General features: G+C 44.1%; 6 protein-coding genes and 1 pseudogene across 23 annotated transcripts; 5 read left to right on the top strand and 2 right to left on the bottom strand.

Annotated features, from left to right (window-relative positions):
- Positions 1-4,780: 4,780 nt before the first annotated feature.
- On the top strand, positions 4,781-6,227 carry LOC149976955 (uncharacterized; annotated as a pseudogene).
- A 28,729-nt stretch (positions 6,228-34,956) lies between these two features.
- Positions 34,957-65,111, bottom strand: LOC149976954 (voltage-gated purine nucleotide uniporter SLC17A9-like). Its single transcript, XM_090203737.1, has 13 exons — positions 64,307-65,111; positions 63,209-63,406; positions 52,399-52,538; positions 51,573-51,672; positions 51,049-51,179; positions 44,461-44,557; positions 42,809-42,905; positions 42,254-42,341; positions 42,090-42,124; positions 41,845-41,960; positions 40,019-40,074; positions 39,871-39,900; positions 34,957-39,413 (listed from the first exon to the last, which is right to left on the bottom strand). Exons 1-13 carry the CDS (start codon positions 64,438-64,440, stop codon positions 39,235-39,237), a joined length of 1,401 nt encoding a protein of 466 aa, XP_090059863.1. The 5' UTR covers positions 64,441-65,111; the 3' UTR covers positions 34,957-39,234.
- A 222-nt stretch (positions 65,112-65,333) lies between these two features.
- Positions 65,334-68,074, bottom strand: LOC110492506 (glucose-induced degradation protein 8-B homolog). The gene is made up of 5 exons (XM_021566891.3): positions 67,963-68,074; positions 67,306-67,434; positions 67,018-67,214; positions 66,634-66,831; positions 65,334-66,270 (listed from the first exon to the last, which is right to left on the bottom strand). The coding sequence occupies exons 2-5, from the start codon at positions 67,424-67,426 to the stop codon at positions 66,097-66,099; spliced, it is 690 nt and encodes a 229-aa protein (XP_021422566.1). The 5' UTR covers positions 67,427-67,434; positions 67,963-68,074; the 3' UTR covers positions 65,334-66,096.
- LOC110492509 (small ribosomal subunit protein uS12) lies at positions 68,023-69,628 on the top strand. Its single transcript, XM_021566896.3, has 4 exons — positions 68,023-68,137; positions 68,843-69,002; positions 69,097-69,217; positions 69,446-69,628. Exons 1-4 carry the CDS (start codon positions 68,134-68,136, stop codon positions 69,590-69,592), a joined length of 432 nt encoding a protein of 143 aa, XP_021422571.1. The 5' UTR covers positions 68,023-68,133; the 3' UTR covers positions 69,593-69,628.
- A 469-nt stretch (positions 69,629-70,097) lies between these two features.
- On the top strand, positions 70,098-105,996 carry dnah12 (dynein, axonemal, heavy chain 12). 2 transcript variants are annotated; one of them, XR_016487474.1, is made up of 72 exons: positions 70,098-70,193; positions 70,531-70,739; positions 70,924-71,011; positions 71,166-71,192; positions 71,373-71,562; positions 72,616-72,685; positions 72,838-72,996; positions 73,109-73,304; positions 73,396-73,584; positions 73,737-73,890; positions 74,013-74,104; positions 74,207-74,385; positions 74,475-74,610; positions 75,020-75,145; positions 75,274-75,408; positions 75,493-75,686; positions 75,792-76,026; positions 76,547-76,732; positions 76,871-77,071; positions 77,256-77,450; positions 77,556-77,677; positions 77,970-78,105; positions 78,213-78,359; positions 78,538-78,657; positions 79,845-80,001; positions 82,022-82,194; positions 82,292-82,444; positions 82,564-82,803; positions 82,903-83,148; positions 83,784-83,903; positions 84,012-84,121; positions 87,628-87,811; positions 88,000-88,140; positions 88,254-88,337; positions 88,452-88,640; positions 88,818-88,937; positions 89,037-89,225; positions 89,316-89,467; positions 89,607-89,745; positions 93,308-93,474; positions 93,586-93,841; positions 94,034-94,336; positions 94,424-94,602; positions 94,712-94,904; positions 95,072-95,233; positions 95,420-95,614; positions 95,738-95,871; positions 96,063-96,225; positions 96,441-96,698; positions 97,809-97,940; positions 98,029-98,118; positions 98,221-98,603; positions 98,722-98,869; positions 98,954-99,314; positions 99,421-99,613; positions 99,879-100,071; positions 100,164-100,336; positions 100,464-100,604; positions 100,768-100,939; positions 101,065-101,209; positions 101,389-101,539; positions 101,641-101,894; positions 101,994-102,134; positions 102,351-102,488; positions 102,644-102,877; positions 103,096-103,284; positions 103,762-103,865; positions 103,976-104,180; positions 104,287-104,424; positions 104,562-104,653; positions 104,737-104,804; positions 105,690-105,996. XR_016487474.1 is itself a non-coding variant. In XM_036947505.2 (72 exons), exons 2-72 carry the CDS (start codon positions 70,555-70,557, stop codon positions 105,881-105,883), a joined length of 11,895 nt encoding a protein of 3,964 aa, XP_036803400.1. In that variant the 5' UTR covers positions 70,098-70,193; positions 70,531-70,554; the 3' UTR covers positions 105,884-105,996. The 2 variants fall into 2 exon arrangements, 1 of the variants encoding a protein (XP_036803400.1); XM_036947505.2 differs by having other exon boundaries at positions 100,781-100,939.
- A 248-nt stretch (positions 105,997-106,244) lies between these two features.
- On the top strand, positions 106,245-112,365 carry asb14b (ankyrin repeat and SOCS box containing 14b). 4 transcript variants are annotated; one of them, XM_021566871.3, is made up of 11 exons: positions 106,245-106,350; positions 107,005-107,170; positions 107,280-107,335; positions 107,751-107,882; positions 107,959-108,117; positions 108,222-108,467; positions 108,578-108,743; positions 110,740-111,072; positions 111,251-111,452; positions 111,559-111,712; positions 111,834-112,365. In XM_021566871.3, the coding sequence occupies exons 2-11, from the start codon at positions 107,052-107,054 to the stop codon at positions 112,001-112,003; spliced, it is 1,737 nt and encodes a 578-aa protein (XP_021422546.1). In that variant the 5' UTR covers positions 106,245-106,350; positions 107,005-107,051; the 3' UTR covers positions 112,004-112,365. The 4 variants fall into 4 exon arrangements, with proteins under 4 accessions (XP_021422546.1, XP_021422548.1, XP_090059862.1 ...); XM_021566873.3 differs by having other exon boundaries at positions 106,255-106,350; positions 111,251-111,449; XM_090203736.1 differs by having other exon boundaries at positions 106,277-106,496; positions 111,251-111,449.
- A 587-nt stretch (positions 112,366-112,952) lies between these two features.
- Positions 112,953-138,728, top strand: tasorb (transcription activation suppressor b). 14 transcript variants are annotated; one of them, XR_016487473.1, is made up of 20 exons: positions 112,953-113,396; positions 114,883-115,028; positions 115,491-115,583; positions 115,799-115,871; positions 116,566-116,657; positions 116,872-117,166; positions 117,402-117,507; positions 118,500-118,603; positions 128,800-128,909; positions 129,312-129,384; positions 129,492-129,566; positions 129,689-130,483; positions 130,964-131,250; positions 131,332-132,576; positions 133,025-133,147; positions 134,662-134,821; positions 135,307-135,415; positions 135,977-136,364; positions 136,445-136,579; positions 136,807-138,728. XR_016487473.1 is itself a non-coding variant. In XM_090203735.1 (20 exons), the coding sequence occupies exons 1-20, from the start codon at positions 113,087-113,089 to the stop codon at positions 138,264-138,266; spliced, it is 5,937 nt and encodes a 1,978-aa protein (XP_090059861.1). In that variant the 5' UTR covers positions 112,953-113,086; the 3' UTR covers positions 138,267-138,728. The 14 variants fall into 14 exon arrangements, 8 of the variants coding, with proteins under 8 accessions (XP_090059861.1, XP_090059860.1, XP_090059859.1 ...); XR_016487472.1 differs by having other exon boundaries at positions 136,804-138,728; XR_016487471.1 differs by having other exon boundaries at positions 130,961-131,250; positions 136,445-136,546.
- Positions 138,729-139,019: the final 291 nt, after the last annotated feature.

The following is a 139,019-nucleotide window of genomic DNA, read 5'->3' as shown; positions in this document are numbered from 1 at the left end:
TTACACGGATCCGTCGTCCTGGTCCCTTTGCAGAAAAACAGCCCCAAAGCATGATGTTTCCACCCCCATGCTTCACAGTAGGTATGGTGTTCTTTGGATGCAACTCAGCATTCTTTGTCCTCCAAACACGACGAGTTGAGTTTTTACCAAAATGTTATATTTTGGTTTCATCTGACCATATGACATTCTCCCAATCTTCTTCTGGATCATCCAAATGCTCTCGGGCCTGGACATGTACTGGCTTAAGCAGGGGGACACGTCTGGCACTGCAGGATTTGAGTCCCTGGCGGCGTAGTGTGTTACTGATGGTAGGCTTTGTTACTTTGGTCCCAGCTCTCTGCAGGTCATTCACTAGGTCTGGGTTCTGGGATTTTTGCTCACCATTCTTGTGATCATTTTGACCCCACGGGCTGAGATCTTGCGTGGAGCCCCAGATCGAGGGAGATTATCAGTGGTCTTTTATGTCTTCCATTTCATAATAATTGCTCCCACAGTTGATTTCTTCAAACCAAGCTGCTTACCTATTGCAGATTCAGTCTTCCCAGCCTGGTGCAGGTCTACCATTTTGTTTCTGGTGTCCTTTGACAGCTCTTTGGTCTTGGCCATAGTGGAGTTTGGAGTGTGACTGTTTGAGGTTGTGGACAGGTGTCTTTTATACTGATAACAAGTTCAAACAGGTGCCATTAATACAAGTAACGAGTGGAGGACAGAGGAGCCTCTTAAAGAAGAAGTTACAGGTCTGTGAGAGCCAGAAATCGTGCTTGTTTGTAGGTGACCAAATACTTTTTTTCCACCATAATTTGCAAATAAATTCATTAAAAATCCTACAATGTGATTTTCTGGATTTTTTTCTTCTAATTTTGTCTGTCATAGTTGAAGTGTACCTATGTTGAAGTGTACCCAGGCCTCTCTCATCTTTTTAAGTGGGAGAACTTGCACAATTGGTGGCTGAATAAATACTTTTTTGCCCCACTGTATGATTACACCCTAGATCAGCTAGATGCAGGCAATATTGTGCAAGGAGGTATTGAATGTGTAAATGTCTGTCACCTTGATTACTCACATTTCTCTCGACCTGTGCACCGACGTTGTAAACTATATAGGCTAGATTGTAGCAGCCTCATGGGTAGAGTGGAAATTCCTCCCACCTGCATCAAGAGTCTCCTGTTTCTATAAGATCAGAGCAAGATGTGAAGGATGCTGATGTAGTTACCGTGGTTATTGAAAGAACCCTACACCATTCTAGATCTAAAGTTAAGTCTGGGGCAAAGAGTGGAAAACATTTGAATAATATTTGGGACTCAGACACTGTGTAGTCTGGAGGTCAGACAGGCTGAGAACTCTCACACACTTAAACTAATGAACATTTTAGATGCAGTCTCAGAGTGGGAGTTACAGTCCCTTAGCCACACGGTAGACATCGATCGGCCTGTATGTGTGTATGTGTGTGGGTGTTTGCATGCGTGTGTGTGTGTGTATGTATGTGTGTGTGTGTGTGTACATGCACGGCTTGACGTCTTTACTTAGTTCCCCTTAGTGATATGAACCTTTTGGCCAAATTAATAATTACAACTCAGTGGTGTTGCTTTCTTTCTAAATCTGTCCCAATCCAGAACCATCTCTTCTTCTACATCTCTCTATCTCTCTATCTCTCTCTCAACACACCTACAGAATGTCTGTCTCTCTATCCCTCTCTCCACACACCCCCACCCTCACACAAACCTACACACAGAGTGGTCAGCCACCTGGCTCCTATGGACAGGATATTTTTTTATTTTATTTAACAAGACAAGTCAGATTAAGAACAAATTCTTATTTTCAATGACGGCCTAGGAACAGTGGGTTAACTGGCCTAGGACCAGTGGGTTAACTGGTCTAGGAACAGTGGGTTAACTGGTCTAGGAACAGTGGGTTAACTGCCTTGTTCAGGGGCAGAACAACAGATGTTTTACCTTTTCAGCTCAGGGATTTGCTCCAACCACTAGGCTACCTGCCGCCCCTGAACAGCAAGGATATGGTCGGTATGTGCAGCCAGGGGTGTCTGTCAGTAGTGGGCCGTCTCAGATGTTGTTAATCATAAACACATGTAAGTGTGTGTGTGTGTCTGCACTTACTGTATGTCCCCTCTGTCTCCTTCTCTTCTCATCTCCCTGATCCCTTCTCTCCCCCTCTCCCCTTCTCATACACACCCTGCAGTGCCCTCAAACTGTCCTAAATAACTGAATCTGTAAGGCGACCTCGCTTAGCGGACGACTGACTGAGAGTGCAGCCCGACTAGGGACGCTGCTGCCTGACTGCTGTGTGCTGTAAGGGGATTGCTGTAATTACTGGGATCTGTGCACCGTATGTATCTTTTCAGCCGACCAGTGATCCTGCCGTAAAAAGCCTAACATTTGGCTCTTAACTAATGCACACCATTAGATTGATTATGTTGGATTTGTGTCTCTCTGTCTCTCTCTCTCTCTGTATGTACTGTGTGTGTGCTTGTGTGTGCTTGTGTGTGTGTGTGTGTGTGTGTGTGTGTGTGTGTGTGTGTGTGTGTGTGTGTGTGTGTGTGTGTGTGTGTGTGTGTGTGTGTGTGTGTGTGCGTGCGTGCGTGCTTGTGTGTGTCCCATGTCCTCCCCTCCTCATCCTGGCATGCTGGTGTGTGATGCCTCTTAAATAATGGCTGTGTGCTGAGTGTAATCCTGATTAAATGGAGGTTAATGTCTGTTAGACTGTTTCACTGGAGCATCTCCATCACTGACCTTCTATGGCAACAGAGCTTACATAAATGAACCTGCCCATGAGACATAGAGTGACACAGAGACACAGGAGGGGTGGGAGGGTGGATGATGTTGGGTAGTGTATGTCCATCCTGAATGGCCGATGTGAGTATATGATGTGAGTATATGATGTGAATATATGATGTGAGTATCAGGTGTGAAAGTAACGAATTACAACTTCTCACATTCCTGTTATTGAGTAGCTTTTCTGTGTACGTGTACTTTTTTGAGTACTTTTTAAAGGCTGTACTTTTACTTTTACATAAGTACATTTTGAATGAAATAAAGTACTTAAGTACATTTTCAAAACCATCCGTTTCAGAGTACAATCTAGAAAAGGGATACCCATCATCATGGCAAGCACATAAAGTTTGCGCCTTTAGTAGCAGCTAGAACAGTTCAATTGTTTGTCAATGACAAGTAACGTGACCAGATGGACCAATACAATTAAATTTCACGCATCGCGCCAAAAAGGCCCAATCACAGCTGTGTATGCAAACCAAATGATGATCGGTAGCAGGATTTTCTAACAATTAAAAAAAGGTAGCTAACGTAAACTCACTCACTTTTGTACATCGCCTTGGTCCGTACAATTGACCTTATTTTAGCGCCCCAAAAACGCAATACTTCCAGATCAACTGTAATGTCAATACCATTGTAAAGCACAATTTCTCCCCTTTCCAACAAAATCAATGACATGACCCCCACGTGGCCCGTTTCTGCATGATTCAAGAAGGCAATGAGCCCCGGTGGGTCATTTTAAAAATGGCGGGTGGGGAAGCGAAACCAATGCGTGATAGTGAGAAGGAGAGATGTTGTGTGGGAAAATTGCTTTTTTCACTCGATCTGTCCAACTTATCATCTTATCGCCTCATCTTATCTCATCTCATCATCTTATCGCCTCTCCTGTAAATAAAACACTATAAAGAGTTTATATAATGTGTCATTACATACCTATTTGAAGGTGAAATTAATAAACAATAATCATGTTTGGTAAAACTATAGTTCTTATAACTGGGGAAAGAAAGAACAATATTCCCCAACATCCGTATGTATTTGGACAGTGACATTATTCAAAATATGCTGTAATTTCAAAAATGTATGAATAAAAAACCTTCTTATAGCTGACAGTCTGCACTTTAACCCCATTGTCATTGTATCTTTTAAAATCCAATGTGCTGGACTACAGAGCCAAAACAAAATGGTTGTCATTGCCCAAATACTTACAGATTGCACCTTGTGCTGGTTTAAGTTAATTTGTATAAAACCAAACTGGTCAGGCTATATACATTTTGCCCAGATTGATGCAGTCATTTTGTCCACAGAGGAAACATCCATTAGAGATGACAAACTACAATATGCTCACCTTTGCAACCACAAACAAATCAATCAAGGAACTATCAAACACCTCTTCAACTTGTCTGAAATGATGGCAGTGGGAGGAGCCAGGTGCGTCTCACAGGCAACCGTTGACAAGCTTGTCATTAATCTGATCTGTGAGGGCCATCAGCCATTCTCTGGTCGAACAACCCGCTTTTAAAGAGTTGGTAACCACCCTGCATCCTCAATGCAGTCATCTCCAGACCTACTGTTAGTTCAAGAATACATGAAGCTGCCAATCACATGAAGACAGTTATGGCACATCTTGGCAGGGTAAATGATGTTGCCACCACCACTGATTGTTGGACAGCTCATCAAATGAGTTACATAGGGGTCACAGGTCACTGGATAGTTGAAGAATCTCTGGTGAGACGTTCTGTTGCACTCGCTTGCAAGAGATTGAGCGGTTCCCACACATTTGATGTGCTTGCAGGTGCCCTCGATGACATCCATTGTGCATACAGGGCCAGGGGGAAAGTGGTAAGATCCACAACACACTGTGGATCAAACTTCATCAAAGAATTCAGTGTTTTTGGTGAGCAGAGCCAGGCAGTCGAGTCAGCAGACCCGAGACTCAGATGCTGAAGAGCCAGCAGAGCAGGTTGAATACCAAGACACCTATTCCATCCTGGGAAATGACAGTGGCCCAGAATATCAACTCCCTCAGCATCAACGGTGTGCATGTCACCTGCTGAACCTCATTGCAACAACAGATTCTGTGTTGGTAGAAACAAATAGTGATAGCTACAAAAGGCTGTCCAGGTGGAATAAAACGGGACTGTCAACCTTAGCTGCTGAAGTTGTAGAGAATGAGTGCAAACAGTCCAAATCAAACATATTGGAACTGAACTTACCTGGCTGCAGAGAGGATCACACGTATCATACAAGAGAAGGGGGAGGATGCCATTAGAAATGTGTGTAAAGAATTCAAAGTGAGAATGTGAATAACAATTCTTTGAATCAATTTAATATTTTCCTATTACAGTAATATTTATTGTCCATGAAATGTTAGTATTCTAAGAGGTATTACACTTACCTTGTCTTTCAGGCTGAGCCCGGCAGAAATGTCCTTCTTGAATGAGTACTGCAAAGTGATGAAGCCTTTGGTTTCTACAGTCTGAGACCAACACTGGCTGCTGCCAGTGATCTTACTAAAAACAAAACTTCAAAGGCTGGAAGCATCTTGCCAAATGTGCCTACAACTATCAGAGCCATTCAGAACAGTCTCCAAAAGCACTTTGGAGAAATGATGGAGGAGCCACAGCCTATTGCTGCTGCAATCCTTCTGCCAAAGTTCAAGACGTCTTGGACTGACAAAACTGATGTCATCACAGCTGGTATGATTTCTTTACTCCAAAAGGTTTGAACCTCGTTGTCCATATGATGATATCTTTTAGTCTTTGAGTCTTGTCTTTAATTGTTTCATTTAAATATATATATATTTTTAATGGTTTAAATTTTTTTCATTATTTAATTTGCATTACAGGTGCTGGACAATAACCTTTGCATATAACTATGTTTGGGTACAGCCAGACATGAACACAACTCAACATTAAAGAATTGATTAGGTCTGAATGTATTTGAACAACTCAAATCAATCTCAGTATCTCAGAATAACAAGTGTGGAAGTCTGTGTTAGAGCTATTGCAATGCCAGTAATATGATTGTGTTGCCAGCCAGAGTTTGCTGAAACGTGTGAATGTTGTGTTGTTTCCAATGTATAGGTTTGGCGTACCTGAAGAATCATCTTGACACAATCACACTGGATGAGACTAAGCATCTAAGGCAACATTCATCTGATGAACAGGATTTCTTTTCATCACTGACAACCAATCGGTCAGAAGGTACAGGAGAGCTGGATGGGTATCTTGCTAGTCCATCGGACAAAATAGATTTACTTCATTTGTTTCCGTACATAAAGAAATTGTCCCTCAAGCTCAACACAGGCCTGCATCTGCTGCCTGTGAGCGTCTTTTTAGCTGTGCTGGACTCTTCACTGCAAAGCGAGCCAGCATAGACTCAATTAACTTAGAAAATCAACTCCTACTGAAACTGTGGCAAATTCAGCGAGAAGTGAAGTGAGTTAAGTGGTCGATAGGTCGTTTCATAAAAGATATGCCTTTTGAACATTCCTTTGAACAGTTGTAGACGTGAAGTTGAAGATGTAATATTAAAATCAGCCGTGCTGGATCTTGTTGGTTATTATCTGGTGTTTTATGGAACATTTGGCCTGTCAAGCGTTACATGTAAACAATATTACATATACAGTAGTATATAGAAAAGTAATCATTTTTTAAATATTAATTTGTTTGTGAAGCTACATTCAATTGCTACACTCTTTTCACATGAACTTCCATTATTGTAAAAGGAGAATAAAAATAACCATCAAAATTGAAATAGCTCATAATTTTAGCTTTTACTCTGAGTACTTTTTAAATGTGCTACCAGTACTTTTACTTCTACTTGATTACAATTTCATTAAAGTAATTGTACTTCTACTTGAGTAGGATTTTACAGTACTCTTTCCACCCCTGGTGAGTATATGCTGGGAATATATGATGGGAGTATATGATGTCTATAGATGTGAATGAGTGCACATGTGTGTACATATTCAATGAATCAGTATTTTTGAACAATAAGTCAGTTTGTTCATGCTCAAAATCCTTTTATTGAGCATCAATTTAAACTTCTGAAAGCCACTTGAAGCAAAAATGTGCAAATAATGAAATAAAAGGAGAAATATCACTTTCCTCTTGGATGTGGCAGAGGAACAAACAGATTGACCATACTCTCAATTCCAAAATCCTCCCCCGTCTAGCCAACACATTCGTCACGTCCATCTTGGCTGTGTGTGTGTGTGTGTGTGTGTGTGTGTGTGTGTGTGTGTGTGTGTGTGTGTGTGTGTGTGTTTGTGTGCGTGCGTGCGTGCGTGTGTGTGTGTGGGGTGTTGCAGGATGGAGGCTGTGCCAGGCTATTCGGCCCATACACAAACCGACCCATGGCCAACCTACGTTAAGACGTGTGTCTGTGTTACCCCAACCTACACACAGCTCATCTGGTAAGACATCCCACCAGTTAGAAATTGGACACCTGTCCTTCTGTCTGTCATTTCCCTGCATGCATTTCACTCTCTGCTTTTTCTCTTTTTCACACAACCCATCTTTCCACCACCCTCCTTCCCTCCCTCTCATTCCTTATTAAGTTTAATGTCTCTGACCCAGGGAGTCAGGATATACACAGATATATTACTGTAATTATCTAATTTTACTGTGCCTTTAAACGTCCCATAGAAGCAGAGTTATGGTATTAATACTATAAAGAGGGTTGGGGCAGAGGAGTGATGACTTAATACTGGCGTGTGTGAGAGGACCATTGATGAAACACTGCAACTTAATATCTGCAGTGAAGCTCTTCCTTGTCGTAGCGTATTATGAACTTGACAGTCATTGTAGAATAAAGTCAAATATTTAAGTTGGTTGTGGGCCTTTGCAAAAATGCAGGAAGTCACTAATGATATTTTGTCTATACTATGAAGATAGAGTAATGCAATTATACTTGCTTGCTGGTCGATTCATTCAGTTTTCCCACCTGAAAAGCAGACACGAGAACGAGAGAAGTCTTCCACAGTGTCAACGAGTTAGTAATTCTGCATTCCAATGGTAACCATGGAGGGAGTATGTAATCTGAACGTTTTACATGTCTTCTCTCTTTTCATCTCATATCCTCAGTTTGTACCAGCAGAAATGTGAATAACCATATTTAGTTTCCAGGAAACCAGGCTGCTGAATGTGTTATTTACTGAAGGACTGAATCACATTTGGGATCAGTTCAAATTCACAACTGTGCCAATCCACTTTTTCTTTCTCTCTCTCGCTCTCTCCCTCCATCTCTCTCCCTCCATCTATCTGTATCACTCCCTCCATCTATCTGTATCTCTCCATCCATCTATCTGTATATCTCCCTCCATCTATCTGTATCTCTCCCTCCATCTATCTGTATCTCTCCCTCCATCTATCTGTATCTCTCCATCCATTTATCTGTATCACTCCCTCCATCTATCTGTATCTCTCCCTCCATCTATCTGTATCTCTCCCTCAATCTATCTGTATCTCTCCCTCCATCTACCTGTATCTCTCCCTACATCAATCTGTATCTATCCCTCCATCTATCTGTATCTCTCCCTCCATCTATCTGTATCTCTCCCTCCATCTATCTGTATCTCTCCCTCCATCTATCTGTATCTCTCCATCCATTTATCTGTATCACTCCCTCCATCTATCTGTATCTCTCCATCCATCTATCTGTATCTCTCCATCCATCTATCTGTATCTCTTCCTCCATCTATCTGTATCACTCCCTCCATCTATCTGTATCTCTCCCTCCATCTATCTGTATCTCTCCCTACATCAATCTGTATCTCTCCCTCCATCTATCTGTGTCTCTCCCTCCATCTATCTGTATCTCTCCCTCATCTATCTGTATCTCACCCTCCATCTATCTGTATCTCACATTCCATATATCTGTATCTCTCCCTCCATCTCTATGTATCTCTCCCTCCATCTATCTGTATCTCTCCCTCCATCTATCTGTGTCTCTCCCTCCATCTATCTGTATCTCTCCCTCTATCTATCTGTATCTCTCCCTCCATCTCTCTCCCTCCATCTTTCTGTATCTCTCCCTCCATCTATCTGTATCTCTCCATCCATCTATCTGTATCTCTCCCTCATCACTCTCCCTCCATCTATCTGTATCTCTCCCTCCATCGCTCTCCCTCAATCTTTCTGTATCTCTCCCTCCATCTCTCTCCCTCCATCTTTCTGCATCTCTCCCTCAATCTATCTGTATATCTCCCTCCATTTATCTGTATATCTCCCTCCATCGCTCTCCCTCCATCTTTCTGTATCTCTCCCTCCATCTATCTGTATCTCTCCCTCATCTCTCTCCCTCCATCTATCTGTATCTCTCCCTCCATCTCTCTCCCTCCATCTATCTGTATCTCTCCTTCCATCTCTCTCCCTCCATCTATCTGTATCTCTCCGTCCATATATCTGTATCTCTCCCTCAATCTCTATGTATCTCTCCCTCCATCTATCTGTATCTCTCCATCCATCTCTCTCCCTCCATCTATCTGTATCTCTCCCTCCATCTATCTGTATCTCTCCCTCCATCTCTCTCCCTCCATATTTCTGTATCTCTCCCTCCATCTATCTGTATCTCTCCATCCATCTATCTGTATCTCTCCCTCCATCTATCTGTATCTCTCCTTCCATCTCTCTCCCTCCATCTATCTGTATCTCTCCCTCCATCTATCTGTATCTCTCCCTCCATCTTTCTGTATCTCTTCCTCCATCTTTCTGTATCTCTCCATCCATCTCTCTCCCTCCATCTATCTGTATCTCTCCCTCCATCTTTCTATATCTCTCCCACCATCTATCTGTATCTCTCCCTCCATCTATCTGTATCTCTCCCTCCATCTATCTGTATCTCTCCTTCCATCTCTCTCCCTCCATCTATCTGTATCTCTCCTTCCATCTTTCTATATCTCTCCCACCATCTATCTGTATCTCTCCCTCCATCTATCTGTATCTCTCCCACCATCTATCTGTATCTCTCCCTCCATCTTTCTATATCTCTCCCACCATCTATCTGTATCTCTCCCTCCATCTATCTGTATCTCTCCCTCATCTATCTGTATCTCTCCTTCCATCTCTCTCCCTCCATCTATCTGTATCTCTCCCTCCATCTCTCTCCTTCCATCTATCTGTATCTCTCCCTCCATCTATCTGTATCTCTCCCTCCATCTCTCTCCTTCCATCTATCTGTATCTCTCCCTCCATCTCTCTCCCTCCATCTATCTGTATCTCTCCCTCCATCTCTCTCCTTCCATCTATCTGTATCTCTCGCTCCATCTTTCTGTATCTCTCCCTCCATCTCTCTCCCTCCATCTATCTGTATCTCTCCCTCCATCTATCTGTATCTCTCCCTCCATCCCTCCCAATAGATGGAGATGTGAAATATTTAGACACACTTTGTTGTTTGGGGACAATGCACTCCAGCAGATGGGTAGGCCCCGCACAGACCCAATGTATGCAAATCTCCATCCAAAGCAGCCCAGGATGTTTTCAATATAACACGAGCGCCTCAGGCCCTGTTTTAATCCCTCTTTACCCACAGCCAGCAACGCCTTTCATCCAGTCAAACGCCTTAAGCGCTATGTCAACTTGGACATCTGGCCTCACGACTGAACCCCAAAAAGTGTTCTGGTCTGTGACTGTGTGTGTTGGTGTATGTGTGGGTGGGTGGGTGGGTGGGGAGGCTACATTACAAAATGTTTATATTCGGAGGATGACATCACACTATCTATCCTCTCTCTATATTTTGTCTCTTTCAATGTGTGTTGTGATTCCTGAAGTTCTTATTCCCACCCTCCAAGAACATATAGCAGACAGACACACACACACACACACACACACACACACACACACACACACACACACACACACACACACACACACACACACACACACACACACACACACAGTCTACAGCCTACTCTGCCTGTTCAGACGCTTGATTTCCTTCGTTGTGACATCTGAAGGGTGCTACTGCCCAGCCAGACACCTGGATACTCATGCCACCTCAACACATGTGTGTATATGTGAGCTAGGTGTGAGGGAATGTGCCATCTCTCCTGACTGAGGCTATAGATCATCAGGTTTTCCAGGACCACAGGTTCAGTTGCTCTTGGCGACACTACATGTTCTCATTGGCAGTGGTTCCCAAACTTTTTATAGTCCCGTACCACTTCATACATTCAACCTCCAGCTGCGTACCCCCTCTAGCACCAGGGTCAGCGCATTCTCAAATGTTGTCATTGTAAGTCTGCCACACACACACTATACGACTGGCGCGTGGGAAGTGACAAGAGGACCAGGGCACAAATAATATAATAATTATCACTAATTTTGCTCTTTATTTAGCCATCTTACATATAAAACTTTATTTGTTAATTAAAAATTGTGAATAACTCACCACAGATTAATGAGAAGGGTGTGCTTGAAAGGATGCTCATAACTCTACAATGTTGGGTTGTATTGGAGAGAGTCTCAGTCTTAAATCATTTTCCACACACAGTCTGTGCCTGTATTTAGTTTTCATGCTAGTGAGGGCCGATAATCCACTCTCACATAGGTACGTGTTTGCAAAGGGCATCAGTGTCTTAACATCGCGATTTGCCAAGGCAGGATACTCTGAGCGCAGCCTAATCCAGAAATGATGCAGTGGCTTTTGATTAAATTAAATTTTCACAGAACCGCTTATTGCAATTTCAAAGAGGCTCTTGTTCAGATGTGATGTAAGTGGACTGGAGGCAGGGCCAGTTGTTGGTGTCATTCGTTTCGGGAAAGTACCTGCATAATTGAGCACCCAACTCACTCAGATGCTTTGCCATATCACATTTGACATTGTCTGTGGCTTGAGTTCATTTGCACACAAAAAATCATACAATGATGGAAAGACCTGTGTCTTCTTGTTAATGCAAACAGAGAAGCGCTCCAACTTCTTAATCATGTCCTGCACATTGAATATAGTTGGAAGAAAAAACAACACTCAGATAGGCCAGTCGTGTGAGAAACTCGTCATCATGCAAGTGGTCAGAGAAGTGAAAATTATGGTCTGTAAAGAAAACTTTAAGCTCGTCTCTCAATTTTAAAAAACATGTCAATACTTTGCCCCTTGATAACCAGCGCACTTCTTTCTGTATGTTGTAAAAGCTTTACATGGTCGCTGCCAGTATCGTTGCATAGTGTAGAAAATACATAAGAGTTCAGAGGCCTTGCTTTAACAAAGTTAACCATTTTCACTGAAGTGTCCAAAATGTCTTTCAAGCTGTCAGGCATTCCTTTGGCAGCAAGAGCCTCTCGGTGGATGCTGCAGTGTACCCAAGTGGCGTCGGGAGCAACTGCTTGCACGCGCGCTACCACTCCACTATCTCTCCCTGTCATGGCTTTTCAGTACATCAGTACAGATACCAACACATCTTGACCACCAAAGTCCATTTGATGTCACAAAGCTGTCCAGTACTTTAAAAATATCCTCTCCTGTTGTCCTGGTTTCCAGTGGTTTGCAGAAGAGGATGTCTTCCTTAATTGACTCCCCCATAAACGTAATGGACATATACCAGGTGCTGTGCCAGGCACGCCATGTCTGTTGACTCATCCAGCTTTTATGCATATAATTCACTGGCTTCTATGCAAAGCAGTAATTGTTTCATCTCCTGCCATGTCACTGCTGCGTCGTGAAACAGTGTTGTTTGATGAAGGCATTGTCTGTATAGTTTTTTTGGCCTTTTCCCCAGCATTGTCCCAGCCATATCCGCGGCAGCAGGAAGAATTAAGTCCTCTACAATAGTATGGTAGCTCACCATATAAGACACTTCTAGCCCCTTCTTATTAATGGTATCTGTTGCTTTTATACATGTCTTACTACTCGAAAGTAGTCTTAATTCTCACTCAAAAAACTCCCGTAGCTTATTTTTCAAATTGGCATGTTTTGTTTCTAAATGTCTACGCAAGAGTGAAGGTTTCATCGAGTTGTGAGATAGTATTTTTTCACATATAACACACAGTCGCTGAAGAAGGGCACTACTCCCAATATAAGTGAAACCCAAATCAATGTAGTTCTCATCATATTTGCGCCTCTTCGATGGTCCAACAACCCTGTCTGTTGTTCGGTGCTTTCCCAGGTAAGGGGGCAGTAGCTCTTCGGCTGCATCATATTTACAACTGGCATTGTCCATGCTAGCTGCGCTAACAACAAATGTAAAATTACTGATACTAGCATTGGATGTGCTCGTGGAAGAACAACAACTTGTGTCGTCGACATGTGCAGGTGTAGTACTGCTGATAGTAGTAGTACAATCAGTAGAGCTGGTATGTGTTTCTATGGACATGGGCCTTACTTTTTATAACCATTTATCCATTTTGGAGCAAACTGAATGAGCAGCAGCTACGTTTGGCTACATACGGACCGTTAGTGGAATTCCTGCGAGAGAGTAACGGTTAATGTGATTGGATGTTAATTATTTGACTAGGCTACCTGTATTTGACATGTTATTTCACTGAACACTAGATGGTTTAACTTTATTTTTGGCAGTAAAACGAGGCTACTCAGGCAAGAAAAAAACCTCACCCAAATGTATAGCCCCGTTGGAAAATATAAATGGACTGTTTGAAAATATGCTGATATTTTTTGGGTGTGTACCCCTGGCGGCATCTCTTACCCCAGTTTGGGAATACCTGGCCTAGATGATATGGGAACAGACATGGAAACATGGGCAAATGTGATCATGTATGTCATACTGATACTCTACACTCCTGCCATGATCATTACCTTGTTTAATAATTATTTATCAAATATCTCAATGTATCTACAAATATCTACAATGTGGAAAATAGTAAAAATAAAGAAAAACCCTTGAATGAGAAGTTCTAAAACTTTTCACCGGTAGTGTATACATATAAATATATGGATGAGCAATGACAGAGCGGCAAGATGCAATAGATGGTATAAAATACAGTATATACATATGAGATGAGTCATGGAAGATATGTAAACATTATTAAAGTGATTAGTGATCCATTTATTAAAGTGGCCAGCAGCCTCGCTGTGTTAGTGATGGCTATTTAACAGTCTGATGGCCTTGAGATAGAAGCAGTTTTTTGTTCTCTCGGTCCCAGCTTTGATGCACCTGTGCTGACCTCCCCTTCTGGATGGTAGCAGGGTGAACAGGCATTGGCTTTGGTGGTTGTTGTCCTTGATGATCTTTTTGGCCTTCCAGTGACATCGGATGCTGTAGGTGTCCTAGAGGGCAGGTAGTTTGCCCCCGGTGATGCGTTGTGCAGACCGCATCACCCTCTGGACAGCCTTGTGGTTGTGTGCGGTGCAGTTGCCGTACCACGCGGTGATACAGCCCGACAGGATGCTCTCAATCTGTAAACGTTTGTGAGTGTTTTAGGTGACAAGCCAAATTTATTCAGCATCCTGAGGTTGAAGAGGCACTGTGTGGGTGGACCATTTCAGTTTGTCCGTGATGTGTACACCAAAGAACTTAAAACTTTCCACCTTCTCCACTGCTGTCCCGTCGATGTGGATAGGGGGGTGCTCCCTCTGCTGTTTCCTGAAGTCCACGATCATCTCCTTTGTTTTGTTGACATTGGGTGAGAGGTTGTTTTCCCGACACCACACTCCAAAGGCCCTCACCTTCTTCCTGTAGGCTGTCTTGTCGTTGTTGGTAATCAATCCCACTACTGTTGTGTCATCTGCAAACTCTGCCTTTGTGTAAAGGGTCATTATTGAGGAAAGACAGAAGAGACCGTACCTGAACATGAATAAAAGCTTCCCGGGTGGCGCAGTGGTTAAGGGCACTGTACTGCAGCGCCAGCTGTGCCATCAGAGTCCCTGGGTTCGCGCCCAGGCTCTGTCGTAACCGGCCACGACCGGGAGGTCCGTGGGGCGACGCACAATTGGCCTAGCGTCGCCCGGGTTAGGGAAGGCTTGGTCGGTAGGGGAGTCCTTGTCTCATCGCGCACCAGCGACTCCTGTGGCGGGCTGGGTGCAGTGTGCGCTAACCAAGGTGACCAGGTGCATGGTGTTTCCTCCGGCGCATTGGTGCGGCTGGCTTCCGGGTTGGATGCGCACTGTGTTAAGAAGCAGTGCGGCTTGGTTGGGTTGTGTATCGGAGGACGCATGACTTTCAACCTTCGTCTCTCCCGAGCCCGTACGGGAGTTGTAGCGATGAGACAAGATAGTAGCTACTACAACAATTGGATACCACAAAATTGGGGTAAAATAAAAAATATCTACTTTTTTTTTTTTTTAAATATAAGGATTTTTTCCACAGTTCCTCTCCTGATTTTCTATGAACAAGGTGGGATTACGTTGTGACCAGCCACTCACCAACACCTCTCAGAAAAACATCCCTCTCACTTTGTGTTTGTTGTTGGCCGGAGAGAGAGAGACTGCCTGCAGGTTAGTGTGTGTGTGTGTGTGTGTTTGTGTGAGAGAGAGAGAGAGAGAGAGAGAGGGTGAGTGTGGCAGACATACCTGTCAGTGTCACAGCTGGCTCTCTCTGTGGCTGCAGGGCTCTGGCTGGAGCAGGGTGACACCCAGAGTCACAGCATCACACCACAGGGCCTGGGGTCCCAACACACACAGACATACACACAGATGTATGCAAAAATAGAGCGCATTGGCCTGAGGTCCAAAGACACCTTCTCCTGGCCCTATCCCTGTCCACCTATCACAGTGAGGCACCACTACGTCCCCTCCCTTCTCCACACTGACCCCCCATTCTCCCCACAAAATGAAGACATAACACACCCATGACAACATTGGTAGCTAAGGCCCTTGCCTTTCTCTTTACACACACCTGGATCGTCCCCCTTCCCTAGGCATTGTCACATCCGGATCTGTTTCACCTGTCCTTGTGCTTGTCTCCGCCCCCTCCAGGTGTCACCCATCTTCCCAATTATTCCATGGGTATTTAATTCTGTGTTTTCTGTCTGTCTGTGCCAGTTCGTCTTGTATGTTCCAAGTCAACCAGCTTGTTTTTCCCGTGCACCTTCCTTTTCTATTCTCTTTTGCTAGTCCTCCCGGTTTTGACCCTTGTCTGTTTTCTGGACTTTGTACCCGCCTGCCTGACCATTCTGTCTGCCCTGACCTCGAGGCTGCCTGCCACACTGTACCTCCTAGACTCTGAACTGGTTTTGACCTTTTGCCTTCCATGACCATTCTCTTGCCTACCCCTTTAGGATTATTAATAAATATCTCAGACTCAAACCATCTGCCTCCCGTGTCTGCATCTGGGTCTCGCCTTGTAGGCTGAAACCCAGCCTCCATAACCCCCTGCCATCCTTGTGACTGTCACCTCTCCTCTATGGATGCTACATGGCCCCTGTCACCGCCCACTCTCTCTGTTGGCACGGACAGCTTATGTGCACACACACACACACCAACACACACATACTTTACATAAAACCCATTGCACCTACTAGAGAGGTAGTAGACATGGAGGTCTGGATTACCATGGTTCTTGTCAGAAAACCAAAAACATCCACCAAGATATGTGGGTAAACACACATGTGAACAGGACAGAACAGATGGCATGGCAATGGAAGGACTATCATCTTGAAGGAGAGTGAGAAACACAAGAAGAGTGAGAAACACAAGAGTGAGCAAAGGAGAAATATGAAACATAAATAAAGTTTATATTATTATACAGTGCATTTAGAATGTATACATTACATCCTTATTCTAAAATTGATCAAATTAAATGTTTTCTTCCTCAATCTACAAACAATACCCCATAATGAAAAAGCGAAACAGGTTTTTAGACATTTTTGCAAATAAAAAACAGAAACCTTATTTACGTAAGTATTCAGACCTTTTGCTATGAGACACGAAATTCAGCTCAGGTGCATCCTGTTTCCATTGATCATCCTTGAGATGTTTCTACAATTTGATTGGAGTCCACCTGTGGTAAATTCAATTGATTGGACATGATTTGGAATGGCACACAGGTTTATAGAAGATCCCACAGTTGACAGTGCATGTCAGTGCAAAAACCAAGCCATGAGGTTGAAGGAATTGTCCGTAGAGCTCCAAGACAGGATTGTGTCGAAGAAACAGATCCAAAACATTTCTGCATCATTGAAGGTCCCCAAGAACACAGTTGCCTCCATCATTCTTAAAAGGAAGATGTTTGGAACCACCAAGACTCCCAGAGAACTGTCCGCCTGGCCAAACTGAGCAATCGGGGGAGAAGGACATTGGTCAGGGAGGTGACCAAGAAAACGATGGTCACTCTGACAGAGCTCCAGAGTTCCTTTGTGGAGATGGGAGAAACTTCCAGAAGAACAACCATCTCCACAGCACTCTACCAATCAGGCCTTAATGGTAGAGTGGCCAGACGGAAGCCATTCCTCAGTAAAATGCACATGACAGGCACTTAAAGACTCTCGGACCATGAGAAACAAGATTCTCTGCTCTGATGTAACCAAGTTTGAACTCTTTGGCCTGAATGCCAAGCGTCACGTATGGAGGAAACCTGGCACTATCACTATGGTGAAGCATGGTGGTGGCAGCATCATGCCGTGGGGGTGTTTTTCAGCGGCAGGGACTGGGAGACTAGTCAGGATCGAGGGAAAGATGAGCATAGCAAAGTACAGAAAGATCCGTGATGAAAACCTGTTCCAGAGCGACCTCAAACTGGGGTGAAGGTTTGCCTTCCAACAGGACAACGACCCTAAGCACACAGCTAAGACAACACAGGAGTGGCTTCGGGACAAGTCTCTGAATGTCCTTGAGTGGCCCAGCCAGAGCCCGGACTTGAACCCGATCTAACATCTCTGGAGAAACCTGAAATAGCTGTGCAGTGATGCTCCTCCATCCAACCTGACAGAGCATGAGAGGATCTGCAGAGAAGAATGGCAGAAACTCCCCAAATACAGGGCTGCCAAGCTTGTAGTGTCATACCCAAAAAGACTTGAGGCTGTAATCACTGCCAATGGTGCATAAACAAAGTACTGAGTTAAGGGTCTGAATACTTGTAAATGTGATATTTCAGTTTTGCTGCACAAATTTGCAACAATTTCTAAAAACTTCTAAATTAAAAAAAAAAAATCCTCACGAAACTACACACAAAATGACAAAGCATTATGGGATATTGTGTGTAGTTTCGTGAGGAATAAAAATAAAAAATCAATTTTAGAAGAAGGCTATAGCGTAACAAAATGTGAAAAGTCAAGGCGTCTGAATACTTTCTGAATGCACTGTGTATGTTGACTTTTATTGCATTCATTTTGGGTATTCAGAAGAAAAGAGCATTGATACACACACACACCGACTATGAATGTGAGGACTGATCGGTACTATTAAATGGATTCTCGCTGTCTCTATAGTCTGTACCTTCATCTCGTCAAGGGAGATCCTCAGTGTTTGTGCCCAAGCAGGGTGAACTCTCTGTGGAGAGAATGCCTCAGGCAGTGCCGCTCCCCATCCCTTCCCTTCCTTTGAGATGGCAGAGCCAGGGAATAAAGGTGATGTGGGCCTATTGGAGAAAGAGACATTCACTGCTGTAATGATGATCACTACAGAGTGATTCATTTGTATCTCAGATGCAAAGCAGCATCCACTGACAGTTAGTTCAGTCATAGTTCTCCCAGTCCCATTTAAGCTTGAAAGATTCACATTGTTCTTACTTTCATTAATTTCTGTCATATTAACATATATTTACAACCTTTTCTTTTAAGACTAATAAGACCGTATTGTGTCTATAATAAGAGTATCATTTAGAAGTGCAAAGGGTCAGCTAATAGATAAGTATTTCATTAATAATGTGCTATATTGATAGTCTAGTTTTTTATGAGCTAGATAACTAAGTGTTGGTGAAAATGGAACAACACTATCATGTATTATGCTGACATTTCCACAAACATTAGAAACTGGAGTCAATTTAAAAAATGAAGTAAACAGGAGAAATGAAACTGTGTTTTGACTGTGGCTGTCAGGGGAGGTTGACTTCTCCATCTCTTTAACGTTTTAAGAGTAAGTAACTGGTTGCCCTGTTGGCCCTGCCTAGTATGTGTGTGCGTGTGTATGTGTACGTGTGTGCGTTTACTGGAGTGATCAACTTCTGCTAAATATTAATTACTAGTGCGGATGCCCTTTCTATTGAGTCCCTTTAGTATAAACATTCATTATGGCTCGTTTCCTCCTTTGTAGCTTCATCATCATTATTCCACCACATCCCCTTGAGGAGAGGGGGAGCTGAGGCCGGGACTGGGGCTGGACCGGGATGGAAAACACACACACACACACACTTGGAAGCGGAGCACCCAGACATGGGAATACACACAAGTAATATTTGTGCGCGGAGATCAAAAAGCATTTACCTTTAGATGTTTCCTGATATAAATATTCAATGTCCTTATTTAAATCTAATTTGGGTCTCCTTGTCTCAGGGGTCTTTTCAACAGTACCTGTTGCCTGAGGCCACTGCTGGTTGACAGCCAAACGTTAGTAAAGAGAGAGTAGGGAAAAGAGGGGAGTCTGGGGCTGCTGGAGATGTGAGCTGAGTGGGTTGCTGTGTGAAGCCAGGGAGGGCTGAAAAAGACATGAGTGGAGGGGTGGAAGAGAGGAATGGTGGAACAGGGATGGAGTGGGCTGTTTAACCTCCTCGTGTGCATATGCAAACAGAATCAGTGAGTTCATTAGTAACTCTGGAAACAATAAACAAATGGAAGCAAGGCTTAATAAACTATTCATAATAAGTGTACATACTATTGATAAATGATTGTTTCAGCATTTATAAACCTTCGTGAGCTTTATAAGCAAACATGTCTAATCAGTAGTGGCAGTATGAACACATGAACAATCACTTGAGTGTGACTGACAGTGGTCTAATAATTTCACTATTTAAACATTGTTCCGTGAGTTTCTGATTTTCTGTCATTGCAAAACTGAGCATATGACAACCCACTGCCCAAGGCAACACACCATATTGTTTTATAAAATTAGATTTCATTAACATTTGTTATGATGCTTTTCACTCCGTTACAGAACAAAGACTTTGACCATTCACTTGGCAAAAATGAGAAAAGCTGCTCTCTCTATCACCCCCTTCTCTCTCTTTCTCTCTCTAGCTCTATCTCTCTACCTCTCCATCTCCCCATCCCCCCTCTCCCCCCCTTTCTCTTCCCCTCTCTTGCTCCCCCCCATCTCTCTCTCTCTCTCTTTCTGCAGGGAATGTGGTGATGATAGGGTGTGTTTCTGTCTTTGTTGTTCCATCTCAGACAAAGCCCATTGAATAGTGAGTGAACAATAACCTGAAGTCTTGCAGCCTCTGGCTGGTTGGATGACCAAACAGACAGATACAGTGAAAGAGACATATATATATATATATATGAACAATACACATTGCATATACAGTATCATCATTAATATTAAAATAAATGTATCCATTTTCATTCACCTATATTTCAGCCCCATTTACATCCTGGCATTTGAACAGTTGAGTCGGGGCCATAAACTCTAGCCACTAGGCAGGTGGGTAGATGATAATAGGTGATGATAATGATGGTAGCAAGAAATCAACCCCTGGGTGGGAAGGCTTTCACTGAAATGTAAAGAGTTAGAGCAGGGTAGATTATCTCACACACGCACACACACAGGCACGCACACACACACACACTGTCCTCATCTGGCCACAGAGCTGACAGTGGTGTATGTTATTAATGGGCAGGTGTGGGACCTGTCCCGAAGGGCTCCATTAAAATGGTGCCCCTCTCAATGCCAGTACCATTTGCTCTTTATATTTAACAGAGGCCATATGTCTAGCAGGATGCAAACAGCTGACAGGGTTTAATTGAAAGAAATATACATATCTGGCGGCGTGTGTGTAAGAGAGAAAGAGAAGGGATGAGGGAGAGAGAAGGGATGAGGGAGAGAGAAGGGATGAGGGAGAGAGAGGGGCAAAGGGATTTTGTTTGGGCATCAGGGAATCACTCTGAGGGGTCAAGTATGAATTAGAGAGGGAGAGAGAGAAAGACAAAGAGAGACAGAGTTGGACAAAGGGACAGGGACACTGTGTTCAGAGCAGTGGAGGCTCCTCAGAGGAGGAAGGGGAGGACCATCCTCCTCAGTGAATTTCAGAAAAATGTAAATCGTGAAACATAAAAAAAGGTATCCTTTTTAAATAAAACTGTAATAAATATATTCACGTCCCCAAATAATTGATTAAAACACACTGTTTTGCAATGAAGGTCTACAGTAGCCTCAACAGCACTCTTGGGTAGCAAGCACCATTGTGTAGCCAGCCAGAGGTCAGCTAGTTTCCGTCCTCCTCTGGGTACATTGACGTCAATACAGAACCTAGGAGGCTCATGGTTGTCACCCCCTTTCATAGACTTACACAGTAATTATGATGACTTTCAGAGGACGCCCTCCAACCAATCAGAGCTCTTGCAGCATGAACTGAGATGTTGTTCACCCAATCAAAGCATCAGAGAAGGAATCTAGTTCTGAAAGCATAAGCTACAGCTAGCTAGCACTGCAGTGCATAACATGTGGTGAGTAGTTGACTCAAAGAGAGAGAAAGACAACAATTGAATAAAAAATGAAGGAGAAGCAAGAGAGAGAGAAAGCTATATTTTGTTGCATTTTCTTCACTTTTACTTAGCTAGCTAATGCAGCTAGCTTAGCTAGCTAGTTTAGCCTACTCAAACAGAGAGGGATGCTATGTTAGCTAGCTGGCTAAGGCTATCCAACACTGGAACTCTTCCAAGTCAAGCTTTTGGTTTTATTACTTTATTGCCACCCTGGCCCGCCGGTGTAACAGTTAAGATGCTTGCTGTATACTGTACTGCATGAATGTAGCGGGTTTACTAATTAGTTAGTTCTAGTAGCTATGTTGACTATGACGTTAGCTAATATGGTGACAATGATGTAGGCTGTGTGTAGCGGTTAGCGGTTATGATTGTAGCTGTTGTAGGGAAAAGGGAAAAGGTGAGAAGAAGAGTGCACGTAGATACGAGAGGGAATTATACAACGAGGAAAGTGATCATGCTGTTTTGTATGTACAGTGCCTTGCGAAAGTATTCGGCTCCCTTGAACTTTGCGACCTTTTGCCACATTTCAGGCTTCAAACATAAAGATATAAAACTGTATTTTTTGTGAAGAATCAACAACAAGTGGGACACAATCATGAAGTGGAACGACATTTATTGGATATTTCAAACTTTTTTAACAAATCAAAAACTGAAAAATTGGGCGTGCAAAATTATTCAGCCCCCTTAAGTTAATACTTTGTAGTGCCACCTTTTGCTGCGATTACAGCTGTAAGTCGCTTGGGGTATGTCTCTATCAGTTTTGCACATCGAGAGACTGACATTTTTTCCCATTCCTCCTTGCAAAACAGCTCGAGCTCAGTGAGGTTGGATGGAGAGCATTTGTGAACAGCAGTTTTCAGTTCTTTCCACAGATTCTCGATTGGATTCAGGTCTGGACTTTGACTTGGCCATTCTAACACCTGGATATGTTTATTTTTGAACCATTCCATTGTAGATTTTGCTTTATGTTTTGGATCATTGTCTTGTTGGAAGACAAATCTCCGTCCCAGTCTCAGGTCTTTTGCAGACTCCATCAGGTTTTCTTCCAGAATGGTCCTGTATTTGGCTCCATCCATCTTCGCATCAATTTTAACCATCTTCCCTGTCCCTGCTGAAGAAAAGCAGGCCCAAACCATGATGCTGCCACCACCATGTTTGACAGTGGGGATGGTGTGTTCAGGGTGATGAGCTGTGTTGCTTTTACGCCAAACATAACGTTTTGCATTGTTGCCAAAAAGTTCAATTTTGGTTTCATCTGACCAGAGCACCTTCTTCCACATGTTTGGTGTGTCTCCCAGGTGGCTTGTGGCAAACTTTAAACAACACTTTTTATGGATATCTTTAAGAAATGGCTTTCTTCTTGCCACTCTTCCATAAAGGCCAGATTTGTGCAATATACGACTGATTGTTGTCCTATGGACAGAGTCTCCCACCTCAGCTGTAGATCTCTGCAGTTCATCCAGTGATCATGGGCCTCTTGGCTTCTTCTTGTCTTCTCCTTGTATGAGCTGAAAGTTTAGAGGGACGGCCAGGTCTTGGTAGATTTGCAGTGGTCTGATACTCCTTCCATTTCAATATTATCGCTTGCACAGTGCTCCTTGGGATGTTTAAAGCTTGGGAAATATTTTTGTATCCAAATCCGGCTTTAAACTTCTTCACAACAGTATCTCGGACCTGCCTGGTGTGTTCCTTGTTCTTCATGACGCTCTCTGCGCTTTTAACGGACGTCTGAGACTATCACAGTGCAGGTGCATTTATACGGAGACTTGATTACACACAGGTGGATTGTATTTATCATCATTAGTCATTTAGGTCAACATTGGATCATTCAGAGATCCTCACTGAACTTCTGGAGAGAGTTTGCTGCACTGAAAGTAAAGGGGCTGAATAATTTTGCACGCCCAATTTTTCAGTTTTTGATTTGTTAAAAAAGTTTGAAATATCCAATAAATGTCGTTCCACTTCATGATTGTGTCCCACTTGTTGTTGATTCTTCACAAAAAAATACAGTTTTATATCTTTATGTTTGAAGCCTGAAATGTGGCAAAAGGTCGCAAAGTTCAAGGGGGCCGAATACTTTCGCAAGGCACTGTAGCTGCTTTGAAAGTGAACTGTGTGTGCGCATGATCAGGGGTGTATTCATTTAGCCGATTCTGTTAAAAACATTTCTCAAGCGGAACGAAATGGGGCTAAACATACATTAATTTTTCAAATAGAAACTCTCGTTTGCAACTGTTTGAACTAATGATTACACCCTAGATCAGGGAAAAGTGTGCAAGGCGATATTGAATGTGTCACTGTCTGTCACCGTGATTACATCAATTTGTCTCTCGAACCTGTGTACATACGTTGTAGCAACCTTATGATGGGTATAGGGAAAATGTGAATATCATGTAGTAGCCTAAACATATCAATGTTACATTGAGCTGGATGAATGGCATTTGAATGACAGTCATCCAATATGCTGTTATAGAATAAGGCAATGCTCATACAAATTAATTGTCCTCCCTAATCTTAAACAACATCGACCACCACTGAGAGGGAGAGAGAGAGGGGGGGGGAGAGAGAGAGAGAGAGAGAGAGAGAGAGAGAGAGGGAAACCACTGTGTTTAGAGAGCGAGAGATAGAGAGCGAGTGAGAGAGAGGGACACCACTGTGTTTAGAGAGTGAGAGAGAGAGAGGGACACAACTGTGTTCAGAGAGCGAGAGATAGAGAGGGACACCACTGTGTTTAGAGAGCGAGCAATAGAGAGCGAGCGAGAGAGAGAGAGGGACACCACTGTGTTTAGAGTGTGAACTTCATGTTTCATCTCCCTTCACAGGGACAGTAGAGACGCTGTCATCCACATTGCCAAATTACAACAAATCACAAGCGGCAGTGGGCTGATTTAGACAGGAGGCGACTAAGATCAACTGAGAGAGAGCATGGGGCAGGCTAGGCACATAAATTAAAGGCCTTATTCAATCAAATAACCCAGTAACGAGATCAAGAGGATACATAAAACATCTTGCTGTGCATCTTTGTAGCCTATTCATGTACTCACTAACACAATGCATAGCCTACTGTGCCAACCAAGAAGACATTTGACTAGGTATCATTTCATAAACCCTTTCTCGCTGTGCTGAAACCACATTATTTCTGACATAGGCTATCCCGGTAGTGTTTTCATTCTATCAGGCTGCAAAGTCTAAAATGAAGGAAATCCCTAACTCCAGGCTAACAGGCGCAACGCAATTAGTGTTTAAACCATGTCAATGGCCTTCCAATACAAAGAGTCTCAGAGGACTTCTGGACGTCGAAGACCTTCTGCTCTATTACCAGTGAATGATTAATCCTCCACAACACAGTGCTCGGTCGTTAACTAGGTCTTTATGTCATTAGTTAGTGCTAATATACTCCCTATTCCTTTCAAAGATGCTAACTGGCGTTCTGCTAATTAGCATTCCAAACAGGGGATCAAGAGAGGGAGTGAGAGACTGAGAGAGATTGGTAGAGATAGAGGGGGATACAGTAGAATAGGCTCTCCGCACGAAGGCAGGACATACGATGAAACGGTGACACGGTGACATTGTCATTCATTTGATGTTACTTACGAATTAATGGGGCTATTTCATTTACAAGTATCTCTGGCTCTGTGATGAGGCCTTCTTATAGTAGATTACTCTAGTGAGGCCCTCCTATAATTGGTTACTCTAGCGAGACCCTCCTATCGTAGGTTACTCTAGCGAGACCCTCCTATAATAGGTTACTCTAGCGAGACCCTCCTATAGTAGGTTACTCTAGCGAGGCCCTCCTATAATAGGTTACTCTAGCGAGACCCTCCAATAATAGGTTACACTAGCGAGACCCTCCTATAATAGGTTACTCTAGCGAGACCCTCATATAATAGGTTAAGCTAGCGAGACCCTCCTATAATAGGTTACACTAGCGAGACCCTCCTATAATAGGTTACTCTAGCGAAGCCCTCCAATAATAGGTTACTCTAGTGAGACCCTCCTATAATAGGTTACTCTAGAGAGAACCTCCTATATTAGGTTGCTCTAGCGAGGCCATCCTATAGTAGGTTACTCTAGCGAGGCCCTTCTATAATGGGTTACTCTAGCGAGACCCTCCTATAATAGGTTACTCTAGCGAGACCCTCCTATAATAGGTTACTATAGCGAGGCCCTTCTATAATGGGTTACTCTAGCGAGACCCTCCTATAATAGGTTGCTCTAGCGAGGCCCTCCTATAGTAGGTTACTCTAGCGAGGCCCTTCTATAATAGGTTACTCTAGCGAGGCCCTCCAATAGTAGGTTAAACTAGCGAGGCCCTGCTATAGTAGGTTACTCAAGCGAGGCCCTCCTATAGTAGGTTACTCTAGCGAGACTCTCCTATAATAGTTTACTCTAGCGAAGCCCTCCAACAATAGGTTACTATAGCGAGACCCTCCTATAATAGGTTACTCTAGCGAGACCCTCCTATAATAGGTTACTATAGCGAGGTCCTCCTATAGTAGGTTACTCTAGCGAGGCCCTCCTATAATGGGTTACTCTAGAGAGACCCTCCTATAACTATAGCGAGGCCCTCCTATAGTAGGTTACTCTAGCGAGGCCCTCCTATAATGGGTTACTCTAGCGAGACCCAACTATAATAGGTTACTCTAGCGAGACCCTCCTATAAGAAGTTACTATAGCGAGACCCTCCTATAATAGGTTACTCTAGCGAGACACTCCCATAGTAAGTTACTCTAGCGAGACCCTCCTATAATAGGTTACTCTAGAGAGACCCTCCAATAATAGGTTACAGTAGCGAGACCCTCCTATAATAGGTTACAGTAGCGAGACCCTCATATAATAGGTTACACTAGCGAGACTCTCCTATAGTAGGTTACTCAAGCGAGGCCCTCCTATATTAGGTTACTCTAGCGAGGCCCTCCTATAGTCGGTTACTCTAGCGAGACCCTCCTAGAATATGTTACTCTAGCGAGACCCTCCTATCGTAGGTTACTCTAGCGAGGCGCTCCTATAATAGGTTACTATAGCGCGACCCTCCTATCGTAGGTTACTCTAGCGAGACCCTCCTATAATAGGTTACTATAGCGAGAACCTCCTATAGTAGGTTACTCTAGCGAGACCCTCCTATAATAGGTTACTTTAGCGAGACCCTCCTATAATAGGTTACTCTAGCGAGACCCTCCTATAGTAGGTTACTCTAGCGAGACCCTCCTATAATAGGTTACTCTAGCAAGACCCTCCTATAATAGTTTACTTTAGCGAGACCCTCCTATAATAGGTTACTCTAGCGAGACCCTCCTATAATAGGTTACTCTAGAGAGAACCTCCCATAATATGTTACTCTAGCGAGACCCTCCCATAATATGTTACTCTAGCGAGACCCTCCTATAATAGGTTACTCTAGCGAGACCCTCCTATAAAAGGTTACTCAGCGAGGCCCTCCTATAGTAGGTTACTCTAGCGAGACCTTCCTATAATAGGTTACTCTAGCGAGACCCTCCTATAAAAGGTTACTCAGCGAGGCCCTCCTATAATAGGTTACTCAGCGAGACCCTCCTATAATAGGTTACTCTAGAGAGAACCTCCCATAATATGTTACTCTAGCGAGACCCTCCCATAATATATTACTCTAGTGAGAAACTCCTTTGATAGGTTACTCTAGCGAGACTCTCCTATAATAGGTTACTCACGCGAGGCCCTCCTATTTTAGGTTACTCTAGCGAGACCCTCCTACAATAGGTTACTATAGCGAGGCCCTCCAAAGTAGGTTACTCTAGCGAGGCCCTCCTATAATGGGTTACTCTAGCGAGACCCTCCTATAATAGGTTACTCTAGCGAGGCCCTCCAATAGTAGGTTAAACTAGCGAGGCCCTGCTATAGTAGGTTACTCAAGCGAGGCCCTCCTATATTAGGTTACTCTAGCGAGACCCTCCTATAATAGGTTACTATAGCGAGGCCCTCCTATAATGGGTTACTCTAGCGAGACCCTCCTATAGTAGGTTACTCTAGCGAGATTCTCCTATAATAGTTTACTCTAGCGAAGCCCTCCAACAATAGGTTACTCTAGCGAGACCCTCCTAAAAAAAGATTACTCAGCGAGGCCTTCCTATAGTAGGTTACTCTAGCGAGACCCTCCTATAATAGGTTACTATAGCGAGACCCTCCTATAATAGGTTACTCTAGCGAGACCCTCCTATAATAGGTTACTCTAGCGAGACCCTCCTAAAAAAAGATTACTCAGCGAGGCCTTCCTATAGTAGGTTACTCTAGCGAGACCCTCCTATAATAGGTTACTATAGCGAGACCCTACTATAATAGGTTACTCTAGCGAGACCCTCCTATAATAGGTTACTCTAGCGAGACCCTCCTAAAAAAAGATTACTCAGCGAGGCCCTCCTATAGTAGGTTACTCTAGCAAGACCCTCCTATAATAGGTTACTATAGCGAGACCCTCCTATAATAGATTACTCTAGCGAGACCCTCCTATAATAAGTTACTATAGCGAGACCCTCCCATAATAGGTTACTCTAGCGAGACACTCCTATAGTAAGTTACTCTAGCGAGACCCTCCTATAATAGGTTACTCTAGATAGACCCTCCAATAATAGGTTAAAGTAGCGAGACCCTCCTATAATAGGTTACAGTAGCGAGACCCTCCTATAATAGGTTACACTAGCGAGACTCTCCCATAGTAGGTTACTCAAGCGAGGCCCTCCTATATTAGGTTACTCTAGCGAGGCCCTCCTATAGTCGGTTACTCTAGCGAGACCCTCCTAGAATATGTTACTCTAGCGAGACCCTCCTATCGTAGGTTACTCTAGCGAGGCCCTCATATAATAGGTTACTCTAGCGAGACCCTCCTATAATAGGTTACTCTAGCGAAGCCCTCCAATAATAGGTTACTATAGCGCGGCCCTCCTATAGTAGGTTACTCTAGCGAGACCCTCCTATAATAGGTTACTATAGCGAGGCCCTCCTATAGTAGGTTACTCTAGCGAGACCCTCCTATAATAGGTTACTATAGCGAGGCCCTCCTATAGTAGGTTACTCTAGCAAGACCCTCCTATAATAGGTTACTCTAGCGAGGCCTTCCTATAGTAGGTTACTCTAGCGAGACCCTCCTATAATAGGTTACTATAGCGAGACCCTCCTATAATAGGTTACTCTAGCGAGACCCTCCTATAATAGGTTACTCTAGCGAGACCCTCCTAAAAAAAGATTACTCTAGCGAGACCCTCCTATAATAGGTTACTCTAGTGAGACCCTCCTAAAAAAAGATTACTCAGCGAGGCCCTCCTATAGTAGGTTACTCTAGCAAGACCCTCCTATAATAGGTTACTATAGCGAGACCCTCCTATAATAGGTTACTCTAGCGAGACCCTCCTAAAATAGGTTACTATAGCGAGGTCCTCCTATAGTAGGTTACTCTAGCGAGGCCCTCCTATAATGGGTTACTCTAGCGAGACCCTCCTATAATAGGTTACTATAGCGAGGCCCTCCTATAGTAGGTTACTCTAGCTAGACCCTCCTATAATAGATTACTCTAGCGAGACCCTCCTATAATAAGTTACTATAGCGAGACCCTCCTATAATAGGTTACTCTAGCGAGACCCTCCTATAATAGGTTACTCTAGAGAGACCCTCCAATAATAGGTTACAGTAGCGAGACCCTCCTATAATAGGTTACAGTAGCGAGACCCTCCTATAATAGGTTACACTAGCGAGACTCTCCTATAGTAGGTTACTCAAGCGAGGCCCTCCTATATTAGGTTACTCTAGCGAGGCCCTCCTATAGTCGGTTACTCTAGCGAGACCCTCCTAGAATATGTTACTCTAGCGAGACCCTCCTATCGTAGGTTACTCTAGCGAGGCCCTCATATAATAGGTTACTCTAGCGAGACCCTCCTATAATAGGTTACTCTAGCGAAGCACTCCAATAATAGGTTACTATAGCGAGGCCCTCCTATTGTAGGTTACTCTAGCAAGACCCTCCTATAATAGGTTACTTTAGCGAGACCCTCCTATAATAGGTTACTCTAGCGAGACCCTCCTATAATGGGTTACTCTAGCGAGACCCTCCCATAATATGTTACTCTAGCGAGACCCTCCTATAGTAGGTTACTCTAGCGAGATCCTCCTATAATAGATTACTCTAGAGAGAACCTCCCATAATATGTTACTCTAGCGAGACCCTCCCATAATATGTTACTCTAGCGAGACTCCCATAATATATTCCTCTAGTGAGAAACTCCTTTGATAGGTTACTCTAGCGAGATTCTCCTATAATAGGTTACTCAAGCGAGGCCCTCCTATATTAGGTTACTCTAGCGAGACCCTCCTAGAATAGGTTACTATAGCGAGGCCCTCCAAAGTAGGTTGCTCTCGCGAGGCCCTCCTATAATGGGTTACTCTAGCGAGACCCTCCTATAATAGGTTACTTTAGCGAGGCCCTCCTATAGTAGGTTACTCTAGCGAGACCCTCCTATAATAGGGTACTATAGCAAGGCCCTCCTATATTAGGTTACTCTAGCGAGGCCCTCCTATAATAGGTTACTCAGCAAGACCCTCCTACAATAGGTTACTCTAGAGAGAACCTCCCATAATATATTACTCTAGCGAGACCCTCCTATAATAGGTTACTATAGCAAGGCCCTCCTTTAGTAGGTTACTCTAGCGAGACCCTCCTATATTAGGTTACTCTAGCGAGACCCTCCTATATTAGGTTACTCTAGCGAGACCCTCCTATATTAGGTTACTATAGCAAGGCCCTCCTATAGTAGGTTACTCTAGAGAAAACCTCCCATAATATATTACTCTAGCGAGACCCTCCTATAATAGGTTACTATAGCAAGGCCCTCCTTTAGTAGGTTACTCTAGCGAGACCCTCCTATATTAGGTTACTCTAGCGAGGCCCTCCTAAAAAAGGTTACTCAGCGAGGCCCTCCTAAAAAAAGGTTACTCAGCGAGGCCCTCCTATAATAGGTTACTCAGCGAGGCCCTCCTATAATACGTTACTCTAGCGAGGCCCTCCTAAAAAAAGGTTACTCAGCGAGGCCCTCCTAAAAAAAGGTTACTCAGCGAGGCCCTCCTATAATACGTTACTCTAGCGAGGCCCTCCTAAAAAAAGGTTACTCTACCGAGACCCTCCTATAGTAGGTTACACTAGCGAGACCCTCCCATATTATGTTACTCTAGAGAGACCCTCCTATAATAGGTTACTCTAGCGAGACCCTCCTATAATAGGTTACTCAGCGAGACCCTCCTATAATAGGTTACTCTAGCGAGACCCTCCTATAATAGGTTACTCAGCGAGACCCTCCTATAATAGGTTACTCTAGCGAGACCCTCCTATAATAGGTTACTCAGCGAGGCCCTCCCATAATATGTTACTTTAGCGAGGCTCTCCTATAATAGGTTACTATAGCGAGACCCTCCTATAATAGGTTAATCTAGCGAGACCCTCCTATAATAGGTTATTCTAAAGACAACCTCCTATAATACGTTACTCTAGCGAGGCCCTCCTAAAAAAAGGTTACTCAGCGAGACCCTCCCATAATATGTTACTCTAGCGAGACCCTCCCATAATATGTTACTCTAGCGAGACCCTCCTATGATAGGTTACTCTAGCGAGACTCTCCTATAATATGTTACTCTAGAGAGAACCTCCTATAATAGGTTACACTAGCTAGACCCTCCTATAATAGGTGACTCTAGCGAGACCCTCCTATAATAGGTTACTCTAGCGAGGCCCTCCTATATTAAGTTACTCTAGCGAGATTCTCCTATAATAGGTTACTCAAGCGAGGCCCTCCTATATTAGGTTACTCTAGCGAGACCCTCCTACAATAGGTTACTATAGCGAGGCCCTCCAAAGTAGGTTGCTCTCGCGAGGCCCTCCTATAATGGGTTACTCTAGCGAGACCCTCCTATAATAGGTTACTTTAGCGAGGCCCTCCTATAGTAGGTTACTCTAGCGAGACCCTCCTATAATAGGGTACTATAGCAAGGCCCTCCTATATTAGGTTACTATAGCAAGGCCCTCCTATAGTAGGTTACTCTAGAGAGAACCTCCCATAATATATTACTCTAGCGAGACCCTCCTATAATAGGTTACTATAGCAAGGCCCTCCTTTAGTAGGTTACTCTAGCGAGACCCTCCTATAGTAGGTTACTCTAGCGAGACCCTCCTATAATAGGGTACTATAGCAAGGCCCTCCTATAATAGGTACTCTAGCGAGACCCTCCTATATTAGGTTACTCTAGCGAGACCCTCCTATATTAGGTTACTATAGCAAGGCCCTCCTATAGTAGGTTACTCTAGAGAGAACCTCCCATAATATATTACTCTAGCGAGACCCTCCTATAATAGGTTACTATAGCAAGGCCCTCCTTTAGTAGGTTACTCTAGCGAGACCCTCCTATATTAGGTTACTCTAGCGAGACCCTCCTATAATAGGGTACTATAGCAAGGCCCTCCTATAATAGGTTACTCAGCAAGACCCTCCTACAATAGGTTACTCTAGAGAGAACCTCCCATAATATATTACTCTAGCGAGACCCTCCTATAATAGGTTACTATAGCAAGGCCCTCCTTTAGTAGGTTACTCTAGCGAGACCCTCCTATATTAGGTTACTCTAGCGAGACCCTCCTATATTAGGTTACTCTAGCGAGATTCTCCTATATTAGGTTACTATAGCAAGGCCCTCCTATAGTAGGTTACTCTAGAGAGAACCTCCCATAATATATTACTCTAGCGAGACCCTCCTATAATAGGTTACTATAGCAAGGCCCTCCTTTAGTAGGTTACTCTAGCGAGACCCTCCTATAGTAGGTTACTCTAGCGAGACCCTCCTATAATAGGGTACTATAGCAAGGCCCTCCTATAATAGGTTACTCAGCAAGACCCTCCTACAATAGGTTACTCTAGAGAGAACCTCCCATAATATATTACTCTAGCGAGACCCTCCTATAATAGGTTACTATAGCAAGGCCCTCCTTTAGTAGGTTACTCTAGCGAGACCCTCCTATATTAGGTTACTCTAGCGAGACCCTCCTATATTAGGTTACTCTAGCGAGACCCTCCTATATTAGGTTACTATAGCAAGGCCCTCCTATAGTAGGTTACTCTAGAGAGAACCTCCCATAATATATTACTCTAGCGAGACCCTCCTATAATAGGTTACTATAGCAAGGCCCTCCTTTAGTAGGTTACTCTAGCGAGACCCTCCTATATTAGGTTACTCTAGCGAGACCCTCCTATATTAGGTTACTCTAGCGAGACCCTCCTATATTAGGTTACTATAGCAAGGCCCTCCTATAGTAGGTTACTCTAGAGAGAACCTCCCATAATATATTACTCTAGCGAGACCCTCCTATAATAGGTTACTATAGCAAGGCCCTCCTTTAGTAGGTTACTCTAGCGAGACCCTCCTATATTAGGTTACTCTAGCGAGGCCCTCCTAAAAAAGGTTACTCAGCGAGGCCCTCCTAAAAAAAGGTTACTCAGCGAGGCCCTCCTATAATAGGTTACTCAGCGAGGCCCTCCTATAATACGTTACTCTAGCGAGGCCCTCCTAAAAAAAGGTTACTCAGCGAGGCCCTCCTAAAAAAAGGTTACTCAGCGAGACCCTCCTATAATACGTTACTCTAGCGAGGCCCTCCTAAAAAAAGGTTACTCTACCGAGACCCTCCTATAGTAGGTTACACTAGCGAGACCCTCCCATATTATGTTACTCTAGAGAGACCCTCCTATAATAGGTTACTCTAGCGAGACCCTCCTATAATAGGTTACTCAGCGAGACCCTCCTATAATAGGTTACTCTAGCGAGACCCTCCTATAATAGGTTACTCAGCGAGACCCTCCTATAATAGGTTACTCTAGCGAGACCCTCCTATAATAGGTTACTCAGCGAGGCCCTCCCATAATATGTTACTTTAGCGAGGCTCTCCTATAATAGGTTACTATAGCGAGACCCTCCTATAATAGGTTACTCTAGCGAGACCCTCCTATAATAGGTTACTCTAAAGACAACCTCCTATAATACGTTACTCTAGCGAGGCCCTCCTAAAAAAAGGTTACTCAGCGAGACCCTCCCATAATATGTTACTCTAGCGAGACCCTCCCATAATATGTTACTCTAGCGAGACCCTCCTATGATAGGTTACTCTAGCGAGACTCTCCTATAATATGTTACTCTAGAGAGAACCTCCTATAATAGGTTACACTAGCTAGACCCTCCTATAATAGGTGACTCTAGCGAGACCCTCCTATAATAGGTTACTCTAGCGAGGCCCTCCTATATTAAGTTACTCTAGCGAGACCCTCCTATATTAGGTTACACTAGCGAGGCCCTCCTATGGTAGGTTACTGTAGCGTGGCCTTCCTATAGGCTAGTAAGTACTCTAACAGGGCCCACTGAAGGCCAGAAGATGTGGGGGAGGTTCCTCTTGTGGACCACTCATCATGATTATGAGTAAGCTGCTTGACCTCTGCCATTTCGAGACAATTTGAGTCTACCCATCTTAAAATGACGACTTTGTTCCGCCCTTTCCTGTCCCCACCCTTCATAACTACAGACTGTCAAGTCCAGTTAGATCAGAGGTCTCAGAGGAAAGGAGACAAGAAAAGGTATCTGTGTTCAGACTACTTGAGGCATCATGGTGTAAAGTGCATTTCCTGTTTGCTTTCCGCATGGGACCTGTAGTCTACAGTCTTCAGATTGTGTTGTAGGTGTAAAAGAAAAGAAAATCATCAACAGTGCCAGACTTTTATACATTTATAACAACTACATTGCTTAAAAACCCGCAACTCCCTGCTCCAACCATCATAATATTTTGAATTCTATGTTGCCTATCGACTAACTACAGAACTCAATGGCTTCAACCACAACCATCCAATCCTTGGTCTCTGACTCCTCCCCCCCACACCACCTCACCATCCATTGCCCCTGTGACGGCCACAAGCCACCGGTCTCCATAGTAACCTGAGCCTTTGGTCCCTTGAGAGTGGTGTTGTTGGGTTGGGTTGACTGGCGTCTGGCCGTTCACACGTGGGGCTGTGCCAGCTAACCAACATGGCACACAGCGTCCTGCCATATGGTGCCACCCCATACATACCGCCAGCCTGGCTGAGGCTGGGCCTGAAGAGAGGGAAGGGGAGTGTGAATGGGAGAGACCTGCCTGCACCAGTTGCCACTCCACAGCTGAGACACGGAAAGATCTGGTGATGGTTGTTTGAGAGCACATGGTGCCCACTATAAGGTGCATGTTGCTTTTCTGTTGTTTTACTATTGCTCATCAGTTATCACAACGTTGTGTGTATGTACAGTTTCTACAACAAGTATGGTAAGTAAGAAAGTACAAAAAACAGAAAAGAAAGTAGAATCCTTCTGAGTGGCCATGATACAACAAAAAGGAAAGAAAAATCTGATTGCACAGACTTGTTCTTCCCCAATCTTAAAGAAATACATAAACACACACTGGTATTTCTTCTTTCTAAAGTAAAGCAAAACAATAACTGTGCTGCCTTTTTCCAATGAGCTACTTTGTGTCTGATTAAAAGCACAGTGCTGCCCCTGTGTGGTAGGAGGTGAAAGTACATGTCAAACAAACCACATCACTCAACTTAAAGAATGGTCAAACAACTCACTACAGATGACAAAATAGTTATTTATTTCAAGTTCAATAAAATAAGCTTACAAATACAACAGATTTTTGAAGCAATAGAATACTGCATTTCTTTTGCATAAACATGTTGCAATCTTTTATTTTATCTATAATTAAAATACATATCTCACATTATCTTATCAAAAATAATCATTAGTACGCTTTAGCAGGAAGCCATACAGCTTGGTGACATGGTGGGCGGAAGCATAAAGTCAGAAATCTATGGTTCTAAGTCTCTGGGCAGAACTACACAGCTGCGTTGTGTTACTGTGTTTTAGAAAATGACACAGAAGCAAAACAAAGGACGGCATATGAGAGTGGGTTGGGATCAATTCACTATCTAAAATCCATTTCAAGAAAATAAAAAATCATGATTGAGATGCCATTTTTCTATTAGAATTTCAATTCACACACTGATTTTACTGAATTCCTACTGGATGGACATCAACGCTGATTTTGACAAAAATCAGACAAGCAATGAAGGCATTTCAAAACAATCATCAGCTAAGGCAAGTTAAATGAAAAGAGCTTTACAATAAAGTTCTCAGCCAGCTTATGTACTCTAAAATGTTGGGTATTTAGTTTACAAAAAAGTAAACAAACAGACCACAAATTGGTCAGAGAAAGAATGTCAGCGCTTTTGTACAGTAACCTGTCACTAATATGTGCGTTACCTCTTGTATGCTAGGCCCTAAGGTATAAAGCAGTTATATATGTGAGTTTACTTCATATATGCATCTACAGGTAAACACTGATTATGCTTTCAGTAACAAGAACATTTCTATCAAAAGTTCAAAAACAGCGAGGCGATTCGACGCCATCCTGTTTGACCTTATCGTGACCAGACCGTAATCAAGGCCGTAGTTTCCCAGAATTCAGCTGCCCAGGAGCCTTTATTCTAGCATCAGTGGACTTTACTGATCGGTTCTCCAAGTATACCCCAAACTCCAAATCCCACAATACCACTGAGGTCAATGCCAACATCATCCAGGCGTTGTTTGTACACATGACTTTTTAAAGACATTCTGCCTTCAGACAACTTTCTATGGGTTTAGCTTAAGAGCCTATGTGCCCACTCGTAATCAACTAGAATAATAAGAAGACAGATGATTCAAATGATTATACTGGATAGGGTAAGAAAAGAGTAGATGAACTTAAGACTCTTTCTTATTCAGCGAGCGATCAGCAATTGGTAAAGCATTTGGTGACATGAAACAATATCAGTGAAATAATTGCCTTCACTTAAATTACAACAACTGATAAATAGTGACTTTGAAACAAATGTGAAGGTGAATAAAGATGGTCCCCATGTACTAACAACAAATTCCACCATCTTGAATCATAAATACAGTTGAAGTCAGAAGTTTACATACACTTAGGTTGGAGTCATTAAAACTCGTTTTTCAACCACTCCACAAATGTCTTGTTAACAAACTATAGTTTTGGCAAGTCGGTTAGGACATCTACTTTGTGAATGACACAAGTCATTTTTCCAACAATTGTTTAAAGACAGATTATTTCACTTATAATTCACTGTATCACAATTCCAGTGGGTCAAAAGTTTACATACACTAAGTTGACTGTGCCTTTAAACAGCTTGGAAAATTCCAGAAAATGTCATAGCTTTAGAAGCTTCTGATTCTGAGTCAATTGGAGGTGTACCCGTGGGTGTATTTCAAGACCTACATTCAAACTCAGTGCCTCTTTGCTTGACATCATCGGAAAATCAAAAGAAATCAGCCAAGACCTCAGAATATAAATTGTAGACCTCCACAAGTCTGGTTCAAGCAATTTCCAAACGCCTGAAGGTACCACATTCATCTGTACAAACAATAGTACACAAGTATAAACACCATGGGACCACGCAGCCATCATACTGCTCAGGAAGTAGACGCGTTCGGTCTCCTACAGATGAACGTACTTTGGAGTGAAAAGTGCAAATCAATCCCAGAACAACAGCAAAGGACCTTGTGGAGATGCTGGTTGGAAACAGTTACAAAAGTATCTATATCCACAGTAAAACAAGTCCTATATCGACATAACCTGAAAGGCCACTCAGCAAGGAAGAAGCCACTGCTCCAAAACCACCATAAAAAAGCCAGACTACGGTTTGCAACTGCACATGGGGGGCAAAGATCGTACTTTTTGGAGAAATGTCCTCTGGTCTGATGAAACAAAAATAGAACTGTTTGGCCGTAATGACCATCATTATGTTTGGAGGAAAAGGGGGAGGCTTGCAAGCCGAGGAACACCATCCCAACCGTGAAGCACGGGGGTGGCAGCATCATGTTGTGGGGGTGCTTTGCTGCAGGAGGGACTGGTGCACTTCACAAAATAGATGGCATCATGAGGAAAGGAAAATTATGTGGATATATTGAAGCAACATCAAGACATCAGTTAAAGCCAAGTTAAAGCTTGGTCACAAATGGGTCTTCCAAATGGACAATGACCCCAAGCATACTTCCAAAGTTGTGGCAAAATGGCTTAAGGACAAAGAAGTCAAAGTTTTGGAGTGGCCATACAAAGCCCTGACCTCAATCATATAGAACATTTGTGGGCAGAACTGAAAAAGTGTGTGTGAGCAAGGAGGCCTACAAACCTGACTCCGTTACACCAGCTCTGTCAGGAGGAATGGGACAAAATTCACCCAAACTATTGTGGGAAGCTTGGGGAAGGCTACCCAAAACGTTTGACCCAAATTAAACAATTAAAAGGCAATGCTACCAACTACTAATTGAGTGTATGTAAACTTCTGACCCACTGGGAATGTGATGAAATAAATAATAGCTGAAATAAATCATTCTCTCTACTATTATTCTGACATTTCACATTTAAAATAAAGTGGTGATCCTAACTGACCTAAGAAGGGACATTTTTACTCAGATTAAATGTCAGGAATTGTGAAAAACTGAGTTTAAATGTATTTGGCTAAGTGTATGTAGACTTCCGACTTCAACTGCACATGTATTTTGATTCAGACGGAGTAGCTACTAGAAGCCTACTGTGTCAGTATCCCACTGTGGCTGATAAAGCTATACACCGTAATACATTCACTTCTTGTCACAGTTGGATTTCCTCACCAATGACGTCACATCCTGCCCAGACGGTGAATTAACCATAACAAACAGGGAACCGTCTACTACATGACAGTCGGTTGCCTCATCAGCTGTGGGGAACTGCAACAACCAAGTCTCCTTTAAGTGCCCAAACTCACAGCAAATATGACAAAATCTCAACTGAGTCTCTTTCTACATACATTCTGGATTGACAACATAATTGATATATACTGTAAGTCATAATATAAATTAAAGAAATTTTAAAAATCTATATGATTGAGGTATCCGTATTTGAACATGTCATGCAATTATGTTCATAAAAATAAGAATAATAACCTTAGGTCTTCTTAATTTAATACAAAACAAATCCTTCTAGCTAAGTGTATGTTGAGGCTACAGTCTCTCCGTAAAAGCTTGAGATTAAACATAATGCAGTGAGGCACACTGACAAGATGATGAGCATGTAACCATGGATATGAAGACGATGGCAGATCAATTGTATAGAACATCAGAGTGGGTTTATGGGTGATTAGTCCCCTTCTAATTAGAAGTCACTCACTGTCATGTCTGAGGCTGGGGGAGGGACTGAGTCTCACCTACTAGTGCCCCCCCCTCCCCAAACAACCCTTTCTTGTTCAGTCTACATTCCCCATAGTCTCACCAGAGCAACGCCTCTCTCCTCAACCACAAACACACATCCTGCTCCGTCTACAACTGTCAAACTGACTAAATCAACTCAAACATCTGTCATTCTCCTTGTGTTCCTCCAACATAGACACAGACCTGGGTGTGAAACCAGTTTCCATGACTACCTCTCCACAATCCCAGCCCAACGACGGCTGACGACCAAACATTCAAACACTTGACTAGAAAGATTAATTAAACAATATAAATAATATGTTGTAGCACGATGACCTGACATGCTGCCTTTCAAACAGCTCTGGGGCTGACTCATTCACTTCTGTTATCGCTTCCTCAAATTCTGATGTGGATGTTTTGATACGTTTTACAGGCCAAGGTTCTCTCTCTTCTCATCCCATAGTTAAGACTCCGGTGTGCATTCTGTGGTAGACAGATGTGGTTTCTGGTCCTATTTTAGGGACTCAGATATGGATAGTGCTGACCCTGGTCCCGTTTTGGCCCCTCAGTTTCATAGGTGGATGTTGTGGTAGCAAGCTGTGGTTCCCATATCCCAACGTGTGAACTTAGATGTGGATGTTGTGGTAGCGGCCCTTGGATGAGTCGATGTCGACCCGGCGAGCCTCGGCGAAGGCCAGGAAGGTGACTAGGCCCACCAGGTTCACCACAGTGATGAGGGCAAAGACAGATGCCCACGACCCTGTAGCCTCGATCAGATACCCCGAGAAATAAACCATCAGCACACCTGGAGAAACCCCCACACACGATCAGATACGCAGGGAAAATACAACAAACACAATACACACAGACACACAGACACACTGAACAATTTCTGACAAAGGCATACCAATTTAGCACATGAAACAAACGCAGTCAGGCACAAAGAGTTCAGCTTCCCATTCCCAGCTGTGTGAGGTATAAGTAAATCGATTGAAATGTCAAAAACCTAACTGAAGCCATAACTGTCATGCTCTATTCCCTCAATGAGTTCTGACAAACTCTTTTCATTCCAGTATGAAATATGCAGAGGCAATGCGACTGGTTAGAGACACAACCCAAAGTTTTGCCTTCAGAACATCCAGATGAATTATTTGTATCAGAAGTTAATGAAAGGGTAAACCAACTAGTTCTGTAACTGCTGGTGAAAGATTCATCACAGAGGCTTCAGCTTTAGTTTATAGTCCCTCGGTACAGATGCTTACCTGAAAAAGCTCCGCAGGTATTCATAACACCTGCAATGAAAAATAGACACATTTGTAATATCTGACAGGACTGTAATATTCATTAGAAGGAATACACAAATGTGAAATCTGTTGAGAGGTTAATGAAGTAGTTATTGGTGTATCATACCAAACAGAGCCCCAGCACAGGACGGAGCCAGGTCCTGAACGTTCACAGACACACCACTGGAATCCAGACACAACAGTATATAAGGGGCTATATAAGGTGCTATACAGACTCCCAATCTGAATGTTACATGAATTGCTTCAGGTATTGCTTCATATTGAGTCATAACTTATAAATGTGACAGACCAGAGTCATAAAAAGATAAGTGGACCTATATAGCGGCTGTTTATGTTCACATGATCTATTCCATGTTATTATCTACATCCTACATTTTTCAGTCACATCCTTAAAACGGCATTGTGTCACTTTTTGGGCAACCTGACCAAATTCACATAGAAATGTGAGTTATAGATCTGTCATTCGCATTGAATGCAAGTATAAGAAGCAGTAGATATGTTCTATGCGCGCTATTTCTATGCTGCTCTTTCTGGAGTAAAATGTTTGTGTCTTTTACATTTGGTTTTGTACACCAGCTTCAAACAGCTGAAAATACCATATTTTACGTTAGTATTCAGACCCTTTGCTGTGAGACTCGAAAATGAGCTCAGGTGCATCCTGTTTCCATTCATTATCCTTGAGATATTTCTACAACTTGAATGGAGTCCACCTGTGGTAAATTCAATTGAATGGACATGATTTGGAAAGACACACATCTGTCTATATAAGGTTTCACAGTCGACAGTGCATGCCAGAGCAAAAACCAAGCCATGAGGTCGAATTAATTGTCCATAGAGCTCTGAGACAGGATTGTGTCGAGGCACTGATCTAGGAAAGTGTAGCAACACATTTATGCAACATTGAAGATCCCCAAAAACACAGTCATTCTTAAATGGAAGATGTTCGGAACCATCAAGACTCTTCCTAGAGCTGGGGTCCCGGCCAAACTGAGCAATCAGGGGAGAAAGGTCTTTGTCAGGGAGGTGACCAAGAACCTGATGGTCACTCTGACAGACCTCCAGAGTTGCTGATGGGAGAACCTTCCAGAAGGACAACCATCTATGCAGCACTCCACCAATCAGGGCTTTATGGTAGAGTGGCCAGACAGAAGCCACTCCTTAGTAAAAGGCACATGACAGCCCACTTGAAGTTAGCAAAAAAGGCACCTAAAGACTCTCAGACCATGAGAAACTGTCTGGAGGAAACCTGGCACCATCCCTGTTTTTCAGCGGCAGGGACCGGGAGACTTGTCAGGCTCGAGGGAAAGATGAACAGAGCAAAGTACAGAAAGATCTTTGATGAAAACCTGCTCCAGAACGCTCAGGACCTCAGACTGGGGCGAAGGTTCACCTTCCAACAGGACAATGACCCTAAGCACACAGCGAAGACAACACAGGAGTGGCTTCGGGGCAAGTCTTTGAAAGTCCTTGAGTGGACAAGCCAGAGCCCAGACTTGAAACCGATCACACATCTCTGGAGAGACCTGAAAATAGCTGTGCAGCGACACTCCCCATCCAACCTGCCAGAGCTTGAGAGGATCTGCAGAGAAGAATGGGAGAAACTCCCCAAATACAGCTGTGCCAAGCTTGTAGCATCATACCCAAGAAAACTTGAGGCTGTAATCGCTGCCAAAGGTGCTTCAACAAAGTACTGAGTAAAGGGTCTGAATACATATGTAAATGGGATATTTCCATTTTTTATTTTTAACTTAAAATGTCTCTAAATCTGTTTTTGCTTTATCATTATAGGTTATTGTGTGTAGATTGATGAATATAAGGCTGTGGAAAAAGTCAAGGGGTCTTAACACTTTTCAAATTCACTGTAGTCAGAACCTAGGCCTAGGGGATAGTGGTCTAGAGGCTAGGGGTGTAATTGGGGAAGTGCATTAGTACCTGTGGCTGAAGGTGGTGAGACCCATTGTGACAGAGACAAAGGCCACAGCCAAGGGAAAGGTGGTGGTGCCACACAGTAGGAGGGTAAAAACACTGGACACACCCATTGAGAAGAACTGAAGAGGACACACAGAGGAACAGACACACACACACACCAATTTCATTAAATGGGTCCTTCAGGCAAATCCAAAGTTAACTTGCAATGGTAATTTGTGGACTGAATCTGGAACAAACTACTACAGTACCTGCATAAGCTTCCTCACAGCAGCTGTGTCATGACCTAGAGAGAGACAGAATCAATGACGTGGGACAAAGATCGAGATAAAACCCTTGACCATCATATAGGGGTACCAAAACAATGAAGCTTTTATTTAGTTTCCTGATGTACAGATCGGAATGCTGGTCTGACCTTTGCTGATGAGGTGGTCAGAGAGACAGCCACTGAAGAGTGAAGAGGGGATGGACACAAACCACGGGATAACGTTAAACACCCAACCCTGAGGGGAGAACACCATCACATTTAACACCAAGAACATTGATAACAGCTCAGAGAATGACATTAAGACAATTGGTTTAAGTGATTATAGGAATATCATTAATATGTAGAGACAAAAGGCCCAAGTTGATTTACATATTTTTTTTCTACAACTTCTTTTAAAATGGTTTTCTTGTAATTACTTTATGTCGTTGACGACATGAGGGAATATCTCAGTTCCTTAGTTAACTAGCAGGGTTTCACATTGCACCATGTCTACAGCACCCTCTATTGGTGTTACACAGGTCTGTCAGATGCAGGGTCTGACTAGCTTTGAGTCAATTTCTATGAACACTTAAGAATGTTTGTTCTCTTTGTCATTCCAGCCTTGAACTGAAATGTGGAATTTCAAGTTTTGTTTTGTCTTCTGAGGGGTTGAATTGGGAGAGGAGTGAGAGGGGTAGGATAGTGGGGGGGTTGTTAAGTTACCTTGGCGTCAGGGAAGGTGTCCTTGAAGTACGTTGGTAGCCATGATAACAATGTGAAGAAGGTGCTTGCCGTGCAAAGGTGCGTAATAATCACAGCACTGAAGGGAGGATAATCACAAAAGAGAGAGAGAACAAAAATATATAAATAAGTTAGTGTACTACTTCTATGACTCATAGGCTACACCATTTTAAAGCCCCAAAATACAAGGTGCTACATTGAGTGTACAAACTTTCCATGACATAAACTGACTTGGTGAATCCAGGTGAAAGATATGATCCCTTATTGATGTCTCTTGTTAAATACACTTCAATCAGTGTAGATGAAGGGGAGGAGACGGGTTAAAGAAGGATTTTTAAGCCTTGAGACAATTGAGACATGGATTGTGTATGTGTGCCATTCAGAGGGTGAATGGGCAAGACAAAATATTTAAGTGCCTTTGAACGGGGTATGGTAGTAGGTACCAGGTGCATTCGGTTTGTGTCAAGAACTGCAATGCTGCTGGATTTTTCACACTGAACAGTTTCCTGTGTGTATCAAGAATGGTCAACCACCCAAAGGACATCCAGCCAACTTGATACAACTGCAGGAAGCATTGGAGTCAACATGGGCCAGCATCCCTGTGGAACGCTTGACACCTTGTAGAGTCCATACCCCAACGAATTGAGGCTGTTCTGAGGGCAAAAGGGGCTGTAACTCATTAGGAAGGTGTTCCTAATGTTTTGTAAACTAAGTGTATACACGAGTCATTACTGGCTATAATGACTCATGTATAGGCCCCCACCACAGTTTAATTAATGTGCCTGTTCAACATAAAATCAAGCAATATCAGACTGTTGATTTGATATTCTATATTTTATCAGACTGTTTAAATGGGATCCTGAGTGGCGCAGCAGTATAAGGCACTGCATTGTAGTGCTAGAGGCATCACTACAGACCCGGGTTCGATCCCAGGCTGTATCACAACCGGAAGTCCCATAGGGCGGCGCACAATTGGCAGAGAGTCGTCTGGGTTAAAGGAGGGTTTGGCCGGGGTAGGCAGTCATTGTAAATAAGAATTTGTTCTTAACTGACTTGCCTAGCTAAATAAAGGTTAAATAAAATAAAAAAATTAATTAAATGGCTCTCTCCACTGACCTTTACTCATTCATGAACTGTGTCGGTCCGTGATATTAATCCACGCTCACACCAACCCTCACCCACATAATTGGCGACATTTGCTCTTCTGTTTAGTTGTTAGTTTAACTATGAGCCATTACAGGAAATGAAACCAATGAGCCTGACAAGTCCTGTCATTGTACACAGGGCGGATCAGTTGCATGGTCTGCTATATGGTTCTATAAATAACAGCCAATAGAGAGGCACAGAGGATATGAATGAAGCCTTTGAGACGGGAACATCTGCAGGGAACTGAGCTGATCAGAAAGGAGAGACTACAGAACTGAATCAATGTACTAGACCTCTATTTCAGTCAGTTAGGTACAGGCTAGGATGTTATTATATCTCCACCTCATTCAAGACTGCAGGCAGTCAGCTGTTTAGACTGTCCATTCACTCACTCACTCACTCACACACACACACACACACACACACACACACACACACACACACACACACACACACACACACCCCATTGAGTGTGGACCATATCTCACCAGACAGCAGGTTGTTTGAAGAGGCGCAGCCAGTGTCTCCTGGACAGTTTGGACTGGGGCCCTCCACTACCCAGTGACTCCAATGTGATGATAGGACCTGGAACAAACAAACAGACAGACAGAGCAAGAGAGAAAGAAAGAGAGAGCGAGAGAGACGCAAAGAGAGAGCGAGAAAGAGGCAATTCTGAGCTCAATGTGGTGCTTAGAGGTAGTTCATAACAGCGATAAGGTCAGATGGCTAACCCTGTACATAGCATCTTTATTCATTGTGTATTTATTCCATGTGTTATGATTTTTTTCTATATTTTTCTCAGGCATTGTTGGGAAGGGCCCATATGCATTTCAGTGTTGTTCTACATATGTTGTTTACAAAGCATGTGACAAATATAATTAGATTTGAGTGACATCAAATATCACTACTTGCAGAAAATAGTTGAACATTTGTTAACTTTCAGTTAGATATGCATATTCTCATCACCACACAGATTCATAAACACACACCCAAGATGATCCAAGATGGCGTAAATCCAAGATGGCGTAGCAAAGCAGAAGTGTTTTGTCATTGTCCCGTGTAAATAAAAAAAATTCTGTCTTTTTTGTATATATTTCAATATTTTTCTCTCTCTTTTTCCATTTTAAAATGTAACATACCTTCCGGCAACCCACCTCACCCAACTGTGATACATATCTGCTATTTTTAGACCTCATAGCTAGAACCTCCATCAGAAGCTAGCCATCAAATGCTAACCAGCTAATTAGCTACTAGCTATTTAGTCATTGTTAGCCACTGCTGCTTAGCTCAGACACCAGCCGCTTTTAGCCTGGATAATACCCGCCAGTCTGCACAGCGCGATATCAACCCTGAGCTTATCGGACTGCTTTTCTCCACTACTTCACCAGATTCCTGCCGTAAGCTTTGGACCATTACTCCAGAGTGGCCCAGCTCCGAAGCTAGCCTTGAGACAGACCCATCTCCCGGCCTGCTCAGTAGACCCTATGATCACTCGTCTACACAGCTGATGCCTCCCAGACTCTTCACTAACACGACTAGAAGCCACGACATCACCGGATTCCTGCAGTAAGCTCTGGACCTTTGCATCGGATCATCGCAGCTAGCCGGCTATCGCCCTTGTCCCGAAGCAAGCACCAGTTAGCCTTGAGCCAGGCACATCTCCCGGCTAGCAAACAAAATTACTCCAGCTACAATACATATTTTGCCATTTGGCCTGGACCATTTGTCGACACAGAGCCCCGCCGATCCATCACGACTGGTCTGCCGATGTAATCCTGTCCGATGTGCCCTCAACCGGCCTTTGTTGGTGAAGACGCTTCTGCTAGCACCGACCTGCTAACTTTAGGAACGCCATGTCCCCCGCTTGCTAGCCTAGTAACAACTACCTAACGGCTTCCCTGTTTCATCTATTGCTGTTCACTGGACCCTATGATCACCTGGCTACATAGCTGATGCCTGCTGGACTGTTCATTCATTAATTAATCACGGTACTCCATTTTTGTTTATTTTGTTTATCTGTCGGCCCCAGCCTCAAACTCAGGCACTGTATGTAGTTAACTTACCCTCTCTGCCCATTCATTGCCATTTTACCTGTTGTTGTTTTTGTCTTAGCTGTTCTTGTCTTGCCCGTTGTTGTCTTAACTAGCTCTCCCAAACAACACCGGGGATTGCTTTATGCCTTGCTTTATGTCTCTCTAATGTCAAAATGCCTTGCATACTGTTGTTTAGGGTAGTTATCATTGTTTTATTTTATTGCTGAGCCCATAGCCCCACTCAACATGCATCAGATCCCTCTTTTGTCCCACCTCCCACACATGCAGTGACCTCACCCAGCATAACTAGTGCCTCCAGAGATGCAACCTCTCTAATCGTCACCCAATGCCTAGATTTACCTCCACTGTACCCGCACCCTACCATACCTATCGGTACATTATGCCCTGAATCTATTCTACCACACCCAGAAATCTGCTCCTTTTATTCTCTGCCCCCAATGTACTAAACAACCAGTTTTGATAGCCTTTAGCCGTACCCTCATCCTACTCCTCCTCTGCTCCTCGGGTGATGTAGAGGTTAAGCCAGGCTCTGTGTGTTCCCAGGCACTCTCATTTCTTGACTTCTGTAACCATAAAAGCCTTGGTTTCATTAATGTTAACATCAGAAGCCTCCTCCCGAAGTTTGTTTTACTCACTGCTTCAGCACACCAGGCCAACCCTGATGTCCTTCCTGTGTCTGAATCCTGGCTTCCATCCCTAACTACAACATTTCCCTTCAAGATTGAACTGCCAGAGGGGGTGGAGTTGCAATCTACTGCAGAGATAGCCTGCAAAGTTCTGTCATACTTTCCAGGTCTATGCCCAAACAGTTTGAGCTTCTAATTTTAAAAATTAATCTCTCCAGGAATAAATCTCTCACTATCTGTTATAGACCCCCCTTAGCTCCCAGCTGTGCACTGGACAGCATATGTGAATTGATTTCCCCCCCATCTATCTATCAAACGACCACCCCTTATCACTGTCAAATGCTCCCTAAAACACTTATTCGAGCAGGCCTTTCTAATCGACCTGGCACGGGTATTCTGGAAGGATATTGACCCCATCCCGTCAGTAGAGGATGCCTGGTTGTTCTTTAAAAGTAATTTCTTCACCATCTTAAATAGGCATGCCCCTTTCAGAAAATGCAGAACTAAGAACAGATATAGCCCTTGGTTCACTCCAGACCTGACTGCCCTCGACCAGCACAAAAAACATCCTGTGGCGTACTGCACTAGCATCGAATTGTCCCTGTGCTATGCAACTTTTCAAGGAAGTCAGGAACCAATACATACAGTCAGTTAGGAAAGCAAAGGCTAGCTTTATCAAACAGAAATGTGCATCCTGTAGCTCTTATTCCAAAAAGTTCTGGGACACTAAAGTCCATGGGGAATAAGAGCACCTCCTCCCAGCTGCCTACTGCACTGAGGCTGGGAAACAAGATCACCACCGATAAATCCACGATAATTTCACGATAATTTCAATAAGCATGTCTCTACGGCTGGCCATGCTTTCCTCCTGGCTACCCCAACCCCAGCAAACAGCTCTGCACCCCCCGCAGCGACTTTCCCAAGCCTCCCCAGCTTCTCCTTCACCCAAATGCAGATAGCAGATATTCAGAAAGAGCTGCAAAACCTGGACCCGTAAAAACGAGCTGGGCTAGACAATCTGGACCCTCTCTTTCTAAAATTATCCTCTGAAATTGTTGCAACCCCTATTACTAGTCTGATCAACCTCTCCTTCGTATTGTCCGAGATTCCGAAAGATTGGAAAGCTGCAGCGGTCATCCCCCTCTTCAAAGGGAGTGACACTCTAGACCCAAACTATTACAGACCTATGTCCATCCTGCCCTGCCTTTCTAAAGTCTTCAAAGGCCAAGTTAGCAAACAGATCACTGACCATTTCGAATCCCACCGTACCTTCTCCGCTGTGCAATCCGGTTTCTGAGCTGGTCACGGGTGCACCTCAGTCACGCTCAAGGTACTAAACGATATCATAACCGCCATCGATAAAAGACAGTACTGTGCAGCCGTCTTCATCAACCTGGCCAAGGCTTTCGACTCCGTCAATCACCACATTCTTATCAGAAGACGCAACAGGAGTGCCTGTTGTCCGGACCTCTGGCAGTCTCTATGGGGGTACCACAGGGTTCAATTCTCGGGCCGACTCTTTTCTCTGTATATATCAATGATGTCGCTCTTGCTGCGGGTGATTCCTTGATCCACCTCTACTCAGACGACACCATTCTGTATACATCTGGCCCTTCTTTGGACACTGGGCCTCCAACTGCTCTTAAAAACGCTAGTAAAACTAAATGCAACCGATTGCTGCCCACACCTGCATCACTACTCTTGTCGGTTCTGACTTAGAATATGTGGAAAACTACAAATACATGTGTCTGGCTAGACTGTACCCTTTCCTTCCAGACTCATATTAAGCATCTCCAATCCAAAATTAAATCTTCCTATTCCGCAACAAAGCCTCCTTCACTCACTCTGCCAAACATACCCTCATAAAACTGACTATCCTACCGATCCTTGACGATGTCATTTACAAAATAGCCTCCAACACTCTACTCAGCAAACTGGATGCAGTCTATCGCAGTGCCATCCGCTTTGTCACCAAAGTCCCATATACCACCCATCACTGCGACCTGCATGCTCTCGTCGGCTGGCCCTCGCTACATGTTAGTCGCCAGGCCTACTGGCTCTAGGTCATCTACAGCCTTGGCCAAAAGTTTTGAGAATGACAAATATGAATTTTCACAATCTGCTGCCTTAGTGTCTTTAGATATTTTTGTCAGATGTCAGATGTTACTATGGAATACTGAAGTATAATTACAAGCATTTCATAAGTGTCAAAGGCTTTTATTGACAATTACATGAAGTTGATGCAAAGACCCTTCTTTTTCAAGACCTCTGCAATCCACCTTGGCATGCTGTCAATTAACTTCTGGGCCACATCCTGACTGATGGCAGTCCATTCTTGCATAATCAATGCTTGGAGTTTGTCAGAATTTGTCTGACAAACTTTTGTTTGCCCACCCGCCTCTTGAGGATTGACCACAAGTTCTCACTGGGATTAAGGTCTGGGGAGTTTCCTTGCCATGGACCCAAAATATCGACGTTTTGTTCCCCGAGCCACTTAGTTATCACTTTTGCCTTATGGCAAGGTGCTCCATCATGCTGGAAAAGGCATTGTTCGTCACCAAATGGTTCCTGGATCGTTGGGAGAAGTTGCTCTCGGAGGATGTGTTGGTACCATTCTTTATTCATGGCTGTGTTCTTAGGCAAAATTGTGAGTGAGCCCACTCCCTTGGCTGAGAAGTAACCCCACACATGAATGGTCTCAGGATGCTTTACTGTTGGCATGACACAGGACTGATGGTAGCGCTCACCTTGTCTTCTCCGGACATGCTTTTTTCCGGATGCCCCAAACAATCAGAAAGGGGATTCAAAGAAAATTACTTTACCTCAGTCCTCAGCAGTCCAATCCCTGTACCTTTTGCAGAATATCAGTCTGTCCCTGATGTTTTTCCTGGAGAGATATGGCTTCTTTGCTGCCCTTCTTGACACCAGGCCATTCTCCAAAAGTCTCACTGTGCGTGCAGATGCACTCACACCTGCCTGCTGCCATTCCTGAGCAAGCTCTGTACTGGTGGTGCCACGATCCCGCAGCCGAATCAACTTTAGGAGACGGTCCTGGCGCTTGCTGGACTTTCTTGGGCGCCCTGAATCCTTCTTCACAACAATTGAACCACTCTCCTTGAAGTCCTTGATGATCCGATAAATGGTTGGTTTAGGTGCAATATTACTGGCAGCAATATCCTTGCCTGTGAAGCCCTTTTTGTGCAAAGCAATGATGTGTTTCCTTGCAGGTAACCATGGTTGACAGAGGAAGAACAATGATTCAAGCACCACCCTTCCAGTCTTATTTTATTTTATTTATTTTACTAGGCAAGTCAGTTAAGAACAAATTCTTATTTTCAATGACGGCCTAGGAACAGTGGGTTAACTGCCTGTTCAGGGGCAGAACGACAGATTTGTACCTTGTCAGCTCGGGGGTTTGAACCTTCCGGTTACTAGTCCAACGCTCTAACCACTAGGCTACCCTGCCGCCCCAGTTATTCGAACTCAATCAGCATGACAGAGTGATCTCCAGCCTTGTCCTCGTCAACACTCACACCTGTGTTAACGAGAGAATCACTGACATGATGTCAGCTGGTCCTTTTGTCACAGGGCTGAAATGCAGTGGCAATGTTTTTGGGGGATTAAGTTCATTTGAATGGCAAAGAGGGACTTTGCAATTAATTGCAATTCATCTGATCACTCTTCATAATATTCTGGATTATATGCAAATTGCCATCATACAAACTGAGGCAGCAGACTTTGTGAAAATGAATGTGTCATTCTCAAAACTTTTGGCCACGACAGTATAAGTCTCTGCCTTATCTCAGCTCACTGGTCACCATAACAACACCCACCTGTAGCACGCGCTCCAGCAGGTATATCTCACTGGTCATCCCCAAAACCAACACCTTCTTCGGCTGCCTTTTCTTACAGTTCTCTGCTGCCAATGACTGGAACGAATTGCAAAAATCGCTGAAGTTGGAGATTTATATCTCCCTCACTAACTTTAACTATCTGAGCAGCTTAACGATCGCTGTAGCTGTACACAGCCCATCTGTAGATAGCCCATCCAACTACCTACCTCATCCCCATATTGTTTTTATTTACTTTTTTGCACACCAGTATTTCTACCCGCACATCATCATCTGCACATCTATCACTCCAGTGTTAATTTGCTAAATTGTAATTACTTCACTACAATTTACCTATTTATTGCTTTACCTCCTTACTCCATTTGCACACACTGTACATAGATTTTTATATTGTGTTATTGACTGTACGTTTGTTTATGTGCAACTCTGTGTTGTTGTTTTTTGTCGCACTGCTTTGCTTTATCTTGGCCAGGTCGCAGTTGTAAATGAGAACTTGTTCTCAACTGGCCTACCTGGTCAAACAAACACAAACACACACACCTTACCTTCCCCTTTGAGCAGGTATTTCCACATGCAGTACGCCCAGAGGACAGAGAGCATGCCTGACACATAGAACACGCTCTCCCAACCATACAGGTCCAGCATGAGGGAACCAGCCCCACCAATCACCAGTGTTCTGCAGGAGACAACAGCATGGTCACACACACACAGACGGTAGTTCAAAGAGCTTTAGCTGCGCACCTCATTGTGTATTTATGGTTTACTACTAAAATGGCAAAACAAGAACATCTGTGGAGAGCTCCTGACTGGAGACGTCTGTGGGCCCCTGATGAGCTGTTTATGACCAGCCCAAAATGACATGTTGTCATCCCTCCCAACTCCAATGATAAATGTCTGACCCTGGCTTCCATAGCACATGACCTTAACAACAGCAGTAGAATCTGCCCAAAGGCACAGATCTAGGACTAGTTTACCTTCACCCAAACCTATCCTAAACCCTTAGAGGGGGAAATGCAAAACAGACCTTAGATCAGCGTCTAAACAGGAAGTGCTGCAGAGCTAGACTCACCCCAGGTAGGAGCCACTGCCCACAGTGCTCATGAGGAATCCTCTCTCACTCTCCACCACCTTCTGAGAACACAGGCTGGCCAGAGACGGGTAGTGGACACCTAGAGGTACACATACACACATTCAATGCCTCTGTTCACCAGTTACAATCCCAGTTTCCCTATGTGTCCCTAGTCATAATCCCAGTTTCCCTAGTCATAATCCCAGTTTCCCTAGTCATAATCCCAGTTTCCCTATGTGTTCCTAGTCATATTCCCAGTTTCCCTAGTCATAATCCCAGTTTCCCTATGTGTCCCTAGTCATAATCCCAGTTTCCCTGTGTCCCAAGTCATAACCCAGTTTCCCTATGTGTCCCTAGTCATAATGCCAGTTTCAAATCAAATCCAAGTTTATTTGTCACGTGCGCCGAATACAACAGGTGTAGATGCTTACTTACAGTGAAATGCTTACTCACAGGCTCTAACCAATAGTGCAAAAAAGCTGTTAGGTGAACAATAGGTAAGTAAATAAATAAAACAACAGTAAAAACACAGGCTATATACAGTAGCGAGGCTATAAAAGTAGCTACATACAGACACCGGTTAGTCAGGCTTTCCCTATGTGTCTCTAGTCATAATCTCTGTTTCCCTATGTGTCTCTAGTCATAATCCCAGTTTCCCTATGTGTCTCTAGTCATAATCTCAGTTTCCCTATGCATCTCTGGTCATAATCCCAGTTTCCCTATGTGTCTCTAGTCATAATTAGTGCGCTATTTAGGAATACATAAAAGAGTGATTTGAGATGCAGCCAAGCTTTTCATTAGCCCCCAGTGCCCAGTAACCCCTGACCTTGCAGCAGCCCCATAAGGAAGCGGGCCAGCGTCATGGAGAAGATGGGCTGAGAGCAGAAGTGGGCCAGGACGGGCGTGAAGGCTGTCATCGCCCCCCAGGCCGCCGCAGAGAGGAGGAGCACCTTCTCACCTCCAACCCTGAGGGACACAGATGGAAATAATACTGTTACTATAACTACAGACACTCTCCAGTAATATAACACTATTGTTACTGTTACAATTATACAGTCTCACCTCTAGCCCTGAAAGAAAGTCATAACATGGTTATTACTACAGTATTACAATACACGTCCAACCTTGAGGGGAAGTGATGGAGTTATATAACATTATCATTACTACTGCACTACTAACCCCCTCCTTCAACCCTGAGGGGAAGTGATGGAGTTATATAACATTATCATTACTACTGCACTACTAACCCCCTCCTTCAACCCTGAGGGGAAGAGATGGAGTTATATAACATTATCATTACTACTGCACTACTAACCCCTCCTTCAACCCTGAGGGGAAGTGATGGAGTTATATAACATTATCATTACTACTGCACTACTAACCCCCTCCTTCAACCCTGAGGGGAAGAGATGGAGTTATATAACATTATCATTACTACTGCACTACTAACCCCCTCCTTCAACCCTGGGGGGAAGAGATGGAGTTATATAACATTATCATTACTACTGCACTTACTAACCCCCTCCTTCAACCCTGAGGTGAAGTGATGGAGTTATATAACATTATCATTACTACTGCACTACTAACCCCCTCCTTCAACCCTGAGGGGAAGAGATGGAGTTATATAACATTATCATTACTACTGCACTTACTAACCCCCTCCTTCAACCCTGAGGGGAAGTGATGGAGTTATATAACATTATCATTACTACTGCACTACTAACCCCCTCCTTCAACCCTGAGGGGAAGAGATGGAGTTATATAACATTATCATTACTACTGCACTACTAACCCCCTCCTTCAACCCTGAGGGGAAGTGATGGAGTTATATAACATTATCATTAATACTGCACTTACTAACCCCCTCCTTCAACCCTGAGGGGAAGAGATGGAGTTATATAACATTATCATTACTACTGCACTTACTAACCCCCTCCTTCAACCCTGAGGGGAAGAGATGGAGTTATATAACATTATCATTACTACTGCACTTACTAACCCCCTCCTTCAACCCTGAGGGGAAGTGATGGAGTTATATAACATTATCATTACTACTGCACTTACTAACCCCCTCCTTCAACCCTGAGGGGAAGCGATGGAGTTATATAACATTATCATTACTACTGCACTTACTAACCCCCTCCTTCAACCCTGAGGGGAAGAGATGGAGTTATATAACATTATCATTACTACTGCACTACTAACCCCCTCCTTCAACCCTGAGGGGAAGTGATGGAGTTATATAACATTATCATTACTACTGCACTACTAACCCCCTCCTTCAACCCTGAGGGGAAGTGATGGAGTTATATAACATTATCATTACTACTGCACTTACTAACCCCCTCCAACCCTGAGGGGAAGAGATGGAGTTATATAACATTATCATTACTACTGCACTTACTAACCCCCTCCTTCAACCCTGAGGGGAAGAGATGGAGTTATATAACATTATCATTACTACTGCATTACTAACCCCCTCCAACCCTGGGGGGAAGAGATGGAGTTATATAACATTATCATTACTACTGCACTTACTAACCCCCTCCTTCAACACTGGGGGGAAGAGATGGAGTTATATAACATTATCATTACTACTGCACTACTAACCCCCTCCTTCAACCCTGAGGGGAAGAGATGGAGTTATATAACATTATCATTACTACTGCACTACTAACCCCCTCCTTCAACCCTGAGGGGAAGAGATGGAGTTTTATAACATTATCATTACTACTGCACTACTAACCCCTCCTTCAACCCTGGGGGGAAGAGATGGAGTTATATAACATTATCATTACTACTGCACTACTAACCCCCTCCTTCAACCCTGGGGGGAAGAGATGGAGTTATATAACATTATCATTACTACTGCACTACTAACCCCCTCCTTCAACCCTGAGGGGAAGAGATGGAGTTATATAACATTATCATTACTACTGCAATTACTAACCCCCTCCTTCAACCCTGGGGGGAAGTGATGGAGTTATATAACATTATCATTACTACTGCACTACTAACCCCCTCCTTCAACCATGAGGGGAAGAGATGGAGTTATATAACATTATCATTACTACTGCACTTACTAACCCCCTCCTTCAACCCTGAGGGGAAGTGATGGAGTTATATATCATTATCATTACTACTGCACTTACTAACCCCCTCCTTCAACCCTGAGGGGAAGAGATGGTGTTATATAACATTATCATTACTACTGCACTTACTAACCCCCTCCTTCAACCCTGAGGGGAAGAGATGGAGTTATATAACACTATCATTACTACTGCACTACTAACCCCCTCCAACCCTGAGGTGAAGTGATGGAGTTATATAACATTATCATTACTACTGCACTTACTAACTCCCCCCTCCAACCCTGGGGGGAAGAGATGGAGTTATATAACATTATCATTACTACTGCACTACTAACCCCTCCTTCAACCCTGAGGGGAAGTGATGGAGTTATATAACATTATCATTACTACTGCACTTACTAACCCCCTCCTTCAACCCTGAGGGGAAGAGATGGAGTTATATAACATTATCATTACTACTGCACTACTAACCCCCTCCTTCAACCCTGAGGGGAAGAGATGGAGTTATATAACATTATCATTACTACTGCACTACTAACCCCCTCCAACCCTGAGGTGAAGTGATGGAGTTATATTACATTATCATTACTACTGCACTACTAACCCCCTCCAACCCTGAGGTGAAGAGATGGAGTTATATAACATTATCATTACTACTGCACTTACTAACCCCCTCCTTCAACCCTGGGGGGAAGAGATGGAGTTATATAACATTATCATTACTACTACACTACTAACCCCCTCCTTCAACCCTGAGGGGAAGAGATGGAGTTATATAACATTATCATTACTACTGCACTACTAACCCCCTCCTTCAACCCTGAGGGGAAGAGATGGAGTTTTATAACATTATCATTACTACTGCACTACTAACCCCCTCCTTCAACCCTGGGGGGAAGAGATGGAGTTATATAACATTATCAATACTACTGCACTACTAACCCCCTCCTTCAACCCTGGGGGGAAGAGATGGAGTTATATAACATTATCATTACTACTGCACTACTAACCCCCTCCTTCAACCCTGAGGGGAAGAGATGGAGTTATATAACATTATCATTACTACTGCAATTACTAACCCCCTCCTTCAACCCTGGGGGGAAGTGATGGAGTTATATAACATTATCATTACTACTGCACTACTAACCCCCTCCTTCAACCATGAGGGGAAGAGATGGAGTTATATAACATTATCATTACTACTGCACTTACTAACCCCCTCCTTCAACCCTGAGGGGAAGTGATGGAGTTATATATCATTATCATTACTACTGCACTTACTAACCCCCTCCTTCAACCCTGAGGGGAAGAGATGGAGTTATATAACATTATCATTACTACTGCACTTACTAACCCCCTCCTTCAACCCTGAGGGGAAGAGATGGAGTTATATAACACTATCATTACTACTGCACTACTAACCCCCTCCAACCCTGAGGTGAAGTGATGGAGTTATATAACATTATCATTACTACTGCACTTACTAACCCCCTCCTTCAACCCTGAGGTGAAGAGATGGAGTTATATAACATTATCATTACTACTGCACTACTAACCCCCTCCAACCCTGAGGGGAAGAGATGGAGTTATATAACATTATCATTACTACTGCACTTACTAACCCCCTCCTTCAACCCTGAGGGGAAGAGATGGAGTTATATAACATTATCATTACTACTGCACTACTAACCCCCTCCTTCAACCCTGGGGGGAAGAGATGGAGTTATATAACATTATCATTACTACTGCACTTACTAACCCCCTCCTTCAACCCTGAGGGGAAGAGATGGAGTTATATAACATTATCATTACTACTGCACTTACTAACCCCCTCCTTCAACCCTGAGGGGAGGAGATGGAGTTATATAACATTATCATTACTACTGCACTTACTAACCCCCTCCTTCAACCCTGAGGGGAAGAGATGGAGTTATATAACATTATCATTACTACTGCACTTACTAACCCCCTCCTTCAACCCTGAGGGGAAGTGATGGAGTTATATAACATTATCATTACTACTGCACTACTAACCCCCTCCTTCAACCCTGAGGGGAAGTGAAGGAGTTATATAACATTATCATTACTACTGCACTACTAACCCCCTCCTTCAACCCTGAGGGGAAGAGATGGAGTTATATTACATTATCATTACTACTGCACTACTAACCCCCTCCAACCCTGAGGTGAAGAGATGGAGTTATATAACATTATCATTACTACTGCACTTACTAACCCCCTCCTTCAACCCTGGGGGGAAGAGATGGAGTTATATAACATTATCATTACTACTACACTACTAACCCCCTCCTTCAACCCTGAGGGGAAGAGATGGAGTTATATAACATTATCATTACTACTGCACTACTAACCCCCTCCTTCAACCCTGAGGGGAAGAGATGGAGTTTTATAACATTATCATTACTACTGCACTACTAACCCCCTCCTTCAACCCTGGGGGGAAGAGATGGAGTTATATAACATTATCATTACTACTGCACTACTAACCCCCTCCTTCAACCCTGGGGGGAAGAGATGGAGTTATATAACATTATCATTACTACTGCACTACTAACCCCCTCCTTCAACCCTGAGGGGAAGAGATGGAGTTATATAACATTATCATTACTACTGCAATTACTAACCCCCTCATTCAACCCTGGGGGGAAGTGATGGAGTTATATAACATTATCATTACTACTGCACTACTAACCCCCTCCTTCAACCATGAGGGGAAGAGATGGAGTTATATAACATTATCATTACTACTGCACTTACTAACCCCCTCCTTCAACCCTGAGGGGAAGTGATGGAGTTATATATCATTATCATTACTACTGCACTTACTAACCCCCTCCTTCAACCCTGAGGGGAAGAGATGGAGTTATATAACATTATCATTACTACTGCACTTACTAACCCCCTCCTTCAACCCTGAGGGGAAGAGATGGAGTTATATAACACTATCATTACTACTGCACTACTAACCCCCTCCAACCCTGAGGTGAAGTGATGGAGTTATATAACATTATCATTACTACTGCACTTACTAACCCCCTCCTTCAACCCTGAGGTGAAGAGATGGAGTTATATAACATTATCATTACTACTGCACTACTAACCCCCTCCAACCCTGAGGGGAAGAGATGGAGTTATATAACATTATCATTACTACTGCACTTACTAACCCCCTCCTTCAACCCTGAGGGGAAGAGATGGAGTTATATAACATTATCATTACTACTGCACTACTAACCCCCTCCTTCAACCCTGGGGGGAAGAGATGGAGTTATATAACATTATCATTACTACTGCACTTACTAACCCCCTCCTTCAACCCTGAGGGGAAGAGATGGAGTTATATAACATTATCATTACTACTGCACTTACTAACCCCCTCCTTCAACCCTGAGGGGAGGAGATGGAGTTATATAACATTATCATTACTACTGCACTTACTAACCCCCTCCTTCAACCCTGAGGGGAAGAGATGGAGTTATATAACATTATCATTACTACTGCACTTACTAACCCCCTCCTTCAACCCTGAGGGGAAGTGATGGAGTTATATAACATTATCATTACTACTGCACTACTAACCCCCTCCTTCAACCCTGAGGGGAAGTGAAGGAGTTATATAACATTATCATTACTACTGCACTACTAACCCCCTCCTTCAACCCTGAGGGGAAGAGATGGAGTTATATAACATTATCATTACTACTGCACTTACTAACCCCCTCCTTCAACCCTGAGGGGACGAGATGGAGTTATATAACACTATCATTACTACTGCACTACTAACCCCCTCCTTCAACCCTGAGGGGAAGAGATGGAGTTATATAACATTATCATTACTACTGCACTACTAACCCCCTCCTTCAACCCTGAGGTGAAGTGATGGAGTTATATAACATTATCATTACTACTGCACTACTAACCCCCTCCTTCAACCCTGGGGGGAAGAGATGGAGTTATATAACATTATCATTACTACTGCACTACTAACCCCCTCCTTCAACCATGAGGTGAAGTGATGGAGTTATATAACATTATCATTACTACTGCACTACTAACCCCCTCCTTCAACCCTGAGGGGAAGAGATGGAGTTATATAACATTATCATTACTACTGCACTACTAACCCCCTCCTTCAACCCTGAGGGGAAGAGATGGAGTTCTATAACATTATCATTACTACTGCACTACTAACCCCCTCCAACCCTGAGGTGAAGTGATGGAGTTATATAACATTATCATTACTACTGCACTTACTAACCCCCTCCAACCCTGAGGTGAAGTGATGGAGTTATATAACATTATCATTACTACTGCACTACTAACCCCCTCCAACCCTGAGGTGAAGTGATGGAGTTATATAACATTATCATTACTACTGCACTACTAACCCCCTCCTTCAACCCTGAGGGGAAGAGATGGAGTTATATAACATTATCATTACTACTGCACTACTAACCCCCTCCTTCAACCCTGGGGGGAAGAGATGGAGTTATATAACATTATCATTACTACTGCACTACTAACCCCCTCCTTCAACCCTGAGGGGAAGAGATGGAGTTATATAACATTATCATTACTACTGCACTACTAACCCCCTCCAACCCTGAGGTGAAGTGATGGAGTTATATAACATTATCATTTCTACTGCACTACTAACCCCCTCCTTCAACCCTGGGGGGAAGAGAGTGACGAAACAAAGATAATGTTGACAGTTACTCTTGATATACAACCTAAGGGACAGTACTATAGTACTATAACAGTACTATAACCCCATGATAACAATTCAACCTTGAGGGAAGATATGTATAGGCCTATGCATCTCAACAGTGCAACATGTATTTCCTCATCTACCTTTCTTCATTTGAACTATTCTTAAAAACATGGACAAACACTAAACAAAAATATAAAACACAACATGCAAAGATGTCATTTATTTGATTGAGTTACAGTTCATTAAAGGAAATCAGTCAATTGAAATAAATTAATTAGGCCCTAATCTATGGATTTCACATGACTGGGAATACAGATATGCATCTGTTGGTCACAGATACCTGAAAAAAAAATGGGCCTCAGGATCTCTTTACGGTATTTTTGAGCATTCAAATTGCCATAGATAAAATTAAATTGTGTTCCTTGTCCGTAGCTTATGCCTGCCCATAACATAACCTCACTGCCACCATAGGGCACTCTTTTCAAAATGTTGACATCAACGAACCGCTCACCCATACGGCACCATACACGTGGTCTGCGGTTGTGAGGCCAGTTGGACGTACTGCCAAATTCTCTAAAACGACGTTGGAGGTGGCTTATGGTAGAGAAATGTACTTCCCTTGCAACAGCTCTGGTGAACCTTCCTGCAGTCAGCATGCCAATTGCACACTCCCTCAAAACTTGAGACATCTGTGGCATCGTGCTGTATATTAAAACTGCACGTTTTAGAGTAGCCTTTTATTGTCACCAGCACAAGGTGCACCTGTGTAATGATCATGCTGTTTAAATCAGCTTCTTGATATGCCACACCTGTCAGATGGATGGATTATCTTGGCAACGGAGAAATGCTCACTGACAGGGATATAAACAAATTTGTGCACAAAATATGAGAGAAATTAGATTTTTGTGCGTATTGAAAATTTCTGGAATGTTTTATTTCAGCTCATGAAACATGGGAACAACACTTTACATGTTGCGTTTATATTTTGGTTCAGTGTATATGAAACCAGGTTATCCAGTTGTTTCCAACAAGAGGCTTTCACCTCTCCTGTGTTGTCAGAACAATGCAATTTAAGAAAAGAAGACAAGAAAAAGGAGGCTACTTTTAAGCAACAAGGCAAAGGGGAGTGGTATATGACCAATATACCACAAACCCCTGAGGTGCGTTACTGCTATTACAAACTGGTTACCAACGTAATTAGAGCAGTAAAAATAAACATTTTGTCATACCCGGTCTGATATACCATGGCTTTCAGCCAATCAGAATTCAGGCCTCAAACCACCCAGTTCATAATTCCAATGAATAGCTCCATATTTCCTGGTTCCTTCCTCTAACATCTGAAAGGACTGAACAGATATCACTAGTGATATGATAATAGCTTCAGGTTTCTGCCAAAGGTGTTTAGACCAAATATGCACTGCTCTAGTAGAGTTTAGTCAAAATACTGTTTCACTTCATTGATTTTGGGGGGTGGAGTTGAAAGCAGAGGCTTCTGAACTTGGAACTCTCCGATTAATTATTTCTGTTGACATGTGACATGACCCTGAGCTTCTCCTGCCATGTGAAGAGATGGAGAGAATGATTTTCCGAACACGTTTTACACCGATATTTCACTCCATAGGCCATTTACATGTCTTGGTACTAATATTTCTAACCAGGAAACAACTGTTTGGCAGGGTAATTAAGAAAGTACTGGCTGGATGATTTGATCCGCTTTGAATGGGAGCAGCATACAAAGAAAACACAACTAACCAGTAACGTCATTCCTGTAACCAAGAGAACCGCACCCTTTTCACCACCTAGACACCGGCACAAGTGCTGGGTCCTCCTCAAACAACAGAGACATTATCATACTAACAGTCACATACTGCCCTTCAAATTCCACTCATGACTCTTAGCCTCTCAACCTCAAATATCCCCAAACGACATTCCATTCATACTCTACAGCAGGGGTATTCAACTCTTACCCTATGAGGTCCGGAGCCTGCTGGTTCTGTTCTACCTGATAATGAATTGCACATACCTGGTGTCTCGGGTCTAAATCAGTCCCTTATTAGGAGAGGAACAATGAAAATGAAGAGTTTGAGGGCCTTACAGCTTGTGCAGTAGAATCTCTCTACCATGACATTCTATCACCATCCCTTGGTTCTTTTGCTTTTAGGGCCAATGGGTAATAGCATTGTAATAGGGTGTTTTTAAAGTGAATATGATTCATATAAAATGCCTTGTTTTATAGGCTGTATTGTCCTGATGGAGCAGCTGTAAGATGTAAATTGTAATAGGAATATTTAAAGGAGCTACATCACACACACACACACAGAAAGTATTCAGACTCCTTCCCTTTTTCCACTTTACGTTACAGCCTTATTCTAAAATGAATTAAATAAAAATTCTCAATCTACACACAATACCACATAAGGAAATCAAAAAAGGTTTTGAAATTTTTGCAAATGTATTTTTAAAAACAAAAATACCTTATTTACATAAGTATTCAGACCCTGTGTTATGAGGTGCATCCTGTTTGCATTGATCATCCTTGAGATGTTTCTACAACTTGAATGGAGTCCACCTGCGGTAAATTAAATTGATTGGACATGATTTGGAAAGGTGTCAATATAAAAGGTCCCACAGCTGAAAATGCATGTTAGAGAAAACACCAAGCCATGAGGTCGAAGGAATTGTCCTTAGAGCTCTGAGACAGGATTGTGTTGAGGCACAGATATGGGGAAGTGTACCAAAAAAATGTCTGCAGCATTGAAGGTCCCCAAGAACACAGTGGCCTCCTTCCATTTAAGAATGATGCTCTTTCTACTCTTTCTTGAACTGGCCGCCCGGCCAAACTGAGCAATCGGGGGAGAGGGGCCTAGGTCAGGGATGTGACCAAGCACCAGATGGTCACAGACAGAGCTCCAGAGCTCCTCTGTGGAGATGGGAGAACATTCTAGAAGGACAACCATCTCTGCAGCACTCCACCAATCAGGCCTTTATGGTAGAATAGCCAGACGGAAGCCATTCCTCAGTCAAAGGCACATGACAGCTCAATTGAAGTTTGCCAAAAGGTAAAAAAATAATCTCATAACCATGAAAAACAAGATTTGTCTGGTCTGATGAAACCAAGACTGAAACCAAGATTGAACTCTGAATGCCAAGCATCACGTGTGGATGAAGCATGGTGGTGGCAGCATCATGCTGTGGGGATGTTTTTCAGCGGCAGGGACTGGGAGACTAGTCAGGTTCGAGGGAAAGATGAACTGAGCAAAGTACAGAGATCCTTGATAAAAACCTGCTCCAGAGCACTCAGTACCTCAGACTACTAGGAGCCAGGACACACTGATTATTATTGTATTGATGACATTATGAACACTGTGACTCTGTAGCAAAGTCACTGTATATTGCTTTGATTTCGTACCAGCCTCTCAGCTTGATGTTTAGAGAACATTTGGTACCGTCTGATTAGAATATAAAGGGCCTGTCTCCAAGAGGCCCGTTACATTATTTTTTGGTTGCTTCTGCTCTGGAGGGGTTCTCCCTGAATTATTGTAATAAAGCAGATAGATTTTTAATTGATATTACCAACAACTGCTCTTCTTTTTGTTCACTTAAATCCCAAACAGACGTGTAAAACAGACAAAGTTTTAGGCTATTTAATTCTCAGATTTCAGGGCTCATAGGACCCCATTGTCCATCTGTGTTTAAAAGTGAATAAATGTAATGCAATGGATACTTTTTATTCTAGATATTGTATGTAATGAGAGCAGCTGCAGGTTGTGCAAACAGGCAATAAAGTATAATCATCTCCTCTTGTTGCCCACCTGTCGCTGACGTAGCCTCCGAGGACCTGTGTGAAGCAGTAACCCCAGAAGAAGCTACCCAGCACCATGCCCTGATCCCTCTTGGTCCAGTTGAACTTCTCCGCCATGCTAACGGCACAGATGGGCATGGCCACGCGGGCACAGTACAGCAGACAGGTCCCCAGCAGTAGCACCACCGTCCATACCCGCGCCAGGGGTCTGCATAGCGGGGACAGAGGACATAAGTGTGACCAGCAGAAAACAGGAATGTGTGTGAGAGGTACATTAATGTGTTCGGTGTGTGTAATTGACAATATGTGTGGGTGTGAGTAAGAGTAGGTGTGATATTCTCAGTAAAACCAACATCTGTGCATTTATTCTGATTGTTTCTTGTAAATGGCAAATTGGAACTTAAACTAAACCAACTACGCATATTCACAGAACTTGAAACGTCTAAATTTGACTGGGCTAAATTGTGTTAAATAGGTTAGGCCTAAATCTCATTATATGATAATTATTTGAGTGAATCTGACTGAATTCTTAGTTGGCAAGTCAAAGCAAAGATTAGGCTATCATGCCTTTAATAAAATTCTATGAATGCCTGACTATCAGACTTCCTAGACCTAGAAGCTTTTAAATTCCCCAAAGCTATGTGTGTGCAGCTTAGTAAAGTTAGCTTTAAAATAATCTTGAGACCACCAGTTGACAGGCATCATCTGATTAATAAGAAAGTCGAGTATTTATTTGGGAATGTCCCTCGTAGCAGTGTTAAATTTGGACTCAAAAGTAGCAACAAAGTATCAAAAACAAAGCTACATGTGTTTGAGTGGTAGATTTTATGTTTGCTGAAATCAAGGAAGAGAAACATTTTCTGAAAATATAATTTGCCAATGCCAACACATTACAGTAAACTATAGAGGAGCCGGAATCATTGCAAACTTGTATGGCATTTGCTAAATAAGGAACTAACAATCTCTCATATATTATTATATTATGTGTGGTTAAAAACACATAACGAAAGGGTGTGTCATTTCATTATGGTAGTTTTACGTTGAAATGAACACTTCTAGACTGTGGGAAAAACGTGAGATTGGCTACTGAAAATCGTCGTAAATTTACCTTGGCCAATACGTATTCGGTTCACTCCACTTCTTCTGATGACCTCCAGCGACCCCGGTTTTGTCTGTGATTTTTTCTTTGAGGCAGACCAAATCTGGACTAGAGTTCTTTCCATGTTTTTGCAGAATTGCCATTCAACGAAAGAGGTATACGATTTGATTTGCTGTCTCCTGCACTTTACAATTCAGCGCAGTAGGCTATGGAATGAGTGAAGAAAGTCGACAAAAATAAACGCTTGTTCGATGTTCGCGATGATACCGATGTATCATTTCCTTTCGATTACCGTGTAGGCCAATCCATAATGTTACTGCCGTGTGATAAAAAGTGCACGGGTGATTAGAGACGGATCGCCTTGAGTTTGACGATAAATCCACGTGTCAGTATTTTTTTCAGCCACGCAGTTCTTCCTGCCAACAGTAGGTTACATCGGAAGCAGCATTAAAGAAGCGACTCAGTCCTTTTCAAAAAACAGCATGAATTTGGTCAGAGTGAAAATTCCCAGTCTTCTTTACCCGCGGCATGGCTATCCGGTTCTAGCGCTTCACCATGACTGTGCAATATTCTAGACATTATATTCTTCCCTGAATGATACCCGATCGGATTGCACAGCAAAAAGAGAGAAAAAACAACTAATGTCCCAGGCATAGGATACCACAGAATGTTAGTCTATGATGGCCAAATCATCCTGAATTTCGCAACTAATGTTTGACGTTGCCCTGCTGCGATGTGATTGGCGTTGTCATCCTTGCTCATAGGACAGCCAGTGATGCTGCATAACGTATTCACAGAGTTGGTTCATCTGCCCTAGGCTGGATGAGGTATCAACTACCAAGAATCGGCAGTCGGCACCGTTATATAATAACCTGCAATCAGATGAAAAAAGTAAGATTCCTGCACACGTTGGTGTCTAAACTACATTTTCCACCCTCCGAGAAAGTAAGCTATCGGTTAAATGGCATACTGACGAGACTGAAAAACACAATATCATCACGTATTTTTTGGTGCAAATATAATGAACAACCTAAGCATATCAAGTGTTCCAAAATAGTATTTTATTCCATAATGTAAATAATCCAGTTGCAAAACTGTCAACATGAACTAAATTTATGTCTCTGTATGTATTCACATTATTATCTTGTTGGTTCAAGATAACACAGGATGAAAGCTAAGGTTGCAACAAAACCCTGACAACATTACAGGGTACTGGCAGCTTAGAAGCATTCCGTCAGTACCCAGCTTTGGCCCCTACACTAGAATTTATGAGAAACTGAAATGTGCATGTTTTTTGTTGTTGAGAAAAACAAAATGTACTGTAATTGAGACAGCGGACCACAGCAATGGGAACCAATTGTTCTACCCCAACCTCATTCATTTCTGTTTATAGGTTAACACGTTATAGTCCCAAGAGCCTAATTTAGGCTTTAACACACCATCCATATGCAAAGATGGCTAACTTTCCCTGCCAGTAGACAGAAAAAAAATAGTGTAACTGTGAAATCTGCAAAAAGGAAATGTTCATATACAACTATCTATTGCAGACATGAAACAAAAGTCTTATAATTTTACTTCATTAAAATACAAGGGTTTATATTTCAGATATTGAAGTTTCAGGCAGCAAGTCACTAAAATACAAACTGGATAGTTTGTACAGTCCATGTTATCAAAGTCTCCCAAAAAGCAACCCACACAAAGAAAGAAAACATATTGTTTCAGTCAGTCTCTGTCAGAGTATAAATAGGTAGGAGGGGAGTCCAATTAGTTTCCACCAGCATACACAGCCTGGTGTCCTCTCACTTTGGGTCCTCGATCGTGCCCTTGCTGAGGTCTGTCATTTTGGGGTACTTGACTTTCTTTTGGTCAAGTTCGTTCTGAGCCCACAGGAGCAGTTTGAGGAGCTTGGCCAGTTTGGGCGTTGACTCTCTGTTTTCGTAGTCCAGCACAGACTGGTTCACTTCACTCCACACCTTCAGGAAGCACACAGTGGACAGGAGGTATATTAAATCAGCATCAGTTATTAGGTCAAAAGTTATGGCTAGAAGGGATACAGCTTTTGTCAAAATAATGTAAAATGTTGAATTTTTGTGCATTTTAGCTAACCCTAACTCTTTTCCTAACCTTAACTTAATTCTCCTAACCTGCTACATTAATTATCCTAACCTGCAGAATAAATTCTCCTAAACTACTATGAAAAGTCAAATCTGACAAAACCACTATCCCATCTAGTCAAAACCAAAGTTTGTGTACTGACAAAATACTGAAATAGTAGTAGAAACTTGCAATATGCACGTTATCTATTTCTGGATTATGATAAGTGAGAATAAACACACCTTCTGCCTCTGCATTGTGTTGAGGAGGTCTCCGAAGGGTGACTCCTCAGGGTTGTCGAAGGCCAGCAGGGCCAAGGTTCTCTCCATCTCTGTCAGACACTCTCTACTCTCCTCCCCCTGCTCTGCCAGCTGGGACTGAGCAAACTCTAGTGCTGCCTCAGTCTCCCTCAGACGGATCAACTCAATCAGGTGCTGCTGCTGCAGAGGGTAAGAGCAGTATACAGGGACGGTCAGGGGAGGAAAAGGAATATGGACAAAAAACAGTGGAGGGAATAAGGAGACAAAAAGGATAGTGAGAGGAACAGATGGCAATGAATGAAGAAAACGGCAAACAAAATGAGACTGACAGAAGAATTATAACGGGAGAGGCAATCTGCTTTTTACCTGTAGGTGAAAGTACAGGTAGCGGTTAGTGTCAAGCAGTTCTGGGTGCATGCTGTTGATGAGTGCGATGGCCTCCTGTATCTGTCCCTTCAGGATCATCTCCCGGATCTTTATCCTCTCGTCCAGAGAATCCAGGTCCACACTGGGCTCAATCCCAGACTCCATACGGAACTTCTCAGCTGCCTCCTTAAACCCTTCTGTTCAAACCAAAGATATACAATTCTCTGTTTAGATCAGGAAAACTAACATCTACCTGTTACCAGGTTTTTCATTGTATGGTTACTATACCTGTCACCAAGTAGTTCATGATGAGCCTGTTCATGTCGGCCCTCTGAATGTGGACATTGTTGAGCTTCTCCATCCACTCTTCTCTTGTTATATCCTCCGGCTTTTCACTATAACTCATCATGAATTGTTCTACAAAAAACATGCCCCCCCCCCCATCATTGCCATGTTCATTGTAATTTGGCTAAAACGAAGGCTGAATGTTCAACACTGCAGTTAACTACTATGGATTGAAATAGTGGATGTGTCAGCTGTACAGTACACTTAATTATTATAGGTTTAACATGCCTTATCATATAGCACATGAAAGCATTGTTAGAAAATTTAGAATAACGACCATGCTGTAAAATTGTTGTATGAGATTGCCATGGACGTCATCTTAACGCCAATAAAGTATTCGTAAATAACGTAGGGGAGAGCTAAGTGAGTGTCATTTGGTATAAGCCGGAAGCTCAATAACGTTACTGCGGCCTTCAATGAAAACCACAACATTGAAGCCTTAAACTCAGCCGCTATCAAGCAAAACAACGCCATCTATTTGCCCTCACAGAATTTGTACAATATATAAATATGTACAGGGTCAGTTTAGTAACGTGCATATCTATTCGTATGAGTCAACTGTATTTTGGAAAAGCAAATATATTATTTTAAATACTGTACCTGATATTTTGCTGCTACTATTCAGCGGTAGCAATCAAGAGCGTCACACAGGAAAACTCACGGGATTTCATTGATTCCCCCAAAATGATTGGTTAGAGACTGCGATGACGCCTGGGTCATGTGGTAAGAATCGTGCGTGTGGCTTTTTTTCAGTACCCAGACGCTGAAGCAATGGGTGAGTCCCCAATATTCACATTGAAATAATACGTTTATTTGATTGATCTAACACACAAAAACTGTCTTGACAGTAGTCACAATATGATATTATGTCATCACACCATGTAGAAATGATTGTCGTGTATTATACGTACGAAAAGTCGGCAGCACCAGCCACATGTGAGAAAGACATTTCTGATATGAAAATGGATATCTAGTGGGTTAGAGATGTCAACTAGCTAGCTACCGTAACAAAACTCCCCTTCAATGTCCATGTAGGATACATCATGTTGTAGGGTGTTCGTTGGCTTATCTGGCTTCTTCTTGGCAGCTGCTTTCCCTCCTCGTCTCTGCGATGCTGTGCGCACGCCAGATAATGATGCAGTCCTTACATTCACAGACCACTAGATATTCCCGTCCTTACTTATTGTACATGACGGAGGAAATATGGTTCAAATGTTTACTTGTGGTGTATTATATTGATACAAGCACCTGCTATCTTTAAACTCAATCCGATTGTTTTCTTCTAGCCACATAGCCATGAAATCCATAACCATTCTAGTCACTACCTACCACTGCTGTTCAACATAACCAATTCCCACATTGGCGCTGATATGACCTGTAGAAGAAGCATGCATTGATCATTGTATTAGCTGTCAGTCAGTCTAGGGCAGTAATTTGGCCTAATCCTTCATACTGTCCATTTTGCCTCTCCTTTCTCCAGGCAAGTGCCGGGGTTTGCGTACAGCCAGGAAACTGCGTAACCATCGCAGGGAGCAGAGATGGCATGACAAGCAGTATAAGAAGGCTCACCTGGGCACTGCCCTGAAGGCCAACCCATTCGGAGGGGCATCTCATGCCAAAGGCATTGTACTTGAGAAAGTGTAAGACAACACTGTAATTTAGCCTATTACTTCATACTGTATGTTTTGGCCTCCACAATTTAGCTAGCTCAAAAACATCTCTCCTTCTGTCTAGGGGTGTTGAAGCTAAGCAGCCCAACTCTGCCATCAGGAAGTGTGTCAGGGTGCAACTCATCAAAAATGGCAAGAAGATCACAGCTTTCGTCCCCAATGATGGCTGTTTGAACTTCATTGAGGTAAGAAGTTATTTTCTATTTCTCATCACAGCTCTCTATTTCACATTACTCATCAAAGGTACATTTTATTTACTCAAGATCATCCATATATACTTTTGATTTTGTTTTATTATAAATTGGCCATCTGATCTTTGGATTCTGTCATCTGTGGACTACCTGCACATAATTGTTAATTGTCAGGCATTTCATCACAACCACTGTTTTAAAATCCTCTTCCTCTCCCATCAGGAAAACGATGAGGTGTTGGTGGCAGGATTTGGTCGGAAGGGGCACGCCGTTGGTGATATTCCTGGTGTCCGCTTCAAGGTGGTCAAAGTAGCTAATGTCTCACTACTAGCCCTTTACAAAGGCAAGAAAGAAAGACCTCGATCATAGAATGTATATACTCAAACAATAAAAAGTGGAAAATAATTTTAGATTTGTCTGTCCATTTTTCTAGGTGTTTATGGGGATATCTTTTATTTTTTTAAAATGATATGCCTTAGACTTGAATATTTTCTTTAGGCTTTGTAGTTTTGCATTAAATTGAGTAGACACACGTATAAAGGAAGCTGAACTGGATAGACACTAGTTGCTTGGTTAAATTTGTGACTTTTTTTATTGAACCTTTATTTTATCGGAGTCATAATGAGACCAAGGTATTTTACACGTGAGCCCAGAATTACAGAAATGCACACATCAAAAAGAAAATAGTCATACCAAACAAACACATGGTGGGATAATGGTATTGTTGCAAACTATTCATTATGCACCTAAATGTCTCCACATGCATAAATTGAAATGCATGATAGATAATGCCACACATTGAGAAAATGTGCATTCTGCAATCAGCAGCAGTGTGCTGTGCCTCCAGCAGGGGTATCCATATGGTTGTTTACAGTTTCTATAGCAACGGACTTGTTTTTCCTCCACTTTCAAGCAACTGAATTCTGCATAGACAGGAGTTACAAACAAGTATTAACAAAAGAGAGCAGGGGTAAGTTATACACATTGCATGCAAACCTTGCAACTTTTTTTTACATTTTACTCGAAATAAACTCGACTATAGTTATGAATGTACATTTAAGGAATAACTCATAGATACTTCAAACTAGCATGGCTAGCTAGCCACACCAACGATTTTAACTTCGAAGGCACACTGTTAACATTAGCATAAGCAAGCAAGGCAAGTGCTTATTGATTTAATAAGTTACTTTAGACTTTAAAAAAAATATAAAACAATTATGGCAGAGGAAATGCATTGGCTGTGTTTGCAACTAAAATGCAATATTAACTGATGGTTCAACAGGCTAAGGATTTTGCAATGTTGTTAGTGTCTTCCTTCAGTAGTCCCTGAGATGCCTTCCTCCGCAGGGGTGTTCAAGCCACCCATGGGAGATGGCCTGAACCAGTACTCTGTCCTGCCACCCATCCCAAGCACACATTTGCAGGAGGGGACTGCAGAGGACGAGATGACTGTGCAGAGGAAGCTGCTGAGGCACAGGAGAAGTAAACAGCAGCAACAGCAGTTGCATAAGATCCTGTATGTCCCTTGAACTTTTTGTTATTAAATGTCAAGCCATACATTCACTTAACTGGTATAGTACTGAGATATTTAGGATGACAATACACATGATGATTGTCATCCCCTGTTTCAATTACATTGAGTCAAATGCAAGTCGTTTTTGGTTGCTGTAGTATTCACATTGTGCTCTTTACTCTTGTAGGGTTGCTAGTGCAATGCAGGCATACAAGAACGCTAAGGATTTAAGACCAGTGGCTCCCACGTCCCCTGAGCCAGAGTTCCCCCCTTCTGTGAGATATAATGCTTTCTTATTGAGTTTCTCAGGCGGATCTCTGTTATCTCTGTTATGCTAATGCATGTCAATTTACTGCATACATTTTGAGTTTCGCTGCAGGTAATTCTCGTGTCAGAATTTCTCAAAGTTATCACCTTTTTATTTCACAGATGAGCAGTGAAGACCGAAGGCGTAGAGTAAGTTGGCTGCTTTTTGTTTTGTTAAGTCCCTTCTGGTCTCTGACAATTGTGTCTTTTTTTTTTTTTTTGTGAGATGCCAACAAAACACTATGTTCCTAGTTATTTGTGTTCAAAATGATAAGTATCAACCTATTTTCCTATTTCCGCACTGTCGCTCCATTGTGGCCACACCTGCAGTTAAACTACATGTTCCTGAAGGAGTGTGTGGAGGGCAGTCCTGTGGTGCCCATCCAGCAGCAGTGGCTAGATGCCATGCTGACCCGCATTCCTCCCCAGCTGCGTGTGGGCCCTGGGAGAGACGAGCTGCTGCAGGAGCTATGTAGGGAGGTCAGCGAAAACTTCCTCAGCGGGATGGTCAAACACACAGGTGCGTGTATTCATGTCTACCTCTATCTCCACAATTATATACTAATTCCAAATACAGATTTTTTTTAAACCACATTGTGGATCACTCTAATTGAGTTTTGAGACACTAAAAGACAATCATTGTCAAACATGGTACAGGCGTAATCTATGTTACATTACATCATCTATACATACACATGTATGCATAAAGAAAAATAAAAAAAATACAGTATAATAAAGGGACAGGTAGACACTTATAAAGAAACATCTCAGTTGAAAGATAAGGTTGCAGGCTTTGCCGCAGGCATTTACATTGTTACCTGATAAAAGTTGACACAATTTATTATTTTCATCCAGACTGTTAAAATGATCATTTTGTCTGGAAAGCTGACATAACATATCATCCCTAATGTCACTGTATAGCCCACAGTAAAGCAAGACATGAACTTCTGTTTCAATGGAACCATGGTTACAAAAAGTACATACTGTACACATTTATCTAAGGGAGTGTTTGTGTCTCAATATTGAGAGGGGCCACACTCCACATCTACATCTACATTTTGCAAAAGAGCTTTGATATTGGAATTGCAGGCAATTAGCTTTATAACTGCAAAAATGTATTTCCACTCAATGGCAAAATGTGTAGAATTGCAGGAAATTTGCTTTAAAATAGCAAAGAATTCTAGGTACGCAGTTTGTTCCTTTCGGGTTTGTTTATCAGTTGGTACCATTTTAGTTCATTGCTCTCTAAAAGTGTTGATTTAAAAGCATTTTGGTCATTTATAGAATACACTCTGTCTGTATCAGTCAGCTGAGTCATATGGATGAAGATGAAAGAAGGCTTTGACATGAAAAACATTTATTTGCAATTGCAAGATCACTAGCCCTCAAAAAATATGTTTACATTCATTTGGTGTGATCTCTGCCATTGTTTTACAAACACATAGCCACTGGTGAAGCCATAGAGTTTTGTAGACCATATCGCCTTGAATAGCAGCATTATATTATTTTGTTTTTAGCCATATAATGTCGTAGATTGTGTCTCACATTAGTATTTACAATCTGTCCCCTTTAGTGAGTACTGTGCTCCAGAAACCACAGATGAAAGGGACAGTTCTGGCAAGACATAGAACTCCATCAGCAAAGTGAGTGTCTCAACAATACACACCCAGCATGTTCATAACTAATCAATACACCACAGAGACGGATTGGCATATTGTGGCAAATAATGTGCCATTTATTGATTGAATTTTTGATGAATGATATTTTGTCAATTATACTTGATATTTATTTGCAGGGCTCTCGATTTCTCCAGACCATGGCATGACAGCTTTGTGAGAAGTCGCAAGGAGATAAAGGAGAAATTACACATTCTTCATCCAGTGATGAGGATAATCCTGGACATCGGCTATGGTGCATTTTCACATCTGCTATTGGTTGATCTTACTGACTGCAGGTAAAATTGTTCTATCACAGCACCACAAGTATAAGAATAAACACCTGATTATCTTCAATTTCTGTCTTCACATATGTTTTTATTATGTATTATTATTTTGTGTTGTGGTAAGGTCCACGGGACCTGTAGCCTGCGAGAGCCTGAAGCACAAATTGGCAGTGGAGTGTGAGAGGATCGAGGAGCGCATCATGAACACCTGGTTTCCCAAGGTCATCCACCTGCTGACCAGCAAGGACATGCTGCAGGGGGTCAGAGCCGAGAAACTGGACTCTTTCTACAACTGTGTCTCCACACTTATCTCCAACCAGGTGAGAAGGTGAGGTTTTGATCAGTACTGGTGTTTTTAGGAGCAAGTCCAGCTTATCTTGATGTTCTGTTTTTGGTTGCGTTTTTCCACAGTTAAGATCCTTAGTGGAGAGAAGCGTGGAAGACTTTGTCAGCTTATTCGATCCGCTCAATGTCTACCAGTTGCCTCTCTTCCGCATGGATTTGACTTTTGATGATGAGAAGATGGAATTCTATCCCAGCTTCCAGGACCTTGAGGAATCTGTTTTAGAAATTCTGAACCTGATCACCAACACCATGCAGGTATGAATCTCACGAGTGTGTCAGGATATTCTTTGTCACACAAATTAATATGCTTCATAATCAGTGTGAATAAATACGTATTTGATCATAGTCCATATTTGGCTTTTCATCTTGTTGGTGACAAATCACTCCTATCTGATGTGGCTTCACAGAAAGTCCAGACGGTCCAGTCTTGGCTGGCTGAGGCCAACAGCTCTGTAATTGATGCCAGACTGGCGGACCATGTCCTGCTATGGGCTCAGACCACCATAAGGTCTGCCGTACGTAAGAACCTGGAGGAGCCTTATAAACACTTCCAGAACTATGGTGAGAAACTAACATTCTAATGTATATCAATTCAAGAGAATTGAATAGCCCAGCTATTTGGTTTAATGAAAGTGAATATTGTAAAGGTTTATCTGTCCTAAACCCTTGTTGCTTCTTTACAGTTGACAACTATGATTGGCTGGTCAATGGGACAGCACAGGGTATAGTGGACAGGTTCGTTGAGGAGGAACACTCTTTTGATGATTATACTGAGGTAAGGGAGAGCAAGACAGGTCAGGTTTGATAGCTACACATTTTGTATCTGGAGTAGTATATGGTATGAATGTAATATGTGTGTCTGTGTCTTGTTCCACAGAAAGTGGAAGAGTTCTGTGTCCTGTCTAAGGAGATTGTCAGTCTGCCGGCGATAGCCCACTTTGCCATGGTGCGTCTGGACTGTGAGGAGCTGAAACAAGGGCTGGCCAAGACGGCTAAGACCTTTGCTCAGATACTCTTGGAGAAACTAATCACCAATCACAGAGAGCACAGTCTGCAGTAAGATCACAGATTGATCCACCATTTATAAATACAGTAAACAATTGTCATATTCAGTGCAAATCTTCCTCCTCTGTGCCTCTGCCAAGGATCTGCCAGGAGTTTGAGAACATCAAGGAGAAAGCCCTGAAGGTTCCTGAGACCACGGAGGACATGACTGACATGATAGCTTACATTGGTCATGCCAAGACAAAGGGCATTGAGGAGCTCAATGCCAAAATAATGGTAAGTAGCTGATGAACAAGGGCCTAATCCTGTCTTAATACTCATGTAGTGCATAATTGGGAAAGGGACATTTGCCCAACTGAATGCATTCAACTGAAATGTGTCTTCTGCATTTAACCCAACCCCTCTGAATCAGAGAGGTGTGCGGGGCTGCCTTAATCGACATCCATGTCTTCGTCGCCTGTTGAACAGTGGGTTAACTGCCTTGCTCGGGCAGAACAAAAGATTTTTACCTTGTCAGCTCTGGGATTCGATCCAGCAACCTTCCGGTTACTAGGTCCAACGCTCTAACCACTAGGCTAATTGACTTGCAGTAACTACTGTGTAACTACTGTGTAACTACTGTGCAACTACTGTGTAACAGTGTGAGACTCATCATGAGCCTCTGTACCCTTTTATCATCCGGCAGGAGACCCACCACAGACTGAACTACCTGTTGGACGTCCACATCTTTGACCCAGAAGACCTTGAGTTGAACTCTACAGTCCTCATCTGGCCACAAAAGATATACCCTGTGTTCGATCTCAATGATGAGGTAACATACTCCTTCATTCTGGATAAAGGAAAAACATTTTGCATGTCAGTGAAGGGGGTAATTAAGCCCTTCCACTACCATTATTGCTTTATGAAGAAAGAACAATCTTGTGCTGCGTCCTTCCCCAGGTGATGTTGAAGGCCAAGCAGAAAGGAGAGCAGGAGCTGCTGTGCCGTAGAGAGAGGCTGATGCTGGAGCTAGAGAAGCTGGGACGCAGAATGGAGGAGTTTGCAGAGTGCTCCGAGCTGGACATGATGCAGCAGGTAACAGCACAAGCGCTCTGGAATGTGTCTGTTAAGTTGATTAACATATCAGCCCATTTAGACTGATCTTTACCTTTTGATCAGTATGTGACTGATGTAAGGACAGTCCAGAAAAGGCTTCAGGATGCCGAGGAGGCCATCGACTTCATCAACAAAGAAGAGACTCTGTACAAATGGGACCTGTCGTCCTATCCCGTGGTGGAAGTCATCAAGGAGAGCATCGAGCCCTACCAGAAGCTCTTTGGCCTGGTGCTGAAGTGGCAGCGCACTGAGAAGAGGTCTGTGGGCTGTTTAGGTTGTTGTCATTCGCTCCATGTCATATCATATGCCGTAGGTCCGAAAACAATGTATAGTTGCTTCATGTCCCTGTCTGAAATGTTCAGGTGGATGGACGGCTCCTTCTTGGACCTGAATGGAGAGAGCATGGAGGTGGAGGTGGACGAGTTCTTCAGGGAGATATACAAGATGCTCAAGTTCTTCCAGCAGAAGCAGAAGAAGGCAGAGCAGATGGCGGGAGGAGGGGTGAAGAGGAGGCCCGGGGAGGAGGACCCGGGGAAGCAGGAGCGCCCCACTGCACTCATCTGTTCCACAGTCATGGAGCAGGTCAAGGACTTCAAGGTAACTACGTGGAAACAATTACCGTGTGGGAACTTTTGTTTAGTGTTGGTGGGTTGTTTGTGGGGTTATAATGGATGTTTAAACTATAGACCAGTGGTATTCAAAGTCAACATCACTGCAGTGGGGTCGCCAAAATTAAAACAACTTTTTCTAGGAACAAAAATTAAGTATGAGACAATGTACAAATGTTGTTGAGAATGATAATTTGAAGAAGGAAAAAAAATGTTGAGTAAATGTATTTATTGGTTTCTTTTCATTTTGATGAGATATAAGTGCAATGAATTGAAGGTTATTTATTGATGTAAAAATAGAAATGTACAGATTTTTAAGGTTGTGTCATTAGATTTGGGGTGGTGTCGCAAGAAATTAGTTGGCAAAAAATGAGGTCCCCAGAAATTCTGCCGGAAAAAATTGGGTCCCTGCTGAAAAAGTTTGAATACCACTGTTATAGACCATAGATATACCATATATGTAGATGTATGACCTAATGACTTGACTTCTACTGCGTTTTTGTTCCCAGGAGCACATCCCCACGGTGTCCATTCTGTGTAACCCAGGTATCAGGGCTCGCCACTGGGTTCAGATATCTGACATTGTGGACTATGACCTCACGCCTGACTCTGGCACCACCCTGCGGAAAGTGCTCAAGCAGAACCTCACCCCGTATCTCGAGCAGTTTGAGACCATAAGTGCTGCTGCCAGCAAGGTGGGAAAATGGGGATCATTTAATGAGAGAGACTTGTGTGACATGGGATAGCCCACAGCTAAGGATGCTCTGAACTGAAAAGCTCTAGTGTGAAAAGCCAACTCAAAGGGCTGATGAATATCTTCATTTCTCCGACAGGAATTCTCTCTGGAGAAGGCCATGCAGACCATGGTGGAGGTTTGGGATGGAGTCTCCTTCCACCACCACCCCTACAGGGAGTCTGGGGTGTCCATCCTCACCGCCGTGGATGAGATCCAGACCATGCTGGACGACCAGATTGTGAAGACCCAGACCATGAGGGGCTCACCCTTCATCAAGCCCTTCGAGAGTGAGATCAAGGTGGGCTTTATGTCAAAGCAACATTTCTTGTCCTCCCTCTCTCTTTCTCACCCTGGATAAATGCTTCCTGTAGGTGCTCTTCCCCAAAGCCTAACCTTAACCGTTATTGGAGAAAACGCTAAGCTGACCCTAGAGCAGCATCCAGGGGCGTTTTGATCCTACTCTGATCCTCTTTGTGTGTCAGGTGTGGGAGGAGCGTCTGATTCGTATCCAGGAGACCATAGACGAGTGGCTGAAGGTGCAGGCCCAGTGGCTCTATCTGGAGCCCATCTTCTCCTCCGAGGACATCATGCAACAGATGCCTGAGGAGGGGCGGCTCTTCCAGACCGTCGACAAGCACTGGAAGGAGGTCATGAGGCACTGCGTCAAGGACCCCAAGGTAGGACAGCTTTTAGGTGGCCTCACAGGTGCCAGTATGGGGAGGATAAAGGGGTCTTTAGAAGGGATGTCTTTGCGTGTACATAGCTATTTTGAATTTGTGCAGATATTGTCAGCGACCTCATTGCCTGGCCTGCTTGAACGACTTCAAGATTCCAACAACCTTCTGGATAAAATCATGAAGGGACTGAATGCCTACCTGGAGAAGAAACGACTCTTCTTCCCTCGGTAATGAAATGTACAGTGTTTTGAAATGTTTGTCTCTAGTTGTGCAAGAATTCAGAATTAATTCCTATCCCTCTCTCCCATTCCTTCACCTCCCTCCCATTCCTCCACCTCTCTCCCATTCCTCCACCTCTCTCCCATTCCTCCACCTCTCTCCCATTCCTCCACCTCTCTCCCATTCCTCCACCTCCCTCCCATTCCCCACCTCCCTCCCATTCCTCCCATTCCTCCACCTCTCTCCCATTCGTCCACCTCTCTCCATTCCTCCATCTCCCTCCCATTCCTCCACCTCCAGCTTTTTCTTCCTGTCCAATGATGAGATGCTGGAGATTCTGTCAGAGACCAAGGACCCGTTGCGCGTGCAGCCCCATCTGAAGAAGTGCTTTGAGGGCATCGCCAAGCTGGACTTCCTCCCTAACCTGGACATCCAGGCAAGTAGATCAATCAGTGGTAGCAGATCATGTTAACTTAATTTACTAGAAAAGCAAGTGAAGTTTTTCCTCCATCCATTTATCTATCCATCCACCCATCTATCCAGGCCATGTACAGCAGTGAGGCGGAGCGTGTGCAGCTCATCCAACTGATCTCCACTTCAGAGGCACGGGGAGCCGTGGAGAAGTGGCTGGTGCAGGTGGAGGACATCATGCTGCGCTCCGTCAGGGACGTGGTTGCCCGCTCCAGAGTGGTGAGATTACTCCACCACTACCATATGAATATAAAGTATGGTATGATGGGACACAGTACAAAAGCATATAGTGTAATCGGACATTCTACTATTACCGTATATATGCTAGAAAACAATATGATGCCAAACTAAGATGTTCTTACCAAGAGAGATTACATCCTCCCTCCTGTGTGTGTAGGCTTACGGTGAGACCCCTAGGAGTCAGTGGGTCAGGGAGTGGCCTGGTCAGGTGGTGCTCTGCACCTCTCAGATCTTCTGGACCCTGGAGGTCCATGAGGCCATCGGAGGAGGAGCTCAGGTACGGGGACCAGAACACACATCACTGTCATCTCTACCATGATGACCATTACCAAATATACAGTTGAAGTCGGAATTTTACATATACTTAGGTTGGAGTCATTGAAACTCGTTTCTAGTTAACAAACTATAGTTTTGGTAAGTCGGTTAGGACACCTACTTTGTGCATGACACAAGTAATTTTTCCAACAATTGCTTACAGACAGATTATTTCACTTATAATTCACTGTATCACAATTCCAAGTTGACTGTGCCTTTAAACAGCTTGGAAAATTCCAGAAAATGATGTCATGGCTTTAGTTGCTTCTAATAGGCCAATTGACATCATTTGAGTCAATTGGAGGTGTACCTGTGGATGTATTTCAAGGCCTACCTTCAAACTCAGTGCCTCTTTGCTTTACATCATGGGCAAATCAAAAGGAGTCAGCCAAGACCTCAGAAAAGAAATTGTAGACCTCCACAAGTCTGGTTCATCCTTGGGAGCAATTTCCAAATGCCTGAAGGTACCACATTCATCTGTACAAACAATAGTACGCAAGTATAAACACCATGGGACAACATAGCCATCATACCGCTCAGGAATGAGACGCGTTCTGTCTCCCAGAGGTGAACGTACTTTGGTGCGAAAAGTACATATCAATCCCAGAACAACAGCAAAGGACCTTGTGAAGATGCTGGTGTAAACAGGTACAAAAGTATCTATATCCACAGTAAAACAAGTCCTATATTGACATAACCTGAAACGCCGCTCAGCAAGGACGAAGCAACTCCTCCAAAACCACCATAAAAAAGCCAGACTACGGTTTGCAACTGCACATGGGGACAAAAATTGTACTTTTTGGAGAAATGTCCTCTGGTCTAATGAAACAAAAATAGAACTGTTTGGCCATAATGACCACTTATGTTTAGAGAAAAAATAGGGAGGCTTGCAAGCCGAAGAACATCATCCCAACCGTGAAGCAACCGTGAAGCAACCGTGAAGCACGGGGGTGGCAGCATCATGTTGTGGGGTTGCTTTGCTGCAGGAGTGATGACTGGAAGTGACTTGAAATCTATGGAATGCAACCTAACGCCTACCCCCCCGCTACCCTTGCCTTCACTGCTGAAAAAAATCCTAGGGAAACACTGCCACTTAGTTGAGGAGATTTGTATGATAGTCAACACACTAAGAAATGCATTTCTCTTTAGGGTCTGAATAAATACTACCAGCAGTTACAGAGCCAGCTGAAGGACATAGTGGAGCTGGTGAGAGGCAAGCTGCCCAAGCAGACTCGCACCACGCTAGGGGCTCTGGTCACCATCGATGTCCACGCCAGGGATGTGGTTATGGACCTGATAGACAAAGGTAATGTTCAGTAGGCTTTAGTAAATTGTTATATGGTACAATGCTGTTCTAATATACACCAAGAAAGAAAATGGAATTGATATCAGATATGTACAGTGCGGTGTCCCTCAGAGCAGTTGCCTTAGGCCGTTACTTGTATCATTGTTTTTACACAAAGCTAGAATGACTATGTATGCGTGTGATTCCACACTCTACATGTCAGCACACAAAGCCAGAGAGCTCACTGGAATTCTAAATAAGGTGTTACAGTCAGTGTCAGAATGGGTGATTATTAATAAACAGGTCTTAAATACATCTAAAACTAAAAGCATTGTATTTGGTTCAAAACATTCTCTAAAACCTGAACCTCTACTGGTTGTTTCATGAAAGGTGTGACCATTGAGCATGTTGAGGAAGCGAAGTTGTTGTGAAGATTTTGTTCTGCGTTTTTGTCACAAAAATCAACTGTACTAGCTGTTCAGGCTCTGGTCTTTCCCATCTTGATTACTGTCCGGTAATAAGGTGCAGCAAATCCCCTATTCGGACGGGATTACTTTTACTTTTACTTGGGGAGGTCGGGTAATGTAATTATGTGCAAGAGCACAAACCACCAAAACATTTTAGTCCCATCTGAATCTGCCGTGTCAGTCATTTTTACATGGCAGGAGAGTAACAATTCCAGCCAGAATAACCTACTGTTTTTGCAAACTCCTCTGATAATATTAGTCCTGTGCTAATCGAAATCCCTGTGTTTTGAGAGAAATGTCTTGAGTTTGACAGGTGCTGCTCGCGGTTTGAGCAAGAAAACAATAAGTGATTCGATAAATTTAACGAAGTGCCATGCATAGCCTATGTATGAAGGGCCTCCATGTATCAACTTTCACAGTGAATGCTTTTGTTTATACGTTTTGTGTGAATTACTTGAACATCACCAAATGCATAATTAAAAAATATTGCGACTATTTAATGTAACCCTTGCTGTTAATAGATCACAAAGCAGCATATAACTGAGCTAATTGATTGGAAATGACAAATTCACTTTCTCATCCATAGCCTAAAAACGCATATCAAGTGTAGGTGAGCTGTTTAGTTCGCATCGGAAGGCTGGGGGGCATTTAGGATTTATTCTACTGCAGATCGCTAAAATATCCTAATTATTATGATCACACTTCTTCAATTCAAATATTATGACAACACTACAGTATACCAAAGATCGTTTGGGATGGTTTAGAAACTTGGGAACCAAGCTCGAGTTATCAGCGTAGTCTCTAATCGCCTGAAATTGTTGAAATACAGTATCTTCACGCAATTCATAGAAAATTTCAAAACGCCAAGCCCAAGTCCAAAACGAATTCACGGCAACACACAGTTTTATACAGAGTCATGATCGTATGAAACTCCCTTCCATCTCCAATTACTCAAGCAAACAGCTAAATGACCTTTACAAAATGAATGAAACAACAACTCATGAAACGTCGGGGACTGTGAGAGGGCACACACAGACACTCTAACACATATATATTTTTGTTGTATTGTTCGTTTCATTGTATTTTAAATGTGTGACTGTCTATCAGTGTTTTGTGTTTTTTGTTGACCCCAGGAAGAGTAGCTGCTTCTTCTGCTAAAGCTAATGGGGATCCAAATAAATAAACAAATATGATGTCATATTTTCCTTAGGGCTGTGAAGACAGATGCCAATATCGCAATATTTTTTCCATGGTAAAAAAAATAAATTGCGAAGCAGACCAAACTCTTTGGTCCTTCAAAAACCTGCTGTATGTAAACATTTGTGTGATATAGCTTGGTAAATAAACACATGTGACTAGATGACAATGTTTGTTTCCTACATTAGGGCTGTTTCCAACATTAGGGCTGTTTCCAACATTAGGGCTGTTTCCAACATTAGGGCTGTTTCCAACATTAGGGCTGTTTTCCTAAAGAAATGAAATCGGCTAATATGTTTTGTTTCCTTGCCACGATACTAACGAGTGTTGCGATACTGGTGTTGTCCCGGCCCTAATTTCCTGTTATTCTATGACAGGTGTATCCCATGAAACAGACTTCCAGTGGTTGGCTCAACTGCGCTACTACTGGATCAACGAGAATGTGCGTGTACGCATCATCAACTGTGACGTCAAGTACGCCTACGAGTACCTGGGAAACTCCCCTCGACTGGTCATCACGCCACTGACAGACAGATGCTACCGCACACTGGTAAACCACCCCGAGAAACATGTAGTCTGAAAGATATCTCACTCAGGTCACTCCCAAACTTTAGACTAACATTTCATATTTTTACTTTATGTCTTAGATTGGGGCGTTCTACCTGAGTCTTGGTGGGGCACCCGAGGGGCCGGCAGGGACGGGGAAGACGGAGACCACCAAGGACTTGGCCAAAGCCCTGGCCGTGCAGTGTGTGGTCTTCAACTGCTCTGACGGCCTGGACTACCTGGCTATGGGGAAGGTAACTGAAGCTGGGAATAACAGCAATGTCAATCAATGTCCAATCCCTGTTTACTACACGTGTGGTCTTTATTATAGCTGGCGATAGTGCACCTTTATTTCTGTCTTCCTGTCTCTCAGTTCTTCAAAGGTCTTGCGTCGTCAGGTGCCTGGGCCTGTTTTGATGAATTTAACCGCATTGAGCTAGAGGTACTGTCTGTGGTGGCCCAGCAAGTCCTGTGCATCCAGAGGGCCATCGAGTTGAAGCTGGAGTACTTTGACTTTGAGGGCACCATGCTCAAACTCAACCCCAACTGTTTCGTGGCCATCACCATGAACCCGGGCTATGCTGGACGCTCAGAGCTCCCAGACAACCTCAAGGTACAGAGGAGGATACACTCTTTATCCTATGCAATAGATTGATTTAAAAAAAAATCCATGTTGATTCAACAGTACTTCACCCCTATTCATCCAAAACAGGTGTTGTTCAGAACTGTGGCCATGATGGTGCCTAACTACGCCCTGATAGCAGAGATCTCCCTGTACTCCTATGGCTTCCTGAATGCCAAGCCCCTGTCAGTAAAGATTGTGATGACCTACAGACTCTGCTCAGAGCAGCTTTCCTCCCAGTTCCACTACGACTACGGCATGAGGGCCGTCAAAGCTGTACTGGTGGCCGCAGGGAACCTCAAACTCAAGTTCCCAGACGAGAATGAGGACATACTGGTGTGTCTACAAAAGTTGGCTTACATTGATATGTTATTATGTATAAATGGTATATATATATATATATATATATTTATAAACTGGGTGGTTGGAGCCCTGAATGCTGATTGGCTGACAGCCGTCGTTTATCAGACTGTATACCACGGGTATGACAAACATTTATTTTTACTGCTCTAATTACATTGCTAACCAGTTTATAATAGCAATAAGGCACCTCCGGGGTTTGTGGTATATGGCCTATATACTACGGCTAAGGGCTGTGTCCAGGCACTCCGCAATGTGTCGTGCCTAAGAACAGCCCTTAGCCGTGGTATATTGGCCATATACAACACCCTCTCGTGCCTTATTGCTTAAATATATATATATTTTAACGGAGTAGATCAGCTTTAATATTGCAAATAGATTGTAGATTCCATCAATGTAATTGTCTGCATCACTTCCAATCCCCCATTATATTATTTTGGCAAACATATTTATATGTATGTGTATGTTTATATATGTGGGTATGTGTATGTATGCATACATAAACATATATATATATATATATATATATATATACATGGTATAGTTAAAAAATAAAGGCTATGTAAGGGTAGTCGCTTACGTTGAATGTTCTATGTTTTCGGCACTACCAGCTCCTGAGGTCCATCAAGGATGTGAATGAGCCCAAGTTTCTCTCTCATGACATCCCCCTTTTCAATGGAATCACCAGTGACCTGTTCCCCGGTATCTCTCTCCCTGTGGCAGACTATCAGGTTGGAATTTTCCTTGCTTGTTTTTATGTACTCTGTGTTGATAGAAGATGTTGATACTGTATGTGCATTGCATATTTAAATGTCTGCCATCTGTCATGTGTTTCCCAGCTGTTTCTGTCTTGTGCTGAGGAGTGCTGTAAGAACCACAATGTTCAGCCAGCTGAGGTCTTCAAGGAGAAGATCATACAGACCTATGAGATGATGATAGTCCGTCATGGGTACACTTTTTCAAGCAGCATCCTTTTATTTATTTTCTTTCTGAACTGAAACTCAATCTAAGTTGTATCTCATAGGTATTTGTATTTATTATGGATCCCCATTAGCTGCTGCCAAGGCAGCATGTGTTGTCATGTGTGTGTCTTTGCCTATGTGTTGTTTCACAGTCCTAGCTATTCCATAAGGTGTATTTTTATCTCTTTTTTTAAAATCAAATTTTACTGCTTGCATGAGTTACATGATGTGGAATAGAGTTCCATGTAGTCATGGCTCTATGTAGTACTGTGCACCTCCCATAGTCTGTTCTGGACTTGGAGACTGTGAAGAGACCTCTGGTGACATGTCTTGTGGGGTATGTATGGGTGTCTGAGCTGTGTACCAGTAGTTCATACAGACAGCTCTGTTCATTTAACATGTCAATGCCTCTCACAAATACAAGTAGTGATGAAGTCAATATCTCCTCAACTTTGAGCCAGGAAAGATTAACATGCATATTATTAATGTTAGCTCTCTGCGACAAAACTAGGGCTTGTAAGACCTGCCTTGTTGATAGTGTTGTTAAGAAGGCAGAGCAGCGCTTTATTATGGACAGACTTCTCCCCATCTTAGCTACTGTCAAAACAATATGTTTTGTCCATGACGGTCCAGGGTTACTCCAAGCTGTTTAGTCACCTCAACTTGCTCGATTGCCACATTATTCATTACAAAATTTAGTTGAGGTTTAGGGTTTAGTGAATGATTTGTCCCAAATACAATGCATTTAGTTTTTGAAATATTTAGGACTAACTTATTCCTTGCCAGCCATTCTGAAACTAACTGCAGCTCATTGTTATGTGTTGCAGTCATTTCAGTCGCTATAGTAACTGACATGTATAGTGTGGAGTCATCCACATACGTAGACACTGGCTTTACTCACGCCAGTGGCATGTCGTTAGTAAAGATTTTAAAAAGTAAGGGCCTTGAAAGCTGTCCCTCCAGACCACACTTTCTAGTAGGCTTAAATTGAAGATATGGCAATATCGTCTGCTATTATACTCAGTAAGTTGTCAGACCCTGGTGGCTTGTCAGTTTTCAGCTCTTCCACCCTCACTTTATGTAATTCTACATCATAATGCTTGTCTTTCATAATTTGGTCAGATATACTTTTTATTTTTATTTAACCTTATTTAACTAGGCAAGTTAGTTAAGAACAAATTCGTATTTACAATGGCGGCCTACCCCGTCCAAACCCCTAACCTGGACGACACTGGGACAATTGTGTGCCGCCCTATGGGACTCCCAATCACGGCTGGTTGTGATACAGCCTGGAATCGAACCAGGGTCTGTAGTGATGCCTCTAGCACTGAGATGCATTGCCTTAGACCGCTGCGCCACTCGGGATGTGTAGTGTTAGCTTTTGTTGCTGGCATGCCTACGTTTGATCATCTTGCCAATGAAAAAATCATTAAAGCAGTTGGTAATATCAGTGGGTTTTGTGATGAATGAGCCATCTGATTCAATGATTCAATTAATTTAAGGTGCTCTAAAGCTATAATACTTTGTCATTTATCTTTGTCTCATAGTGTTGTTTCTTCTTTTTTTTTCAGTATAGTCACATTTTTCAGTATAGTCACATGCCATTTTGCTATTCCTTTTGTCTCATCCCTCTCAACCATACAATTTTTCAATTCCTCATCAATCCACAGGAATTTAACAATTTTTACAGTGATTTTCTTAATGAGTGCATACTTATTAGTAACTGGAAGAAGCAATTTCATAAATGTGTCTGGTTGCTCCTCATTACATCCCACTGAAAATATTATTTACATCAACAACATAGGAATCACTGCAAAACTTATTGTGTGACCTCTTATACACTATAATTAGGCCCAGCCTTTGGAACTTTTGTTTTCCTAGATATGGCTACTATATTGTGATCACTACATCCTATAGATTTGGATACTGCTTTAAAGCAAGTTTCTGCAGCATTAGTAAAGATGTGATCAATACATGTTGATGATTTCATTCCTGTGCTGTTTGTAAATACCTTGCTAGGTTGACTGGTAACATGAACTAGGTTGCAGGCACTGGTTACAGTTTAAAGCTTTCTCTTGAGTGGGCAGCCTGATGAAACCCAGTCAATATTTAAATCCCCCAGAAAATATACCTCTCTGTTGATATCACATACATTATCAAGCATTACACACGTCATCCAGATACTGGATGTTAGCTCTTGGTGGTCTATAGCAGCATCCCACAAGAATGGGCTTTAGGTGTGGCAGATGAAACTGTAGCCATATTACATAAACAGTTTTTAACATGAGATCCTATCTAAGCTTTACAGGAATGCGGTTCTGAATATAAACAGCCACACTTCTACCTTTGGCATTTCTGTATTTTCTGTAGATCTTATAACCATGTATGGCTACCACTATCAAATGTATTATCTAAGTGAGTTTCAGAGATTGTCTGAATATAAATGTAATCGGTTACTAGCAAACTATTGATTTCATGAACCTTGTTTCTTAAGCTACATATGTTAATGTGGGATATTTTTAGCACTTTTCTGTAATACTTTATTGTTTTTATTGCTTTACTGGGAAGCTTAGCAGAGGTTGACATGCTCAGGTTATTTATGTTAGTGCAGGGTGAGCTGCACACAGTGGACTTCCTCCTAGGGCACACCGCCTCAGTGCTAACAGTATCACTGGTTCATAGGCACATGATTACTGCATACACTATCTGTGTGATCAGCAGAGGCATTCAGGGCAGTTAGAGGGACATAAATTAGGTTACTTACAGTATGTCTACCAACGCCCCTTGTATAATGTACATTTGCTGAAGCATTATGACAACTCTGCGCCACAATGGTAGGGATTAACCTTTTGTGACTAGGGGGCAGTATTTTCATTTTTTGAAAAATAACGTTCCCGTTGTAAACGGGATATTTTGTCAGGACAAGCGTCACAATGGTAGGGATTAACTGAGCTGGGCTTGCGTCATTGAGAAGTCATTGTCTCAACGCAGAATTATAATGCTGTGAAAGGATCCAAATGATTTGGGTGGATCCCATCGTCCTTATAAAACAAGCTTTGTTTCCAGAAGGTATCAAAATTGTCAATAATTGTTACACCCACAGAGCTACGATAGTCTCGTAGCCAGTTATGTAGGGATAAATGTCTGCTGAACTGTTCAATGCCACGATTTAGGAAGGGCAGGGGGCCAGATATTATGGCGTGTTTGTCGGTGTCAAGTAGTGACATCCTCCTGATTCACTGTCATTTTAAAGAACTGACACGGCTTCACTGGTACCTGGTATCAAATCCCATTTTATTTGTCGCATGCTTTGTAAACAGCAGGTGTAGACTAACAGTGAAATGCTTACTGACGGGTCCTTTTCCAACAGTGCAGAGTTTAAGAGATATAAATAATAAATACATGTTAAATGATAGATGATGATAGAAGATAATGTTTAGTGGAATATTGTTTTGAATAATTTTTGCATTGCCCCTACTGGTGTGTATTTCAGATTTATGCTGGTAGGAGAGCCATTTGCTGGTAAGACCAAAGTCCTCCACGTCCTGGCCGACACCCTGACCCTGATGAACGACAGGGGTTACAATGAGGAGGAGAGGGTCCTCTACCGTACGGTCAACCCTAAGGCCATCACCATGGGACAGCTTTTTGGAGAGTTTGACCCAGTCTCACACGAGGTGGGGCTCAACCCTGGAATAGTCACAATCCTCTCACATCATTACAATCATATATTCAGACCATCTTTCAATATCAATAGTGTTATTTTTATTTCTTTACACCAATGGTTTTGCTATTTTGGATTGTGTATTATGTTGTGTTTGAGTTTTTTCTTTTCTCTCTCCCTGTCTCTGTTGGTGTTGCTCAGTGGGCAGATGGGATTGTGGCCAACACGTTTCGTGAGTTTGCGTCGTCGGAGACCCCGGATCGTAAGTGGGTGGTGTTCGACGGGCCTATAGACACACTGTGGATTGAGAGCATGAACACTGTGCTCGACGACAACAAGAAGGCAAGAATATAAGTCCACAACAAATATAATCCAATATAATGACTTAATGACATACCAGGAGGATGCGTAAAACAACTGTAACTACTTGCTGTATGCTTCCTTCTCTCCCACAGCTGTGCTTGATGAGTGGAGAGATCATCCAGATGTCCAATCAGATGAGTCTAATCTTTGAAGCCATGGACCTGTCTCAGGCCTCTGTAAGTCAACAAGCCATCAACACACTTGCAGGTACAGGTAGACTTCTTATTTTGTCCCAACAACAGTATCTTTCATGAATCGGTAATCTGTATATCTATCTCTCCCCTCCCCAGCCAGCGACAGTGAGCAGGTGTGGTATGATCTACATGGAGCCATCTCAGCTGGGCTGGGAACCCCTGGTGACCTCCTGGATCAACACCCTGCCAGAGCCCCTGCAGGCTCCAGACAACACAGGCCTGCTCATGGAGCTCTTCCACTGGCTCCTGCCCCCCTCCCTCAGGATGCTACGCAAACAATGCAGGGTGGGTGGACCACAAGGTTTAAGTCCAGAAGCATCAATTGGAGTTTGATCCTGTATATCAGCTATTTCCCTGCACCACAGTATATATATATATATATATATTATAATAATAATATAATATATATATATATATGTTTACAAGCTCTATAACATGTCTGATTACTTTCATATGTTCTAGGAGGTTGTCCCCACCAGCAACAGCAACACAGTGGTGTCCCTGACTCGGCTCTTTGAAATGCTGCTCACCCAACCTTTGAAGGAGGACACGGGGAACAAAAACATACGGACTTGGGTCATGGTAAGAGATTTAACAGAGTACTGCTGTGCGTGGCTATACTGAATTGAAATGACAGAAATCAACATACTCAGCTCAACTCCATCTCTCTTTCTGTGGCAGGCAGCCTTTGCCTTCTCCCTGGTGTGGTCGGTGGGGGGCAGCTGTGATACGGACAGCAGGAAGAGGTTTGATGAGTACCTCAGAGACATCATCTTAGGGAAGGCAGACAACCACCCCATCCCCGCTTCCGTGTCCAAATGGGAATGTCCCCACGATGAGAAGGGTCTGGTCTACGACTATTACTATGAGGTCTGTAACATTCCACTGGTCAATAAGGCTTCTGCAGTGTAAAACAGTATTTTTCAGTTTCTATGAAAATACATATATTTGGTATCCCAGTTTAAAGGGAAAGGTCGCTGGGTGCACTGGACTGACTCGATCAAGAACATCAATCTGGGGGACAAGAACACCAAAGTGCAGGATATCATCGTCCCCACCATAGACACGGTCCGATACACCTACCTCATGGACCTCTGCATCGACTATGGAGTGTAAGCATGCGTCAACACACCCAGACTAATGGGGATGTAATTTGTGTTAACGCACTTGCATTGTGGTCAAACATCATAATATTCAGTTGATACGTTATATTTTAAAACAGCCACTGATTATATGTCTGTCTCTGTGAAGGCCGTTGCTGTTTGTGGGGCCCACTGGGACAGGGAAGTCTGTGTACGTGAAGGAGAAACTCATGAACAACCTGGACAAGGACCGCTACCTGCCTTTCTTCATCAACTTCTCAGCACGCACCAGCGCTAACCAGAGCCAGGTGAACAATGAAGAGCTACAGATGCGCTATCTTAATTTTACCCTGTTTCTCGCAGCAGGAAAATAATCCTGCAGCAACAGGCAATGTGAATGATTATGTAATTAATGGAGTTTATTTTTTTTGTAGGGTTTGATACATTTTTTGTTAGGGCAAATCAAGTCTGACATTTTTTAAAGTGAAAATTACAAACTTTAAAAGCTTTTTTGAACACTGAATAAACTACAATTTGCATTTCCTGCTATGCAGGAACATTGTCTGCGACAACAGATTGATCAAATTAAGATAGCAGATAAGATAGCAGATCTGTATGTATCATACAGTATGTTGATCACGTCTGATCACTGGATACTCAATTCATTTCACAGAAAAGCACATTTTTTTGTCCATTAAAATAACATCAAATTGATCAGAAATACAGTGTAGACATTGTTAATGTTGTAAATGACTATTGTAGCTGGAAACGACAGATTTTTTATGGAATATTTACATAGTCGTACAGAGGCCCATTATCAGCAACCATCATTCCTGTGTTCCAATGGCACATTGTGTTAGCTAATCCAAGTTTATTATTTTAAAAGGCTAATTGATCATTAGAAAACCCTTTTGCAATTATGTTAGCACAGCTGAAAACTGTTGTGCTAATTAAAGATGCAATAAAACTGGCCTTCTTGAGAATAGCTGAGTATCTGGAGCATCAGCATTTCTGGGTTCGATTACAGGCTCAAAATGGCAAGAAAACTTTATTTTGAAACTCGTCAGTCTATTCTTGTTCTGAGAAATTAAGACTATTCCATACAAGAAATTGCCAAGAAACTGAAGATCTCATACAACGCTGTGTACTACTCCCTTCACAGAACAGCGCAAAACTGTCTCTAACCAGAATAGAAAGAGGAGTGGGAGGCCCCGGTGCACAACTGAGCAAGAGGACAAGCACATTAGAGTATCTAGTTTGAGAAACAGACGCCTCACGAGTCCTCAACTGGCAGCTTCATTAAATAGTACCCGCAAAACACCAGTCTCAACGTCAACAGTGAAGAGGTGACTCCGGGATGCTGGCCTTCTTTAGACCGGTGGAAATGTGTCCTTTGGTCTGGAGTCCAAATTGGAGATTTTTGGTTCTAACCACCGTATCTTTATGAGACGCGGTGTGGGTGAACGGATGTATTTTCCACCGTAAAGCATGGAGGAGGAGGAGGTGCTTTGCTGGTGATACTGTCTGTGATGTATTTAGAATTCAAGGCACACTTAACCAGCATGGCTACCACAGCATTCTGCATTCTAAAACTTTTGACCGGTAGTGTGTGAATATACAGTGCCAGGACACACCTACTCACTCAAGTTTTTATCTTTATTTTTACTATTTTCTACATTGTAGAATAATGGTGAAGACATTACAACTATGAAATAACACTAATGGAATCATGTAGTAACAAAAAAAAGTGTTAAACAAATGAAAAAATATTTTATATTTGAGATTCTTCAAATAGCCAACCTTTACCTTGATGATAGCTTTGTACACTCTTGGCATTTTGTCAACCAGCTTCATGAAGAATGCTTTTCCAACAGTCTTGAAGGAGTTCCCACATATGCTGAGCACTTGTTGGCTGCTTTTCCTTTACTCTGTCGTCCAATTGATCCCAAACCATCTCATTTGGTTTGAGGTTGGGTGATTGTGGAGGTCAGGTCATCTGATGTAGCACTCCATCACTCTCCTTCTTTGTCAAAAAGCCATTACACCACCTGGAGGTGTGTTGCATCATTGTCCTGTTGAAAAACAAATGATAGTCCCACTAAGCCCAACTAAATGGGATGGCGTATCACTGCAGAATGCTGTGGTAGCCATGCTGGTTAAGTGTGTCTTGAATTCTAAATAAATCACAGACAGTGTCACCAGCAAAGCACCCCCACACCATAGCACATCCTCCTCCATGCTTCACGGTGGGATATACACATGCAGAGATCATCCGTTCACCCACACCGCGTCTCTCAAAGACATGGCGGTTGGAATCAAAAATGTCCAGTTTGGACTCAAGGCCAAAGGACAGATTTCTACCAGTCTAATGTCCATTGCTCGTATTTCTTGGCCCAAGCAAGTCTCTTCTTAGTAGTGGTTTCTTTGCAGCAATTCGACCATGAAGGCCTGATTCACAACGTCTCCTCTGAACAATTGTCGTTGAGATGTGTCTGTTACTTGAACTCTGTGAAGCATTTTTTGGGGGCTGCAATTTCTGACACTGGTAATGCTAATGAACTTATCCTCTGCAGCAAAGGTAACTCTGGGTCTTCCATTCCTGTGGCGGTCCTCATGAGAGCCAGTTTCATCATAGTGCTTGATGGTTTTTGCGACTGCACTTTAAAAGTTCTAGAAATGTTCCGCATTGACTGACCTTAATGTCTTAAAGTAATGATGGACTGCCATTTCTTTTTGCTTATTTGAGCTGTTCTTGACATAATATGGACTTGGTCTTTTACCAAATAGGGATATCTTCTGTATACCACCCCTACCTCTTCACAACACAACTGATTGGCTCAAACACATTAAGAAGGAAAGAAATTCCACAAATTAACTTTTAAGAAGGCACACCTTTAATTGAAATGCATTCCAGGTTACTACCTCATGAAGCTGGTTGACAGAATGCCAAGAGTGTGCAAAGCTGTCATCAAGGCAAAGGGTGGCTATTTGAAGAATCACAATTATAAAATATATTTTCATTTGATTAACACTTTTTTGGTTACTAAATGATTCCTTATGTATTATTTCATAGTTTTGATGTCTTTCACTATTACTATACAATGTAGAAAATAGTAAAAATAAAGAAATACCCTGATTAGGTGTTCTAAAACTTTTGACCAGTAGTGTGTGTGTGTGTGTGTGTGTGTGTGTATATGCACTTTAGATTTGAATTTACACAGTGACTATGAGGTTAAAGTGCAGACTGTCAGCTTTAATTTGAGGGTATTTTCATCCATATCAGGTGAACCGTTTAGAAAGTACCACACTTTTTGTGTATAGGGACCCCAAATTATTGGGACAAATTATGTGTAATAAAACACTTATGTGTATAAAAGTAGTAAAAGTTAAGTATTTAGCCCTACATTAATGTGGATGCTATCCTGATTACAGATCATCCTGAATGAATAGTGAATAATGATAAGTGAACTTTACAGGCGCACATATCATACCCCCAGGACATGCTAACCTCTCACCATTACAATAATGGGAAGTTAGCATTTTGGTATGATATTTGTGCATCTAACTTTATCACTCATTATTATTCACCATTTATTCAAGATTATCTGTAATCATGGTCGCATCCACATTAATGTAGAAGCATTTACAAACATATTCTTCTCGTATTTACAGTAAAAGTGACTCCAAAATAACACAATACATTATTTAACATTCATTTCTACTGGACAAAAAATGACCTGAACCACAACCAAAACAAACAGCAAATGCATCCAACAAATTTGTAGAGTCACAAGCTTGATCTAGTCACTGTGTGCTATGAATACTTTTGGAGCTCACTGTTTATACAGTATATTCTTCCACTGTTTGTAGAACATCATCATGTCCAGGCTGGACAAGAGGAGGAAGGGGGTGTTTGGCCCCCCCATGGGGAAGAAGTGTGTCATATTTGTGGATGACATGAACATGCCTGCCCTGGAGCAGTTTGGGGCACAGCCTCCCGTGGAACTCCTACGCCAATACTTTGACCATGGCAACTGGTTAGAGACTATTACATTACAATGCCATCATATCTTGCTTTAGGCTAGAATGATCAGTGACATACCTGGAACTTATCATGTCTCTAAAGTTTACTTTCACTGTCTTCCCAGGTATGACCTGAAGGACACCACTAAGATAACCCTGGTGGACCTGCAGCTGATCTCAGCTATGGGGCCTCCTGGTGGCGGGAGGAACGCGGTGACGCCTCGCTTCCTGCGGCACTTCAACATCACCAGCATCAACGCCTTCAGTGACGACACCATGGTGCGCATCTTCTCCAACGTGGTGGCCTTCTACCTCCGCAACAACGAGTTCCCCCCAGACTACTTCACCGTGGGCAACCAGATAGTGGCCGCCACTATGGAGGTGAGAAGGTTCAGGAGATTACATTGGTAGTTATTTTATTTCCACAAGCATAAAACCCACTAGATTTAATCATATACAAGAGTATAAAGTTGTGATTGTTGCTCTTCACACTTCATTCGGACTCTTTTTAAACCATGTAAAATCAAGTTATTTCACTTTCTGTTTGTCTTCTTCGCCCACATCTCTCAAAAGGTCTACAAGAAGGCCATGGACAACCTGCTCCCCACGCCAGCCAAGTCCCACTACACGTTCAACCTGCGCGATTTTAGCCGCGTGGTGCAGGGTTGCCTTCTCCTCAAGAAGGAGTCCCTGGAGAACAAACGCACCATGATCCGCCTCTTTGTCCACGAGGTGTTCCGCGTCTACTACGACCGTCTGGTGGATGACCAGGACCGTGCCTGGCTCTACCTCCTAATGAACGACATCGTCAGGGACCACTTCAAGGAGAACTTTGAGCAGGTGTTTGACCACCTGAAGGCTCCAAGCAACAAGGCAGTAAGTACAGAATATGTTGTTTTTGATGGTGGTTTGTTTACTGTTGTTTAGTTGTGGTGATGAGGTTCCTGTGTTCCCTGTCACTAGCCGCGTGAGGAGGACATGTGTAACCTGCTGTTTGGGGACTACATGAACCCTGACCTGGAGGACAATGATCGCCTGTACGCTGAGGTGCCCTCCATGGAGAGCTTCGGCCAGGTGGTGGAGCTCTGTCTGGATGAGTACAACCAAACACACAAGAACCGCATGAACCTTGTCATCTTTCGGTAAAGGCCTTTAACGTCAGGGTTTGGGTTTTTATAAGCACAGCATGAGAGGTTAGCTACACTCACTGGAAAACTGAGTATGACTCTGTTTTTGTCCATTTGCGTTTAGCTACGTGCTGGAGCACCTGTCTCGTATCAGCCGTGTGCTGAAGCAACCAGGGGGCAATGCCCTGCTGGTAGGGGTGGGGGGCAGCGGGCGCCAATCCATCACCCGCCTTGCCACCTCCATGGCCAAGATGACCCTGTTCCAGCCAGAGATCTCCAAGAGCTACGGCCTGAACGAGTGGAGGGACGACCTCAAGGTGAGACTTTAGACTATTAACATAGAGATTATTCCAGGCCAGGTTGGACTGGAATGGCAACAGTATACAGACAGTTGAAGAGTTGTCACTAGAGGACTTGGGCTGGTATATTTGTTGTGTGTATTCCATATCATTTTTCTGATTGTTTGCTTTTTCCTGTGCTGCAGCTCCTGCTGAAAAGTGCAGGGGTGAAGGGTCAGAAGACGGTATTCCTGCTAACTGACTCTCAGATCAAGGAGGAGGCCTTCCTGGAGGATGTGGACAGTGTCCTGAACACAGGAGAGGTGCCCAACCTGTTCGCCACGGACGAGAAGGCGGAAATAATGGAGGTAGGTTTTCATAGACCAGTCAGATGGATAATAGGCTTTGGCTTATTAGAGTAAGGCTATGGTTGAGGTTGGAGTTGCTGGGGTTACTGCCCTTTTTTCATCACATCATCTAAGCAGAAGCATTCACAGTGAGTGTTGTGAATGAGAGGACTAATCATCCTCTGCCTGCTCCCTCTCTCTCCCCAGGCGGTGCGGCCTATCGCCCAGGCTGGCAATAAGAGTGTGGAGTTCAGCCCCCTGGCCCTGTTTGCCTACTTTGTGTCGCGCTGCAGGGAAAACTTGCACATCATAGTGGCCTTCAGTCCTATAGGAGAGGCCTTCCGCAACCGACTACGCCAGTTCCCCTCCCTCATCAACTGCTGCACCATCGACTGGTTCCAGGTACAGAGGCAGTACAAAACCTATTGAATCTGATGGCTTACACTGTATACTAACCATGAAGTAATAGCAACAATCTTTTGGTTATCAACTTCCCTCACCTCCTCTCGGAACTGCATCTCCCAGCCCTGGCCAGAGGAGGCGCTGGAGCGCGTGGCCAACAAGTTCCTGGAGTCGTTGGAGATGAGTGAGCATGAGAGACAGGAGGTCATGCCCATCTGCAAGACCTTCCACACTTCTGCCATCCAGCTCTCTCACAAGTACATACAACTCTTCCTTTCCATCTAATTTAACACAGATATCCGATATTCTCTTCTCATGCTACAGAAGTTATTGATGACAAAATAAACACAGCAATTCCATTTGAATGACTTTATCAAAACAGACTAAAATCAAGGACTGATTTATTACATATTTATCGCACGATAGCTGAGGATGTTGTTGTTCCCAGGTTCCTTTCGGAGCTGGGTCGCCATAACTACGTGACACCCACCTCCTACCTGGAGTTGATCGCTGCGTTCCGTCAGCTGCTCACCCAGAAGAGAGACATGGTCATGAAGGCCAAGAAGAGGTACACCAACGGCCTGGACAAACTGGCCTTCGCTGAGTCTCAGGTACATCAAACCGATTGTTTTTATCTTGCATGAATGTAGGGATCTATGTGGATTGTGTATGTCATGGTTTGTTGCCTCATTATGTACTGTGACTTGAGACCTAAGGCAATTTGAATCAAGTGTTCTTGAACCTTTGATGAGTCTGCGTTCACCCCTTTCTATTACACTGTGCTCAGCCTTAGCTCTGTCCCTCATGAGTATGATCTGTTGTGTAGGTGAGTGAGATGAAGAAGGAGCTGGTGGACTTGCAGCCTAAACTGGAGCAGGCCAAGATAGACAACACCAAGATGATGAAGGTGTTAGAGGTAGAGTCAGTGCAGGTGGAGGCCAAGAGTAAGGTGGTGCGTGTGGACGAGGAGGCTGCCACTCTGAAGGCCAACGAGGCCCAGGCCCTGAAGAACGAGTGTGAGAGCGACCTGGCAGAGGCCATACCTGCCCTGGAGATGGCCCTCTCAGCCCTGGACACCCTGAAGGTAGGAAAGGGGGATCAAATGTATTTATATAGCCCTTAGTACGTCAGCTGATATCTCAAAGTGCTGTACAGAAACCCAGCCTAAAACCCCAAACAGCAAGCAATGCAGGTGTAGAAGCACGGTGGCTAGGAAAAACTCCCTAGAAAGGCCAAAACCTAGGAAGAAACCTAGAGAGGAAGCAGGCTATGAGGGGTGGCCAGTCCTCTTCTGGCTGTGCAGGGTGGAGATTATAACAGAACATGGCCAAGATGTTCAAATGTTCATAAATGACCAGCATGGTCAAATAATAATAATCACAGTAGTTGTCGAGGGTGCAGCAAGTCAGCACCTCAGGAGTAAATGTCAGTTGGCTTTTCATAGCCGATCATTAAGAGTATCTCTACCACTCCTGCTGTCTCTAGAGAGTTGAAAACAGCAGGTCTGGGACAGGTAGCACATCCGATGAACAGGTCAGGATTCCATAGCCGCAGGCAGAACAGTTGAAACTTGGGCAGCAGCACGGCCAGGTGGACTGCGGACAGCAAGGAGTCATCATGCCAGGTGGTCCTGAGGCATGGTCCTAGGGCTCAGGTCCTCCGAGAGAAAGAGAGAATTAGAGAGAGCATACTTAAATTCACACAGGACACCGGATAAGACCGGAGAAGTACTCCAGATATAACAAACTGACCCTAGCCCCCCGACACATAAACTACTGCAACGTAAATACTGGAGGCTGAGACAGGAGGGGTCAGGAGACACTTTAGGAGACCTTGTCAGTTGCACAATTGATTGCATTCATCCGAAATGTGTCTTCTGCATTTAACCCAACCCCTCTAAATCAGAGAGGTGCGGGGGGAGGGGCTGTCTTAATCGACATCAGCTTCATCGGCGTTCGGGGAGCAGTTGTTGTTGGGGGTTAAGTGCCTTGCTCAAGGGCAGAACGGCAGATTTTTTCCACCTTGCCTGCTCAGGATTCGAACCTGTGACCTTTCAGTTACTGGTCCAACGCTCTTGGGATTCTGATCAAGCAGAGATCAGCCTGCCCTGCACAGTCTTACCAAAGGGGATTGAAAGACTTGCACAAAGCAAACAGACAAGGTATGATCTTATCTGATCTCTCTTCCCTCTCAGCCCTCTGACGTGACCATCGTGAAGTCAATGAAGAGCCCTCCGTCGGGGGTAAAGCTGGTGATGGCGGCTGTGTGTGTGATGAAGGAGCTGAAACCTGATAAAATTGTTGATCCTGCTGGGACTGGACAGAAGGTCAGCAACTGCTCTACCTATTTTTTTATTTATTAAATAAAATGTGTTTGTTTATATGTTTAATTATGTTTTCTTACCATTTGAATAGATTCTTGACTACTGGGGTCCGAGCAAAAAGCTTCTTGGAGACATGAATTTCCTACGAGACCTGAAAGAGTACGACAAGGACAACATCCCTGTGAGTCCCTGTGAAAAAACAAATGTGTTGAATTGCATTTAAACTGAAGTATCAATGTAAATCTATACTTTTTAATTGACTCTCTTCTCTTTTCCCGGCTAGGTCCCTGTGATGCAAAAGATCCGCAGTGAATACATGACTAATCCTGACTTTGATCCCACCAAAGTGGCCAAGGCCTCCTCAGCCGCCGAGGGCCTGTGCAAGTGGGTCACTGCCATGGAGATCTACGACAGAGTGGCCAAGGTAGTGGCCCCTAAGAAGGCCGGCCTGGCCGAGGCTCAGCTGTCTCTGGCCACCACCATGTCCCTGCTGAACCAGAAGAGAGCTGAGCTGAAGGAGGTGGAGGACCGTCTGGCCCTGCTTCAGAAGACCTTTGAGGAGAAGACTGAGGAGAAGGCCCAGCTGGAGTTCCAGGTGGACCTGTGTGCCCGCAAACTGGAGAGAGCTGAGAAACTCATCGGAGGCCTAGGAGGAGAGAAGACCAGGTGCTCTGGATGATGGAGATGATTAAATATATTGATTGTTTCAAATGGCTTGTGTAGGCCATTAGTACCTGAGGTCTTTGCTATGTCCTGAGGGACTTTGTGTGCTTTCCCTCTACAGGTGGTCCAAAGCAGCAGATGACCTTCAGAACACCTATGATAACCTGACCGGTGACGTGCTCATCTCAGCTGGCGTTATCGCCTACCTTGGAGCCTTCACTGCTGCCTTCAGACAGAACTGTGCCAAGATATGGACCAAGCTCTGCAAGGTACAGGCACATACAGCAGTACCTCAGCTCAACACCAATTCATTGTCACCAATCTTAATCTCGTTATTTATTCCTACCCTCCAGTCTAAGAACATTCCGTCATCAGATGATTTCTCCCTGAGTAAGACCCTGGGAGACCCCATAAAGATCCGGGCGTGGAACATCTCAGGCCTGCCCACCGACAGCTTCTCCATAGACAACGGGGTCATCGTCAGCAACGCCCGCCGGTGGCCCCTGATGATCGACCCCCAGGGCCAGGCCAACAAATGGGTGAAGAACTCTGAGAAGGACAACAACCTGAGCGTGATCAAGCTAACGGACGGAGACTACATGAGAACCCTGGAGAACTGCATCCAGTTCGGGACCCCTCTGCTGCTGGAGAACGTAGGGGAGGAGCTGGACCCGTCGCTGGAGCCCCTGCTGCTCAAACAGACCTTTAAACAAGGTACGGAACAGGACGGCACGCTCTGGTGAACATCATATCATGTGCAAGGATTTATCATTACATACTGGTGTCATTTGATCACAGACTATTTGTTTGTGTCATCCAGGGGGCATGGACTGTATCCGGCTGGGGGAGAGTGTAATCGAGTACTCATGTGACTTCCGGTTCTACATCACAACTAAGCTGCGGAACCCCCACTACCTTCCAGAGCTGGCAACGAAGGTGTCTCTGCTCAACTTCATGATCACCCCTGAGGGCCTTGAGGACCAGCTGCTGGGCATTGTGGTCGCCAAGGAGAGGTGTGTTGCAACACACGCTACACTACTCGCTATGCTGTTTATTTATAGTGGATCATTTTCCAGTAATGAAGTTATAATATAAACTCTTAACCTGTCTACCAGATACAGCACAGACTGCTCAAAAAGCATTGATCTGTTTATGACCAATTTATGACCAACCAGTTTATGACCAATCGTACTGTGACTGTATATGATGAAGATATGATGAAGATATTATGAAAATCTAGACGACTAACCCCTGACCTCATCATGTCTCTCTCTGCAGGCCGGAGTTGGAGGAGGAGCGGAACGCCCTGATTCTGCAGTCTGCATCCAATAAGAAGGTCCTGAAGGAGATCGAGGACAAGATCCTGGAGACACTTTCGTCGTCCGAGGGGAACATCCTGGAGGATGAGAGCGCCATCCAGGTCCTCGACTCGGCCAAGATCATGTCCAACGAGATCTCCAAGAAACAGCAGGTTTGGACCACACTGGAAAAACTCAGTCAAAATGTGTTGAAAGCCAATTAGAATGAGGTGGTCTAACTTCTACCCCATCTCCCAACCCACAGATTGCTGAGAAGACAGAGGTCAAGATAGCAGAGTCTAGGGAGGGCTACAGAGCCATCGCCAAGCACTCCTCCATCCTATTCTTCAGCATTGCTGACCTGGCCAACATAGACCCCATGTACCAGTACTCCCTCAGCTGGTTTGTCAACCTCTACATCAACTCCATACAGGACAGGTGAGAAACATGCTCCTACACAGATAACAAGGGTTTAGACCTCGTAAGTCACTGGTTAATGAATATGATGTACAGTTAGAGCGAAGCTCCTTTGTGTCCTAGGTAACACATGGCATCTGTGTTTCAGTAACAAGTCCAAGATCCTGGAGAAAAGGCTGAGGTACCTCATCGACCACTTCACCTTCAACCTGTACTGTAACGTGTGTCGCTCCCTGTTTGAGAAGGACAAACTGCTCTTCTCATTCCTCCTCTGCTCCAACCTCCTCCTGTAAGTCCATACCACACACTGAGGTCAAACATTTAAGATGGGTTTTTGTGAAATGAGTGAAGTTGTTTATTTATTCAAATAAAATTGTCTTTAAGCATGCCATTTAAGATAAGGTGGGATACATGTGATTGTTTGTGTCTGACAAGTGGCTGTTTTTTGGGAGGGGGGTTTCTCAGAGCGAAGAATGAAATAGAATATGGTGACGTTATGTTCCTGCTGACTGGAGGGGTAGGTCTGCAGAACAACGTCCCCAACCCAGACCCCCACTGGCTGCAGGACAAAAGCTGGGACGAGATCTGCCGGGCCAGCCACCTGCCCAACCTCCAGGGACTCAAGTATGACATAGACAAACTGCTGAGCTTGCCTCTTTTTGTTTTGGGGGATTAGAGATTTATTCAGTGTTTTGTTTCTGCTAATACTCAAATATGGAATATGTCGTCCTTCTCTGTGATTCTCATAGGGAGAGCTTCATCAAGATCCCAGATAAATTCTTGGTAATCTATGATAGCAAAGAGCCCTATAACACCAATCTGCCTAAGCCCTGGTGTGACTGCCTCAATGACCTGCAGAAGATGATAATTTACCGCTGTCTCAGGCCAGACAAGGTTAGAGAGAGAAATGAGCCAATCCCTAGTTACTTTTGCTGTCCACCTAAAGTCAATGCAAAGAGGACACTCGAAAATCAATACAGAGGTTGCTGAGTGTAGATATAGGTGTGTGTGTGCGGACATATCATATGTTTGCATGTATGCTTACTGTTGTATGCTACTCCTTATGTTTCCAGATTGTGCCGGCCATCACAAACTATGTGACTGACAAACTTGGGAAGAAGTTTGTGGAGCCGCCTCCCTTTGACCTGAGTAAGAGCTACACAGACTCCAACTCCACCATCCCTCTGGTGTTTGTGCTATCTCCTGGAGCCGACCCCATGGCCAGTAAGTAGTACCCGACTGATCTCATACACAGACCTCAAAACTGCTACTGCTTTTGTTTGATACGGAAAATGGCTCTGCCCCGCCCCACCCCTCTCTTCCAGGCTTGCTGAAGTTTGCCAACGACAAGAACATGGGCGGCACCAAGTTCCAATCCATCTCCCTGGGCCAGGGCCAGGGCCCCATCGCTGCCAAGATGATCCGCTCGGCCATGAAGGAGGGTACCTGGGTGTGCCTGCAGAACTGCCACTTGGCTGTCTCCTGGATGTCCACCCTGGAGAAGATCTGTGAGGACTTTAGCCCAGAGACCTGCCACCCAGACTTCCGACTGTGGCTCACCAGCTACCCCTCGCCCAAGGTAGGGTACAACACTGCAGCCAATCCAGCCTGGTCAACCAGTATACAATAGGATGACGGCATCCATGATGTGGATTCATAACCCTCTTCCCTGTGTCAGTTTCCAGTGACCATCCTGCAGAATGGGGTGAAGATGACCAACGAGCCGCCCACAGGTCTCAGGCTCAACCTGCTGCAGTCTTACCTGTCAGACCCCGTCTCAGACCAGGACTTCTTCAACGCCTGCACGGACAAAGAGCTGGTGAGTGGTGACATGGTTCACACACACACAGACACACACACACATAGTCCTCTGTAGCTCGGTTGGTAGACTAATGCCAGGAATGTGTTCTTGCAATGCCAGGATAGTGTTTTTGATTCCCGGGGCCACCTATACATAACAAATATTATTATTATTATTTATTTTATTACACACACACCCACACTCTGCGCTGATTGTTCCTCTGGTTGTTTCTAGGTGTGGGAGAAGCTTCTGTATGGCGTTTGCTTCTTCCATGCTCTGGTACAGGAGAGGAAGAAGTTTGGTCCTCTGGGCTGGAACATCCCCTATGGGTTCAACGAGTCTGATCTGCGCATCAGTATCAGACAACTACAGGTAGTAATACACATCAACTCAGGGCTGGAGTATTTGAGAGAGATTGTCATTTTTAAAAGACTGTGGACTTAATGTGGTTGTTGAATATAAATATATGTGATTGCAGATTGTGTGGTTCCCCTCTCTCACCCTGTTGTGTGTTCCTCCTCCTCCAGCTGTTTGTGAGGGAGTACGATCAGGTGCCGATGGAGGCCATCACTTACCTGACAGGGGAGTGTAACTATGGGGGCCGTGTGACTGACGATTGGGACAGGAGGCTCCTGATGACCATCCTGGCTGACTTCTACAACAAGGACATCATCGAGAACCCCCGCTACACCTTCTCCCCCAGCGGAAAGTATTACGCCCCGCCAAAGTCCAACTACGAGGACTACATCGAGTTCATACGGGTAAGCAGGAGTTAGACAGGGAAGGAATGAGACATTAATTCATCAGGTGTACAGCTGTGTGTTGTCAGCATAACTATCAGTATCAATCCCATTCTGTCTGATAACATTACCATGTTCAAAGTGAAGAGAATTGGACCCAGAATGGAACCTTGCAGGATGCCGCATGGCTCACATTCATGCGTTCCATCATGTTTTCCATCTTGTGTTGATGTCTTCAGAACCTTCCGTTCCTCCAGCACCCGGAAGTGTTTGGGATGCATGAGAACGTGGACATCTCCAAGGACCTGCAGCAGACCAAGCAGCTGTTTGACTCCCTGCTCCTCACCCAGGGAGGAGGGGCCAAAGGAGGAGCCAGCTCCGGGGGAGACAACACCCTCTTCGACATAGCCAATGACATCCTCACCAAGGTAAAGCCAAACCAGTCCTTGTACTGCTGAAATGTACTGCCTTTCCCCCCCGATATATGTCTCATCCGAATCAATGATGTTAAGTTTGTTTCAAGTTTTATTAGTCGTATGAACGGGATACGCATGGTATACATCGTCCAACCAAATGCTTATTTGCAGGTTCCTTCTTGCAATGCAACAACAATAAGAAATAATAAAATAAAAGAATACGAACATAAAGTAAATGGCTCAGTAGAATAGAATAAACATTATAGCAAAAGTATAATACTGGAAGACACTATTTATAGTCCAATATGTACATACGTATTGGTGAAGGGGAGGGGGCAGTGTATAAATTGAGCAGTATAACAAGAGTCTTGTAGCAGCAGCAGCAGTGTGTGTGTGTGTGTGTGTGTGCATGAGTGAGTGTATGTGTGCTAAGGTACTGAGAATCAGAGCAGGTGGTCAGTTAGGTCACTTGTTGTCTGTTTTTTGTAGCTTCCAGCTAACTTTGACATCGAGGCTGCTCTGTTGAAGTACCCTGTTCTGTATGAAGAGAGCATGAACACTGTACTGGTGCAGGAGATGGAGCGCTACAACACGTATGTCATCTCATCACACACCCCAAAAAATAAAACTCAGAAAAACAGATAGATCTTAATGTAAATTACCAAAGCCCACAATAGGATCATATCACTGTCTTGTCTTCCAGGTTGGCAGTTACGATCCGTGTGAGCCTGCAGAACCTGCTGAAGGCCATCAAAGGCCTGGTGGTGATGGATGCTGAGCTGGAGGCCCTGTCAGGCAGCCTGATGGTGGGCAAGCTGCCAGAGAAGTGGGCTAAACGCTCCTACCCCAGCCTCAAACCCCTGGGCAGCTACATCACAGACTTCCTTGCCAAGCTCAAGTTCCTGCAGGTCAGTCCATTAGCCTCAGTATTGTTTTTAAATCCATCATCCGTTTTCTCATGAAGAGGAAACACTTTGGTTTTGTTTACTAATGTGTTCTCTTTGCCCCCTGCAGGACTGGTATGAGAGCAACAAGCCCCATGTCTTCTGGCTGTCTGGGTTCTTCTTCACCCAGGCCTTCCTGACCGGGGCCATGCAGAACTACGCCAGGAAATACTCCATCCCCATCGACCTGCTCTGCTTCCACTTCCAGGTCACACAAACAGCTGAATTAGAAGAGACTTTGGTTTTTTGAGGCATTGTTGTAAACAAGTTATTACTTAAAAATGCCCCTCTTCCTCTTGTTTGTCTGTTTTGATTAGCCTTTTCCTTCCCTCTCATTGGTAACAGGTTCTTCCCATCGACACCTCAAACTCCTCTCCTGAGGACGGGGTCTACATCCACGGTCTGTTTCTGGACGGCGCTCGCTGGGACAAGAATAGGTAGAAGACTCTTTCAAACAAGGCTATTCTTTAAATGATACCAGAGAGTGCAGTGAACTGAGACTGATCTCTCCCACTCACAGTGGAGTCCTGGCTGAGCAGCATCCCAAGGTTCTTTTTGATACGGTCCCCATCATCTGGATCAAACCAAGTAAGTTTGTCTCTCATTCTCTATGCACTTCTCTTCCTCTTTGACTCTTTGACTCCCCTCTGTTATTCTCTCTCTCTCTCTCTCTCTCTCTCTCTCTCTCTCTCTCTCTCTCTCTCTCTTTCTCTTCCTCTCTCTCTGACTTCTCTCTCTCTCTCTCTCTCTCTCTTTTTTTTTTTTTTTTTTTTACCTTTATTTAACCAGGCAAGTCAGTTAAGAACAAATTCTTATTTTCAATGACGGCCTGGGAACAGTGGGTTAACTGCCTGTTCAGGGGCAGAACGACAGATTTGTACCTTGTCAGCTCAGGGGTTTGAACTCACAACCTTCCGGTTACTAGTCCAACGCTCTAACCACTAGGCTACCCTGCCGCCCCTGCCGCTCTCTCTCTTTCTCTTCCTCTCTCTCTCTGACTTCCCTCTCTCTCTCTCTCTCTGACTTCCCTCTCTCTCTCTCTCTCTCTCTCTCTGACTTCCCTCTGTTATTCTCTTTCTCTCTCTCTCTCTCTCTCTCTCGCTCTCTCTGACTTCCCTCTGTTATTCTCTCTCTCTCTGACTTCCCTCTGTTATTCTTTATCTCTCTCTCTCTGACATCCCTCTGTTATTCACTCTCTCTCTCTCTCTCCCTCTCTCTCTTTCTCTCTCTCTGACATCCCTCTGTTATTCTCTCTTTCTCTCTCTCTGACATCCCTCTGTTATTCTCTCTCTCTCTCTCTCTCTCTCTCTCTCTCTCTCTGACTTCCCTCTGTTATTCAATCTCTCTCTCTCTCTCTCTCTCTCTCTCTCTCTCTCTCTCTCTCTCTCTCTCTCTGACATCCCTCTGTTATTCTCTCACTCTCTCTCTCTCTATCTGACATCCCTCTGTTATTCTCTCTCTCTCTCTCTCCAGTGGAGAAGAAAGGCAGTGACCTTCCCCAGACCCTGTATGTGTGTCCGCTGTATAAGACCAGCGAGAGGAAGGGCACCCTGTCCACCACAGGCCACTCTACCAACTTTGTCATCACCATGATGCTGCCCACCAGCAAGCGCCCCCAGCACTGGATCAAGAGAGGCGTGGCCATGCTCTGCCAGTTGGACGACTGAGGACACTGAGGAGTAGGGAAGGACACGCTGTTTAACTTTGTCATTACACCGAGACTTCGCTCCCTGGTGGATTCTCTATTCACTTTAATCATATAAAAAATACTTTGATGTAACTTGTGTGGCTGTTGGTTTTGTTTAGGTCTTTTGAGTGGGAATACATACATACAACACCTGATTAGGACCATAGCAGACCTACAGTATGTGATACCTGCCTATGGCCACTGGGAGGTGCGTGTGTGTGTGTGTGTGTGTGTGTGTGGGCGTGCGTGCGTGTGTTTGTGTCAATCAGTTGAGCTGTGGGTAGAGTTGCAGTGTGCTCAGTGGGTCAGAGCCAGGTGCAGGGTGGGAAGGTCCCGTGATCAGATATAAATAGCTGGGGAGATATACATAGACATGCTTTGGAAGCTTAGTGTGATTGACCCACTGAAGATTGTAGGGCCATCGGAGAAACAGCCTGTTGACTGAAGGTAAACAGAAAACAAAAGACATAATCCTCTGGGAGGTTTAAGGATGGAATGGTGTGGTGCCTGAATGCCATTGTTCATCTGAAATGGTGTGATATGGTGCCATGTAATTGTTGAACTTGGAGTGGCCATTGCATGCTCAACTTACAGTAAGTGGCTTGATGACTGTTGAATAATAGCTTTTTTAATCTTGAATGTTTTATCCACAGTTCCCTATAAAGGCTGATGTAGTTTTCAATGTGCAATACCCAACACTACAGCCACACATATAATGCACCAACCAATGCCTGTTTAGCCTTTATTGTACTATACTGTCATCATCAAAGTCACCCCACAGCAGAGAACTGGGGCAGCTATTTCAAGCAGAACACAACCATTAAGCATGTAAATATACTGTAATGTATCAATGTATTATCTTGTTTTCTATGTATGTGAAATGATAGTCAGCACAAACTCACAAAAATTACAGTGTGCAACATGGCTGCAATGCTCTCCAGTTTTACTGTTGTCTATGAAATGTCTGCCGAGGTCCTGTTGGTATTTGAGGCTGCTGGCTGGTCATGTGTATGGTCCCTGCCCTGGTAGGTTACATGTTGCCCCTTTAAAATACCAGTAGTTGAACAGAGAATGAAGGTTCTTAACATAATGTCTCCCCAGCTCAAGTTAGTAGTTTCCTGGTGAGTTGACCCTTCCTGGAGTGACAGATGAACTCCGAGACAGAGGCAGGATATGTTTTTGACCAACCAGAAGAGGACGTGGTCACACAGTATATGATTGAACAGAGCCTTCTGAAATACAACAAGCACAAAGGCTCACTCCCTAAGTAAGACCTCTCAAATGGCAAAATACCTGCTGCTTTATTCTGTGTATACCACATGGGTTAGCTGTGGAATATCCAAGTGATTCCGTGTTTATACATATATTTCACCCAGTGATCCTGCAGGCCCTGAAGGTGATCCTGATGAGGTCTTTACAGTGATAAAGGAAGGTGAGCATGGCTTTTTCCTTATCTTAACTCCTTAATGACTTCTGCTATGTGTGATCATCTCTTTTCCGGTCTCATAGATTGTCTGGCCCCGATATGGTGTGTGTGGAGTTGAGTCAGAGGTGGAATAAGATGGAGGGATATGACAGCACTGCCATAGAGGTTACAGCCGGTCTATTGACTTTGGGGCTGTTCCAGTGCAGGATACTGGAGGGCCCAGCGATGAATAACAGTTCTGGTCTTCGGATGCATCTCAATAAATATAATTCCTTTACTTGCCTCATCTCATTTCAGAAAGTGAAAATGTCTTTCACCTGTCCAGTTCTCACACATCAGTTCAACCGAATGAAAAGGACAGGAGAGGTAGCCATGTCAGAATATTGAGATTTACCCCGTACCTGTCTTCCTGTTCTGTTAGGTAATGAGGAGGCCCTAATAAGGCTAGCTGAGCAACCAGGAGCCATGTCCAGAGTAGACGACAGAGGATGGATCCCGTTACATGAGGCCGCAGTGCAGGAGAAGAAAAGTATACTGGAGATCGTCTTCTCAGGTACTGGTTTTGAGACATATCTCAAGGGACTTTCCTGGTCGAATCTAGGTAGTAATATACAGGTCCATGTGTCCAGCTTCCCCCCAGGGCGCAGAGCAGTGCCGGACTCTGAAAGGAGAGACACCTCTCTTCCTGGCTGTAGTGTGCGGCCTGAGGGAAAATGCTACGTTTCTGCTCCAGAACGGATGCTGTCCAGACCTCCAGAACGATGACGAGGAATCTCCACTTGTGGCAGGTATTCAAAATATATCTTAGATGTTCGTAGATTTCAATTTTTGTTTATGGAGCACAACTTTAACCTTCTGCCATTCTTCCTGCTTTGTCACCTATTTCCTACAGCTATAGTAAATGACCAATATGATTGTGCCTCGCTCCTGCTTCGTTGCAATGCCAAGGTGGACCAAACAGGAGATCTGGAGCGGACTGCCCTCCATGAGGCATCCCTCCTGGGTCTGGACAATTTTGTTAACCTGCTACTGCATTCCGGAGCCGACCCAAACGCAAGGGATGTTGACAAGCTGACCCCACTGGCACTGGCTGCAGAGACAGGGCACCTTAACGTAGTGGAGGTCCTGCTACAGAAAGGTGTGTGTGTCTGTGTGTGTGTGTGTGTGTCTGGACCATATGGAGTGATTCACTTTCTGTCTCTCCTCTCTCTCTATCATTTTCTCTCGCTCTCTCTGTCACTCTGTCAGGAGCCAGCATGCAGTCTCAGACAGAGGGCTCTGTGCTGTTTGAGGCGGTTGCATCAGGTAATCCTGACATCATCTCTCTGCTGCTGGACTATGGGGCAGAGCCTGACATGCCCAACCACAGTGGGCACCTACCCATCCACCGTGCTGCATACCATGGGCATCTGTTGTGAGTGGAGAAAGATCTTTACTTTATATACCCTTTTATATTTATTTATTTTTCTGCTGTTAGGAGGTACAGATATTGAAAGCGCTTCTCAAATCAAATCAAATCAAATCAAATTTTATTTGTCACATACACATGGTTAGCAGATGTTAATGCGAGTGTAGCGAAATGCTTGTGCTTCTAGTTCCGACAATGCAGTAATAACAAGTAATCTAACTAACAATTCCAAAACTACTGTCTTGTACACAGTGTAAGGGGATAAAGAATATGTACATAAGGATATATGAATGAGTGATGGTACAGAGCAGCATAGGCAAGATACAGTAGATGGTATCGAGTACAGTATGTACAAATGAGATGAGTATTGTAAACAAAGTGGCATAGTTTAAAGTGGCTAGTGATACATGTATTACATAAGGATACAGTCGATGATATAGAGTACAGTATATACGTATGCATATGAGATGAATAATGTAGGGTACGTAACATTTATATAAGGTAGCATTGTTTAAAGTGGCTAGTGATATATTTACATCATTTCCCATCAATTTCCATTATTAAAGTGGCTGGAGTTGAGTCAGTGTCAGTGTGTTGGCAGCAGCCACTCAGTGTTAGTGGTGGCTGTTTAACAGTCTGATGGCCTTGAGATAGAAGCTGTTTTTCAGTCTCTCGGTCCCAGCTTTGATGCACCTGTACTGACCTCGCCTTCTGGATGATAGCGGGGTGAACAGGCAGTGGCTCGGGTGGTTGATGTCCTTGATGATCTTTATGGCCTTCCTGTGACATCGGGTGGTGTAGGTGTCCTGGAGGGCAGGTAGTTTGCCCCCGGTGATGCGTTGTGCAGACCTCACTACCCTCTGGAGAGCCTTACGGTTGAGGGCGGTGCAGTTGCCATACCAGGCGGTGATACAGCCCGCCAGGATGCTCTCGATTGTGCATCTGTAGAAGTTTGTGAGTGCTTTTGGTGACAAGCCGAATTTCTTCAGCCTCCTGAGGTTGAAGAGGCGCTGCTGCGCCTTCTTCACGATGCTGTCTGTGTGAGTGGACCAATTCAGTTTGTCTGTGATGTGTATGCCGAGGAACTTAAAACTTGCTACCCTCTCCACTACTGTTCCATCGATGTGGATAGGGGGGTGTACCCTCTGCTGTTTCCTGAAGTCCACAATCATCTCCTTAGTTTTGTTGACGTTGAGTGTGAGGTTATTTTCCTGACACCACACTCCGAGGGCCCTCACCTCCTCCCTGTAGGCCGTCTCGTCGTTGTTGGTAATCAAGCCTACCACTGTTGTGTCGTCCGCAAACTTGATGATTGAGTTGGAGGCGTGCGTGGCCACGCAGTCGTGGGTGAACAGGGAGTACAGGAGAGGGCTCAGAACGCACCCTTGTGGGGCCCCAGTGTTGAGGATCAGCGGGGAGGAGATGCTGTTGCCTACCCTCACCACCTGGGGGCGGCCCGTCAGGAAGTCCAGTACCCAGTTGCACAGGGCGGGGTCGAGACCCAGGGTCTCGAGCTTGATGACGAGCTTGGAGGGTACTATGGTGTTGAATGCCGAGCTGTAGTCGATGAACAGCATTCTCACATAGGTATTCCTCTTGTCCAGATGGGTTAGGGCAGTGTGCAGTGTGGTTGAGATTGCATCGTCTGTGGACCTATTTGGGCGGTAAGCAAATTGGAGTGGGTCTAGGGTGTCAGGTAGGGTGGAGGTGATATGGTCCTTGACTAGTCTCTCAAAGCACTTCATGATGACGGATGTGAGTGCTACGGGGCGGTAGTCGTTTAGCTCAGTTACCTTTGCTTTCTTGGGAACAGGAACAATGGTGGCCCTCTTGAAGCATGTGGGAACAGCAGACTGGTATAGGGATTGATTGAATATGTCCGTAAACACACCGGCCAGCTGGTCTGCGCATGCTCTGAGGGCGCGGCTGGGGATGCCGTCTGGGCCTGCAGCCTTGCGAGGGTTAACACGTTTAAATGTCTTACTCTCCTCTCTCTCCTCAGGGTGTTGGAACGGTTGATCTCAGCAACAAAGATGGAGGCAGTGAAGAAGAGTGGTATGAGTCCCCTCCACTCTGCTGCTGCTGGGGGACACACCCAGTGCCTGGAGGTCCTTCTCAATGCAGGCTACGACCCCAACTTCATGCTGCACCCACGCGTGCGCAATAAATACGATGACGAACGCAGGTCGGCTCTCTACTTTGCTGTATCGAACAACGATGTCCAGTCCACCCGTCTGCTGCTGGAGGCTGAGGCCATGGTCAACCAGGACCCTGTCAACTGTCTACAGGTGGCTCTGCGGCTGGGCAACTATGAGCTTATAAACACTCTTCTGAGGTAGGAATCAAACTCAAGTCAAATCAAACTTGATAAAATAAAGTCCATTTCAAAGTCTCAATATACTTTACAGTAAAATATGTTATGTGAGTGAGAGGAATTAGCCTGTAGTATGTATTTTTGATTAGTGTGTACTGTTAATGTAGGCCTAATTAATTTTGTTGTTCTTATCAATCAGGTACGGTGCTAACGCCAGCTACTATTCTCGTGTCAACACAACACACTTCCCATCAGCACTGCAGTATGCATTGAAAGATGAGGTCATGCTGAGGATGCTTCTCAACCATGGATACGATGTACAGCGCTGCTTTGACTGTCCCTATGGAGACAGTTCCCATGACTACGCACCCTGGACGACCTCGTTCACCAAAGACATGGTGGTTAGACAACTAGTGCTAAGGAGGAAAACAAACATTATGTGGTCATTGTAAATGTGGTTATTACAAACTCTATCTCGTGTCTCTTTTTTTTTCTGTCTGTCTGTAGTTCTGTGAGGTGATAACAGTCAAGTGGCTGAAACACATCTCGGCACAGGTAGTGCGCATCATGCTAGACTACACAGACCACGTCACGCTCTGTGTCAAACTCAAGGAATGCCTGAAGACACAGAAACAGTGGCCTGAGATATGCTATATCCAAGGTACTATAATGGAACTGCACTGCACAGATGCCTTTTCACAATAATTATTATGTAATTACCATTTGACCAAATTTGTAAGTCAATTCCAGGTAAATAAAGCATGACCCTAATGCCCCCTCAGAGAATGTGCGCAGCCTGAAGCACCTGTGTCGGCTGCGTATCCGGGACTGCCTGAGCCGTCTGCATCTGCGATCCCCAGCCTTCATCAGCTTCATGCCTCTCCCCACCAGGCTTAAGGACTACCTCCGATACAGAGAGTATGACATCTACAGCAGGGGCAGCCCTGATTGATCATAACATAATGGCACTCTCTAAGAAAGTTCCAGTTCCTTATCAGTTTGTCTGGACCTTGTTTACTTTTGTAAGTGTGTGCCTCTTTAGTTCCTACTCGAGGATCAACAAACAAGCAATATTCTCTCCCTTTTTTCCTACTCTGAATGCATGTCATGTCATAGGCAGCACAATGTGTGTTGCTCCTAGGTTGAGCATTTTGGGTCACTGAACCAACTGGGATAAGCTTGTTTGGTTAAAATTATATTTTTGTATAATTATTGAATTTGTAAGGAATGACACACTTAGGGATTATGTGTAATGTCCTATTTGTATCTGTGATCTATAATAATTGTATTTTGTCATTAAACATTTGAACAGAAGTCTTAGAACTGGGTTCAGAAACCTTATTCTATTTTCATCTACTGACATTGAAATCCATGTCACCTGTTGTGCACACATCATATGCCATCATTGGAGAAGGCATAAAAATCTGAGGAAATAAGATTTTTTTCTTATAGCAGACTTTCATTTGTCAGATGTCATTCAAATAGACCAGCCAAAACGCAATAAGCATTTCCCAGTCATACCATCAGTCTGTATATCAAATGTCCGAATGAAAGTGGATAGGTCATGGTGTTATTGGGCCTATACTATTTATGGATATTACTTTGATTCAAACAAATGCCTTTTTATGTCAATACGTTTTCATGTGTCAGTCACAGACGGTATAAAATCATAACTTTAGAGACAGAAACGGTTTAATTTGACCCCAAAAATTGTCAAGATTTCTGTGGTGGCCAGGCCTTAGTGGAACCCCCCCGAGGTAGACAGACAGACAGACAGACACTAGTTCAGCCAGCTGCTGTCTCAAACACTGAGGTATAATAACGGTCTCAAAGGAAGTTATTCGACTCAAGGGCCTGTAGGAGGCGCGGCTTTGCTTGAATGTAAACAGATTGACGCCAGCGCTTTGCTGTGGTGGAGAAGAAGGCATACGTCATATTCACAATGGCGGAGGCAGGGTGAGGAGTAGAGTGTGTCAGTTAAGTGGCGCAGTAACCAACTACATTGCCCGCGAAAGACGCTAACGGTGCCCGAAAAATGGCCCTGAACCCTGAAGTGGAGAGAAAAACTGACATAGAGTGTCTGAAGACCGGTGAGCTCGACTTGGAGAGCTGCGATAGCAAGACAAATTCGTTGTCAGCCGCCATCTCGGCCACATCCAACCAAAATGGCGATCAGACTGGATGTGAAGACGGTGTAATGCCCGAACAAGAAGCCTCTGAGCGGCGGAGGAGCGGGCAGACTGCCGCGAGAAGCTCCGATAATTCACCTTTACCCGGCCAGAGACAGGCTGAAGAGTTGCCAAGGAGAAATTTTCAGATCCCGAGGAAGATCAAGGAACGGAAAGGTTGTGCCCTTTCTCTAGTACTAGCTAGCTATTTCCAACAGAGGCTGCCCTGTGTTTCATAATTCAAGTGCTGCATGTTGCAGACCCGCGTTCCCTACCGTCAGAATTTAGATTAGCTATTGACATGGATTAATGTGATCCATCTTCAGAGGATAGTTATCCTTAGTTTATTGCGCACAAATAAACTATTGCCTTGGTAAAGGTAAAATCACTTCCCGTACTCATCTCGGTCAGCATTGCAGGTAAGTTTCGGCCCAGGCGCGACGAAGAGAAGCACGTGAAGAGATGCTGTTCATCAAGCCTCCATATTACATGGGTCTACATGGAGGCTTGTGGCGAGTGAAATTAGTTTTGATGGTGCTATTCAGCTGAGGATTTTGAAAGCTTGTGGAAAATGAACATAGTAGTAAAGTCCCTTGGGTTGTACACACCACACCCATCTATGGTCTAGGCCTAGACTGGTTACCATGGCCCTTCCATGAAGCTCCTGAAGATAGTCATCATCCTATATCTTCATTGATTTGATACAGATTGTAGTAAACAAGTCCAGACCCCATTTGGAGTATTCTGGGGTAGAATACATGTAACTAGCTATACGGTGAGACCATTGGTCAGTCATCCAGGAATAGCCAGACTGGGAGAAGCTGCCAAGAACTGTTTTAGTATTAGCTAGGCTAGTTCATTCTTTAGAATGTTTGCTGTGCTGGTCTTGGCTCTTACATAAGATTTGCTTGGATTGTCATCAGAAAGAGCATCCAATCTATACCAATGGTGCCCACTATATTCACAGGTTGGTGTGTTTGGTTTTCATAATTGGGTAGATGCCGAATTATGATGCACAGCCTGCATGCAAAATACAATCCATCATACAAGTTTCTATCATGGGCATAGCTACATCAAGTTTAGTTTGATAATATTGTCTCTAGATTCTGGCCTTTGCCATGACGGATATGTGTCATGCATTCTGACTAAATAGTATATCTACCCATTTTCAGACTGCATGTGCTAGTTTTTTAGATGTTCCCATTCCTTAGTGTGATGTCACTGCATTTGGAAAATAGACTGGTGGGTGAGACTTGGTTGGACATATTGCATCATCATAATTTGGCACAAAGTACACAGAGAACTTGAAATATCTTTATCTTGAAATAAACTGACCAGATACCCATCATGTAGCCTATTGAGTTCTTTAAATTAACAGTGCATACAAATTAACAATGTAATCCAGTCCCTGTTCTATGGCTGTGTTTACACAGGCAGACAATTATGATAATTTTTCCTTCAATTGTTATTTTGACCAGTCATGTGAAATCTTTTCACATCAGATATTTTTTTAGAGCTGATCTGACTGGTCAAAAGACCAATTAGTGAGCGGGGAGTTGGGCTTCCTATGTGAAAGCAGTCCAATTTGTGCCAATCACATCCCTGAATGATACTAATCCTCTGCTTCTCTCCTCCCTCTCTTGTCATCCCTGCTCCTCGGTAGGCCTGTACCAGTTTCTGGCCCCTGACTCCCGGGAATTTGAGGGCCTTGTGAAGATCCTCTCCTCCTTCTACCTGGATGCATCATCCAGAGGGACATTCTCCTACTGCAAGGCCAGGCTCATTCACAATGAGCTGCTGGAGAAAGAGGTAGCATCACCAAGCTCAACCACATTATTATCATACTCCCAGCTTTTAAAGATTTTTATTTTTTTAGAGACCGTTCCACCCCCATCATATTTAACACAAACCAACCACATGGTACACCAAACTATACAGAAGCCCAGTGGGCCACAACAAATAAGATAAAAAAAAACAATAAGACAGGCCATCAGCTGATCAGTCCGCCTCAGGCTGTTGTCAACAGCATGGCCCAGAGGTCTGTTATAAGCAATCACTTTAGTCAAATCTCCACTTCCTAATGTTCAAAGAAAATAAAATGCATACCCACTGCTGATATTTTCCCCCGACTGGCACAAAACACTAGTTGATAGTTTTGCACGACCAACAACAAATACACACTTCATGCCTCACTGAAATTGACCCACCCTTTATATTGTTGTGTTTGCATTGCATTTCTCATGATGCCATATTTTCTCCTGTGTGTGCCAGTTCATTGAGAAGAGGAGGGAGCTGAAGCAGGAGGGCCGTACAGACCCAGAGCTGGTGGAGTCCTACTGCTTCCTGTTCCCAGACAAGTCCAAGGTGAGCCTAAGGGCCTGCCTGCCTCACCAGGCGGTGTGGTATAGTGCCGTGATCTAGTACTCTGATCTAATGTTTCTGCTACAGTCTGGATCTTTACAATTGCATTATGCATTCGGCCTACAATTTGAGTTTGGCTGCTGGGCTCCTGGTTGTTATTTGAAAACCACAGTTTTCTATTTCTTTGTTGGTATGATGAAGTGATGTTCTTTTTCCAGCTCCCGTGGATATGTGAGAAGGGTCTGTCTGTGGGACACTCCAGGATCACTACACTAGGAAATCCTGCTATGGGTGAGTGTGTGTGTGTGTGTGTACTTACTATTGAATGTCATGTATGATATTGTTTTTAGGGAGAGTTTGCAAATGTCCAGAAGGAAGGCTTTTCTCTAATGCATTTGTCTAACTGTTCTAGATGTTGGGGGTATGTCAGTTAGACATGGGGTTGTCCCCATACCTTATTTTTCCAATGCAAAAAGGAAAACGCAAAGCAGACAACTCGTTTGTCCTTTAAAAACCTTCTGTATGTAACATTGTGTGCTAAACGTTATTCTGGATGTTAACATGCGGCTGTGGAAATGTAGTCCACTTAATGTTTTGTTTCCTTTCCATGATACCTCTGAGTTTTGTGTTACTGGTATTGTGACAACCCTGTTAGAAATGGATCTGCGTTTGAACGTTAAGGTTTAATTGACTCTCTGTAATAGAGGATAATCTGTATGCCTCATTACTGTAAGAGTAGCTTTATCCACTGCCAGACAGCTTAGAATGTCTACCAGATACCATTACATAAGAAGATACCTAATACATGGCCTAGCAACAGCTGAGGATGGTGGAAATGTTTATCACAATCCCTCAAACCTCAGTCATAAACTATAAACCCACACATAGATATTTCCATTTGTTAGTCAAAAGTTAAAGTTGTCTATGCATGGTTTTTTGCCTCCTTAGTATGTTCTTGACTTGCCTTGACTTTTTGTCGTTTCAGGTGTTTATCTGTCTAAATTCTCTGATTTGCTTCAAATGAACCCGTTTGAAGCAGGCAGTTGTGGAGACATTGTCATATTTAAAGTCATGAGGGTAAATGCAGCTATCGCACTCATTATGGACCCAATTTAAACCATATATATATATATATATATATATATATATATATATATATATATATATATATATATATATTACTAACACCTAGAATGTAGTTGCTTACTTTTCAACAGCCTAGCATTATCATTGTTGAGTGCAACACCAGTTTCTATAATGTTTGACCCAGTGAGTGTGTTTGTCCCTTCAGGGACGGCTGAAGAGCATCTTTGAGAACATGCCTAAGAGTGTCCTGGACCCCACACCCAAGTTTGACTGTCACATCTCCAAGAACGCCACGCGGGTCACCTCGTTGCTGTCCTACAGAGCCTTTGAACTCACGCAGCAGTACTTCTATGAGTTTGCTTTTGATGAGATCAAGCCTCGGCCCAGACATGTGTGTCCCTACGCCGTGGTGTCTTTCCAGTACAAAGGCAAGGAGTCTGCTGCTGCACCTATGGCTGCACACAGGTTCAACAGCGCTGTCTGTGAAGGAGGAAGCAAAGGTACACTCCTGTTTCTGCTTCTTTACCTTATCTCTCTGCTTTAGTCTATTTGTACGGACATTTGTATTAAAAATAGAGGCAAATTTATTTGTATAATGTAGTTTGATAGCTACCTTGGAAGTTTGGCATACTGTGCCTTTTTTTTGACCTGTGACTGTTGACTGGGGCCATTATTCCTATTGCAATTGTGAAGTGTTTTGAATGCACTTTAAATAATGATTGATTTGCCTGTCAGGGAGGAGTAGCTACACTGTGTGGAGTGGGCCACTGGTGAACAAGGGACAGGAGTTGTGCCAGGTGTCTCTACGCTCCTCTACACGCCACTTCCTCCCTTTCAAACTGTGAGTACCTCTTTATTGTCCGTACCTGAAACACATGTATTTGTTATCAAATCAAGTATTATTGGTCACATGTTATTGCGGATGTAGCGAAGTGCTTGTGTTTCTAGCTCCAACAGTGTAGTAATATCTAACAATACACACAAACTTAAAAGTAAAAGAATGGAATTAAGTAATATATAAATATTAGGATGAGCCATGTCGGAGTGGCATAGACGAAAATACAGTATATACAAATGAGATGAGTAAAGCAAAAATATGTAAACATTATAAAAGTGATCAGTTTTCCATTATTAAAGTGGCTGGTGATTTCAAGTCTATGTATATAGGGCAGCAGCCTCTAAGGTGCAGGGTTACGTAACCGGGTGGAAGCCGCCTAGTGATGGCTATTTTGATGAGCTTGTGATAGTAACTGTTTTTCAGGCTTGGTCCCAGTGTGATGCGCCTGTACTGATCTGGTCTTCTGGATGATAGAGGGGGGAACAGGCTGTGACTTGGGTGGTTGTTGTCCTTGATGAGCTTTTGGGCTATCCTGTGACATTGGATGCTGTAGGTGTCCTAGAGGGCAGGTAGTTTGTCCCCGGTGATGCGTTGGGCAGACCGCACCACCCTCTGGAGAGCCCTGCAGTTGCAGGTGGTGCAGTTGCTGTATCGGGGGGGGGGTGATACAACCCCGACTAGATGCTATACATTGTTCATCTGTAAAAGTTTGAGGGTTTTAGGTGCCAAGTCAAATTTGTTCATTCTCCTGAGGTTGAAGAGGCACTGTTTGCGCCGCCTTCACCACAGTGTCTGTGTGGGTGGACCATTTCAGTTTGTCAGGGATATGTACGCCAAGGAATTAAAACCTACCTAAAACACATATTTGTTGTCCATGCCTAAAATGCATCTATTTGTTGTCCGTACCTAAAACATGGATATGAGTAGTGATTCATAGTTAATAAGCATGTTATGAGTACTGTAATAAGTTGATTGTGTGTGTGTGCCCTCTGCAGAACGGAGAAGTTGGAGATGAGTATGGGGATGCAGCTGGACCAGGTGAAGAGGAAGATCCCCTCTGTTCTGTTCTCCTGGGACACCTACAGCAGAACCCGGGAAGGTCCGAACCGCTCTACTCCTCTCCTCTATTCTACTCTACTTCTGTTCTCCTCCTTCTAATCTTCTACTCCTCCTCTACTCTCCTTCTAATCATCTACTCTCCTTCTAATCCTCTACTCTCCTTCTAATCCTCTACTCTCCTTCTAATCCTCTACTCTCCTTCTAATCCTCTACTCTCCTTCTAATCCTCTACTCTCCTTCTAATCCTCTACTCCTCCTCTACTCTCCTTCTAATCCTCTACTCTCCTTCTAATCCTCTACTCTCCTTCTAATCCTCTACACTCCTTCTAATCCTCTACTCTCCTTCTAATCCTCTACTCTCCTTCTAATCCTCTACTCTCCTTCTAATCCTCTACTCCTCCTCTACTCTCCTTCTAATCCTCTACTCTCCTTCTAATCCTCTACTCTCCTTCTAATCCTCTACTCTCCTTCTAATCCTCTACTCTGCTTCTAATCCTCTACTCCTCCTCTACTCTCCTTCTAATCCTCTACTCTCCTTCTAATCCTCTACTCTCCTTCTAATCCTCTACTCTCCTTCTAATCCTCTACTCTCCTTCTAATCCTCTACTCTCCTTCTAATCCTCTACTCTCCTTCTAATCCTCTACTCTCCTTCTAATCCTCTACTCCTCCTCTACTCCTCCTCTACTCTCCTTCTAATCCTCTACTCTCCTTCTAATCCTCTACTCTCCTTCTAATCCTCTACTCTCCTTCTAATCCTCTACACTCCTTCTAATCCTCTACACTCCTTCTAATCCTCTACTCTCCTTCTAATCCTCTACTCTCCTTCTAATCCTCTCTCCTCCGCTACTCTCCTTCTAATCCTCTACTCTCCTTCTAATCCTCTACTCCTCCTCTACTCTCCTTCTAATCCTCTACTCTCCTTCTAATCCTCTACTCTCCTTCTAATCCTCTACTCTCCTTCTAATCCTCTACTCTCCTTCTAATCCTCTACTCTCCTTCTAATCCTCTACTCTCCTTCTAATCCTCTACTCTGCTTCTAATCCTCTACTCTTCCTCTACTCTCCTTCTAATCCTCTACTCTGCTTCTAATCCTCTACTCTCCTTCTAATCCTCTACTCTCCTTCTAATCCTCTACACTCCTTCTAATCCTCTACTCTCCTTCTAATCCTCTACTCCTCCTCTACTCTCCTTCTAATCCTCTACTCTCCTTCTAATCCTCTACTCTCCTTCTAATCCTCTACTCCTCCTCTACTCTCCTTCTAATCCTCTACTCTCCTTCTAATCCTCTACTCTCCTTCTAATCCTCTACTCTCCTCTACTCTCCTTCTAATCCACTACACTCTTTCTAATCCTCTACTCCTCCTCTACTCTCCTTCTAATCCTCTACTCTGCTTCTAATCCTCTACTCTGCTTCTAATCCTCTACTCTCCTTCTAATCCTCTACTCTCCTTCTAATCCTCTACTCTCCTTCTAATCCTCTACTCTCCTTCTAATCCTCTACACTCCTTCTAATCCTCTACTCTCCTTCTAATCCTCTACACTCTTTCTAATCCTCTACTCTCCTTCTAATCCTCTACACTCTTTCTAATCCTCTACTCCTCCTCTACTCTCCTTCTAATCCTCTACTCCTCCTCTACTCTCCTTCTAATCCTCTACTCTCCATCTAATCCTCTACTCTCCTTCTAATCCTCTACTCTCCTTCTAATCCCCTACTCCTCCTCTACTCTCCTTCTAATCCTCTACTCTGCTTCTAATCCTCTACTCTCCTTCTAATCCTCTACTCTCCTTCTAATCCTCTACTCTCCTTCTAATCCCCTACTCCTCCTCTACTCTCCTTCTAATCCCCTACTCTCCTTCTAATCCTCTACTCCTCCTCTACTCTCCTTCTAATCCTCTACTCCTCCTCTACTCTCCTTCTAATCCTCTACTCTCCATCTAATCCTCTACTCTCCTTCTAATCCTCTACTCTCCTTCTAATCCCCTACTCCTCCTCTACTCTCCTTCTAATCCTCTACTCTGCTTCTAATCCTCTACTCTCCTTCTAATCCTCTACTCTCCTTCTAATCCTCTACTCTCCTTCTAATCCCCTACTCCTCCTCTACTCTCCTTCTAATCCCCTACTCTCCTTCTAATCCCCTACTCTCCTTCTAATCCTCTACTCCTCCTCTACTCTCCTTCTAATCCTCTACTCTCCTTCTACTCTCCTTCTACTCCTCTACTCTCCTTCTACTCCTCTACTCCTCCTCTACTCTCCTTCTAATCCTCTACTCTGCTTCTAATCCTCTCTCCTCCTCTACTCTCCTTCTAATCCTCTACTCTCCTTCTAATCCTCTACTCTCCTTCTAATCCTCTACTCTCCTTCTAATCCTCTACTCTCCTTCTAATCCTCTACACTCTTTCTAATCCTCTACTCCTCCTCTACTCTCCTTCTAATCCTCTACTCTGCTTCTAATCCTCTCTCCTCCTCTACTCTCCTTCTAATCCTCTACTCTCCTTCTAATCCTCTACTCTCCTTCTAATCCTCTACTCTCCTTCTAATCCTCTACTCTCCTTCTAATCCTCTACTCTCCTAATCCTCTACTCTGCTTCTAATCCTCTACTCTCCTTCTAATCCTCTACTCTCCTTCTAATCCCCTACTCCTCCTCTACTCTCCTTCTAATCCCCTACTCTCCTTCTAATCCTCTACTCCTCCTCTACTCTCCTTCTAATCCTCTACTCTCCTTCTAATCCTCTCCTTCTAATCCTCTACTCCTCCTCTACTCTCCTTCTAATCCCCTACTCCTCCTCTACTCTCCTTCTAATCCCCTACTCCTCTACTCTCCTTCTAATCCTCTACTCCTCCTCTACTCTCCTTCTAATCCTCTACTCTCCTTCTAATCCTCTACTCTCCTTCTAATCCCCTACTCTCCTTCTAATCCTCTACTCTCCTTCTAATCCTCTACTCTCCTTCTAATCCTCTACTCCTCCTCTACTCTCCTTCTAATCCTCTACTCTCCTTCTAATCCTCTACTCTCCTTCTAATCCTCTACTCCTCCTCTACTCTCCTTCTAATCCTCTACTTCTCCTCTACTCTCCTTCTAATCCTCTACACTCCTTCCAATCCCCTACTCCTCCTCTACTCTCCTTCTAATCCTCTACTCTCCTTCTAATCCTCTACTCTCCTTCTAATCCTCTACTCTCCTTCTAATCCTCTACTCCTCCTCTACTCTCCTTCTAATCCTCTACACTCCTTCTAATCCTCTACTCCTCCTCTACTCTCCTTCTAATCCTCTACTCTCCTTCTAATCCTCTACTCTCCTTCTAATCCTCTACTCTCCTTCTAATCCTCTACTCCTCCTCTACTCTCCTTCTAATCCTCTACTCCTCCTCTACTCTCCTTCTAATCCTCTACTCTCCTTCTAATCCTCTACTCCTCCTCTACTCTCCTTCTAATCCTCTACTCTCCTTCTAATCCTCTACTCTCCTTCTAATCCTCTACTCTCCTTCTAATCCTCTACACTCCTTCTAATCCTCTACACTCCTTCTAATCCTCTACTCTCCTTCTAATCCTCTACTCTCCTTCTAATCCTCTACTCTCCTTCTAATCCTCTCTCCTCCTCTACTCTCCTTCTAATCCTCTACTCTCCTTCTAATCCTCTACTCTCCTTCTAATCCTCTACTCTCCTTCTAATCCTCTACTCTCCTAATCCTCTACTCTCCTAATCCTCTACTCTCCTTCTAATCCTCTACTCTCCTTCTAATCCTCTACTCTCCTTCTAATCCTCTACTCTCCTAATCCTCTACTCTCCTTCTAATCCTCTACTCTCCTAATCCTCTACTCTCCTTCTAACCCTCTACTCTCCTTCTAATCCTCTACTCCTCCTCTACTCCTCCTCTACTCTCCTTCTAATCCTCTACTCTCCTTCTAATCCTCTACTCTCCTTCTAATCCTCTACTCTCCTTCTAATCCTCTACTCTCCTTCTAATCCTCTACTCTCCTTCTAATCCTCTACTCTCCTTCTAATCCTCTACACTCCTTCTAATCCTCTACTCTCCTTCTAATCCTCTACACTCCTTCTAATCCTCTACACTCCTTCTAATCCTCTACACTCCTTCTAATCCTCTACTCTCCTTCTAATCCTCTACTCTCCTTCTAATCCTCTACTCTCCTTCTAATCCTCTACTCTCCTTCTAATCCTCTACTCTCCTTCTAATCCTCTACTCTCCTTCTAATCCTCTACTCCTCCTCTACTCTCCTTCTAATCCTCTACTCCTCCTCTACTCTCCTTCTAATCCTCTACTCTGCTTCTAATCCTCTACTCCTCCTCTACTCTCCTTCTAATCCTCTCCTTCTAATCCTCTACTCCTCCTCTACTCTCCTTCTAATCCCCACTCCTCCTCTACTCTCCTTCTAATCCTCTACTCCTCCTCTACTCTCCTTCTAATCCTCTACTCTCCTTCTAATCCTCTACTCTCCTTCTAATCCTCTACTCTCCTTCTAATCCTCTACTCTCCTTCTAATCCTCTACTCCTCCTCTACTCTCCTTCTAATCCTCTACTCCTCCTCTACTCTCCTTCTAATCCTCTACTCTCCTTCTAATACTCTACTCCTCCTCTACTCCTCCTCTACTCTCCTTCTAATCCTCTACTCTCCTTCTAATCCTCTACTCTCCTTCTAATCCTCTACTCTCCTTCTAATCCTCTACTCCTTCTAATCCTCTACTCTCCTTCTAATCCTCTACTCTCCTTCTAATCCTCTACTCTCCTTCTAATCCTCTACTCTCCTTCTAATCCTCTACACTCCTTCTAATCCTCTACTCTCCTTCTAATCCTCTACACTCCTTCTAATCCTCTACACTCCTTCTAATCCTCTACACTCCTTCTAATCCTCTACTCTCCTTCTAATCCTCTACTCTCCTTCTAATCCTCTACTCTCCTTCTAATCCTCTACTCTCCTTCTAATCCTCTACTCTCCTTCTAATCCTCTACTCTCCTTCTAATCCTCTACTCTCCTTCTAATCCTCTACTCCTCCTCTACTCTCCTTCTAATCCTCTACTCCTCCTCTACTCTCCTTCTAATCCTCTACTCTGCTTCTAATCCTCTACTCCTCCTCTACTCTCCTTCTAATCCTCTCCTTCTAATCCTCTACTCCTCCTCTACTCTCCTTCTAATCCCCACTCCTCCTCTACTCTCCTTCTAATCCTCTACTCCTCCTCTACTCTCCTTCTAATCCTCTACTCTCCTTCTAATCCTCTACTCTCCTTCTAATCCTCTACTCTCCTTCTAATCCTCTACTCTCCTTCTAATCCTCTACTCCTCCTCTACTCTCCTTCTAATCCTCTACTCCTCCTCTACTCTCCTTCTAATCCTCTACTCTCCTTCTAATCCTCTACTCTCCTTCTAATCCTCTACTCTCCTTCTAATCCTCTACTCCTCCTCTACTCTCCTTCTAATCCTCTACTCTCCTTCTAATCCTCTACTCTCCTTCTAATCCTCTACTCCTCCTCTACTCTCCTTCTAATCCTCTACTCTCCTTCTAATCCTCTACTCCTCCTCTACTCTCCTTCTAATCCTCTACTCCTCCTCTACTCTCCTTCTAATCCTCTACTCTCCTTCTAATCCTCTACTCTCCTTCTAATCCTCTACTCTCCTTCTAATCCTCTACTCCTCCTCTACTCTCCTTCTAATCTACTCTCCTTCTAATCCTCTACTCTCCTTCTAATCCTCTACTCTCCTTCTAATCCTCTACACTCCTTCTAATCCTCTACACTCCTTCTAATCCTCTACACTCCTTCTAATCCTCTACACTCCTTCTAATCCTCTACACTCCTTCTAATCCTCTACTCTCCTTCTAATCCTCTACTCTCCTTCTAATCCTCTACTCTCCTTCTAATCCTCTACTCTCCTTCTAATCCTCTACTCTCCTTCTAATCCTCTACTCTCCTTCTAATCCTCTACTCTCCTTCTAATCCTCTACTCTCCTTCTAATCCTCTACTCTCCTTCTAATCCTCTACTCTCCTTCTAATCCTCTACTCTCCTTCTAATCCTCTACTCTCCTTCTAATCCTCTACTCCCCTAATCCTCTACTCTCCTTCTAATCCTCTACTCTCCTTCTAATCCTCTACTCCTCCTCTACTCTCCTTCTAATCCTCTACACTCCTTCTAATCCTCTACTCTCCTTCTAATCCTCTACTCTCCTTCTAATCCTCTACTCTCCTTCTAATCCTCTACTCTCCTTCTAATCCTCTACTCTCCTAATCCTCTACTCTCCTTCTAATCCTCTACTCCTCCTCTACTCTCGTTCTAATCCTCTACTCTCGTTCTAATCCTCTACTCTCGTTCTAATCCTCTACTCTCGTTCTAATCCTCTACTCTCGTTCTAATCCTCTACTCTCCTTCTAATCCTCTACTCTCCTTCTAATCCTCTACTCTCCTTCTAATCCTCTACTCCTCCTCTACTCTCCTTCTAATCCTCTACTCTCCTTCTAATCCTCTACTCCTCCTCTACTCTCCTTCTAATCCTCTACTCTCCTTCTAATCCTCTACTCTCGTTCTAATCCTCTACTCTCGTTCTAATCCTCTACTCTCGTTCTAATCCTCTACTCTCCTTCTAATCCTCTACTCTCCTTCTAATCCTCTACTCTCCTTCTAATCCTCTACTCCTCCTCTACTCTCCTTCTAATCCTCTACTCCTCCTCTACTCTCCTTCTAATCCTCTACTCTCCTTCTAATCCTCTACTCTCCTTCTAATCCTCTACTCTCCTTCTAATCCTCTACTCTCCTTCTAATCCTCTACTCCTCCTCTACTCTCCTTCTAATCCTCTACTCCTCCTCTACTCTCCTTCTAATCCTCTACTCTCCTTCTAATCCTCTACTCTCCTTCTAATCCTCTACTCCTCCTCTACTCTCCTTCTAATCCTCTACTCTCCTTCTAATCCTCTACTCTCCTTCTAATCCTCTACTCTCCTTCTAATCCTCTACTCCTCCTCTACTCTCCTTCTAATCCTCTACTCCTCCTCTACTCTCCTTCTAATCCTCTACTCTCCTTCTAATCCTCTACTCTCCTTCTAATCCTCTACTCCTCCTCTACTCTCCTTCTAATCTACTCTCCTTCTAATCCTCTACTCTCCTTCTAATCCTCTACACTCCTTCTAATCCTCTACACTCCTTCTAATCCTCTACACTCCTTCTAATCCTCTACACTCCTTCTAATCCTCTACTCTCCTTCTAATCCTCTACTCTCCTTCTAATCCTCTACTCTCCTTCTAATCCTCTACTCTCCTTCTAATCCTCTACTCTCCTTCTAATCCTCTACTCTCCTTCTAATCCTCTACTCTCCTTCTAATCCTCTACTCTCCTTCTAATCCTCTACTCTCCTTCTAATCCTCTACTCTCCTTCTAATCCTCTACTCTCCTTCTAATCCTCTACTCTCCATCTAATCCTCTACTCTCCTTCTAATCCTCTACTCTCCTAATCCTCTACTCTCCTTCTAATCCTCTACTCCTCCTCTACTCTCCTTCTAATCCTCTACTCTCGTTCTAATCCTCTACTCTCGTTCTAATCCTCTACTCTCCTTCTAATCCTCTACTCTCCTTCTAATCCTCTACTCTCCTTCTAATCCTCTACTCTCCTTCTAATCCTCTACTCCTCCTCTACTCTCCTTCTAATCCTCTACTCTCCTTCTAATCCTCTACTCCTCCTCTACTCTCCTTCTAATCCTCTACTCTCGTTCTAATCCTCTACTCTCGTTCTAATCCTCTACTCTCGTTCTAATCCTCTACTCTCCTTCTAATCCTCTACTCTCCTTCTAATCCTCTACTCTCCTTCTAATCCTCTACTCCTCCTCTACTCTCCTTCTAATCCTCTACTCCTCCTCTACTCTCCTTCTAATCCTCTACTCCTCCTCTACTCTCCTTCTAATCCTCTACTCTCCTTCTAATCCTCTACTCTCCTTCTAATCCTCTACTCTCCTTCTAATCCTCTACTCCTCCTCTACTCTCCTTCTAATCCTCTACTCCTCCTCTACTCTCCTTCTAATCCTCTACTCTCCTTCTAATCCTCTACTCTCCTTCTAATCCTCTACTCCTCCTCTACTCTCCTTCTAATCCTCTACTCTCCTTCTAATCCTCTACTCTCCTTCTAATCCTCTACTCTCCTTCTAATCCTCTACTCCTCCTCTACTCTCCTTCTAATCTACTCTCCTTCTAATCCTCTACTCTCCTTCTAATCCTCTACACTCCTTCTAATCCTCTACACTCCTTCTAATCCTCTACACTCCTTCTAATCCTCTACTCTCCTTCTAATCCTCTACTCTCCTTCTAATCCTCTACTCTCCTTCTAATCCTCTACTCTCCTTCTAATCCTCTACTCTCCTTCTAATCCTCTACTCTCCTTCTAATCCTCTACTCTCCTTCTAATCCTCTACTCCCCTAATCCTCTACTCTCCTTCTAATCATCTACTCTCCTTCTAATCCTCTACTCTCCTTCTAATCCTCTACTCTCCTTCTAATCCTCTACTCCTCCTCTACTCTCCTTCTAATCCTCTACACTCCTTCTAATCCTCTACTCTCCTTCTAATCCTCTACTCTCCTTCTAATCCTCTACTCTCCTTCTAATCCTCTACTCTCCTTCTAATCCTCTACTCTCCTTCTAATCCTCTACTCCTCCTCTACTCTCCTTCTAATCCTCTACTCTCGTTCTAATCCTCTACTCTCGTTCTAATCCTCTACTCTCCTAATCCTCTACTCTCCTTCTAAACCTCTACTCTCCTTCTAATCCTCTACTCTCCTTCTAATCCTCTACTCCTCCTCTACTCTCCTTCTAATCCTCTACACTCCTTCTAATCCTCTACTCTCCTTCTAATCCTCTACTCTCCTTCTAATCCTCTACTCTCCTTCTAATCCTCTACTCTCCTTCTAATCCTCTACTCTCCTTCTAATCCTCTACTCTCCTTCTAATCCTCTACTCTCCTTCTAATCCTCTACTCTGCTTCTAATCCTCTACTCTGCTTCTAATCCTCTACTCTCCTTCTAATCCTCTACACTGCTTCTAATCCTCTACACTCCTTCTAATCCTCTACTCTCCTTCTAATCCTCTACTCTCCTTCTAATCCTCTACTCTCCTTCTAATCCTCTACTCTCCTTCTAATCCTCTACTCTCCTTCTAATCCTCTACTCTCCTTCTAATCCTCTACTCTCCTTCTAATCCTCTACACTCCTTCTAATCCTCTACTCTGCTTCTAATCCCCTACTCTCCTTCTAATCCTCTACACTCCTTCTAATCCTCTACTCTGCTTCTAATCCTCTACTCTCCTTCTAATCCTCTACTCTCCTTCTAATCCTCTACTCTGCTTCTAATCCTCTACACTCCTTCTAATCCTCTACTCTCCTTCTAATCCTCTACTCTCCTAATCCTCTACTCTCCTTCTAATCCTCTACTCTCCTTCTAATCCTCTACTCTCCTTCTAATCCTCTACACTCCTTCTAATCCTCTACTCTGCTTCTAATCCCCTACTCTCCTTCTAATCCTCTACTCTGCTTCTAATCCCCTACTCTCCTTCTAATCCCCTACTCTCCTTCTAATCCTCTACTCCTCCTCTACTCTCCTTCTAATCCTCTACTCTGCTTCTAATCCTCTACTCTCCTAATCCTCTACTCTCCTTCTAATCCTCTACTCCTCCTCTACTCTCCTTCTAATCCTCTACTCTCCTTCTAATCCTCTCCTTCTAATCCTCTACTCCTCTCCAGCCGTAGATCTAGTCTGGTTAATCTATACTCTGACCAAGACAACAGTCCATAGATGCTATAGAATAACATGACAACACTTAACAGTCCCTCCAAGATTTCGCAGTGTTTATGTGTGATGCTTGCTTTTACTGTCAATTCTGACATTCTAAATGGCAATTTGCAATAATTTTGTCCAATTTGTCACATGCGCTGCTGAGGAAAAAAGCTTGTTGACCTGTTCTTTGAGACATTTTATGTGCTAAAAGTACAGTGATTGCTTAAAATTGCGAACCCTCTTTTTCTAGTGAGGCGAATGGACAGTTGTATGCGGTACTGTTGCGATGATTTGAGTTTTATGCGGTGATTGGTCAGATTTGCAAGCCCTCGCATAATATTGTGCTTGCTAAATCTTGGAGGGACTGACCTACTCTGACTAACAACAATGTAAGACCTATCACCCGGAATCACTGTGTGGTTGTTTTAACTTTGGAGTGGAACTTGTTCTGACCGATCTGTGTGTGTTTCAGTGCTGAAGTGTGGGATCTACTGCAGCCTGTTTGAGGTGGTGGATGGGAAGGGTAAAGCGACCAGCAGCACTCTCTCAGGACTCATACATAAACTGGAGAGAGAGCGGATGGTGAGTCACTCCCTGACCGTCCCTCTGCAGGATGTTTTAATGGACCGTGTTTAATGATTACACAGCAACACTAGACTGGGTAGGGAGGGGATGTATCGTGGATCATTATATTACACACCCAGGCTTTCACATGTTGTTGTCATTACTTTGGTCCCCCATAATGTTTGATATGTAGGTCAGCTAACTGGTCAGTTCCCTAGAAATGGGCATGTTTTGAAGACTGGTTGTCATTTGGTTTCCATATTTGTTTAAAGGTAGAGCTAATGCCAATCAGGGAATTCCCATGCCATATTTGAAATGGATTGTCCCTGTTTTACGTGTGAATGTCTGTTGCACAGCTGCACTGTATGAAAAGAGTTTGTTTAGATGTATTGAATGTTAACGTCTCCTCCTCCTGTGTAGGTGCTGGTGAAGCCTTTAGTTGATAAAGGCTTTCTCTTCCTCTTGTCATCTACTCAGATGTTCAATCCCAATGGTACGTCCTCTCTCTCCTTATCTCAGGTGTCTCCGACTCTTTCCATTGATCGGACATGTTGTTATTCGTGTGGGTTAATACTGAGGGAGTTGTTTTGTGTATTCTAGAACGTCGGGGGAGGGTTGAGAAGAGCCTGCAGGCACTGTTTGTCTTTCAGGAGTCCAGGGGAGTCACCAAGTTCAGTAAGTATTCTAAAATGTCCTTCCTCAACCACAGTTACATATTGAATGTTAGGAACAGCCTTTATGAGCAGTATGTTACTTATGTCTGCCTCCCCCATTGACCATGTCCCTGCCTCCCCCAGCGCCCAGACTGTCAGAGCAGGAGCCCCTGTCAGCTGAGCCCCTGCCCCCCCTGCTGGCCTCCATGGACCCCTTCATTCCAGCCCTGCACTACGCCTTGCTCAAGATGCGCTCCACCCCCGATAACAAGCACCTCAGCACCGTGGTGGAGCGCCAGGCCCTAGACTATCTGACCAGGAGGGACAGCGGCCGGGCCTTCCTCCTCCCAGAGTACCAACAGAACCTGGACGAGAGGGGCAATGTGCAACCCGCGCCCCGCCCCAAATCCAACATGGAGGGCCTGCTGCGTTCCTACTTACATGGCCTCTCCTCGGCCTACGTCCTTCCCATTGTCAAGGCCAGGGACATGATGGACAGGATCAACCAGCCCCCGCCTGCCCCTGCTCCAACTGTCCCGGACTACAGCCCTGTGTCAGACTGGGGGGGGTCAGGAGGGTCAGACAGACCAGAGAGGGTGGAGAGGCAACCTCTAGAGAGACCAGAGAGCAGCAGGAGGAGAGGGGGGCCGTCCCAGACCCATTCTAACGGGGCCGCAGCAGGGACAGGGGCCCCGCCCCAGAGGTCCAGGTTGGCCCAGAGTGAGTACGATAAGGACAAGATGAAAGAGTTGCTGAAGCTGATCCAGCTGCATAAGGCCCTGGTGAAGGAGCCAGGAGGGAAAGAGAGGGCAGAGGGGGGTGACGAGGGTGCCTGGGAGGGCCCCCACGGTCTGAAGAGGAAACTAGAGGAGGACGAATCAGGGGCCATGTCTAAATACCTACGAGGAGCCCACTTCAGCAATGGAGAGCCCAGTAGAGGTGAGACTGGTTTCTGTGTGGGCGAGGCGTGAGTCTGTGTGGGCGAGGCGTGAGTCTGTGTGGGCGAGGCGTGAGTCTGTGTGGGCGAGGCGTGAGTCTGTGTGGGCGATGCGTGAGTCTGTGTGGGCGAGGCGCGAGTCTGTGTGGGCGAGGCGCGAGTCTGTGTGGGCGAGGCGCGAGTCTGTGTGGGCGAGGCGCGAGTCTGTGTGGGCGAGGCGTGAGTCTGTGTGGGCTAGACTGGAAGAATAAGGGAAAGAAAAGTGGGAGGGAGACAGTTTGGTAGGGAGTAGTATGGACTGAGCAAGTTAACTTTAATGTTTCAACATTTGTACACCAACCACAGAGAATATTGCCATTTTAAAACTAGGCCTTTTTCATAAATAATATCCTTACGGTGTGTTTTTTTAAAAGCCTACCTTTATAAGCCTGATAAGCAAGGCTTCATCCCTCTTAGCCCCACTGTCTCTGTCCTCCCAGTAGCCCAGGGGGAGGAGGTAGAGAACTACAACCTGGCAGCAGTAATGGAGAGCATGGGGATCTATGACACTGACCTGAGGGACAGGGGAAACACTTCCCAGGCCTCCTCAGCCAACGAGACACAGCGCCTGCTCAAGATCCTGCTCTCCACTCTCAACAAGGCCATGGTTCAAGGTGCTGCCGCAGGCCCCACCGACCTGCCTGACCACGTGGAGCCCTCCACGGAGAACCCCCTGACTGGAGCTCCGATTGAAGGGCGAGTGGAGCAGGCCCGACAGGACTTCTTTGAGGTGAGATGCGTTTGTGGGAGGAAAAAAATGAAGTATGGACTGGTGTTTGTGATGTGACTGACCATGTTGTTGTGTGTTTAGGAGCAGACTGTGTGCAGTCTGACCAGCCCCTTTAGCGCTGACTCTCCAGGACAACAGCCACACACCTCAGACAACCCATCACTCACCTGGGAACTGGCCTCTCACACAGACAAACCTATCCCCTTCTTTGAATCTCAGAACGACGGCAACTTTGAGCAGAGGGGAGGTCTGGAGGGGGGTGAGAGAGGTCTGAGAGGTGCCTCTGTGGAGCAGGAGAGGGTAACCAAGGAAGCCTCAATAGAGAGGGGAGCCAAGGGGGCTTCCTTGGAGAGGGAGATGGCTCTGAGGGGAGCTTTTCTGGAAGGGGGAGCCAGGGACACCTCCCTAGAGGGGGAAAGCAAGGTGGAGAAGCCAGCCAGGGGTGTTTCCCTGGAGAGGGTAGCCAGGCCGTCCAGCAGTCTGGACACTATCGTAAGCCAGGAGCTCCACTGCCTCTCCAACTCCATCCAGGGCCTCATGGACAACCAGAAGATCTACTACAACTCCCAGCTGCCCCAACGGCTGTCTCCACGCCACGCCTGGCAGCCCAACAGCTCATTCTCAGACTTTGTGGCTCCCTATGTTGTGTCTGTCCCTGTTCAGGGCCACGTCAACACCCTGTGTGAGAGAATGGGCCGACTAGTACCCAAACCTCGCCACACAGACTCTGCTAAAACACCTGGGGCTCGTTCTACCCTCCATGTTCCCTCCGCCACTACCCATCCTATTCCTTCTTTCCCTCACCCGCCCCATTCCCTCTCCTCCATCCCTCCCCTTCCTTCCATGCATCACCTTCCACCCCCGCCTGCCCTCGTCCACTCTCCTGCCCCTGTCCTCATCACATCCCCCACCGCCAAGCCTGTCCCCAAAACCAAAGCACAGGCCCCTCAGGCTAAGAGCTCCTCTTCTTCCCAGAACCGGCCCAAACATGTCCCATTCAAACAGACCCACAAGAACCCCTCTGCAGCACAGAAGCCCTCCACAGAGAGGAAGTCAGAACCATCTGCCTCAAAGAGAGAGGTCTACTCTCCCGCCCAGGCCTCAATGGACTCCTCAGACTCCACCCCAAAACGGCCTAAACAAGATGCCATCACAGCCCCCTCTCCCCTTACCCCGGCGTCAGCTGCTGGACTACTGATGGGCCAGCTGAAGCCTGAGGTGTTCAGCAGCCTGGTGGAGATCTTCAAGGACGTGCAGAGGAACACGGTCAGATTCTACATCCACTCTGGAGAGGAGGAGGAGAGTGACATCTGTGTGGAGATCAAGGTACTGTAGGCTTCAGTTATGATCAACACTCATGTCCATGATGTAAGAAGAGACTCATTCTCACTGATTGAGCAAACACTTCACCAATACCTCTATTCAAGCTTTCTCTGATGCAGGCACTGCATTTTCAGCTGTAATGATCTGCACTGTGACGGGACAATCAGTGTTCCCTCGTGTTGTTGATCTGAAAACATGTTAAACTGACGTTGTCCTCTGGAGGACGAGGAAAGACGCTTCACACTTTTTTTTACTGCAACAAGAACACTTTATGGCTGTCTGCATTCTCTGCCATAATAAATTGTAGTACATTACTGAGATAATATTGCACCACTATTCTCTCTTCCTCACCCCCTCATCTGTCTGCTCCTTGTTAATTTGGTTTTGTGGTGTGCTGCTGACTTCTGCTCCTGTTTTTAAACTCCCTCTTTCTGTCTCATCCCTGTGACAGGAGTACTTGCTGAGCCTGGGCAACACGGAGTGTAACCCCCAGATGTTCCTGGAGAATAACAGCAGTCTGGATAAGTTGCTCATCGTCATTCAGAACGAGGACATCTCAGCCCACGTCAACAAGGTAACATTACCATCCTGGCTGGCTGCTAGGATGAGTCAATATCGCCACGGCACCAGACTGTTGTCTGCACGGGGAGAATTCTCCTCAGCTCCCAGAAAATAGTGGAATTCTAATTGGACCTGTTGAATTGATTTTAAATCCACCAAAAATCACAGATACTTTCGGTCATGTAGTGTATGTGGACAGCTGCTCATCAAACATCTCGTCCCAAAATCATGGGCATTAATATGGAGTTTGTCCCCCCCTTTGCTGCTATAACAGCCTCTACTCTTCTGTGAAGTCTTTCAACTAGATGTTGGACAATTACTGTGGGGACCTGCTTCCATTCAGCCACGAGCATTAGTGAGTTCGGGCACTGACATTGGGCAATTAGGCTTGGCTCGCAGTCGGCGTTGTTTTCGATGGGGTTGAGGTCAGGGCTCTGTGCAGACCAGTCAAGTTCTTCCACATCGATCTCGGCAAACCATTTCAATATGGACCTCGCTTTGTGCACGGGGGTATTGTCATGCTGAAACAGGAAAGGGCCTTCCCCAAACTGCTGATACAAAGTTGGAAACACATAATTGTCTAGAATGTCATTGTATGCTGTAGCATTAAGATTTCCCTTCACTGGAACTAAGGGGTCTAGCCTGAACCATGGAAAAACAGCCTCAGACCATTATTCCTCCTCTACCAAACTTTACAGTGGCACTACGCATTCGGGCACGTAGCATTCTCAGATTAGTCCGTTGGACTGCCAGATGGTGAAGCGTGATTCGTCACTCCAGAGAATGCATTTCTACTGCTCCACAGTCCAATGATGGCGAGCTTCACGCCACTCCAGCCGACGCTTGACTTTGAGCTTGGTGATCTGAGGCTTGTGTGCGGCTGCTCAGCCATGGAAACCCATTTAATGAAGCTCCCAACGAACAGTTATTGTTCTGACATTGCTTCCAAAGGCAGTTTGGAACTTGGTGGTGAGTGTTGCAACCGAGGGCCGGGTTTTTTACGCACTTCAGCAGTTGGCGGCCCCGTTCTGTGAGCTTCTGTGACCTACCAAATCGTGGGTGAGTTGTTGTTGCTCCGAAACGTTTCCAGTTCACAATAACAGCACTTACAGGTGAGCAGGGCAGAAATTTGATGGACTGACTTGTTTTTAAAGGTGGCATCCTATGACGGTTCCACGTTGAAAGTCACTGAGCTCTTCAGTAAGGCCATTCTACTGCCGAAGCTGGTCTATGGAGATTACATGGCTGTGTGCTCAGTTTTATACACCTGTCAGCAACGTGTGTGGCTGAAATAGCCGATTCAACATATTTGAAGGGGTGTCCACCTACTTTTGTAATTATATAATGTAAACAGTGTCGTTTTAATTGAATATATACACCGAGCTGGATGACATGATCTTCATGGCAACTAGTCTAGACAGTCATCACCTCTGTCTCACACAAATGTTCATTTCGATGTTAAGGATGAATTTAAAGCTGTATGTGTCTTATTTAAAGGTTGATTCTGAACCATGTTCCCCCTGTCAGATCCCAGCTCTGGTGTCATTGAAGAAGCTGTCCACGGTGAGCTTTGCAGGAGTTGACAGTCTGGACGATGTGAAGAACCACACCTACAACGAGCTCTTCGTCTCTGGAGGATTCATAGTGTCTGACGAGTTTGTCCTCAACCCAGACTTCATAACACACGGTGAGTCTACTGAAGCAGTCTCACCTGTCATCAGTCATTGTGATGTGTGGGATCCACATGTGAAGATTACGAGTTATACCCTTTTTTCTTTCTATACAGTTGGATAAATTCCACAGTGACTGGGGACTGTGTTTGTTAATGAGATCCATCTATATTCTAATTGAAAACAGTATTTGGCCAGTTGTTTTTTTCCCCCTTACAATTCAATCATTGTTTTATGTACCATGTAGCTGTGTCATTCCATTCTGGTTAAGGAATATATATGGTTATATATTGACTACAGATGGAAAGGGAAAAGACAACTCATGACTGGTCATTGATTTGATGGGATCAGTGTGTGTTGTGTTCCCTGTGCAGACTGGTGTTGTGTTATAGTGTTCCCTGTGCAGACTGGTGTTGTGTTATTGTGTTCCCTGTGCAGACTGGTGTTGTGTTATTGTGTTCCCTGTGCAGACTGGTGTTGTGTTATTGTGTTCCCTGTGCAGACCGGTTGCAGGCGTTCCTGCGGTTCCTAGAGGAGCAGAGCTCTCCAGAGAACCCCTGGCAGTGGAAGATTCACAATAAGTCCCAGAAGAAACTCAAAGAGCTGGGCAGGTCAGTAACTATCTCTACTACTACCATTCAGCATGACCCGAGACATTGACCTCTCTCAATCCATTCAGTAACTACCTCCATCCTATAGGACTGCCAAGTCAACCAATTAGGAACGTCTCTGAGAAGTCCAAAGTAGTAGTAGTGACTGTTTTACATTTGATATTTTATTAGGATCTCCATTAGCTGTTGCAGAAGCTATTCTTCCTGGAGTCTACACACAACATGAAACATAATACAGAATGACATAATACCAGAACATCATTAGACAAGAACAGTTCAAGGACAGAACTATATAAATGTTATTAAAGGCACACGTAGCCTACATATTAATACATACACACAAACTATCTAGGTCAAATAGGGGAGAGGTGTTGCTTTATCTGTTTTTTGAAACCAGGTTTGCTGTTTATTTCAGCAATATGAGATGGGAGTTCCATACAATAAGAGCTCTATATAATACTGTACGCTTTCTTGAATTTGTCCTGGATTTGGGGACTGTGAAAAGACCCCTGGTGGGATAAGTGTGGGCCAGCTGCAGCTTAACTAGGTCTTTCCTTGCAGCACTGGACCACTCGACTGGACAATAATCAAGATTAGACGAGACTAGAGCCTGCAGAACTTTCTTTTTGGAGTGTGGTGTCAAGGCTGAAAAGCAAAACACACAATCATATTATCATGCTTTTATTCAATACTTTTTTTGTGTGCTTTTTGTCCTACCTATTCAGACTCTTTTAGTAACAGACAGCCCCACCTCTCCTCTCCTCTTATAGGTTGAACAATGATGCCATGGCTCTCCTCAACCTGCTGACAGCCTATCAGAAGAAGCACCTGGTGGAGTTCTTGCCTTACCACGAGTGTGACGCCCAATCACGTCAGGCCCCTGATCTGGACTGCCTGGTCAAGCTCCAGGCTAACCACACCCAGCACCGCCACTTTATCTTCCTCACAGGTACCACAGCGCCGTCTCCTAACCCTCGGTGGTACAGTATGTGTATTAACTGAACAGCCCTGTCTTGTTTGTCCCTCCAGAGAGGCGCTTTGAGATGTTCATGCAGTACTCCAGGAACGGCATAGTGATCGCCAGCATTGATGACATCATGACCAGTTTCCACAGCCTGATTGGCTCCAGAGGTCAGAAACAACTGCCCACACCGCCCTCCACTGGTGGGTGATGTCAACAACTTCACCATTACATTGCTCTTTGGCTCTGTTCAAGTACTATCATTTGCATCTCTTTCCTTGAAGTGAAGTCCAAGTGTTTTATGGTCAAATTGTCAGTATTGAATACATCAATCTTTTCCCCTGTCCCTTTATCTACTCCCCTCTCCTCTTCCTCGCTTCCCCTCTACTCCCTCTCTTCCTCGTCTCTTCATCTCTTCCTCTCTCAGTAGTGCATGATGAGTGTATAGAAGAGGAGGATATGTCGCTGGACTCTGATGACGACAGCCACAACCAGGTGATCGTAGAGCATCCTGCCCAATCCCAGGAGGGGGTAGCAGCAGCGGGCATGGGGGACTCAACCCAGCAGCCCCCCTTACCAGAGTCAGATGAGTTCCGCCCCCCTCTCCCCGACCAGCTCAACACCCCTGGCCGACACACCCCCTCCTCCATCTCCTACTCCAGCAGAACCCCCAACCTGTCCAACTTCGCTGCTCTCAAATCTGCCATCTCCCAGTTCAAAGCCTCCAACCAGATTGCTAGGGCGGACATAGGCAGCACTTCGCCAGGAGGGTTTTCTGTCAACCCCCACCAGAGCTTCCTGTGTCCGTCTACCCAGTGGGTGTCCTACTCTGGCTCCTCCGGCTACACAGCCTCCCCAGCCTACCCCGCCTCGCCCTGTAGCACCACACAAGAACAGGACTACAGAAACCCAGCCGCAGTACCTACTACAGCCCCAGGTTCCACTCTGACCAGCCAGGCTCCCCTCACCCTACCGGACATCCCCCAGCCTCCCCCACTTCCTCCACATCTCAAGATGGGTGGGACTCTGTCCCAGTCGTTTAGCCTACCTGGCTCTGTTAGTGGAGCGGCCGGGGTTGGTGTTGGAGCATCTATCTCCACAGTCAGCAGCACTAGCACTCTGCCCATCACAGCCATAGTGGCCTCTTCCTCTTCTCTCTCCACTGCACTAACATACTCCGACCCTACTGTTGCCACCACAGCCTCCTTAGGCCTGGACTACTCTCAGAGCGACATGGTCCAGCTTGGCTACCCGGCAGCGGTCAGCTCCAGCGCTAACGGGACCCCCACCCAGCAGGGGGACAGGAGACTCAGTGGGCCTGGGGAGAGCCCATGGGGGTTAGGAGGAGGAACCCCTAACAGCCAGGGAGGGGCCAGGCCTGGCTCTGTCTCCCATAGCGGTCTCACCCAAGGCGGGGAGAGGGAGAGGACAGGCACTCCTGGTGGCAGTACCCCTGGAAGTCAGGGGGGCAGGACTCCAGTGAACAGTGTAGAAAGCCTTGGAGCGGGTATGGCTGTTCCCTCTGTGGCCACCAGGGGGGGCTCAATAGCTAGGCCCATGCTGCCCATCCATGGGACTGGAGGCAGTCGAGGTGGAGAGGCCAGTGTCCAGCCACTCAGCGGTGGTGGCTACGGCTGTTTAGGTGCCATGCCTGGACAGATGGGTATGGGACGTGGCGGCATGGGACGCGGGGGTATGGGTCCCTGGTCGTTAGGGGGGTACAGAGGGAGAGGAGCCCCACAGAGAGGCCCCTGGCCCAGGCCGGGAGTGGGACCCGAACGGCCGGATGGAGGTGGACCCTGCGGACCCTCCTGGGGTTACCCGAAGGGGAGGGGAGGGGGACAAGATTACTACTCAGATTACACATACTCACACAACTACTCCCCCTGAACAGACAATCATGATTACAGAGGGGGGAATGGACATGCCACACTCAGAGACTGGTAGAGCTGTCTGAATGTACATATTGACTTGTCATAAACACTTTGAATTGATAATGGTCAGAAGGATCCTGTTTTTTTTACAAATAAACTTGATACAGGCAGTGCCGAGTGTCGATACTGTCGTAACCGTACGCTCTTTACATGTAAGCTGTTTCAAACCCCTGTTCCGACCACTATATTTATAATTGTCAAGAAATGTATTGGCCTTCCAAGCGTCTCGGTTTTGTTTTATTTTTTTATTCTTTTATTTTTATTTTTTCGGTTTGTGAACAAGGGGAGAAAGGCAGACTATTTTTTTAAAGAAAGAAAAAAGATCAGTGAAAGGCACCACTTTCGCTGTTGGTTTTCTTTTTTACATCCTTGGTTGTTCCCCCAAAAAGATCTATTAAAATAAACATGTTTCAAATCATATGTTGCTTTTCTGACTTTTAACAGGATCATGATGACTAGCGATCAAAAAGCGTGCTCCACAGCTGTCAACACCTGTTATTGGGCTTTCTTTTAATACTTCTAGTATACCCCCTTCAGGTCTATCCCTCAGTTTAATGATGAATGAATAGTCCTGACAGCCTATTGGACAGATGAGGCTTAGCCTATCATGGAGGTGTCCAGCTTCTTAACTCTAAAGGGATGGATTGTTGTAGAAAAAAAATTGTACTAACATTTTGGTATGGAGTGCTAAGAACTTTCATGAATCTAT

This window comes from Oncorhynchus mykiss, chromosome 16, assembly GCF_057628025.1.
Source record: "Oncorhynchus mykiss isolate SJ-2025 chromosome 16, ASM5762802v1, whole genome shotgun sequence".
In the NCBI taxonomy this organism is placed as follows: Eukaryota; Metazoa; Chordata; class Actinopteri; order Salmoniformes; family Salmonidae; genus Oncorhynchus; species Oncorhynchus mykiss.
This window is presented reverse-complemented; position numbering and strand designations above follow the sequence as displayed.

Coding starts and splice junctions, on each gene's coding strand:
- asb14b (XM_021566871.3), top strand. CDS start 107,052: ATGAACTCCGAGACAGAGGCAGGATATGTTTTTGACCAACCAGAAGAG. Junction 111,073..111,250: donor CTTATAAACACTCTTCTGAG/GTAGGAATCAAA, acceptor CTTATCAATCAG/GTACGGTGCTAACGCCAGCT. Junction 111,453..111,558: donor CGTTCACCAAAGACATGGTG/GTTAGACAACTA, acceptor GTCTGTCTGTAG/TTCTGTGAGGTGATAACAGT.
- dnah12 (XM_036947505.2), top strand. CDS start 70,555: ATGCCTTCCTCCGCAGGGGTGTTCAAGCCACCCATGGGAGATGGCCTG. Junction 75,146..75,273: donor TGTTCGATCTCAATGATGAG/GTAACATACTCC, acceptor GTCCTTCCCCAG/GTGATGTTGAAGGCCAAGCA. Junction 103,866..103,975: donor GAGATGGAGCGCTACAACAC/GTATGTCATCTC, acceptor CTTGTCTTCCAG/GTTGGCAGTTACGATCCGTG.
- LOC110492509 (XM_021566896.3), top strand. Junction 69,003..69,096: donor GGCATTGTACTTGAGAAAGT/GTAAGACAACAC, acceptor CCTTCTGTCTAG/GGGTGTTGAAGCTAAGCAGC. Junction 69,218..69,445: donor GCTGTTTGAACTTCATTGAG/GTAAGAAGTTAT, acceptor CTCTCCCATCAG/GAAAACGATGAGGTGTTGGT.
- LOC149976954 (XM_090203737.1), bottom strand. CDS start 64,440: ATGGCAATTCTGCAAAAACATGGAAAGAACTCTAGTCCAGATTTGGTC. Junction 63,407..64,306: donor CCGAATACGTATTGGCCAAG/GTAAATTTACGA, acceptor CCCGCTATGCAG/ACCCCTGGCGCGGGTATGGA. Junction 39,414..39,870: donor TACCTGCGGAGCTTTTTCAG/GTAAGCATCTGT, acceptor GGGTTTCTCCAG/GTGTGCTGATGGTTTATTTC.
- tasorb (XM_036947499.2), top strand. CDS start 113,087: ATGGCCCTGAACCCTGAAGTGGAGAGAAAAACTGACATAGAGTGTCTG. Junction 129,567..129,688: donor CAGGGGAGTCACCAAGTTCA/GTAAGTATTCTA, acceptor TGCCTCCCCCAG/CGCCCAGACTGTCAGAGCAG. Junction 131,251..131,331: donor CCCGACAGGACTTCTTTGAG/GTGAGATGCGTT, acceptor TTGTGTGTTTAG/GAGCAGACTGTGTGCAGTCT.
- LOC110492506 (XM_021566891.3), bottom strand. CDS start 67,426: ATGATGAGTTATAGTGAAAAGCCGGAGGATATAACAAGAGAAGAGTGG. Junction 67,215..67,305: donor CATGAACTACTTGGTGACAG/GTATAGTAACCA, acceptor TGGTTTGAACAG/AAGGGTTTAAGGAGGCAGCT. Junction 66,271..66,633: donor ACACAATGCAGAGGCAGAAG/GTGTGTTTATTC, acceptor TGCTTCCTGAAG/GTGTGGAGTGAAGTGAACCA.